At 42.2% G+C, this 106,650-nt stretch overlaps 9 protein-coding genes across 9 annotated transcripts; all 9 read right to left on the bottom strand.

Annotated features, from left to right (window-relative positions):
- Positions 1–3,836: 3,836 nt before the first annotated feature.
- Positions 3,837–4,781, bottom strand: LOC114583454 (olfactory receptor 10G6-like). Its single transcript, XM_028704773.2, has one exon. The coding sequence runs from the start codon at positions 4,779–4,781 to the stop codon at positions 3,837–3,839; it is 945 nt and encodes a 314-aa protein (XP_028560606.2).
- Positions 4,782–10,147: 5,366 nt separating this feature from the next.
- Positions 10,148–13,057, bottom strand: LOC114583455 (olfactory receptor 10G6-like). The gene is made up of 2 exons (XM_077918012.1): positions 12,975–13,057; positions 10,148–11,102 (listed from the first exon to the last, which is right to left on the bottom strand). Exons 1-2 carry the CDS (start codon positions 13,055–13,057, stop codon positions 10,148–10,150), a joined length of 1,038 nt encoding a protein of 345 aa, XP_077774138.1.
- A 2,318-nt stretch (positions 13,058–15,375) lies between these two features.
- Positions 15,376–16,335, bottom strand: LOC114583456 (olfactory receptor 10G6-like). The gene has a single exon (XM_028704774.2). It carries the CDS (start codon positions 16,333–16,335, stop codon positions 15,376–15,378), a length of 960 nt encoding a protein of 319 aa, XP_028560607.2.
- Positions 16,336–17,917: 1,582 nt separating this feature from the next.
- Positions 17,918–23,076, bottom strand: LOC144325272 (vomeronasal type-2 receptor 26-like). The gene is made up of 4 exons (XM_077918011.1): positions 22,255–23,076; positions 20,919–21,146; positions 19,383–19,509; positions 17,918–18,819 (listed from the first exon to the last, which is right to left on the bottom strand). Exons 1-4 carry the CDS (start codon positions 23,074–23,076, stop codon positions 17,918–17,920), a joined length of 2,079 nt encoding a protein of 692 aa, XP_077774137.1.
- A 5,204-nt stretch (positions 23,077–28,280) lies between these two features.
- Positions 28,281–35,018, bottom strand: LOC144325271 (vomeronasal type-2 receptor 26-like). Its single transcript, XM_077918010.1, has 4 exons — positions 34,206–35,018; positions 32,182–32,409; positions 29,787–29,913; positions 28,281–29,182 (listed from the first exon to the last, which is right to left on the bottom strand). The coding sequence occupies exons 1-4, from the start codon at positions 35,016–35,018 to the stop codon at positions 28,281–28,283; spliced, it is 2,070 nt and encodes a 689-aa protein (XP_077774136.1).
- A 5,620-nt stretch (positions 35,019–40,638) lies between these two features.
- LOC114583457 (vomeronasal type-2 receptor 26-like) lies at positions 40,639–50,080 on the bottom strand. The gene is made up of 4 exons (XM_077918009.1): positions 49,262–50,080; positions 47,496–47,723; positions 45,697–45,823; positions 40,639–41,540 (listed from the first exon to the last, which is right to left on the bottom strand). The coding sequence occupies exons 1-4, from the start codon at positions 50,078–50,080 to the stop codon at positions 40,639–40,641; spliced, it is 2,076 nt and encodes a 691-aa protein (XP_077774135.1).
- A 2,500-nt stretch (positions 50,081–52,580) lies between these two features.
- Positions 52,581–72,522, bottom strand: LOC114583461 (vomeronasal type-2 receptor 26-like). The gene is made up of 8 exons (XM_077918008.1): positions 72,287–72,522; positions 71,491–71,782; positions 69,131–70,006; positions 67,737–67,964; positions 66,933–67,059; positions 59,220–60,115; positions 52,963–52,970; positions 52,581–52,890 (listed from the first exon to the last, which is right to left on the bottom strand). The coding sequence occupies exons 1-8, from the start codon at positions 72,520–72,522 to the stop codon at positions 52,581–52,583; spliced, it is 2,973 nt and encodes a 990-aa protein (XP_077774134.1).
- A 4,865-nt stretch (positions 72,523–77,387) lies between these two features.
- LOC114583462 (vomeronasal type-2 receptor 26-like) lies at positions 77,388–87,132 on the bottom strand. The gene is made up of 7 exons (XM_077918007.1): positions 86,924–87,132; positions 85,889–86,180; positions 84,902–85,048; positions 82,069–82,941; positions 80,356–80,583; positions 79,204–79,330; positions 77,388–78,289 (listed from the first exon to the last, which is right to left on the bottom strand). The coding sequence occupies exons 1-7, from the start codon at positions 87,130–87,132 to the stop codon at positions 77,388–77,390; spliced, it is 2,778 nt and encodes a 925-aa protein (XP_077774133.1).
- A 4,160-nt stretch (positions 87,133–91,292) lies between these two features.
- Positions 91,293–98,405, bottom strand: LOC144325270 (vomeronasal type-2 receptor 26-like). Its single transcript, XM_077918006.1, has 6 exons — positions 98,197–98,405; positions 97,389–97,680; positions 95,968–96,840; positions 94,271–94,498; positions 93,111–93,237; positions 91,293–92,194 (listed from the first exon to the last, which is right to left on the bottom strand). The coding sequence occupies exons 1-6, from the start codon at positions 98,403–98,405 to the stop codon at positions 91,293–91,295; spliced, it is 2,631 nt and encodes an 876-aa protein (XP_077774132.1).
- Positions 98,406–106,650: the final 8,245 nt, after the last annotated feature.

The raw sequence follows: 106,650 nt of genomic DNA, 5'->3' as shown, positions 1-106,650 counted from the left end.
AACATCTACATGCAGCTGCTGGGAGTTGTGATCAGGAGTTTTGGAGTGAAGTGCCATCAATATGTGGGTGATACTCAGCTCTATCTGAATTTGGAGAGAAAGCTGACTTGCTAGACAGGTGTTTGGAGGCAGTGATGGGCTGTATTTGGGTCAACAAATTGAAGCCTCTTCTGGGTACTCTGAAAGGAGCCGATTCTTAGCTTGGGAATGTTCCTAGATCCAACATTGACATTTGGACCTCAGGTAGTCTTGGTGACAAAGCATGCCTCTTTCCAGCTATGGCTGTTTCACCAGCTACAGCCCAATTTGGACAGAGATGATTTAGCTATAGTATTCCATACTCTGGTAACTTCCAGGTTGGATTATTATCTGGACCTGCCCTTGAAGATGACTCAGAATTGGTCCAAAATGCAGCTGCCATTGGCTGGGGTTACCTTTAGAACTCATACATCCCCTGTTCTAAAACAGCTTCATTGGCTGTCAGTATGTTTATGGATGCCTGTGTTAGTGTTAAACAACCTAAATGACTTAGGCTCTAAATATGGGACATGCTGACTTTATCTCCACATACCCTACCGTATGTGAAGATCAACAGAGGGGGCCTGTGGCAATCACACAGGGTCCCCGGACATTTGACGGTCTATTGATCCCTGTGCCACCACTGTGCTCGCTTCCCCGCTGCCACCAACCCGTTACTCTTGGGTACACACTGAGTCCAGACAGTTATTAAAACTGAACCAAATAAACAAGTTTATTTTATAAGCGTTAACAAGTTTATGGTTTCTCAGATAAAATTCTTGTCAGTTTCTTAACTTTAGTTTCTTTACCAGCCTATACCTTCCTAATACCTTCTGACTGATTATATCAACTGTTTGACTGACTCCTCTTAACAGATTCTCTCACTCTCTCACATCAGACTAGCCCAACCCACAGACTTATCCTCTCTTCTCTTCTCTTCTCTAACTCCAGACTGACTTCTCAACAACTCTAACTCTAACTCTAACTCTAACTCTAACTCTAACTCTAACTCTAACTCTAACTCTAACTCTAACTCTAACTCTAACTCCTCCCCTTGGGTTCCTATTGGTTAGTCATTTTACACTTAGTTAACCCTTTCCTTATGAACCCAGTATGATGTCACACACCTAGGAGGGCAAACGCCACAGGGCCCCCCTGGAAGTTCCACCTCCCTGAGAAGTTTTGGTGGTGGTGGCCCAGGACAGGGCATTCTTTGTGACAGCCCCTAAGTTGTGGGATTCCATCCCAACAGAGGTGCACCTGGCTTCTTCACTATGCAGCTGGTAGCAAATGCTAAAGACACATTTCTTTACCTTGGTTTTCACATAATGCACAGATTGGTGAAAATAACATGCAAAATGCATCATATTAGGGGTTATATGCTTTGTAGAGAGGTGTAAATTGAGGAAAACTGAATGCACTACGTTACAATAAATCCACATTAAGATGCTGGTGAATTTTCTGGTGTTTCTATTTATTTAAAAATAATAATTGGAAACTGATGCGGGAACATGGAACTCATACTTGAATAAGAAACTGAGATTGATGTCCTGGGTATGCAGTCAAAATGGTCTCCAGCCTCTTCAGCAGCCTCCACTTTTGTAGCTGGAGTCTATCAGGGTCCTGCCCTCCCAGGCTCCGCCCACCATTTGACCTGACTCCCTCCACCATTAGCTTCAGTTCCCAGTCCAATGGTACAATGGTGCTGATTGAGGGATGAACACTCCTTTTATCCCCAAGGAGCAGACCTGAGGGAAGTCCTCATGAAGACTCAGTCAGCTCCACCCCTGGGTGTGCCCGCCCCTAAGCCCACCTGCCATTGGCCAATCCACAGGTGGCCTGAATTCAAATTATCCAACTGCTGTGAGAGGCTGCTGCATCTCTCATCAGCTGGAAAAATGTGGCTGCAGCAAAGGCCACAGAGGTGGGGCAGGGCCATGCCGCAATGCTATGCCATCATGGAAAGTAGGTGGAACTGTCCAATTGCTGTGAGTCAGTGGTGCCTCACTGGTAAAAATAAAATAAAAGCCCTAGCTCTCCTGCCAGTTCTCCATGGTGGCAGGATCACCTGCCCGTTTATTTCACTTAGTGATTAGAGAAAGAACATCTAACATATGTCTAAGTGATTGAGAATTATTTCAGCCTGAACATCTCGTCATAAATGTTTGAGCCAAAATCTATGTCAGCACATGCTGAGACCATGATCTGCAGGAATACAGAGAGCTGCCATATACTGTGTCAGACCATTGGCCTATCTGGCTAAGTATTGTCAACACTGACTGGCAGCTGCTCCCTGGAGTTTCAGGCATCTGATTGGCTACTGTAAGAATAGGATGCTGAACTTAGCTAAGTCTTTGTTCTGATCCAGCAAGGCTTATTTTTCTTGCGTGACAGGTTAGACTAACAACAACAACAACTCCTTCAGCCCACCTTTCCGGAGAACTATGGATTATATGAAGGTGGGGGTAGGTGTGGGGATTGGCTGAAAAGTGTTGCAGAAATAAATTCTAGCAGACACAATTCCACTCAGTCCTGCTTAGATTAAATGAGTGGCACTCAGTTCCTGTTGAAATCAACAAGATACAGTGGTGCCTCGCAAGACGAAATTAATCCGTTCCGCGAGTCTCTTTGTCTTGCGGTTTTTTCGTCTTGCGAAGCACGGCTATTAGCGGCTTAGCGGCTTAGCGGCTATTAGCGGCTTAGTGGCTATTAACGGCTTAGCGGCTTTAAGAAAAAGGAAACAAACTCGCAAGAACTCGCAAGACATTTCGTCTTGCGAAGCAAGCCCATAGGGAAATTCGTCTTGCGGAACGACTCAAAAAACGGAAAAACCCTTTCGTCTAGCGAGTTTTTCGTCTTGCAAGGCATTCGTCTTGCGGGGCACCACTGTATATATGTCTACTCCATGTATTCAACCAATGAGCTGCAGGGGGCAGCAAATAACTTTCTGGACTGGCTGCTCATTGGATCATCTTGAACCTGTTCTTCTTCAGCTCTGATGTGTCTCTCCTTCAGTCCTGCTGGGTTTTCAGTTGTGGCCAATAGCCCGTCTCATAGCTCCTGGTTTCTGGCTGCTGAGGCCTGCCAAACCCCTGCCCAAAACTCAGCCTTTCCACAAACAACATTGTTTGCAAATAATTGTTTCCCCAGAGAGTTCTTAACAAGAATCACAACTCAATGAGGGTTTGAGACCCATTGGCTCCCCTCACCTGGTTTAGCCAACCAGTTGAAGCCGTTTCCTGGGGTGTGGACTCTGACAGCTTCTAGGAACCACAGGTGAAAGCTGAGTGCAGAGCGGGGGCCAAAAGTGGAGAAACTACCTTGAAGGAGCATGACATGTCCCCCACCAGAGGTACTACCACTCCCCTAACACTGCTGTTTATTCTATAGGAAAGCACAACTTCAGTTTGCCTTCAAATGCAAAGTGAATAGAAATTCTTCCCCATCTGTACTCTGTAGTAAATGAGTTTAGATCTGCAGCCTCAGACATTTATGTTGCAGTCTGGAAGGCAGCCATGGATAAGCAGCAGTCGCCTGGAGAAGGACTGTATAAATTGAGCTTTAAATGCATGCATGGAAACAGATGAGTGGTGCAAACAAATGAGAATTTGTGGTTACAGATCATTACTCTTCATCTTGCAGGCACCAGGTTGCAAATGACAGAAAAAAAGACAGTAGAGCTCAGGTGAGTATCCCATGCTCAAGAGCTGCTTGCAAACAGTGGAGATGTTCTTAACCGTTGGAACACAAGAGTAGGTTTTAGAAAAGCTCGTTTATTTTCTCTGATTTTCAATAAAACTAATTGCAATAACAAGAACTCAGTTAGTTAAGTGAGCACTGTGTTTTCTACTGCACAATTTCTTTACGCCAACTTTCATCTCATTGTTCCTCAGAGTGTATATGAGAGGGTTTAAGAGAGGGGTCAATGCTGTGTAGAACACAGCAACAATACCATCAAGGGAGTCCTGAGATGGTGGACGCAGGTAGTTGTAAACCACAGGGACATAATAGATAACCACCAAGGTGATATGGGCTGTACAGGTGGAGAAGGCACGTTGTCTCCCTGTGGCAGTGGGAATCCTCAGGATGGCAGAAATAATATACACATAGGAGGTCAGGATCAGGAGGGAGCAGGTAACAGCCACTACTTCAACGTCAACCGAAATCACCATCTCATTGATGGATGTGTCAGTACAGGCCAGCTTCAGAACAGCTGGGATGTCACAGAAGATGTAGTTCACCTGACTTCCTCGTCCATATGGCAAACGGAAGGTGAGGTAGGTCTCTACCACAGAGTGCAGGCAGCCTCCAAACCAGGCACCAACAGAAAGACAGGTGCCCAGACGATGGTTCATGATGGTGCTGTAGTGGAGTGGCTTGCAGATGGCCAGGAAGCGATCAAAGGCCATCACAGTGTACAGCAAGCACTCTGAACAGCCCAGGGTGTGGAAGAAGAAGAGCTGGGTTGCACATTCTGTAAAGGAAATGTCCCCATTGCCCTTGAGCATCCAGGAAATCATCTTGGGTACCACCACTGAGCAGATCATCATATCTATGATGGACAGATGGCAGAGGAACCAGTACATAGGCTTGTGCAAACTAGGTTCCAGTGCAACCACCAAGAGGATCAAGCCGTTTCCAAAAAGAGACAATATATACATGAGGAAGAAGAAGGTGAGCAACAGGATCTTTAGCTCTTTGGGATATGCAAACCCCATAAGTTCAAAATGTTCAAGCACTGATGTTACATTTCCACACTCCATTCAGGCAATACTTATTATTCTGAAACCTTTGCCAATCTACTGCCAATCACCCAGAGAGCTAACTTCTGCCTGCTTCTGCTTCAGACGCCACTATCCTAGCTCCCTATAACACCCTTTCCCTCCACTCCAGTAGTCCTTGAACAGAAACCGAAAGAACCAAAATGCTCAGTAAGACATTATTATTTCAGACACACAGGGATGTACCCAATCAAGTTCTACTCATACTATACCTCTTGAAATTCATTTACATTATTTTCAATATATCTGCTTTGAACATGACTAACATTGGATAAAACCTCTGGTATATAGGGAGGAGACAGCTATTTAGCAGACCCCCAACACATTTTTTTTTCATTTTGTCCTTGAGAGCAAAATTAGCAGAAACATCCTGATTTTGAAACATAGGCTGTGAATGGGCTGTTGTTAGCTGGAATGCTCCTGTGATGATAGTTTACCCATCACTGTTCATTACATCATTTTATCCCCCTTCCTCTGGAGCAGCAGCTGATGGCTGATATATTGAACAGAGCAGAGGATCTTCAAGAGAAGTGCTGCCTTTTACTCTTCTTACTCCTACAAATGAAACAACTCAGTCTATCCAGATCTCACCTAACATATAGAAAAACAGATATGTGGGTTTCAGTGGAGTGGAAAGAAGGTCAGTTAGCTGAAGATCTTTGGTGATAACCATCATGTGCATGACTCTAGAAAGCTTGTAACAAAATACAGCCTGTATTATTTTATCAGTCATTAGTACCCAGTTGGCATACAAGATTTCCCATCCTACTCATCCCCCTCCTCCTTAAAATAAAGGTTCCTTCAAATTCCCTTCATCAGCTTTTGGGTAAGAGATAGCTTTGTTGGCAATGAGTTATCAAAAATATTGGGCATATTCTTCTGATATAGTTGTCTGGGTTCAAAGCAAGCACCCACCTGATATAAATGGGAAGAGGAGCCTAGGCAATTGGCTTCCTCCTGAACACCTGTCCTCAGGTACTCATATTTATCCCCTACCTGCATTGCTTTCTTTTCCTTATCCCCACACTGCCGTCTCATTTTGGATGTTGTGGGACATAAGCTTGTGTGGCATGGCATGATCTTGAGTTAATGATGATAGGAGCTGAAACCCCAGAAGTCCTTATTAAAGTGTTACTTCCTTTGGGGGAACGTCAAGGAAGCATTCCATGATGCAACCTTTGAATATTTATGCACATCACAATTATATTCATTTGAACACTTCTTGGGAGGGAAGGTTGTTGACCCATCCATATTTGACTTTCCACATTATTATTATTATTTTTTTAAATTTTTATTAAAGGTTTTAACAATACCATACCAAACATATAAAACACCATCACCAACTTAGATAAGGAAAAAAAGAGAAAAGAAAAGAAAAAACAGAATAATAGCCACACACAAACCAGATACAATACAACATTATTACTTTTCATTGAACCAATCTTCCATAAACCTTCCTTTTGGACTTCCTCACATCTCCTTTTCCTGCGTTCCCGTTTATAAAATTTATATTCAGTAGTACTTCACCTTCTTTCAAATCTTATTATATACTTTCCAAAAAAATTTATCTCCAAATTTTGAACTTTGTTTTCAAATATTTAGATATTTGAGTTTCATCTGCTAATTCATAATTTCAACCTTATTCTTAAAGTTAGCTTATTTTCATATATCTTTCCGCTTAGTTTACTAATGCCAAATTGTTTTCTATCCTGCATCCTCTTAACATTCATACAATTTACAATATTTTTGCAAATAGTCTTTAAACTTTTTCTTGACTTTGACTTTCCACATTATTGCTCAGCGGAAAGTGGAGGTAACAAGGCAGCCATCTGAACACTCCACTGTAGCTCCAGCTGCCATGGCAAGTGCTGCCAAGAGCAGTGGAGAACTACATCATTTAATCCACAGTAAACATTGTCAACTTCAGCAGCAAAATACATAGTTCAGCCCACAGTACTGTTCCATTCCCATTTGTTTTCCAACCTTGTTGACCAAAGCAGAGATGATTAGGGCATAAAATGAACCCCTTCCCTCAGCAGTGATTGAATTAATCAAAATTAAATAACTTATAACTAAGTACCAGTTTATGATAAGTACCTGTCAAAGACAGGGATGGCTTCAAATCTGAAGGATCCTTAGGCAACCATCTCTGCTGTTCTTCCCTCTATTGCTGGGCCTTTCCTCTCTTCCCCTTCTCCCTTCCATTCCTGTGTCCTCTTTGAATTGGCTCACAGTCGGCCCTAGTATAGCATTGCATTGTCATTATACTGGGCATATATATTGTGACACACCACCCCAATCTCCATGAGCAGTGCGAGGTTCCAGTGGTTCCAGGTGTGCTTGACCCAGAATCTGTGTTTCCGATTGGGCAATGAGGCACAGTGGAGACTGTAGTGTCTTTGTGATATTTGGTTTATTTACACTTATAAACAACCTGAGTCTAGATGGAGAGAGTGTGGAGCATTCACATTGTAAGAGGGTTTCTTGCTTCTCCCATTGGTCTCAGAACAGACAAACCAGCCCTGCTCTCGGTCTCCTTGTTTCAGCCTGTCTCAGTCAGCCTGCAGGATGCTCTTTGCCCCCTTCCTCTTCCTTGTCTCCACTAAAAGACTGTAAGGGATTTCCTCTCCCACCCACATCAGGCAGACTGAAACCCTAAACCCTTTTTTGGTCTCTGCCCACTAGCACACAGCTGGAGGAGGGACCCCACTCTTCTTTGTTGACTGGCACTTAATGTCCTCACTCACTAGGGGCCGCTGGCCTTGCTTGCTTTGCTCACCTACCCTCCAACCGTTTTGCCATCCTGCTTCCCACCATCTCACCAACCCCTTGTCCCTTTAGAGCTGACCGAACCTCCTCCCTCTACAACACATCTGCCCCATCACCTATCTTCTCCAAGCTCACCCCAAATGCCTCCCCCTCTTCTCACAGCTCACCCCAAAACAGCTCCCCTAACAGCTTGCCACAGCACCCACTCTTACAAAAATAAGAAAGAAAAAGAAATAGGGAGGGGCTTCATAGAATGGTTTTTTGAAGCAGCTGCTCCCTCCATTAGATGTTTCTGCAGCCATGTTTAATATAATTGGGAGAGGCACTGCACAGAGTGACTCGTGAAATGCTTCTCCTCTCTATTAATCCTTGCTGTAGCCATGTTTCACAGTGGGGAGGGGTACTTAGCCCCTACTTTCCTCCATTAAATGGCTCACCTGGGTGGCTGCCACCCTGTTGTCATTTGGTTGGCATAGGCAGCCACATAAACTAAAACGTGATGATAGCCTTGCATTTTTCTCTATAGTATAGGAAAATCTCCCTCTCTCTCTTACTGATTTACCACTTTTAAAAATTTGGTTAGTGATATTTTGTATTGTATTTGATTTTTATTCTGTATACTGTTTTGAGGTGGTTGTCGTCATCTTTGAGTTCTGTTTGGTATCCCATTTTTATTTATTTTCTATACACTTTGTATATTGATTTAAGATTCCTTTATGCTGTACAGTGGTGCCTCGCAAGATGAAAATAATCCGTCCCGTGAGTCTCTTCGTCTAGCGGTTTTTTTGTCTTGCGAAGCAACCCTATTAGCGGCTTAGCGGATTAGTGCTATTAGCGGTTTAGCGGCTTAGCGGCTATTAAAGGCTTAGCGGCTTAGCGGCTAAAAGGCTATTAGCGGCTTAGCGGCTTAGAAAAAGGGGGGGGGAGCGAAAAAAATCGCAAGACTCGCAAGACGTTTTCGTCTTGTGAAGCAAGCCCATAGGGAAAATCGTATTGCGAAGCAACTCAAAAACGGAAAACCCTTTCGTCTAGCGGGTTTTTCATCTTGCGAGGCATTCGTCTTGCGGGGCACCACTGTATTTGATTTTAATATTATATATTGATTCAAGGTTTTATTTGTATTGTGTTTGATATGCATTTTATACAAGGTTTGGATATTCTATTGTTTGATATTTGGCCGTACTTTGTACAATGTTCTGAAATTGCACTTGATTTCTATTTTCTCTCATCTCTTTATGAGTCTCTTGAATAGAGAGCAAGTTAGATATTCCCCAAATAAGTAAATATAAATATAAATATACATTTACATGCATATGTTAGTGACTCTCCAGACTGGGCCCAATCAATCAAACTTTTCAACCCAATTAGTTTCAACATGAGAGAGTTAAACATATTCCACTGAAATCTGTGGGACATGGATGTCACTGTGGTTGGATCCAGGAGTGGTATATTGGAATGATTGACACAAAGATTTCAACATGGCAACACTCTAGGGCAATTCATTTGAGGAGACTAAAAGGAAGTCAAGTGCCATTAAAATGAAGCATTCAATCATGAAATATGCTGGGGAAGAAATAGATGCTGTGATTCCTTTCACTTCAAGGGCAGAAGATACTTAGGAAGGAGCACCCTGCATCTTGTACAATTGAATCCTCCGGTTACCAGCTGAGAAACAGCATCAGCCTCTCCAGCTGTGATTCCCTAGTGACTTGCTTTCAAAGGCATTCTGCCTGTGATACTGGAGGCAATGAAACCATCATGGCTAGTAGCCACGAACAACCTTAAATTCACTCTATGATGGTGCCTATCACGACATTTTCTGTTGTGGTGGTTTTGAGTTGTTGTCTCAAAAGACAATGGAGTGGGAATTGAAGTCCAACAACTTATGGCGAATGCCCCATTGGTTACCCCTGCTTCACAGTTAGTATTTGAAAATAACCAGGTCCCAGTGGTTTACTCCACTGTAGCAGGTTTCCATTAGTTCCACTGCATCTATGCTCTCATTGACAACCAGGCACTCCAGCTGACACATTTTGGCTCAAAAGCTTTTAACATTAACTTATAAAGACCAACAGATTCTCTCTCTCTCTCTCTTAATGGCTCTGGCATGTATGTTTCCCCTTCAAATTTCATTGGTCTCTTTCAATAGCTGTTGTTGTTGTTGTTAACAACAACAACAACAACAAAATTAAATTTATATACTGCCCATCATCCATAGATCTCAGGGCTATTATGTGCTATTGCACTTTGATTGCTTAGTTCTATCTAGCCACCTTTGGACCAGTCAGAAATATTTTCATCCTAATCACTTAGGGATGATTCATCCTGAACCAGAAGTTGCTTAGATCCTATTAGATTTCCCCCAGTTCCATCTTCTCACAATACAAAAAGCCAACAGATGAATAGTTTAGACAAAGAATATTTTTAGGTTTGAGATTTCTATTTACAACAGGTAAAAGGAGAGAGTAGAGATCAGGGAAATGTTCCATGTTCAGATTATTTGTTGTCTCTAGCTATTCCTAAAATACCCATATCTACTTAACAGTTGGACTGCAAGGATTTCTCAATATATAATGTTTTCAGGAAGATGATCTCACATGGTTAAGGGAGTGCTGTGGTTTCCTACTGCACAATTTCTTCACACCAACTTTCATCTCATTGTTCCTCAGAGTGTATATGAGAGGGTTTAAGAATGGTGTCACCGCTGTGTAGAACACAGCAATGGTCCCATCAAGGGACTCCTGAGATGGTGGACGCAGGTAGTTGTAAACCACAGGGACATAGAATATCACCACCAAAGTGATATGGGCTGTGCAGGTGGAGAAGGCACGTTGTCTCCCTGTGGCAGTGGGAATCCTCAGGATGGCACAAATGATATACATGTAGGATGTGAGGATCAGGAGGAAGGAAACCAAAGACACAATCCCAATGTCAACAAAAGTCACCAGCTCATGGAAGGATGTGTCTCCACAGGCCAGCTTCAGCACAGCTGGGATGTCACAGAAGGTGTAGTTCACCTGGTTCCCCCGTCCATATGGCAAATGGAAGGTGAGGTAGGTATGTACCACAGAGTGCAGGCAGCCTCCAAACCAGATGCCAATAGAGAAGTTGAAGCAAATCTGATGGTTCATGATGGTGCCGTAGTGGAGTGGTTTGCAGATGGCCAGGAAGCGATCAAAGGCCATCACGGTGTACAAGAAGCATTCTGTGCAGCCCAGGAAGTGAAAGAGGAAGAGCTGGGACACACAACCTGTGACGGAGATGACCCCATTGCCCTCTATCAGCCAAAAAATCATCTTGGGCACCACCACTGAGCAGATCATCATATCCAACACAGACAGATGGCAGAGGAACCAGTACATAGGCTTGTGCAAATGAGGTTCCAGGGCTACCACTAGAAGGATCAAGCCATTTCCAGAAAGAGATAATATATACATAATGGAAAAGAAGGTGAGCAACGGGAACTTTAGCTCTTTGGGATATATGAATCCCACAAGTTCAAAATGTTCAAACACTGATGTTACATTTCCACAATCCATTTAGGCAGCACTCATCTTAGCAGAACAGAACGGATGGTGATAATGGTCACAAATGGAAGGAAAACCAAAGTCAGCATCTCTTGGTGGGATGTGTCAGCTCAGGCTGGTTTTCACCTAGATCTTCCATCAGTGGGTGGATGCAAATTTCAGTTATGTCTAACAACTCCTTTAATGTGCCAGTCTTTTATTGCCACATGATATAAATGGCAAGAGAGTCCTAATATGCTCTTGTATTATGCATCTACCCCTCTTGTTCTGGTCACCCATCTTTATAATCTTCTTTTTGTTCCCTCTCTGCTCTCTTCTTATTTTGTGTCTCTTAGGTTACCAAGCCCTGGCCATTGGGGTGCTCTTGAGTTAATAACAGCTGAAACTCCAGAGGGCCTCATTAAAATGTTGATTCATTTGTGGGAACCATGGGAATCACTCCATAATGGAACCTTGTGTTTAGTTATGTGACTTACTAGGCAGCATAAGTGGTGATGGTGGATACATTATGTGGTTGGTATATGTAAGGTGTGATGGGGCATGTGTGTGTGTGTGTGTGTGTGTGTGTGTGTGTGTGTGTGTGTAACCACTCTTTACCTCCCTTCCCACTATGTCCCCTAATCCTAAGTTCCTGAGTTTAATGACTTGACCTAGCACCTGATGTTCAGCAAGCAGAAGAACTGTCCCATTGATCAGGCAAATGCACATGGCCAGGATTTTGATATTTATGCTAGCTGTGGCCAATCCAGGCAGTACATTACTCAAATATATTTCACCAGAAGCCTGAGCACAAGCTGTGTTAATTATGAACCCCCAAATTTGGAATTTCCTCCAAACCTCCCAAAGAACAGAGTAAATGATACATCAAACTCGGGTACCTTATTAACAGTGCTTGAAATCCAACCTTGTTCAATTTACTCCTAATCTGGGCCAAAGTTTTGCAATTGTTTTGCAGAATTTGCAGCGCAAACTTCATGTTTTGCAGAGCCCCCAAAACTGAATAGCTGCAAAATGCTGTAAAACTTTGGCCCAATTTTGGAGTAAATCGGACAAAGTTGGATTTTGAGATGTTAGCCACATGTTCTTATGTTCGTGTTTTATCTACCCCATTTCCAGTCCATGCTTTATTTTAACCCTTTATATCTTTTTCAAAACAGTTTATTAGAGAAAATTAGTATCTGAAAAGATTACATGGTGCACTTCAGCAATACACTACGAATAAAACATTGGCATCAATGCAAATATGTCTAATCCTGAGAACTATGATTTATGATGAACGAATCTTTATTTTTTTACTGAAGAAGTGTGACTCAAAATATTTACTAAAAATATCAATTTATTTTTTATTTGTTAGTATTAATGTAACAGAAAAGCAAAATCTTTTAAAATAAAATAAAATAAAATAGTTTTTCAACCCAAGAATGTGGATAGTCACCAGGGGGATGCTTATACAATCAAGGTAAGTAAAATTATACACATGTATATTAAATTAAAACATATTTCAGGAGGACCAAACTTCTTTCTTAGGGGCAGGTAAGGAATTGTGCAGAAAAGCAAAAGTTATTTCAACTACAAAACACCCTAGAACATGGCAGACATCCTGAGAAATTCAGAAGGGAATGCAAGTGGGCTTCTTCAAAGTACAGCCACATAGTTTTTTTTAATATACCATTTAATTATTTTTGCTTTTCAATCCTACCTTTCAACCAAGGAGTTCAAGCTGAAGTACATTCTCTTCTTCTCCCCCTTTTATCCTCTCAACAACCCTGTGAGGTTGCTTAGGCTGAGAGATGGTGACTGAGCCAAGGTCACCCAGTGAGCTTCATAGCTGACTGGGAACTTGAACCTGGTTTCCCAAGTGTTAGTCCAACACCCTAACCAATACATGACCTTCATTTCTGGTGGGTATTGGAACCCTGAGAGGACGAACTCTGTTGGTGCTGTTTCATTTGCACACTCCATTGGTAAGAGAGGCAGATTTAGGGGAGTGTGACTGGCTTGGTTGCACGGGACACGGAGCTTCAAGGGTGCTGTAGGGGGTGTTGCAACTATGCTTTAGAATGGAGTGTGAGAAATGGGGGGGGGGCTCTGAATTTTGGGGTTGCAAAGGGCGCTGCTGAAATTTGAGGCTGCAAGATCTGCTGCTGTTCGTAAGATACTTTGTGGTAGGTGGGATCATAGGTAAAGGTAAAGGTACCCCTGCCCGTACGGGCCAGTCTTGACAGACTCTAGGGTTGTGCGCCCATCTCACTTAAGAGGCCGGGGGCCAGCGCTGTCCGGAGACACTTCCGGGTCACGTGGCCAGCGTGACAAGCTGCATCTGGTGAGCCAGAGCTGCACACGGAAACGCCGTTTACCTTCCCGCCAGTAAGCGGTCCCTATTTATCTACTTGCACCCGGGGGTGCTTTCGAACTGCTAGGTTGGCAGGCGCTGGGACTGAGCAACGGGAGCGCACCTCGCCGCGGGGATTCGAACTGGGGGAAATAACAGTGCACAATATTCAGAAATAATCCCAAACTACATTAATATCAGGATTTCATGCACATGATGTTTTTGCCATGATCTCATTCTCCAAAGACTATTTTGAGCTTATTTTATTTTATTACTTATTAAATCCTTAACGTCGTCCAGAAATGCATTTGGGAGCTATTCAATCCAGTTTCCTGATAGGCGTTGGCCAAATGACCTCTTTGATGAGATTATAGGTGTGCTATAAAATCACTGGTAAAATTACCTGAGGAATGGCTAGAATGTCTGATGGATCATAGGATAATTCGATCACTTATCAAGACATCATTAGCCAAAGCTTGCTGAAGCTTAGTTGTTATTATATCATTGCAGTTAGTTTCTGTTCAGGAGACTCATGGATATTTTACCTAGCTATTTGCCTCAGACGTACCTTCAGTCAAACGTCAGCTAGTTGAGTGTGCAGAGGAGATTCTGAAACGAACTCCCCTCTTCAGAGTAGTAACTGTGTGATCTTCTGAAGGAGATTAAACAGAGGGCGTAGGAACACCTTAACTGCTTTCAGTTGTGTTGTGGCCAGGCAAGTCCTGAGCACACAAATTAGATTTTCTTTTATTCATATATGTTTCTTCTGAGATGCAGAAAGAAAGAAAAACCAGTCTGGGGAATACAGGTTGGCTACAGGATAGCTGTAGAAGATAATCAACTGAACATTTCCCACCATGACAGACCATTTCATCTCCCCCCTGTGTCTTTATAATGTTGCAGCTTCTCTGAATTTCATGCAACCTCCTTACTTGTTCTCTCGGGATATGTGCACATCTGGGGAACATGTTTATGCCCTGTGGTTTCACCAGAGTCCAGTGTGTATTATTAAAACTATTGTTTATTTGAAAGTTAAAAAGATATTGTTGCTTGGAACTCTACTGGGGAACAATCATTTGCAAACAATTGTTTTGGCATAGAGGCTTGGTTATGTGCAAAAGTCTGGGGTGAGACAGCAGCGAGAAACCAGGAGCTACGAGACAGGTAATTGGCCAGAACTCATGGGCTGGATAGGACTGAAGGGGAAACCAGGGTTTCAACATGAAAGAACCACCAAGAATACAGAAACACATCACAGCTGAAGAAGAACTGGTTAAAGAAGATCCAATGGGATGCCTGGGTGGGCAGTATCGGTCCAGAAAGTTCTTCACTGCCCCCTGCATTTCACTGGATGACCACATGGGGCACACACAAAACCAGCAACCATAGGTAGGTACCACCTGCACAATTACTACCTAAATTGGATTTTGAATCCATGTGCACAGATAGAGGAAGAGATGTGTGGTATAACCAAAGGAGACTTTGTGGTCATGGATGGCTATTTCCTATCATGTGCACAACACATTGTAAATGGCATAAAGGGTTACAATAGAGCGAGGTGGGTATTCGATGCTCAGGTTGTGCACCATGGTGTCTGTCTTCTCTTGCAATGACCAGAAAATCAAATGTTCATAAACACTCAAGATCTACACAACAGTTGGACTGCATGGTTCTTTAAAAATAAATAAATATTTTAAAAAAACACACACACAAAGCAAACCAAAAGGCATGAAATATTTGTTTCCTCCAGGTTTCAGCAAAACTCCTACTTAAAAACCATCATAGAATTGGAAAGGATCAACTAGTTCAGGGTTTCCTAGACATGGGTCTGCAAGTTCAAAAACAGCTGGAGATGCAAGCTTGGGAAACCCTCATCTTGTCCAATACTCTGCAACACAGCAATATGCAACTGTCCCTTATGAGGATCGAACCTGCAACCTTGACATTATCAGCACCACGCTTGAACCGACTTGTGAGGACCCTGCCATTTTGTACTGCACAATTTCTTCAAACCCACTTTCATCTCATTGTTCCTCAGTGTGTATATGAGAGGGTTTAAAAAGGGGGTCACTGCTGCATAAAACATGGCAATGATGCCGTCAAAGGATTCCTGAGACGCTGGCCTCAGGTAGTTGTAAACAACAGGCACGTAATAGATCATCACCAAGGTGATATGGGCTGTGCAAGTGGAAAAGGCACGGTGTCTGCCCTTGGCAGTGGGAATTCTCAGGATGGCACAAATGATATAAACGTAAGATGTCAGGATCAGGAGGAAGCAAGCCATGGCGACCAACCCCACGTCAATGAAAGTCACCATCTCATTGAGGGATGTGTCCACGCAGGCCAGCTTCAGCACAGCTGGGATGTCGCAGACAATGAAGTTCACCTGGTTCCCCCGTCCGTATGGCAAATGGAAGGTGAGGGAAGTCTCTAGAGCAGAGTGCAGAGCACCTCCCAACACGGTGCCAGCAGAAAGGTAGAAGCACACACGGTGGTTCATGATGGTGCTGTAGTGTAGTGGTTTGCAGATGGCCAGGAAGCGATCAAAGGCCATCACAGTGTACAGGAAGCATTCTGTGCAGCCCAGGAAGTGGAAGAAAAAGAGCTGGGCTACACACCCTGCAAAGGAGATGGCCCCATTCCCTCCCATCAGCCAAACAATCAACTTGGGCACTACCACTGAGGAGACCATCATGTCTATGATGGACAGGTGGCAGAGGAACCAGTACATAGGCTTGTGCAAGTGGGGTTCCAGTCCTACCACTAAGAGGATCAAGCCATTTCCGGAAAGACACAATATGTACATGAAGAAGAAGAAGAAGAGCAACATGGACTTTAGGTCTTTGGGGTACAGGAATCCTAGAAGTTCAAAATGTTCAAGGACCGATGTTACGTTTCCACACGCCATTCAGGCAGTACGCATCATGGGAGAACAAAATATATGGCGTTGATGGTCACAGATTGAAGGGCAAGCAAGTCAGCATCTCTTGGCCGGATGTGTCAGCTCAGACCAGTTTATCCTGAGATGTTTCCCAGAGTGAACTATTTAGGATAATGTTTAGAGATAAAAATAGAGAAATGTCATTTTAAGACACTTGTAGTCTAACAACCCCTTTAATACAGTGATTATATACACTTGGTTTTCATGCTGCTCTGAAGAGAATCTGTTTCTGGATTGAAATCAATACATTTTCCTAACCTCTACTACTCTAAGGTATGGGAATTCACATGTCTTGAAACCATTATTCACCTGTGGATCTTTATACATCACACAAATCTTTATACATCATACAAGGCCCATCAGCTGAAGATCTCGGTGCAGACAACAATGGGAATAAATCTAGAAAGGTTTTTTTTAATGCAGTCTGCATGATTTTATCCATCATCAGTATAACATTCCTACTTGAAATACTTTAGCATTTGAATCCTATTCTTTTACCCTCTGATCACTCCCCAAATGCTCTTTCCCAGCTTTAAGGAAGATACGACTTTGTCAACAATAAGCTTTACCTTGTTATCAAGAACTAACGTATTCTTCTGAAATAGCTGGTCAGGTTCAAAGGAAGGACCCACCTGAAGGAAATGGCAACTCTAGCTTTGCAAGGAAAATACCAGGAAATTGACTTTCTCCTAAAGACCTGCCCTCTCATTCTCACCCCCCATATTTATACCCTGTGTATCTCCTACTTCTCCTTTCCGCTCTGCTCTCTAGTCAAATTGCACTCCTCAAGTGATGGGAAGTTATGCCTGTGAGACCTGGGTTGTTTTGAGTTAATGGTGCTAATGGCAAACTCAAGAGGCCCTCATTAAAACATGGATGATTTGGAATTATACAAAATAATCAATTCCATGATGCAACCACCCTGTGTCCAATTATTCCCTTTGCAACGATGTTCTTATGAGCACTTATTGGGAGAAGGAATATTGTTCCATCCATACGCATACCCTCTGAGTGTACCGATTTTCCAGGGACAGTCCCAGAATTTAAAAAAAACCATCCTGGCTTCTGATGTGATCCTAGAATATATCTATTTCCTTTGCCAGGGCTGCTGCTCTGAAGCTTTGGGAGGAAAATGAGTTGGTGCTTGTCCTGAACAATAGCTGCTGTAGCTGCTGTGAGGGAGCATTCCATTGCCTCTCCATGGACGCTACTGCCATCCTCTTCCCTTGGGCAGATTGTAGCAGCTGCTGGAGAGTGGGCAAGAAGGATGAGAGGCGGCTGCAGCCAAGGCCCAGTACCATGTGACACACTGGCTCTGAAGGGCAAGCAGAGGTCAGGGCTGCACTGGGTGGGAAGAAAGGAGGAGTGGAGCATAGCACAAAGAAACAGAGCCCTTTGAGCAGAAATGTGGGACACCCATGGGAATGCAGGAGAAGAAAAAGGTAAGGAGCAAACACTACACATATCTGGAGTATGGACCCAGAAGGTGATACCAGCCAGCAAGTCCATGCAGCCTCAGACCCAAAAGAACCACAAATTCCACTGTCATTTATACCTTTCTTTTTGTTAGCTGCTCTCTGTTGTTCAGGTCAGGCCTCAACACAATAATGTAGCATTTAGGGGTGAAAATGCAAGCCAGCAACCCAGCACCAGAAGCAAAGATGGAGAAGATCTCCACAGCCACCATGTATTTTCCTCTGGTGCTCAGGTAGGTTGGAATGAAGGAGAGCCAAACACTGCAGAAGACCAGCATGCTGAAGGTGATGAACCTGGCTTCGTTGAAAGTGTCAGGCAACTTCCTGGCTAGGAAGGCCACAGTGAAGCTGATAATGGCCAGGAAGCCCATGTAGCCCAAAACACAATAGAACATGGAGACTGACCCTTCATTACAAAGAAATATGATTTCTTCAGGCATTGAGTGCATGTCCACATCTGGGAATGGGGGAGAGGTTGCCAGCCAGAGGACACAGATTCCTACTTGAACAATGGAGCAGGAAAAGACAATGGAATAAGCCAGTTCTTTGCCTACCCATTTCCTCATATTGGATCCTGGTTTGGTAGCCATGAATGCCAAAACCACCAATATGGTTTTGGCTAAGGTGCTGGAGAGGGCCACAGAGAAGACAATGCCAAAAGCAGTTTGTCGGAGAAGGCAGGTCACCATATTAGGTTTTCCGATGAACAACAAAGAAGAGAGGAAACACAAGAGGAGGGCGATAAGGAGACCATAGGTGAGGCTTCGGTTGTTGGCTTTGACTATGGCTGTATTGCGATGCTTAATGAAGATGCCTAGCACTAAAACTGTGATCAGAGAGAAGAGAAGCACAGAGGATGTTGAAACAATGGCCAAGGTTTCATCAAAGGCTAGGAAGTTTGGTATCTTAGGAATGCATAGATCCTGGCCGCTGTTTGGATACTGATCTGCTGGGCAACTGACACATGTTTCCATGTCTGAAAACAAAGATACAATGCATGACAGTTTGAAGCATCCAAAACTATTTTTAAGAATTTCCTCATCAATAATCCATCTAGCACAATGGTTTCCACCTAAAAATGTTTAAGAACTTCAAGCCCAAATGCTTTTAACCTAGAAGTATCAAAAATAAATCTCATGAATCAAACCCATAATTTTCTACATGGAGGACATCTGCTCTTACAGTCCCCCTGCTTGGTCTAAGAACCACATAAACTGTATAGCAAATTAAGTAATAAATTACAGCTGAAATATTTGGAGTCCAGAAAGGCAAGTTTAATGAGACATTCACCCTCTTGTCAAACAACCTAACTCTTAGAGGAGAAATCACCAATTCTATTCCACGCTAATTTTATAGAAGGTGAAGGTAAAATATATATTTTTTAAAATTCTTCAAAATATTTTAAAGATAAAAATATTTTGATGTTGTCTATAAACAATGAGATCAACACATCAATTTAATTTAAACCTTCTCTCCTTCAGCAGATTAATAACCATGGAATTGCATTGTTTGGTATTGTCTTAAGATGACATTGTCCACCTTTCTCATTTGACATCATTCCTTCTGGACATGGATCACAATCATAACAGCAAAACTTCTTCCCCTCCTTCTTTGTCTTCCTGTATCCAGAATGGCAGATGTCATTACATACAGAAGGGGGCGGCACCTATCCAAAGAGGTAGGAAAAGTTAATTTTTTTTGGGGGGGGGGGATTTATCTAGTATCCAATATCAGGTGATTTAACAGTAAATACAAGGACTAATAGTGTGAAATGTATAATCCATAGGAGCACAGGTGTCACATACAGTGGGGTAAATAGCTGCTCCTCTAAGCATTATACAAACTCAAGAAAACTGCAATATTCATACCTAGATCATCCACCCTTACAGCTGTGCCATAATTCAGTCTAATTTCACCTCAGAACCTAACTGCATTTTCTTAAAGGATTTCATATATGTTCTTTGTTGTGACTCAAGGAGATGGGAATTAAAGGCACCCCATTACAGAGGTTCTGTTCCTACCTGCAGGGTCACTCTGAGAAACTAGTACTAGGAAACCACTCCATGGCTTTTGGGCTTCGGTGTCCCTTTAAGACCCATTCTGTGTTTTGTTGCCATTTATCACCTGTATGAAACTCTTCAGAATCATATCCTAGGATCTGGAACACAGTGCCATCTGTATGCTGATGATCTGCAGCTCTATCTCTCCATTCCATTGGAATGAGAGGAGGTGGTGAAGGTACTGGGCAGCTGTCTGGAGAGAGTGATGGATTGTATGGGGGCTGAATCCTGATAGGAGGGAAATGCTTTGGGTATGGGGTTCCTACTCCTGACCTGTTCTGGGAGAGGTTGCACACTCTCTGAAGCCAGAAGTTCTTAAGTCTGGGAGTACTCCTTGATTCTAACTCATCACTAAAGTTGCTTCTGTGGCTAGAAGGGCTTGCACCCACCTTAGACCTATTCACCAGCTACAGCTGCTCCTAGATGTATGGACCCTGAAATTAGCATCATACAAACTCAAGAAGATTATAATGTTCATTCTCATTCCAAACAATGATATAGCTGGCATAGTCTTCAATCCAATGCCGCTAACTGAAGATTTGCCTCAGGGATTCCACAAACAAGAATGTTGGCCAATGCTGGACTCTCTGATAGCCATTCTTCCTTCTTAGTGTGAGATTTCTTTTGTGCCTCTTGATTTTTTGGGGTATTTTGGCTCATTCTTTAATTTACTGTTAGATCTTACAGTATTTCTTATAGGACAACATTTTCTCCTAGATTCTTTATAGGCATAAAATAAAAATAAAGGGAATTTCAGTCTCACATGCAGTATCTTATCATGTACACAGTCAAACAGGCAGGGCCTCAGAAGCTGAAGGTGCAAACATAGAGGAAAAGTCACTCTTTCAAATAGAGTATTTCTCCATCAAAGTAATATTCATGCAGATTGAAATCTTCTTATTTTAAGCCAGATTTTCAATAGTGAATATCAAAGTTAATAATGTGCTATTACATCCCATATTGGAGATAACCACAAATTATGGAATTCCAGGGACTGTGCATTTATTTTCCATACCTTAGTGAAGCGTCTGTGCCATTTGATTCTGTCTTCATTAATGGTGAGCTCTTTCCCTGGAGGGGCCTGAGGATCCAACCTTCCCACTTTCACCCTGACATATGAATTATTTGGGAAAGTGACCAAGTTGGTAATATCCAAGCCAGCTGCTAACTCTCCATACTCATTTAATGTAATTTCATCCCCAGCACTGTTGTTGAATGAGATTTTCTGCAGAAATGAATGGAGCTAAGAGGAAGAGAATAAAAATATCTATAAAGCATTCTGATTAAGATAGCACCCCTAGATGGAATCAAATCCTTTTCCTTTAGCAGTTAAACACTTCAGTTCACAATGGAGAGCAATATTTCAGTTGCACATGCAGGAGGAGTGGGAAATCATGAATCAGTCTCAATTCAACAGTAAAGAGCCTTCCATAAAGATATGTGAAGGACAGTTAAGCCTATAGATCTGTTTGCTTGGGATCAACCTTTGTCAAAACCCATGAAAGGGAAGGAATTTGAGAAGTCAAGTAAGAGAAGAGATGGGAGCTCATTCTCTCAAAACATTGGAAGGCAACATGAGAACGTCTGACTGGACCTTTCCTTTGTTTATAGAGTAGACTTGAGCATTGGTGTTAGGGATTGGCTGGATGTAAAGAAAGGGTAGGAGGCTCCAGCTGGGCAACCCTCAAGGCTCAGAGCCAGGGGATTGGTGGTGGGAAAACAATGAGTGGTCAGTGGGAGAAGAGGGAGCAGACTGGGAGGAGAAGGTGTCAGAAACAGAAGAGGCAACAGAGTTAAGGGAGCAGGAAGAGGCTGTGGAAGACTGAAATCCAGACTCAGAGGCAGAAGAGGAGAAAGGAGAAAAGCAGGGTCTAGAGACAGTGATCACACAGTTGCTAGCCTACAAGTGAGGCTTCAGGCCCAGAAGCCCCTGGTGGTGGGCATACAGGGAAAGATGAGGAGTTGGGAATGGGGCCTTCCAGGACGTGTCCAGGTAGTGGCAGCTCCCTGATGGGCTGCTCTTCTGTTTTCTTTTTGATATGAGGATCCCTGCCAAAGCCAGTGCCTGGGGTTGGGGTCCTGGTTGTGCTCCCTTAGAATTATGCGCCCGGGGCCCTCAACCTTACACCACTGGGTAACTGGACAGGTAAGAGAGACAGAGAGAATTGGGGAGGGATATGGGGAGAAAACGGAGGGGTTTGCAGTGTGAAGGAGGTGGTTGGCACAGCTACAGTTACTTAAGATTTATTTTTAATTTCTTAAGTTTTATTCTTTTATTTCTTTACTGATGATTAAATGCCTACTCACAAAATGGACCAATGCAGTGAATGCTTTGTAACAGGGAACAATACCTGCCAAGGATCTACATATTGAGGAGAGAGTTTTCCCTTAACACCTCTTCTGTTACGGATGGTTCCAGCCAAGTGCATGCTATTTAAGGCATGAGCCAAAGCATAGACAGCATTATAAACACTGTAGCTGTGGCCAGTCATGCTCATTTCAAAAAGTGGTGCCGGGAGGTTCTCCAGTATTTCCTCTCCAGTACACATTTTATCAAAGAATGTTGAGAAAGTGGAATTTGAAAGTGAACAGCCGAATGCATCTTCCCAGAAATCTTGGATAAAACCATCTGCCTCTGTCAAATGAGGATGTATACTTTGAAGAAAGTATTTAAAGTTGTGAATCTCCTTGAAGTGAATTGCAAAGGATATAGCACCATGGAGCATTCGTATATTAACATCAATACTTTCTTGAAGGCTATGTAATATGAAATCAATTTGGGCAGTTGTAATCCATACTTTTCCTTCACGGGACTTCTTACGAAGAAATAGCAGCTGAGTTAACTCCATTACCTTTAAAGTAACTGACAACCATATAATAAATCTACTTTCTCCGTATACAAGGACTGCATTGGCTTTGCTGTTTGTGAAAGTTGGTAACAAAATCCTTGAGTCATCCAGCATTTCCAGTAAGTTAGCATTATAATGTATACTGGGTTTAACTCTTTCTGTAAATGCTGAACATATTCCATTCTTTAAAAACATTTGCTCAATTGTCTGTAAGAACTGTTCCCCAGCTTCATTAGCTGGAGTCAAGAGTCCAACCCATTTCCATCTGAAATGCAGAAATAACTGGATAATTCCCTGATACTGAAGGTCTTCATTGGGGACCATGCGGTAAAAGGAAGGGAACTTGGTTCCATCATTTATGGCTGGTTCAAATGAACCATATGAAATCTGGAAAAAGCAAAAGCCAAACGTTTCCAGGTGGAAACGAGAACTCATGATATTCCAATTTATTTAAACACGCCCCACACATATATAGAATATATATTCAATCGATATTCCAAGTTTACCAAGTTTAGGGACAGCACCAAACCCAACTTACATAGAAAACAGAGATAATTTTGCTCAATGGTTCCTGTAGATATTTATTGTTGTTATTATGGCATCATCACAGCTTCATTCTTGTACATATTGATTGTCTCCAATTAGAGAGGAACATTTATCAAAGCTAAGTGGATCATTGAACAAAAGTCCAATGTGGAGGTGGAGCAATAGAAATTGTTGATCATGCTCTTTTGCTTTGTAACCTTTATAGCGTTTGTAGAGAGAGGTTGCTTCTGCATCTGCTAAGAACTCTCTCAGGAAGATATCTTGGGCAATCCTGAAGATCTCTATTAGACTGCGTATGTTATTATTTGCTGAGCAGAATAAATCACATCGTATAAAATATCAGTAAGATACAGAAACACCATGCTAAACATTCCAGGAAAGATTAAAAGAAGAAAAATGCAATCCAACAATGAAGCAGAATAGCACAATACTGAAACCACTATATAACGCTCTGAAATGACAGGTGAGAGGTGACAGAACAATAGCAAGAAAACAGCCTTTTCAATTAGCCTCTGAAAGTGAACAACGTTGATTAACATCATACTTTGGGAAAGGACTATCTTGATTTTTAAGGGGAGGAACATTTTTAGTTAATGTCTTCTGAGTACGGTAATTTTTGCTTATGAACCAATGTCAATGTCATATATTCAGTAGCTCACAGGAAGCCAGAGCAGTGCATTCAGGATTGATGTATATGAACCAGTCTAGGTGCCTCCTTTACAAACCTGGCAGCTATACAGAAATCTCCTATTACATTTATTAAACACAAATTGCCCTTCTTACAAACATTGTTGGATATGCTTATTATGGCTCTTTTACTTTGTCCATTTCCCCACTCCATATGTATGAATCAGTAGATTCATACTGCAAGGAAAGCATGAAAACTCTGTTTTCCAAAACCCATATTCTACCTGTGGAATCTTGAAAAGACCTAAGACGTTTGCCATACACCAGGAGGTATCAGAGCTAAGTCCCCCAATGACTCCTATGACATTTTTCTGGATGCCACACCTGTAGTTGGGAACAAAGTGATGTGATTTAAAGAGCAGGTCCAGAGTGTTTTGGTAGGTCATCTTTGAATCATAATAGCTGTCATAGATGTGGAAGCCGAGAGAGACATTGGGCAACATCCTGGGATTCTCGTTGATCTCATCAACAGCAAACACCAGGGCCAGGATTTGCTGGTAGAACTTTGTCACTATCCTGCAAATGGAGTGAGAGTGGGAAAATTAAACATAATCTAGATATGAGAGTTTCACCTCCTGCCTAAAACGAGAGGACAAAGCCAGAATAGTTTGTTTATTTATTTATTTAGGCAATAGAATAATCAATCAATGAATCAATCTTTATTACGGTCCAGGGACCCAACAAATCATTACAAATCAATACACAATTCATACAGCCTGCCCGTATGGGCCAGTCTTGACAGACTCTAGGGTTGTGCGCTCATCTCACTCTATAGGCCGGGAGCCAGCGCTGTCCGCAGACACTTCCGGGTCACGTGGCCAGCGTGACAAGCTGCATCTGGCGAGCCAGCGCAGCACACGGAACGCTGTTTACCTTCCCGCTGGAGCGGTCCCTATTTATCTACTTGCACCCGAAGGTGCTTTCGAACTGCTAGGTTGGCAGGCGCTGGGACCGAATGACGGGAGCGCACCCCGCCGTGGGGATTCGAACCGCCGACCTTTCGATCGGCAAGCCCTAGGCGCTGAGGCTTTAACCCACAGCGCCACCCGCGTCCCTCTCATACAGCCTACCTCCAGGTTAATCAAGCATTTTGTTTAGAATATAGGGCTCATTTGTTCTTGCAACCACCGATAAAAACTTTGCCACTGCTAACGTTCTAGCATTTGTCCGGTCTTCCAGTACGAACCTGACATAGTGAGCCTCTGATTTTCCCGGGAATAATACTGTGTCATTAAAAAAGCTGTTGCACTTTTCTTCGATATCTTCAGCAACCCATGTTTGTTTTCACCAGCTTGAAAATTTGGGTATCGCCCAAGCCAAGGTGTTCCTACATCTGAAAATTTAATAAAGTTCTGACCAATTTTAATGCCATAACACATTGTCACGACTCATTATTCCACCTGGTGTCGTCTGGGGTTGGGGAGTCTCCACCTGGGCACGCAAAAGCTGTTGCATTTTTCTTCGATATCTTCCGCAACCCATGTTTGTTTTCACCGCATTGAAAATTTGGGTATCACCAACAAAGTTGAGTACACTTTTGGCTATATGTTTCTCTGTGTTTTTATGCCATCTCTTTTCACTTTCTCCTTTTTCTGTCTCTCTTTACAGAATTGGATTTTTAAAAAAGCTTAATGTTCATAGCCTATGTGCAGAGAGATTTCTAATAAAATCTCTCCACGTTCAAAAAATAAAGTGGAAGAGATTCCCCCGCAATCAATAAAAATTATTTTCAGTCAGAAACAGCTTATAAGCAATAGATAAAATAATATTAATTACCGGTTACTTACAGTGGGGTATCAGTGAAGACCTGGGAAGGGTGTTTCTTGAAGGATAATTTGGGGACTATGTAAAAGATATGAGATGCCATTGCACCAATGACCAGGTCACCTGGCTCATGCCACTCGTGTGGAACATGAACAGGATGATTTGTTGTGCATTTAACACTTTGTACTTGGGACACTATATTGGGGAGCAGCAGGAGCAGCAGGAGCAACATCCTGATGGCAAATACACTTGTGTGCATGGACTCCCCTGCTTCTCTCAACAGTATAATTCCTCTCCTCCACCTGACCTGAACAAGACAAATTGGGTGGCAGCTGACTCTGTCTATTTGGCACTTTAAATGACATGTATCCACCTTATTGTCAACTTGAACACTGTCACAACAGAATGCCTTGGATACCAAATAAGATGCAGTGGTTTGATATGAAAGAGGGAAACTGATAACTGATAAGTAACAGAGCCCAGCCTGGTTGTCTATGGAGCACAGAGGAGGTTATAATCATTTCAGGCTTGCTTGTTGATTCTCCCCCCCCCCTGTGACATCTGGAGGACCAGCCAGGTGGATTGATTATTGTAATTTTAATAATGATAGGGGAGAGAATCACCTGTGCAGTATTTTTTGATTCTATGGCTCATCAGCAGTAGAGGAACTGCTAAAATATTACTATTATTATTTTTAAAAATATATTTTTCATTGATTTCCCAATATTGTTCCAATACCAGCCTCATTATAACAATACCAATTTTATTTAATTAATGCAATTATGAATGACAATTATTCAAATGTCAAATTATATGATTTAATTAAACTGCCCCCCTTGCATGCTAGATCTGATGGCTTCATGTTTTACATTATTTCTGTGTTCCACTGTGTTAATAATTTCCATTACATTCCATGCAAATAAAATAATCCCTTACAGAACAGCTACAGTCTTGTGTTTCTATTTGTGTTGGAATATTAGGTAATGTATATAAAGTTTTAAGTGAGGAACTCTAACTGTATCCCTTATTCTTTCCTGCATGTTAGGTTTACCCCATGATCTTTTCCCATCCGTATATGGTGCTATATCCTTCATTCCTACAGCTGTTGATGGTTCCCATTATGCCCTGGGAGAAGCAGTTATCCCACTGTTTCCAAAAGTCACTGCAACGTTTTGTCTTGTGATTCGGCTTCCAGTAAAAAAGCAGTGTTCACCATTTTTTCCAGGCTAGGAAGAATGATCTGAATCCAGACTGCAGATAGTTAATCCAAAAGCATCTATTACTGCAGCTGGTGGACAGGAAGCCAGATCTGCCAATGTAATTATATTTGTAACATCACAAAATCATAGGCAAGGAATGAACCTACAAGGCCATCTAGTTCACTCCTTGCTATGGCAGAATATCTAGAGTTGTGCTGGCTCCATCCTTTCCCTGCTTCCTAATCTGGGAGATCCTTCATTCTCCCACTTATGTAACACTGATCAGACATGGTTTGCCATCGCCCTAATTGATTTGTGGCAGCAATTCTGGAGAGCATTCAAACCTTATCAAGATGTGGGGACCCTGGATAATAGCATCAATAGACCTTAGAAACACATCTGTATTCTCTGACACCATTTGGCATGCTTGAAATATTCTCTGCCACAACTCTTTCAGTCTGGTTAGAAGTGTAGTTCAGAAGACTAAAAGTCTTGTCCTATTAGAGATAGTAATATCCAATGTGTAGAGAGAGATAAAGATTGTAGAGCCCTCAACTATTTCACAATGTGTGTTCCTTCTGGTACCCTGTGTTGTCTTCAACATGAATATGCAGATTACTTGAAACAATTGATGAGACTTTTTATTAATAATCAAGCACTCATATATGTACAACATCCATAGACTGAACGTAACCCTTTCTAAATTGAAAGTCTGACAGTTTTGCTATTAAGAATCTATTTGATTCAAAGGTACAGTAATACATGACAGGGATGTATAGAGTGTTAGGGGAGGGGTAGTAACTATAGTGAGGAACAAGTCATCCTCCTTCTGGTGTAGTTTGTCTACCTCTGATCCCCCGCCCCCTGCAACCCAGGAAACAGATTCACTGGCAGCCTACACCAGGCGAGTGTAGCCAATGGATCTCAAACCTTCAGCGAGTTAGGGAATTTCTCAGCATGCAAAGACAGGATATAGCAGATTGAGTGGATGAGAGCAAAAGAGGTCCAATGCTCAACAAGGTTTCTACTGAAAGGGCTGCAGAAGGAAATGAGGGGCAGATGGGTCTCGTCAACATAGGAAGGGAGCCCATCTAGAAGAAGGAAACTTTGAACTTAAACCAAAACTGCTTTACAGCTGTACTCATTCGTGAAAAAGGCTTTGGGAGTAAAACCTGAAATAAAATCTGTACCCATTGCCTTTGGGAAACTTTGGCAGACAAAAAAGTTAAGAAGCAAACTCTACAAAGATCCAGAGTAGGGACCCGGAAATTTATACCTTCTAGCAAGTCCATGTAGCCTCAGATCCAACAGAACCACAAATTTTTCTGTCATTTATAACTTCCTTTGTGTTAGCTGCTCTCTGTTGTTCAGGTCAGGCCTCACCACAATAATGTAGCATTTAGGGGGGAAAATGCAAGCCAGTAACCCAGCACCAGAAGCAAAAATGGAGAAGATCTCCACAGCCACCATGTATTTTCCTCTGGTGCTCAGGTAGGTTGGAATGAAGGAGAGCCAAACACTGCAGAAGACCAGCATGCTGAAGGTGATGAACTTGGCTTCGTTGAAAGTGTCAGGCAACTTCCTGGCCAAGAAGGCCACCGTGAAGCTGACTATAGCAAGGAAGCCCATGTAGCCCAAAACACAATAGAACATGGAGACTGACCCTTCATTGCAAAGAAATATGATTTCTTCAGGCATTGAGTGCATGTCCACATCTGGGAATGGGGGAGAGGTTGCCAGCCAGAGGACACAGATCCCAACTTGAAGAAGGGAGCAGGAAAAGACAATGGAATAAGCCAGTTCTTTGCCTACCCATTTCCTCATATTGGATCCTGGTTTGGTAGCCATGAATGCCAAAACCACCAATATGGTTTTGGCTAAGATGCTGGAGAGGGCTATAGAGAAGACAATGCCAAAAGCAGTTTGTCGGAGTAGGCAAGTCACCTTATTAGGTTTTCCAATAAACAACAAAGAAGAGAGGAAACACAAGAGGAGGGAGATAAGGAGACCATAGGTGAGGCTTCGGTTGTTGGCTTTGACTATGGCTGTATCACGATGCTTAATGAAGATGCCAAGCACCAAAATTGTGATCAGAGAGAATAGAAGCACAGAGGAAGTTGAAACAATGGCCAAGGTTTCATCAAAGGCTAGGAAATTTGGAGTCTTGGGAATGCATAGATCCTGGCCACTGTTTGAGTATTGATCTGCTGGGCAACTGATACATGTTTCCATGTCTGAAAACAAACAAACAGTGTGTGACAATTTGAAGTAACCACAACTAATCTTAAGAATTTTCTCATCATTAGTCCATCTAGCATAGTGTTTTCTATCTGAAAATGTTTCTGAACTTCCAGCCCAAATGCCTTCCCTCTTGATGCATCAACAATAAATTTCATGTATGAAATCTGAATTTTTTACATGAAGGACATCTGTTTTTATTGCCCTCCTTACTTTTTCTTAGAACCACATATACTGCACAGCAAAAGGAGAAATACATTACAGCTGAAATCTTTGAAGCCCAGAAAGGTGAGTTTGATTTAATTTTCACCCTCTCATGAAACAACCTAAGTCTTAGAGGAGAAAACACCACTTCTATTCCCCCCTAACTTTACAGAAGTTGGAGGTGAAATATATTGCCTACAATTTAAATATTTGTCTTCAAGCCATTTGAAATATAAGGTTACATTGAAGTTATCTATAAAAAATGAGATCAACACATCAATTTGCTTTAAACCTGTCCTTCTCCAGTGGTTTAATAACCACGGAATTGCCAGTGAGCCCAGACCTTACTAAAATAAATTGCATTGTTTGGTATTGTCTTAAGATGACATTGTCCACCTTTCTCATTTGAGATCATTCCTTCTGGACATGGATCACAATCATAGCAGCAAAACTTCTTCCCCTCCTTCTTTTTCTTCCCGTATCCAGAATGGCAGATGTCATTACATACAGAAGGGGGTGGCACCTATCCAAAGAGGTAGGAAGAGATAAATGTTTTAGGGGATTTATCTAATCTCCAAGATCAGGTGATTTAACAGTAAATAGAAGGACTAATAGTGTGAAATATATCATCCATATGTGCAGAGGTGTGGTAAAGAGCTGCTCCTCTAAGCATTATACAAACTCAACAAGACTTCAATATTCATACCTAGACCATCCACCTTTTGAGCTGCACCAGAATTCAGTCTACTCTCACCTCACAACCTAACTGCATTTTCTTTAAGGCTTTTATTGTAGTGACTCAAGGAGATGGCAACTAAACGTACCCCATTACAGTGGTTCTGTTCCTACCTGCAAGGTCACTCTGAGAAACTAGTACTAGGGAACCACTCCATGGCTTTTGGGCTTTGGGGTCCCATTAGGACCCATTCTGTCTTTTATACTATTTATTTATTTTATACTATTTAAACAACTATTTGACTTTTAGAAGACATCTGAAGGCAGCCCTGTTTAGGGAAGTTTTAAATGTTTGATGTTTTATCAATTTATTATTATTATCATTATTAACACTTTGTTGGGAGCTGCCCAGAGTGGCTTGGGAAACCCAGCCTGATGGGCGGGGTACTACTACTACTACTACTACTACTACTACTACTACTACTACTATTACTAATTTATCATATGTATGAAACTCTTCAGAATAATATTCTAGGATCTGGCACATGGTGTCATCTGTATGTTGATGAATTGTAGCTCCATCTCTCCATTCCATTGGATAGCGAGGAGGTGGTGAAGTTGCTGGACAGGTGTCTGGAGAAAGTCATGGATTGTATGGGGGCAGACTCTTTATCAGAAAGAAATGCTTTGGGTGGGTATTTCCTATGCCTGACCTCTTCTGGGAGTGGTTGCAGTCTCTCTGAAGCCAGAAGTTCTTAAGTCTGGGAACACTCCTTGATTCTAACTCACTCCCTTAAAGGGAGTGAAAGGCGGGATATCAAATCCAAACTCTTCTTCTTCTTCTTCTTCTCTACTAAAGTCTTAAGTGGCTTCTGTGGCTAGAAGGGCTTGCACCCACCGTAGACCTATTCACCAGCTACAGACCCTGAAATTGTTGTTGTTGTTTAGTCGTTTAGTCGTGTCCGACTCTTCGTGACCCCATGGACCAGAGCACGCCAGACACCTCTGTCCTCCACTACCTCCCGCAGTTTGGTCAAACTCATGCGGGTAACCTCGAAAACACTATCCAACCATCTCGTCCTCTGTCGCCCCCTTCTCCTTGTGCCCTCCATCTTTCCCAGCATCAGTGTCTTCTCCAGGGAGTCTTCTCTTCTCATGAGGTGGCCAAAGTACTGGAGCCTCAGCTTTACGACCTGTCCTTCCAGTGAGCACTCAGGGCTGATTTCCTTAAGAATGAATGTGTTTGATCTTCTTGCAGTCCATGGGACTCTCAAGAGTCTTTTCCAGCACCATAATTCAAAAGCATCAATTCTTCGGCGATCAACCTTCTTTATGGTCCAGCTCTCACTTCCATACATCACTACTGGGAAAACCATGGCTTTAACTATACGGACCTTTGTTGGCAAGGTGACGTCTCTACTTCTCAAGATGCTGTCTAGGCCTGTCATTGCCCTTCTTCCAAGAAGCAGGCGTCTTTTAATTTAATTTAATTTAATTTAAAACCCTGAAATTAGCATCATACAAACTCACTAGATGTACGGACCCTGAAATTAGCATCATACAAACTCAATCACATTATAATATTCCTTCTCAGCCCAAACAACGATATAGCTAGCTTAGTCTTCAGTCTAATGCCACTAACTGGAGATTTGCCTCAGGGATTCCACAAACAAGAATGTTGGCCAACGCTGGACTCTCTGATAGTCATTCTTCTTTCTTAGTGTGAGATTTCTTTTGTGCCTCTTGCTTTTTTGGGGGGGTATTTTGGCTCATTCTTTAATTTACTGTTAGATCTTACAGTATTTCCTATAGGACAACATTTTCTCCTAGATGGTTTATAGGCATAAAATAAAAATAAAGGGAATTTCAGTCTGACATGCAGTATCTTATCATGTACACAGTCGAACAGGCAGGGCCTCAGAAGCTGAAGGTGCAAACATAGAGGAAAAGTCACTCTTTCAAACAGAGTATCTCTCTATCATAGGAGTATCCATTTTAAGCCAATATTTTCAATAGTGAATATCAAAGTTATAATATGTTAAGTTCTTTTGTTACATCCCATATTTTGGATAACCACAGATTATGGAATTTCAGGGACTGTGTTTATTTTCCATACCTTAGTGAAGCGTCTGTGCCATTTGATTCTATCGTCATTAATGGTGAGCTCTGTGCCTGGAGGGGCCTGAGGATCCAACCTTCCCACTTGGACTCTGATGTATGATCTATTTGGGAAAGTGACCATGTTTGTAATATCAAAGCCAGCTGCTAACTCTCCATATTCATTTAATGTAATTTCATCGCCAGCACTGTTGTTGAATGAGATTCTCTGCAGGAACGAATGGAGCTAAGTGGAAGGAAAAATCAAAAAGTCTATAAAGCATTCGAATAGTTTGATTAAGATTGTTGGATAGCATCCCTAGATGGAATCAAATCCTTTTCGTCTAGGAGTTAAACACTTCAGTTCACAATGGAGAGCAATATTTCAGTTGCACAATGGGGAGCAATATTTCAGTTGCACATACAGGAGGCGTGGGAAACCATGAATCATTCTTAATTCAACAGTAAAGAGCCTTCCATAAAGATATATGAAGGAGAGTTAAGTCTGTTTGCTTGGGATCAGCCTTTGTCAAGACCCAAGAAATGGAAGGAATTTGAGAAGTCAAGCAAGAGATGAGATGGGAGCTCATGTTCTCGAAACATAATATGAGAACGTCTGACTGGACCTTTCCTTAGTTTATAGAGTGGACTTGAGCATTGGTGTTAGGGACTGGCTGGATGCAGAGGATTGGTTAGAGGCACCAGCTGGGGACCCCCAAGGGACCCCCAGGGAAAGAAGGGTTAGAGCCAGGGGATTGGTGGTGGGATGACAAGGAGTGGTCAGTGGCAGAAGAGGGAGAAGAACTGGAGGAGGAGGTGTCAGAAACTGAACTGGCAATGGGGTTAAGGGAGCAGGTAGAGGCAGACAGCAATCCAGGCTCAAAGGCCAAAGAGGATGATGGAGAGAAGTGTTGGCTATTTGCAGTATAGTAACGTTGCAGAGAGAAGAGAAGACTCCCTGGAGAAGACACTGATGCTGGGAAAGATGGAGGGCACAAGGAGAAGGGGGCGACAGAGGACGAGATGGTTGGATAGTGTTTTCGAGGTCACCAGCATGAGTTTGACCAAACTGCGGGAGGTAGTGGAGGACAGAGGTGCCTGGCGTGCTCTGGTCCATGGGGTCACGAAGAGTTGGACACGACTAAACGACTAAACAACAACAACAACAACGCTGCAGAGAGCTTGCTGGGGAGACCATGCATTAAAAAGGGACCCAAAAATAACTCAAACGAGGTTTTAGTTACAAAAATGAAAACTCCTTATACACTAAATACATCAACAACAAACCAGACCCAACCACCAACCCACCCCCCAGGGTAATGGCAGAGCTAGGTCCTGCTCCTTATATACTACACCCAATTGCTGACACAGCCTAATCAACACAACTCAGCAGCACCTGCTATGTTTCACAGCTGTAAAGCTGGGTCTCGTTATTTTGCTCTGGCCCTTGCTCTGGCCCCTTAAAGACATACACATTGGGTGGAACAATGATGAACCCTTACATTTAAAGAAACCATTGGAGATGGAGAGAAGGAGGGTCTAGGGTCAGTGATCAAACAGCGTGTTCTGAGGAGTAAGTGGTGGGGCCTAGATTGGCTTTAGGGCCCTGATACCACTGGCGGTGGGCAGACAGGGAAGGATGAGGAGTTGGGGAAGGGCCTTCCAGGATGTGGCCAAGCAGCGGCAGCTCCCTGATTGACTGCTCTTCTGTTTTCTCTAGGACAGGATGAGGATCCCCACAGAAACCAATGCCTGGGGTTGGGGTCCTGGTTGTGATCCCTCAGAATTATGTGCCCGGGGCCATGGGCCCCAGGCCCCCAACCTTACACCACTGGGTAACTGGACAGGTAAGAGAGACAGGGACAATTGCGGAGGGATTTGGAGAGAAAACAGAGGGGTTTGCAGTGTGAGGAGGTGGTTGTCACAGCTTCATTGACGCTTAGTTGGTGGTAAATTTTTGCTTTATTTCTTTACTGACCATTAAATGCCAACTCACATAATAAAGCAATGCAGTGAATACAATGAGGTAGTAGGAAAATATACCTGCCAAGGTTCTGCATATTGAGGAGAGAGTCGTCCACCAGCATCTCTCCTTTTGCGGATGGTTCCAGCCAACTGCTTGGTAGTTAAGGCATGTGCCAGAGCATAGACAGCATTATAGATACTGTAGCTGTGGCCAGTCATGCTCATTTCAAAAAATGGTGCAGGGAGGCTCTCCAGCATCTCATCTCCAGTACACATGTTATCACTGAATGTTGAGAGAGTGAAATTTGAAAGTGAACAACTGAATGCATCTTCCCAGAAATCTTGGATAAAACCATCTGTGTCTGTCCAATGAGGACGTATACTCCGAAGAAAGTCTTTAAAGTTGTGGATCTCCTTGAAGTGAATTGCAAAGGATAGAGCACCATGGAAATTTCTTATATTAACAAATTTTTGAAGGCTATATAATATGAAATCAATTTGGGTAGTTATAATCCATACTGTTGCTTCACGTGAATTCTTTTGAGGAAATAGTAACTGAGAAAACTCCATTGCGCTTAAAGCAACTGACAACCATATAATAAATCTACTTTCTCCATATACAAGAACGACATTGGCGCTGCTGGTTGTGAAACTTGGTAACAAAATCTTTATGTCCATCATTTCTATTAAGTTACTGTTATAATTCATATTGAATTTAAGTCTTTCTGTGAATGCTGAACAGATTCCATTCTTGAAAAGCATTGGCTCAATTGTCTGTAAGAAACGTTCCCCAGCTTCATTAGCTGGAGTGATGAGCCCAACCCATTTCCATCTGAAATGCAGAAGTAACTGGATAATTCCCTGATACTGAAGGTCTTCATTGGGGACCATGCGGTAAAAGGAAGGGAACTTGGTCCCATAATTTATGGCTGGTTCAAATGAACCATATGAAATCTGGAAAAAGCAAAAGCCAAATGTTTCCAAGTGAAAGAAGAGATCATGATATCCCAAAATATTTGTGTATGAACACACACACACACACACACACACACACACACACACTGAATATATATCCTAAATGTACCAAATTACATAGAAAAACAGAGGTACCGTATTTTTCGCTCGATAACACGCACCCGACCATAACACGCATGTAGTTTTTAGAGGAGGAAAACAAGAAACAAAATATTCTAAACGAAACAGTGGATGTATGATTTTTGTGGTTCATGCTGTGGCCACAGACATGTGATCTGACGGTGAGTTTGGGGTAGCCCAATGCAAAAATCCTGAGGATCCATGTGGATCCATGTTTGTACCCACATTTTTGCACCACTGTGGCCCCAGGCTACAGTGGGTGCGTGATTTTTTTGGTGCAAACTGTAGCCATGGACATGCTATGTGATCTGATGGTGAATTTGGGGTGACCCAGTGCAAAAATCCTGAGGATCCATGTGGATCTGTGCTTTGTAACCATGTTTTAAGTGGGGATGGAAGGAAAAGCACTCAAGGGACAAGTAGCACGCGTGGAGTGTGTGAAGTGTGTGTGCTAATAATGCAGAAGAGGGGTATAAGGGGAGAAGGCTCCTCTCCCGCTTTGCTCCTTTAAAGCAAGCAGGCTCTGCTTCTCTCCCTCCTCCCTAGCTCATCTGGCTTAGCGAGCTGAAAAACTTTGCTGCAATTTAGCGAGCTGAGTGGGGAGGAGGGACAGAGAGCCTGCTTGCTTTAAAGGAGCCAACCGGACAGGAGCCGCTTACACTCGTGTAAGCGGCTCCTCTCCTCGCCCGCTTTGCTCCTTTAAAGAAGCAGGCACTCTGTCCCTCTCTCCTCTTCATTCAGCGGCTCTTCTCCCGCTGGAAACCACGGAGGAGGGAAGCATTCGTTCCGTAACACGCACAGACATTTCCCCTTACTTTTTAGGAGGAAAAAAAATGTGTGTTATGGAGTGAAAACTATGGTAATTTTGCTCATGGTTTCTGTAGATATTTATTGTTATTATTATGGCATCATCCCAGCTTTATACTTGTATACACTGATTGTCTCCAAGTAGAGAGGAGCATTTATCATCGCTTATGTTAATATAGTAAATGGAAGACTCAACAAAAGTCCAAAGTGAAGGTGGTTCATGTACTTTTGCTCTGTAACCTTTATAGCGTTTGAAGAGAGAGGTTGATTCTCTATCCTCTAAGAACTCTCTCAGGAAGATTTCCTGGGAAATCCTGAAGAGCTCCAAAAGATTATATATGTTATTGTTTTCTGAGCACAATAAAAATATCAGCAAAATGCAAAATAATGTACCAGCACTAGTTAAAACAACTAAAGTGAAATACAACAATGAAGCAGAATAGCACAATGCTGACACCACTATATAAATGACGCTCTGAAATGACAGATGACAAATGCCAGAACAATAGGAAGGAAACAGTGTTTTCAATTAGCCTCTGAAAGTGAACAATGTTGATTAACATCATACTTTGGGAAAGGAATATCTTGATTCTTAAGGGGAGGAACATTTTTAGTTAATGTCTTCTGAGTAATTTTTGCTTATGAATGAATGTCAACGTCATATACTGAGTAGCTCGCAGGAAGTCAGTGCAGTGCTTTCAAGATTGATGTATATGAACCAGTCTAGGTGCCTCCTTTACAAACCTGGCAGCTATATATACAGAAATCTCCTGTTTTATCTATTAAACACAATTAGCCTGTCTTATAAACATTGTTGGATATGCATATTATACCCATTTTACTTTGTTCATTTCCCCACTCCATATTTATGAATCAGTAGATTCCTACTGCAAGGACAGCATGAAATCTCTGTTTTTCAAAATCCATATTCTACCTGTGGAATCTTGAAAAGACCTAAGACGTTTGCCATGCACCAGGAGGTATCAGAGCTGAGTCCCCCAATGACTCCTACGACATTTTTCTGGATGCCACACCTGTAGTTGGGAACAAAGTGATGTGATTTAAAGAGCAGGTCCAGAGTGTTTCGGTAGGTCATCTTTGAATCATAATAGCTATCATAGATGTGGAAGCCGAGAGAGACATTGGGCAACATGCTGGGATTCTCGTTGATTTCATCAACAGCAAACACCAAGGCCAGGATTTGCTGGTAGAACTTTGTCAACACCCTGCAAATGAAGTGAGGTTTTGTTTGATGGGAAAATTAAACAGTGCACAGAATCTAGATAGGAGAGATTCATCTGCCTGCCTACAAAGAGAGGCTGAAGCCAGTAAAATTAATTTACTTATTTGGGCAATCAAGGAATACTGTGTAATTATAAAAGCTATTGCACATTTCTTCATATCTTCAGCAACCCATGTTTTTTTTGCCACCTTGAAAATTTGGGGATCATCAAAAAAGTTGAGTACCATACTTCTTGGCTATATGCTTTTCCTATTTTTAATGCCATCTCTTTTCTCTTTCTCCTACTCTCTTTTCTGTCTTTACATATTTGGTGTTTTTAAAAAGCTTATTGTTCATTTACAATATGCACATAGCCTATATGCACAGAGATTTCTAATAAAATCTCTCCACACGTTTAAAAAATAAAGTTCTAAAACTAACCCCCCAATCAATCAAAGTTATTTTAAGATACAGCATATATGGAATAATTAAAATAATATTAATTAACGGTTACTTACATTGGGGCGTCAATGAAGTCCTGGGAAGGGTGTTTCTTGAAGGAAACCTTGTGGACTATGTAATAGATATGAGATGCCATTGCACCAATGACCAGGTCACCTGGCTCATACCACTCGTGTGGAACATGAACAGGATGATTTGTTGTGCATTTAGCACTTTTTCCTTGGGACACTATATTGGGGAGCAGCAGAAGCAGCAGGAGCAACATCCTGATGGCAAATACCCTTGTGTGCATGGACTCCCCTGCTTCTCTCGACAGTATTATTCCTCTCCTCCACCTGATCTGAATAAGAGAAATTGGGTGGCAGCTGACTCTGTCAATTTGGCACTGTAAGGGACATGTATCCACCTTATTCTTAACTTGAACACTGTCACAACAGAATGCCTTGGATGCCAAATAAGATGCAGTGGTTTGATATGAAAAAGGGAAACTTATAACTGATAAGTAACAGAGCCCTGCCTAGTTGTCTATGGAGCACAGAGGAGCTTATAATCATCTCAGGCTTGCTTGTTGATTCTTTATTTACACTGTGGCATTTGGCGGTTCAGTCAGGTAGATTGATTATTATAATTTTAGTAATGATAGGGGAGAGAATCACTTGTGCAGTGTTTTTTGATTCTATGGTGCATCAGCAGTAGGGAAACTGCCAAAATATTACTATTATTATTTTTTAAATATATATTTTTATTGATTTAAAAATATTGTTCCCATAGCAACCTCATTATAACAATACCAATTTTATTTAATTAATACAATTATGAATTCCAATTATTCAAATGTCAAATTATATGATTTAATTAAATGTTTCCCCTTGCGTGCTAGATTTGATGGCTTCATTCTTCTTATTTCTGTGTTTCACTATGTTAATAATTTCCATTGCATTCCATGCACATATAATAATCTCTTAGATAACAGCTACAGTCTTGTGATTTCTGTTTGTGTTGGTATATTAGGTAATTTATAAAGTTCCAAGTGAGGAACTCTAAGTGTAATCCTTATTCTTTCCTGCGTGCTACAATTCCTCCCATGATATTTTCCTGTCCATATATGGTGCTGTATCCTTCATTCCTACAACTGTTTATGGTCCCCATCATGCCCTGGGAGAAGCGGTTATCCCACAGTTTCCAAAAGTCGCTGTATCGCTTTGTCCTGTGATTCGGCTTCCAGTAAAAAAGCAGTGTTCACCATTTTTTCCAGCCTAGGATGAATGCTCTGAATCCACACTGCAGATAGTGAATCCAAAAGCATCTATTACTGCAGCTGGTGGACAGGAAGCCAGATCTGCCAATGTATTTATATTTGTAACATCACAAAATCATAGGCAAGGCATGAACCTACAAGGTCAGCAGGATGGCTAGAGTTGAGCTGGCCCCATCCTTTCCCCACTTCCTAATTTGTTAGTACTGGGGTATCCATCACTCTCCCACCTATGTAACACTGATCAGACATGGTTTGCAATCACATTAACTGAATAGTGGCAGCAATTCGGGATAGCATCCTTGCCTTATCAAGACGTGGGGACACTGGATTATAGCATCAATAGAATAGAAGTTATTAATATTGCAGTTGTTTTACAAGGGATTATTATTTTGACCAGAATATAATAGAAATTAATAAGGTTTTGGAATGCAGAAATAAAAAAAAACATCTAGCATGTGGGGGGGCACCTAAATTATATGAATCGGTATGTGAGTGATTAGTATTAGTATTATAATTTGGTATTGTTTTAATGAGGCTATTATTGGCTGGTAATTTAAAATTAATAAAAATTATCTGAAGCCATTTGGCTTGAGATATTCTTTGCCACCACTCTTTCAAACAGGTTAGAAGTATAATTCAGGGGGAAAAGGCTTGTCCTATTATTGTTAGTAATATACAGTGTGTTTTCCTCCAGATATTGTTGCAAGGGAAATGGCTGTTTTAAACTTCTCCTTCTTCTATTCCTCAGCTGCCTTGTGTGGGAGAGATAAAGAATGTAGAGCCCTTAACTATTTCACAATGTTTTTTGTTTCTGGTACCCTCTGTTGTCTTCAAGATGAATTTGCAGATTACACGAAGTAATTGATAAGAGACTTTTTATTAACAATCATTCATACAGTATATGTACAACATTGAACCACTGAAATTAACCATTTCTAAATGAAAAGGCTGAGAGTTTTGCTATTAAGATTCCACTTGCTTTAAATATACAGTAATACATGACAGGGGTGTATGGAGTGTTAGGGAGGGGTAGTAACTCTAGCGGGGAACACGTCATGCTCCTTCTAGGGTAGTTTGTCTACCTCAGATCCCCACCCTGCACTCAGTTCTCACCTGTGGCTCCTAGAACTTGTCAGCTTGAAACAGCAGCCACATCCCACAAAACAGATTCAACTGACTGCCTAAACCAGGGTGAGGTCAGCCAATGGGCCTCAAATCCTCAGTGAGTTAGGGAATTTCTCTGCACGCAAAGACAGGATATAGCAGATGAGAGCAAAAGTGGGCTCAATGCTTAAAGAGGTGGCTACTGAAGGTGCTGAAGAGGGAAATGAGGGGTAGATGGGTCTCGTAAACCTAAGAAGGGAGCCCACCTAGGAGAAGGAAACTTTGAACCTAAACCTCCACTGCTTTACAGCATTACTCATTTGTGAAAAAGGCTTTGGGAGTAGAACCTGAGGAAAAATATTTACCCATTGCCTTTGGGACATCTTTGGCCGACAAAAAACAGAGCCCTTTGAGCAGAAATGTGGGACACCCATGGGAATGCAGGAGAAGAAAAAGGTAAGGAGCAAACTCTACACATATCCGGAGTAGGGACTCAGAAAGTGATACCAGCCAGCAAGTCCATGTATTCTAAGACCCAACAGAACCACAAATTCCACTGTCATTTATAACTTTCTTTGTGTTAGCTGCTCTTTGTTGTTCAGGTCAGGCCTCACCACAATAATGTAGCATTTAGGGGTGAAAATGCAAACAAGTAACCCAGCACCAGAAGCAAAGATGGAGAAGATCTCCACAGCCACCATGTATTTTCCTCTGGTGCTCAGGTAGGTTGGAATGAAGGAGAGCCAAACACTGCAGAAGACCAGCATGCTGAAGGTGATGAACTTGGCTTCGTTGAAAGTGTCAGGCAACTTCCTGGCTAGAAAGGCCACCGTGAAGCTGATAGTGGCCAGGAAGCCCATGTAGCCCAAAACACAATAGAACATGGAGACTGACCCTTCATTACAAAGAAATATGATTTCTTCAGGCATTGAGTGCATGTCCACATCTGGGAATGGGGGAGAGGTTGCCAGCCAGAGGACACAGATTCCTACTTGAACAATGGAGCAGGAAAAGACAATGGAATAAGCCAGTTCTTTGCCTACCCATTTCCTCATATTGGATCCTGGTTTGGTAGCCATGAATGCCAAAACCACCAGTATGGTTTTGGCTAAGATGCTGGAGAGGGCTATAGAGAAGACAATGCCAAAAGCAGTTTGTCGGAGAAGGCAAGTCACCATATTAGGTTTTCCAATAAACAGCAAAGAAGAGAGGAAACACAAGAGGAGGGAGATAAGGAGACCATAGGTGAGGCTTCGGTTGTTGGCTTTGACTATGGCTGTATTGCGATGCTTAATGAAGATGCCTAGCACTAAAACTGTGATCAGAGAGAATAGAAGCGCAGAGGAAGTTGAAACAATGGCCAAGGTTTCATCGAAGGCTAGGAAGTTTGGAATCTTAGGAATGCAAAGATCCTGGCCGCTGTTTGGATACTGATCTGCTGGGCAACTGACACATCTTTCCATGTCTGAAAATACACAAACAATGTATATTGTTTGAAGTAACAAATTGTTGTTACTTCAATTTGAAGTAACCAAAAGTATTCTTAAGAATTTCACATCACTAGTCCTTTTAACATAGTGTTTTCTATGTCAGAATGTATGAGAGCTTCAAGTCCAAATAACAATAACAATAATAATAAATTTGTATTTATATCCCGCCCTCCCCAGCCGAAGCCGGGCTCAGCGCGGCTAACAACACTAAAATAATACAACATTCTAAAATCATTTCATTATAAAATTAATTCAAATCAAATTAATGGGAACCATTGGGCTAGAGTTCTCTGAAGATTGCCAAAGGAGGGAGTCAGGCTGTGTCCTGGCCAAAGGCCTGGTGGAACAGCTCTGTCTTGCAGGCCCTGCAGAAAGATGTCAAGTCCCGCAGGACCCTAGTCTCTTGTGACAGAGCGTTCCACCAGATCGGAGCCACAGCTGAAAAAGCCCTGGCTCTGGTTGAGGCCAGTCTAACCTCTCTGTGGCCTGGGACCGCCAAGATGTTTTTGTTTGAACACCATAAGTTCCTCTGTGGGAAATACCAGGAGAGGTTGTCCCGTAGGCATGAGGGTCCTAGGCCATATAGGGCTTTAAAGGTTAAAACCAGCACCTTAAAGCTGATCCTGTACTCCACCGGGAGCCAGTGCAGTTGGTATAGCACCGGGTGAATGTGATCTCGCAGCGAGGACCCCGTAAGGAGTCTCGCTGCAGCATTCTGCACCCTTTGGAGTTTCTGGGTCAGTATCAAGGGCAGCCCCATGTAGAGCGAGTTACAATAATCCAGTCTGGAGGTGACCATCGTGTGAATCACAGTGGCTAGGTCAGGGCGAGAGAGGTAAGGAGCCAACTGCTTAGCTTGGCGGAGATGAAAAAATGCCGCCTTTGTTATAGCTGCAATCTGCACCTCCATGGAAAGGGAGGTGTCAAAGATTACACCCAAACTCTTAACGGACGGTGCTGGCACTAATTGCACCCCCACAAGAGATGGGTGTTGCCCCCCCAATCCCATATCGTCCCGATCCAGCCACAGGACCTCTATCTTTGAAGGATGTAACTTCAACCGGTTCCCACGTAACCATCCAGCCACAGCTTCCAAACATCTGATCAGTGTGTCTGAGGCCGAGTCAGGATGGCCATCCATCAACAGATAGAGTTGGGTGTCATCAGCATACTGATGGCAGCCCAACCCAAAACTCCGGGCAAGCTAGGCGAGGGGGCGCATAAAGATGTTGAAAAGCATCGGGGAGAGTCTCACACCCTGAGGCACTCTACACACCAAGGAGTGGCTCCACACACCAAGGAGTGGTTCCCCCCCAAGCACCACCCTCTGTCCCAAACCAGAGAGAAACAGGTGCAGCCATTGAAGGACTGTGCCCTGGATCCCCACGTCGGCAAGGCATTCATGATCGACCATGTCAAAGGCTGCTGACAGGTCTAGAAGAATCAGCAGCCCCGACCCGCCTCAATCCAGCTGCCTGCGGAGATCATCTGTTAGGGTGACCAGAACCGCCTTGGTCCCATGACCAGCACGGAAGCCGGGTTGGAATGGATCCAGAGCTGATGTTTCATCCAGAAACCCACCAAGCTGTTCAGCAACTGCTCTCTCAATCACCTTACCCAGGAACAGAAGATTTGAAACCGGGCGGTAATTGGATAGATCTAAAGGATCTAATGATGTTTTTTAAGAGCGGGCGCACCCCTGGGAATGTCCCGGTGCCAAGGGACAAATTGAGGATATCCTCTAGGGGGGCCCATACCTCGTCTGGACAAGCTCTAATCAGCCAGGATGGGCACGGGTTAAGAGGACAGGTGGTGGGCTTTCCAGCTCGGAGGACCCCCACATCGGCTGGGGATATCCAGTCAAAGTGGTCCAATACTGGACCCGAGGACAGTCGAGGGGCCTCCAGTTCCATTATTGTATCCAAATTGGCAGGGAGGTCACGGCGGAGCAACAGGACCATCTCCGCAAAAAAGCTCACAAATGCCTCACAGCTGTGTGTCAAATTGTTATTTAAATTTGGCTGTCCCTCCAGGGATGTTAAAGACCTAATTATACTAAATAATTGCGCCGGGCGAGAGCTAGCAGATGCAATGGAGGCCGAGAAGTAAGACTTCTTAGCGGCCTTTACTGCCATCTTGTAGGTTTTCATAAAAACCCTATAAGATGTTCTTGAGGCTCCGTCACGGGCACCCTGCCATACTCGCTCTAGCCATCTGAGGTCCCGCTTCATTTTCCGGGAGCCCGGTTTCTCCATTTCCAGGGAGCCCGGTTTCTCCGGGGTCGCAGAGGGCGCTTACGTGTGATCTCATCGATGGCTGCCAGGAGCTGGATATTCCAGCCCTCAACAAGCTCAGTCAATGAGTCGCCAGGGGGAGAAAGGTCCTGCAAGGCTTGACGGAATTTATCAGGGTCCATCAGCCTCTGCGGGTGAGCCCAAATCGGCTCGCCACCTAAGCAGGGTGGGGGTGGAAAGTCAATCCTGGCTTTCAGAGCGTAGTGATCAGACCATGGGACCTTCATTGAAAGAGACATGATCACATCTATACCGACGCCAAAGATCAAATCCAGCATGTGTCCTGCTTGATGTGTGGGACCCGAAACAAACTGGGAGAGCCCTAGTGTCTCCATGGAAGACTCCAGGTCCAGAGCCTGTGGCATCAGCCTGGATGTTGAAGTCCCCCAATACCAATAGGTTAGGGAACTCCAAGGCCCAGCCGACCACCGCCTCCAGTAGGCCTGACAGGGTGGCTGCTGGTGCGCTAGGTGGCCAGTACACCAGCCAGACAGCCAAGCTCTCCTCGGAGGCCAACACATTCAATGCTGGGGATCGATGGCGATGGTAGAGCCCTGAAAGAACAATCTTCCTGGATGAATAATGCCACCCCTCCCCCCCGGCCCACAGTCCGCGACTAGTGGAGGACGGAGAAACCCGGGGGCACCATCTCTCGTATGGTAACTGTTTCCCCTTCGTGGACCCAGGTCTCCGTCACACAAGCCAGGTCAACCCCCTGCAAGGTAAAGAAATCTCACAGGGTGGCAGTTTTGTTACCTATAGACCTGGCATTGCACAGCACCAGTGACGGAGATGAGTAATCCGTGCTCACCCCACCCTCATCCCTCGGGATGGGGCGCAGTTTGGAAGGGGTACGAGCATATCCGTATCTCAATCCCCTTCACCTATAACACCCGCCCCTCACCGCCATACCTCCTTCGCCCTTCCACGGTAGCAATCCCAAGACTCATACTAGCCTCCATTAATGGAAATTTATGTTATTCTTTCCCGGCCTAGTTTTTCTGCTTATAGTATCAACAACTCGATAACTCTAATTAATCGAGTAGAACAAACCACCTAAACATCAGCTACCTCTCTGATTATATGAAACGATTATATTCTTTGTCAGCCTACTATTATAATATTAGACAATCCAATTAATTAAATTAAAAATAAACCCCAAAACATTCCACAGCTAAACAGAACTACCATATAACGTACATAAAGGAAGAAAAAACACCTAATCAGCAGGAGAACAACAATCAAACATCTAAGAGTAAGCAAGCAAAAGCTTAAATATTATCGTGAAACAATGGACTAAAACAAATGGCAAAGGAAGGGGGGAGGGGGAAAAGGGAAAAGAAAAGGTTCTTGTAGCAGACTAAGTTCTTGTAGCATGCTTTTGTACTAGGTGTATCAAAAATAAAACTTGTGTATCAATTCTGGAATTTTCTACATGGGTGACATCTTTTTTTCTTTATTGTCTCCCTGCTTTTTCTTAGAGCCACATAAACAGTACAACAAAATGAGAAATGCATTACAGCTGAGATTAATTGGATCTCAGAAAAGCGAGTTTGATAAGAGTTTCACCCTATTGTCAAACAACCTAATTCTTAGAGGAGAAAACACCACTTCTAGTCCACCCTAATTTTGTTGAAGTTGGAGGTAAAATACATTAGCTTCCACTTAAAAAAGAAATCTTCAAGATGTTTTAAAGATTAAAATATATTGATGTTATCTATAAACAGTGAGAAGAACACATCTGTTAATTTAAGCCTTCTCTCCTGCAGCAGTTTAATGTCAACAAAATTGCCAGGAGCCCAGAGGTTCTGCAGTATCTTAAGATGTCATCTCTAACCTTTCTCATTTGAAATCATTCCTTCTGGACATGGATCACAATCATAGCAGCAAAACTTCTCCCCCTCCTTCTTTTTCTTCCCGTATCCAGAATGGCAGATGTCATTACATACAGAAGGGGGTGGCACCTATCCAAAGAGGTAAGAAGAGATAAATGTTTTAGGGGATTTATATAATCTCCAAGATCAGGTGATTTAATAGTAAATAGGAGGACTAATGGTGCGAAGAAGAAGAAGAAGAAGAGGAGGAGGAGGAGGAGGAGTTTGGATTTGATATCCCGCTTTATCACTACCCGAAGGAGTCTAAAAGCGGCTAAAAATCTCATTTCCTTTCCTCCCCCACAACAAACACTCTGTGAGGTGAGTGATGCTGAGAGACTTCAAAAAAGTGTGACTGGCCCAAGGTCACCCAGCAGCTGCATGTGGAGGAGCAGAGACGTGAACCTGGTTCACCAGATTACAAGTCTACCGCTCTTAAGCACTACACCACACTGGCGAAATGATCCATATGTACAGAAGTGGCACATACAGTGGGGTAAAAAGCTGCTGTTCTTAGCATCATACAAGCTTAAGAAGATGTCAGTATTGTTGGCTATTTGCAGACTAGTTGCGCTGCAGAGAGCTTGCTGGGGAGACTATACATTACAAGGAATGCAAAATAACTCTAGCTAGATTTTAATAACAAAAACAAAAACTCCTTTTACATTAATTATAATATATCAAGGAGCATGACCGAACCACCAACCCATACACTAGGGTACTGAGAGAGCTAGGTGCTGCTCTTTATATACTATACCCAATTGGTGACACAGCTTAATTAACACAACTTAACAGCTGTGAGTTAAACACCAGAGCCTAGGACTTGCTGATCAGAAGGTCGGCAGGTCGAATCCCCATGAGCGGGTGAGCTCCCATTGCTCGGTTCCTGATCCTGCCAACCGAGCAGTTAGAAAGCACGTCAAAGTGCAAGTAGATAAATAGGTACCGCTCTGGCTGGAAGGTAAATGGCGTTTCCGTGTGCTGCTCTGGTTCGCCAGAAGCGGCTTAGTAATGCTGGCCACATGATCCTGAAGCTGTACGCTGGCTCCCTCGGCCAATAAAGCGAGATGAGCGCCGCAACCCCAGAGTTGGTCACAACTGGACCTGATGGTCAGGGGTCCCTTTACCTTTACCTTTTTAACAGCACCTGCTATAGTGCTTCACATCTGTAAAACTAGGTCATGTTATTTGCTCTGGCCCTGAAAGACATACACATCTTGTGGAACAATAATGAACTTTCAAATTTAAAGAGACCATTCAACAAGTATTCGTGCCTGGACCATCCTACCTTACAGCTGTGTTAGAATTCAGTGTGATTTCACCCCTGGCTTGGCCTTTTGATGGAGTCACCACCTAACGGCATTTGCTTCAAGGAGTCCACATGGTGTTCCTTTGTGGTGGCACAAGGAATTAAAGGTAAACCATTATAGTGGTTCTGCTCCTACCTGCAGGGTCATTACAAGAAACTAGCAATAGGAAATCATTCCATGACTTTTGGGTAGTGGTTTCCTGTTAGGCCACATCCTGTCTCAGAGAGAAATGCTTTCGGGTCCTATGCCTGACCTGTTCTGGGAGGAGTTGCATTCCATTTGAAGCAAGAGGTCTGGGAGCACTCCTCTATTCTAACTCATCACTAGTCTGAAGTGGTTTCAAGTGCTAGTGAATTTCAAAATGAAAAATGTGTGAAGTGCTTTTGTTACATCCCATTTTGTGGATAGCCACTAATTCTGGGTTTTCAGGGACTGTGCCATTATTTCCATACCTTAGTGAAGCGTCTGTGCCATTTGATTCTGTCTTCATTAATGGTGAGCTCTTTGCCCAGAGGGGCCTGAGGATCTAAACTTCCCACTTTGACTCTGACATAGGAATTATTTGGGAAAGTGACCAAGTTGGTAATATCAAAGCCAGCTGCTAACTCTCCATATTCATTTAATGCAATTTCATCCCCAGCACTGTTGTTGAATGAGATTCTCTGCAGGAATGAGTGGAGCTAAGTGGAAAGAGAATTGAAGTTAAATGCTTCAGTTCACAATGGAGAGCATCCATATTCTAGTTGCGCATACAAGAGGAGTAGGAAATCATGAATCTGTGCCAATTCAACATTCAACAGACTTGCATAAATATATTATGAAGAGATGAGACCATAGACCTGCTTGCTTGAGACTAGCCTTTGTCAAGATCCAAGAAAGGGAAGGGATTTGAGAAGTCATGAATGAGAAGAGATGGGAGCTTATGTTCACAAAGGATAGGAATGCAACATGAGAACATTGGACTGGACCTTTCCATAATTTATAGGGTGGATTTGAGCATGGTTGGATGTTGGATGCAGAGGAGTTGGAGGAAGTAGCTGCTGGGGAACCCGAAAGGGACACCCCAAGGAAAGGAGGCTCAGAGCCAGGGGATTGGTGGTGGAATGACAAGGAGTGGTCAGTGGGAGAAGAGGGAGCCGACTGGGAGGAGGAGGTGTCAGAAACAGAAAAGGCAACAGGGTTAAGGGAGCAGGAAGAGGCAGTGGCAGACTGAAATCCAGACTCAGAGGCAGAAGAGGAGAAGGGAGAAAAGCAGGGTCTAAGAGACAGTGATCAAACAGTTGCCAGTGTCTTCTGGGGACCTACCAGTGAGGCCAGAAACTCCTGGTGATTGGCAGACAGGGAAAGATGAGGAGTTGGGGACGGGGCCTTCCAGGACGTCCCCATGTAGTGGCAGCTCCCTTATGGGCTGCTCTTCTGTTTTCTCTTGGATATGAGGATCCCTGCAAAAGCCAGTGCCTGTGGTTGGGGTCTGGTTGTTCTCCCTCAGAATTATGCATCTGGGGCCAGTGGGCCCCTGGCCCCAACCTTACACACTGGACAGAGACAGAGAGACAGAGAGAATTGGGAAGGGAAATGGGAGAAAATGGAGGGGTTTTGCAGTGGGAAGGAGGTGGTTGGCACAGCTACAGTTACTTGTAGTTGTTGGTAGTCTGTTGCTTCTGAAAGCCTGTGTCATCTAAAGTCTGTTTAGTATCATTATAAGAAATACTCTAATTCCCATCTTTCATACAATAAATTTACTTAAGGTTTATTTTTAATTTCTTAAGTTTTATTCTTTTATTTCTTTACTGAAAATAAAATAAACTGTGGGTAAAACCTCAGTGCCTAGGACTTGCCGATCGTATGGTCGGTGGTTCGAATCCCCACGGCGGGGTGAGCTCCCGTCGTTCAGTCCCAGCTCCTGCCCACCTAACAGTTCTAAAACACTCCTAAGTGCAAGTAGATAAATAGGGACCGCTTTATAGCGGGAAGGTAAACAGCGGTTCCGTGTGCTGCGCTGGTGCTGGCCTGCCAGCTGCAGCTTCGTCACGCTGGCCACGTGACCCGGAAGTGTCTTTGAACGGCGCCGGCTCACGGCCTCTAGAGCGAGATGAGCACGCAACCCTAGAGTCGGACATGACTGGCCCGTACGGGCAGGGGTACCTTTACCTTTACCTTAAATGCCTACTCACAAAATGTACCAATGTAGTGAATGCTTTGTAACAGAGAAGAATACCTGCCAAGGATCTACATATTGAGGAGAGAGTTTTCCCTTAGCGCCTCTTCTGTTGCGGATGGCTCCAGCCAAGTGCATGCTATTTAAGGCATGTGCCAAAGCATAGACAGCATTATAGATACTGTAGCTGTGGCCAGTCGTGCTCATTTCAAAAAATGGTGCAGGAAGGCTCTCCAGCATCTCCTCTCCAGTACAAATGTTATCACTGAATGTCGAGTGAGTGGAGTTTGAAAGTGAACAACTGAATGCATCTTCCCAGAAATCTTGGATAAAACCACCTGTGTCTGTCCAATGAGGACGTATACTCCGAAGAAAGTCTTTAAAGTTGTGAATCTCCTTGAAGTGAATTGCAAAGGAGATAGCACCATGGAACATTCGTATATTAACAGTCAATTTTTGAAGGCTATATAATATGAAGTCAATTTGGATAGTTGTAATCCATACTTTTCCTTCACGGGACTTCTTTTGAGGAAATAGTTGCTGAGTTAACTCCATTGCGAATAAAAAAGCTGACAACCATATACTAAACCTACTTTCTCCATATAGAAGAATTGCATTAGCTTTGCTGGTTGTGAAAGTTGTAAACAAAATCCTTGAGTCCTCTGCCATTTCAAGTTTGTTACTGTTATAATTCATATTGAATTTAAGTCTTTCTGTAAATGCCGAACAGATTCCATTCTTGAAAAGCATTGGCTCAATGTTCTGCAAGAAACGTTCCCCAGCTTCATTAGCTGGAGTGATGAGCCCAACCCATTTCCATCTGAAATGCAGAAGTAACCGGATAATTCCCTGATACTGAAGGTCTTCATTGGGGACCATGCGGTAAAAGGAAGGGAACTTGGTTCCATCATTTATGGCTGGTTCAAATGAACCATATGAAATCTGGAAAAAGCAAAAGCCAAATGTTTCCAAGTGGAAACAAGAAGTCATGATATTCCAATTTATTCAAATATAAACACTTGCACGCACACACACTTAAATATTGAATATATATTTATTCTATATCCCAAGTTTACCAAGTTTAGAGACAGCACCAACCCCACCTTATATTGGAAAACTCAGATATGCTTGCGCAATGTTTTCTATTGATATTTATTATTATTATGGCATCATTACAGTTTCATTTTTGTACATATTGATTGTATCCAAGAATAGGGGAGCATTTGGGAGAGGAGCTTTCAGCTAGCTGCGATGGAGGATTGCTGAATTCCATCACTGCCGTACAGGCTGAGATGGGAGTAATCAGCCACCCTACACTCCTCAGGCTGGGGAGTGGCAGGTCATCTGCAGATTGCCCAAAACCTGGCCCCAAATTCAGAAGGAGGGGCTGGGGATGGCTGGATGGTTGCCTGGAACGTTTCTTGGCAACTCTCCAAAGTCGCCTCCATTTAGCAGCAAACCTCCAATTATTAAGATGAAAAATTGGATTTAGGTTTTGGACATGATCTGAGCAAAGGGGAAGAAACTACTCTGCTAATTAATTCAGCCACTGAGGTGCTAAAAAATATTTGAATGGAAGAAGTATTAACATCTATGTAGACTTAGTACTTGGAACTGAAAGACTTAGTACTTGGAACTGAAAGTTCAGCCTCCTTTTTTATTATATTTATTATCTTTATTTTTGCTATGCTATATGGCAAAATCCTCTTCTGAAAGAACCAGCTGCCTGATTATTTATAGCAAGTGAGACTGGAGAGGTGGTGTATTTGGTGATATAATATGATTCTAATAGTCATTAACTGTGTGGAAATAACAATTATTCAAAAGTGGAAAACCAAGTTCAAAGTATTTGGCTGCAGATATATTTGGAAGAGGATAAAGAGTTTGATTTGGAGAATGACTAGAGAGACGCCAAAAACACTTAGGAAGTTTGCCTAGAATTAGAATCGGAATAACGCAGCTCCAATTAAATGAGCGGCCAAGACCGAAAGTAGATCAGCTTGTCAAATTAAATGCGGTGCCTTAGGGGGATAGGTGCCTTTTAATATCTTACTTAATATTTGCATTCCCAGTTTTATATGGCAAAACCTTCCCTGGACAGGTTAACCATTTGAAGGACAGCTGGTCTTAAAGCATTGGGCAGATGCCTTGCTTTGATTTTATCTGGACTGACTTGGCTGCTGCCCGAGGTGAGAAGATTTTTGGACTGGCTTGGCGGAAACATCATTTTGTGAAGAGACATCGTGAACATACAGAGGGAACGTAAATTCCAGACAGAATATATTGTTTTGTTTTATCTCGCTTGTTTGATAATCTCAGAGGCTGTGAAAAGTAATGAGGATTAACATCGGAATGATTTATGGGAACTATCGTGAAAATTATGAAAACAGCAGAAGTATGAGATGATCAGTACAACCTGCCCCCCGGCCTGATAACATGAAAGATGCCTACAATATTTTTTTATAATTTGGCATAATGTTTGGACTGTTTGATGGTTGAATAATATGTATAATTTGGAATATTTAATATGATTTGATTGGATTGTTAAAGTGGAAAATTTAATAAATATTATTTTTAAAACAAAGAAGAATAGGGGAGCATTTATAATGGCTCATGTTAATATACTAAGTGGATGATTAAGCAAAATTCCAAGATGGAAGTGGAGTGATAGAAATTGTTGACCATGTACTTTTGATCTGTAAGTTTTGTAATGACTGTAGGGAGCGGTTGATTCTCTATCTACTAAGTGCTCTCTAAGGAAGATTTCCTGGGAAATCCTGAAGATCTCCATTAGATTGTATATTCTATTCTTCTCTGAGCACTGTAAACCAAATCATATAAAATATCAGTAAAATATAAAATACTGTACCAGCACTATTTAAAACAACTAAAATGAAATACTACAATGTAGCAGAATAGCACAATGCTGACACCACTATATAACACTCTGAAGTGACAAATGCCAGAACAATAGCAAGAAAAGAGTGTTTTCAATTAGCCTCTGAAAGTGAACAATGTTGAGTAACATCATACTTTGGGAAAGGACTATCTTAATTTTTAAGGGGAGGAACATTTTTTGTTAATGTGTTTTCAGCAATTTTTGCTTATGAATCCAGTGCACATGTCATATATTCAGTAGCTCACAGGAAGCTAGTGCAGTTCATTCAGGATTGATGTATATAAACCAGTCTAGGTGCCTCCTTTACAAACCTGGCAGCTTTAGAGAAACCTTCTATTACATCTATTAAACAGATACGGTCCCTTCTTACACACATTGTTGGATATGCATATTATGGCCCTTTTACTTTGTCCATTTCCCCACTCCATATTTATGAATCAGTAGATTCCTAATGCAAGGAAAGCGTGACATCTCTGTTTTTCAAAATCCATATTCTACCTGTGGAATCTTGAAAAGACCTAAGACGTTTGCCATGCACCAGGAGGTATCAGAGCTGCGTCCCCCAATGACTCCTATGACATTTTTCTGGATGCCACACCTGTAGTTGGGAACAAAGTGATGTGATTTAAAGAGCAGGTCCAGAGTGTTTCTGTAGGTCATCTTTGAATCATAATAGCTATCATAGATGTGGAAGCCGAGAGAGACATTGGGCAACATCCTGGGATTCTCGTTGATCTCATCAACAGCAAACACCAAGGCCAGGATTTGCTGGTAAAACTTTGTCAGCACCCTGCAAATGAAGTGAGGTTTTGTTTGATGGGAAAATTTAACAGTGCACAGAATCTAGATAGGAGAGACTCACCTTCCTCCCTATAAAGAGAGGATGAAGCCAGCAAAGTTTATTTACTTATTTGGGCAATCTAAGAATACTGTGTAATTAAAAAAGCTGTTGCATATTTCTTCATATCTTCAGCAACCTGTGTTTGTTTTTGCCACCTTGAAAATTTGGGTATCATCAAAAAAGTTCAGTACCATATTACTTGGCTATATGCTTTCCTATTTTTTATGCCATCACTTTTCTCTTTCTCCTACTCTCTTTTCTCTTTCTCTTTAAACAATTAGACTCAAAAAAGCTTATTGCTCATTGACAATATGCAGATAGCCTATATGCACAGAGATTTATAATAAAACCTCTCCACGCATTTAAAAAATAAAGTTCTAAAGCAATCTGCCCTTCATATCAATCAAAGTTATTTTCAGTCAGTTATAGCATATATGGAATAATTAAAATAATATTTATTAACGGTTACTTACAGTGGGGCATCAATGAAGTCCTGGGAAGGGTGATTCTTGAAGGAAACCTTGCGGACTATGTAATAAATATGAGATGCCATTGCACCAATGACCAGGTCACCTGGCTCATACCACTCGTGTGGAACATGAACAGGATTATTTGTTGCGCATTTAGCACTTTGTACTTGGGACACTATATTGGGGAGCAGCAGAAGCAGCAGGAGCAACATCCTGATGGCAAATACACTTGTGTGCATGGACTCCCCTGCTTCTCTCAACAGTATTATTCCTCTCCTCCACCTGATCTGAACAAGACAAATTGGGTGGCAGCCGACTCAGTCAAGTTGGTACTTTAATGGACATGTATCCACCTTCTTGTTAAGTTGAACACTGTCACAACAGAATGCCTTGGTTGCCAAATAAGATGAAGTGATTTGATATGAAAAAGGGAAACTGATAACTGATAAGTAACAGAGCCCAGCCTAGTCGTCTATGGAGCACAGAGGAGCTTATAATCATTTCAGGCTTGACTGTTGATTTTTTCCCCCACTGTGGCATTTGGCGGTTCAGTCAGGTAGATTGATTATTGTAATTTTAGTAATGATAGGGGAAAGAATCACTTGCAATGTGTTTTTGGATTCTATGCCCCATCAGCAGTAGGGGAACTGCCAAGATATTACTATTATTATTTTTTAAATATATATTTTTATTGATTTACCAATATTGTTCCAATAGTGACCTCAATATAACAATACCAATTTTATCTAATTAATGCAATTATGAATGCCAATTATTCAATTGTCAAATTATATGATTTAATTAAACTTTCCCCCTTGGTGCTAGATTTGATGGCTTCATTTTTCTTCATTAATTCTGTGGTCCACTATGTTACTAATTTCCATTGCACATATAATAATCTCTTAGATAATAGCTACAGTCTTGTGATTTCTATTTGTGTTGGTATATTAGGTAATTTATAAAGTTTGAAGTGAGGAAGTGTAATCCTTTTTCTTTCCTCCGTGTGACAATTTCCCCTCATGATGTTTTCCCGCCCATATATGGTGCTGTATCCTTCATTCCTGCAACTGTTGATGGTTCCCATCATGCCCTGGGAAAAGCGGTTATCCCACAGTTTCCAAAAGTCACTGCATCGCTTTGTCCTGTGATTTGGCTTCCAGTAAAAAAAGCAGTGTTCACCGTTTTTTTCCAGCCTAGGAGGAACGCTCTGAATCCAGACTCCCACTAGCTTATCCTAAAGAATCTATTGCTGCAGCTGGCAGACAGGAAGCTGGATCTGCCAATGTAATTATATTTGTAACATCACAAAATCATAGGCAAGGAATGAACCTACAAAGTCAGCAGGATTGAGTTGAGATGGCCCCATCCTTTCCCTACTTCCAAATTTGTTAGTACTGGGATATCCTTCACTCTCCCACCTATGTAACACTGATCAGACATGTTACAGATAGGTAGCCGTGTTGGTCTGCCATAGTCAAAACAAAAAAAATTCCTTCCAGTAGCACCTTAAAGACCAACTAAGTTAGTTCTTGGTATGAGCTTTCGTGTGCATGCACACTTCTTCAGATACACTGAAACAGAAGTTGCCAGATCCTTCTATATAGTGAGAAGGTGGGGAGGGGTATTACTCAGAAGGGTGGTGGGCTACCTTCTCACTATATAGAAGGATCTGGCAACTTCTGTTTCAGTGTATCTGAAGAAGTGTGCATGCACACAAAAGCTCATACCAAGAACTAACTTAGTTGGTCTTTAAGGTGCTACTGGAAGGATTTTTTTTTGTTTTGATCAGACATGGTTTGCCTTCACATTAACTGAATGGTGGCAGCAATTTTGGATACCATCCTTGCCTTATCAAAAAGTGGGGGCACTGGATTATAATATCAATAGACCAATGGGATATCAGATTCACAAAAGGCATGATGGAGAACAGCAACAACTTGGAAAAGATAGGTGCGACAAGCTCGGCACCTCAGTTACCGCTCACGCCCCATGTGCCCACTCTCACTTAAATATATTTCCGCCACTTCACCATACAACCTTTTACCCGAAGGCTTAAAAACAAAACCCAACTATCCTCAAATATCCTCAAATATCCTGTGGGGGATCTTTGTGAGGGGGATAACCAGTAAGTTAGAGTATCTAGCAGGTGTTCTTGAAATAAACAATGAAGACTCATTTTTTAAAAAAAGGTAGTATAATACAAGTGGAGAAACTCAGGCATATCTGTCAAGTGTCCCTTATTTGAAGGGACAGTCCCTTATTCCAGCGCCATGTCCTGCTGCTGTCCCTTATTGATGGATGTCCCTTAAAAAGGTAAAGGTACCCCTGCCCGTACGGGCCAGTCTTGACAGACTCTGGGGTTGTGCGCCCATCTCACTCAAGAGGCCGGGGGCCAGCACTGTCCGGAGACACTTCCGGGTCACGTGGCCAGCATGACAAAGCTGCATCTGGCGAGCCAGCACAGCACACGGAAACGCCGTTTACCTTCCCGCCAGTAAGCGGTCCCTATTTATCTACTTGCACCTGGGGTTGCTTTCGAACTGCTAGGTTGGCAGGCGCTGGGACCGAGCAACGGGAGCACACCCCACCGCGGGGATTCGAACCGCCGACCTTTCGATCGGCAAGCCCTAGGCGCTGAGGCTTTTACCCACAGCACCACCCGCACACCCATGTCCCTTAAATGATGGATCTCCCTTAAATGTCCCTTAAATGATGTCCCTTAAAATTTAAAGGAAGCAGCTCTTTTCCCTCCCTCCCTGCCGGCCAGGGAGGAGAAAGGCTCCAACTGTGTTGCTTGGCTGCATTGCTCACCCAATAAGGAGTCTAAGAACGACTGGGGGGTGCAGCTTGCATGCCTTGTGCTGATCAAATCGGCTGCATTCCCTGGGGACTCGCCTTTGCTCAGCGCTTCGCAGCGGAGAGGTGACGGTGGTTTTCCTTGAGGCTTCGTTTGGCTGCTGGCTGGGCTTTCTGCCTTTGGTTCAGAGGGGCTCAGAAGTTGATCATACCTGTGCTGAGTGCTCGGATTGGAATTGGATGGATATGTAATCGACGGCCCACTCACCCTTGCCGGCGAAAAGGTCTGTCTGGAGTGGGGGCACATGGTGGGGGAAAAGGAAAGGAGATCTCCTGTGGGGGGGGGAGGCTGTGTGTGTGTGGCTAGTTAATGCAAGCTGAGGGGTTTTTTGAATGCTGGACGCCATTTTGTTGCACGTGCTGCTGCGAACTATGCAGTGCAAAGCCAGGCCAGGGAGCCATCTTAAGTTAATGCTGCATAGGCCTTGTGGTGCATGTGATTCAGATTCTATTCAGTTGAACCTCTGGTAACAAAGTTGGTTGGACAGTGTTCTCGAAGCTACCAGCATGAGTTTGACCAGACTGCAGGAGGATAGGAAGACTGGAGTGCCTGGAAGAGGTGAGGCTGCAGGTCCCTTATTTTGGCTGCTGGTCCGTTATTTTCAAGGCTGCTGGTCCCTTATTTTCAAATCTGTAAGTTGACAGCTATGCTTAGGTTACTTCTTTAATAATAATACGCTAGTTCACATTAATTCACTTTCAGAGGTTTCGGCTTTATAGTTCAGTTCTTTTCTAAGGCGGTACTTTCATTCAGTTACCCACCCCTTTCACAAATCCAACTCCTAATGTACTTTCAGTAATAGTCTTAAGGGCTCACCACACACCCCCTTCCTTCACTGGGTTTTGGAAGTCTCCTTTCCTCAGAAGAGTCTCTCCCCTCCAGATTGGTTTGAGACCTAAGTAGACTCATCTCTTTCAACCCCTCCTTCTCTTGTATCACCCTCAGTCTCCCAGCAAGATTTGGTCCTATTACTCCTGCACGACAATACACTCAGTCCTTCACTGTACACTCAGAGTGGATGTTTTATTCCAGAACCAACTCTCCCTCCTCCACCCTCCTATCTCCCTAATTCCTAACCTCTCCAGCCTCCCTCCTCAACCACCTCAACTCAGCTCCCCTCTTAACCACACTCTAACTCCATCTCCCTCAAAATCCGCTCCTTTTAAACTCTCCCTCCTGGAACCACAGCCAATCAGAGGCTGCCGCTCTTTAACCATTTGCTGGCAGGAGAAAAAAAGTAAAAAGAAATACTTGTGGAACCAACTTTTCCGTCACAATAGACACAACATTTTACAAGGATTGGAAGAGACACCACGGACAGAATAATTGCCACACACAGGAAGAACAAGGATATAGTTTGAGTGCCTCATTTGTAGTTCTATGAATCATTTCATGTGTCAACACAAATAGAAGTTATTAATATTGCAGTTGTTGCATAAAGGATTATTATTTTGACCGAAATATAATAGAAATTAATAAGATTTTGGAATGTAGAAATAAAGGAAATCATCTAGCATGTGCGGGGGCACTTAAATTATATGATTCGGTATTTGACTGATTAGTATTAGTCTTACAATTTGGTATTGTTTTAATGACGCTATTATTGGATGGTAATTGAAAATAAATAAAAATTATTATAACAGAAATAGACTAAATAGACTTTAGAATCATCTTTAGAAACAACACATCTGTATTCTTAAAGATGGGCTTACTTGAGATATTCTCTGCCACCACTCTTTAAAACTGGTTAGAACTATAATTCAGAAAAAAAAGGTTTGTCCTATTGTTGTTGTTTAGTCGTTTAGTCGTGTCCGACACTTCGTGACCCCATGGACCAAAGCACCTGTTCCAGGCACTCCTGTCTTATACTGCCTCCCGCAGTTTGGTCAAACTCATGCTGGTAGCTTCGAGAACACTGTCCAACCATCTCATCCTCTGTTGTCCCCTTCTCCTTGTGCCCTCCATCTTTCCAAAAATTAGGGTCTTTTCTAGGGAGTCTTCTCTTCTCATGAGGTGGCCAAAGTCTTGGAGCCTCAGCTTCACGATCTGTCCTTCCAGTGAGCACTCAGGGCTGATGTCCTTAAGAATGGGTAGGTTTGATCTTCTTGCAGTTCATGGGACTCTCTCTCCTCCAGCAGCATAATTCAAAAGCATCAATTCTTCGTCGATCAGCCTTCTTTATGGTCCAGCTCTCACTTCCATACATCACTACTGGGAAAACCATAGCTTTTACTATAGGGACCATTGTTGGCAAGGTGATGTCTCTACTTTTTAAGATGCTTTTAAGATGTTTGTCCTATTAGTGTTAGTAATATCCAGTGTGTTTTCCTCCACATATTGTTGCATATCTCTGATACTTTTCTTTCTTAAAACTATTTAAAAAACAAGGGAAATGGGTGTTTTAAACTTCTCCTTCTTCTATTCCTCAGCTGCCTTGTGGGTGAGATATAAAGAATGTAGAGCCCTTAACTATTTCACAATGTTTTTTGTTCATCACCCAAGATGAATTTGCAGCTTCCATGAAGTACCTAAATCAGGTGAGGGCAGGCAATGTGCCTCAAATCCTCAGTGAGTTAGGGAATTTCTCTGCATGCAAAGACAGGATATAGCAGATGAGAGCAAAAGTGGGCCCAGTGCTCAAAAAGGTGGCTACTGAAGGTGCTGTAGAGAGAAATGAGGGGTAGATGGTCTCGTAAACCTAGGAAGGGAGCCCACCTAGGAGAAGGAAATTTTGAACCTAAACCTCCATTGCTTTACAGCATTACTCATTTGGGAAAATGGCTTTGGGACTAGAACCTGAGGAAAAATCTTTACCCATTGCCTTTGGGACATCTTTGGCAGACAAAACAGTTAAGGAGCAAACTCTACACATATCCAGAGCAGGGATACCAGCCAGCAAGTCCATGTATTCTAAGACCCAACAGAACCACAAATTCCACTGTCATTTATACCTTTCTTTGTGTTAGCTGCTCTCTATTGTTCAGGTCAGGCCTCACCACAATAATGTAGCATTTAGGGCAAAAAATGCAGGCCAGTAACCCAGCACCAGAAGCAAAGATGGAGAAGATCTCCACAGCCACCATGTATTTTCCTCTGGTGCTCTGGTAGGTTGGAATGAAGGAGAGCCAAACGCTGCAGAAGACCAGCATGCTGAAGGTGATGAACTTGGCTTCGTTGAAAGTGTCAGGCAACTTCCTGGCTAAGAAGGCCACCGTGAAGCTGATAGTAGCCAGGAATCCCATGTAGCCCAAAACACAATAGAACATGAGGACTGACCCTTCATTACAAAGAAATATGATTTCTTCAGGCATTGAGTCCATGTCCACATCTGGGAATGGGGGAGAGGTTGCCAGCCAGAGGACACAGATTCCTACTTGAACAATGGAGCAGGAAAAGACAATGGAATAAGCCAGTTCTTTGCCTACCCATTTCCTCATATTGGATCCTGGTTTGGTAGCCATGAATGCCAAAACCACCAATATGGTTTTGGCTAAGATGCTGGAGAGGGCCACAGAGAAGACAATGCCAAAAGCAGTTTGTCGTAGAAGGCAAGTCACCATATTAGGTTTTCCGATAAACAACAAAGAAGAGAGGAAACACAAGAGGAGGGAGATAAGGAGACCATAGGTGAGGCTTCGGTTGTTGGCTTTGACTATGGCTGTATCGTGATGCTTAATGAAGATGCTGAGCACCAGAATTGTGATCAGAGAGAATAGAAGCACAGAGGAAGTTGAAACAATGGCCAAGGTTTCATCAAAGGCTAGGAAGTTTGGAATCTTAGGAATGCAAAGATCCTGGCCGTTGTTTGGATACTGATCTGCTGGGCAACTGACACATGTTTCCATGTCTGAAAATACACAAACAATGTGTGACAATTTGAAGTAACCAAAAGTATTCTTAAGAAGTTCACATCACTAGTCCATTTAGCATAGTGTTTTCTACGTCAGAATGTATACGAGTTTCAAGCCTAAATGCTTTTGTACTAGGTGTATCAAAAATAAAACGTGTATCTATTCTGGAAATTTCTACATGGGTGACATCTTTTTTTCCTTTATTGTCCCCCTGCTTTTTCTTAGAGCCACATAAACAGTACAACAAAATGAGAAATACATTTCAGCTGAAATTTTTGGATCTCAGAAAAGTGAATTTGATAATACTTTCACCCCATTGTCAAACAACCTAATTCTTAGAGGAGAAAACACCACTTTTATTCCACCTTAATTTTGTCGAAGTTGGAAGTAAAATATATTAGCTTCCACTAAAAAAAGAAATCTTCAAGATGCTTTAAAGATTAAAATATATTGACTTCCGGTGGCGGCGCGAACGGCAATGGCGGTCCTCTTTGCCTTGTAAAGGGGAAGCTCCGAAGAAACGGGTCGTCCGCTACGGCGAAGCGGAGACCCTTGCTGAAAAACCACAGGCAGCGATAGCCTGTGGCCGTGGGACTCGGCGGGCACCATCTGCGCCCCCTGAAACGCCGAAGGAACCCCATAAGGGGCTCCGGAGCGTGAAAGGGCTGGCGCGGTGCTGTGAGTCGACCACTCTTTCTGTGGAGTGAAGCTGCAAAGCTGCTGTCGGTGAGTGCTGACCCTTTTCCTGGGAACATTCGGCTATAAAACAACACCCCGTGAGTAGGTGAAACTTACTGAATTTGGGACTAAATTTACTTAAGATTTGGCTGAAGCGGGAGACGCAACCAGGAAGTCCGTCTCCCGGTACTGTTTAAAGATTCAAAGCAAACTCTCTAATGCTTTTGAAGCTGTGATTTTAAAAGGAACTAACCCGTGCATCAATTGAACTGATTTTGCTTTGATATCTGTGGATTTTATTTTCTTATTTGTGGATGTTTTTTTACCTCTTCCTCTGTGGATTTACAAAATTGACCAAGAAACCCTGGCAGTCGGGCTGCCAGACTACTAGAACTGTCAGACTGTTGGACTTTGTTACATTGGACTGCTACATTGGATTGCTATTGAACTGCTACATTGAATCTGGCACTCTTTAGAGACATTGTAAGTACCTTAAAGATTAACTCTGCAAAGGTTAAAGGATTTGGAGGACTTTTGGGACTTTGAGGCTGTTTGATACTGTTATCAACTTTTTAAGGGACTTGGAGTAACTTGAAAAAATTCTGCATGAACAACAACTTTTTTTTCCTCCCCTTAAGATACATTTAAACTCCCTCTAGAGGAACTTTGGAAACTTACAACTACTGGGTTTTTTTTCTTCTTATCTGTGGACTTGTGGATTCCCATGGGAATTGCTAACAGGGAGACTGACCTTGACGCATAGACAGAAGTGGGATGAGTGGGACTGGGAGAACAAGATCAGCTAAAGCCAAAGCACAACAACCTACTATAATCTCACAGCTGCGCAGATCTTCTGTTCCCATTGTTTCTGTGGCACAAGAGGAAGAAGCAGAGCAAGCTAGGCTGGAAGGAATGGCCACAGGTGGGGACTCAGCTTCGATACTAGATAAAATTTTTGAAAAGCTGGAAGGCCTGAGTAAGCAAGTGGCTGAACAATCATCTAAAATTGACCAAAACACAGTCAGTGTTAACAATCTGACTCAACAAGTTAGTTTAAATGCACGATCAATTGGGAAACTATTGGAAGCCACTACAGAAAACCGTAAAGTAGCGGAAGAGGCCAAACAGAAAGCTGAGGCTGTACAGGAGGAAATAAAACCTATGCGCAAGCAGATTGGCGAACACCAGGCATACCTGTCTATGATAGAATTAAAAAGTAAGGAAAATAACTTGAGATTGAGATCAGTTCCAGAACTTGAAAAAGGAGATTTAATTGAATATTTGACAAAAGAATTTACAGAATTTTGGTCTTTGGAAGAAGACAAAGACTTTAAAATTGTAAGTGCATTCAGACTTGGGAAAGGAGGGAAGAAGGTTAAATTTAGGGACTGATCTCTCTTAGAACGAAGACAGAAAGAGACAAGATACTGAGTGCACACTTTCAAAAGACCCTTGTAATTCAGGATTTGAGAGTGGAAATCTACAAGGACATCCCGAAACACTTACTGGATCTTAGATCTAGCTACGGAGACTTGGTGAAACTATTGAGAAGTAACAGAATTGTTTTCAGGTGGGAGTTCCCCCAGGGACTATCCTTTACCTTTAGGGGGAAGAAAGTTAAAATCAAGACAGTTGAAGACAAGAAAAAATTTTTGAGTGACTACGGAGAAGACCTTCAGAAAGGGATTGAAGGGGAACCAGGAGCCTCAGGATCTGGACCGTTAAGTTTGATACCTACACCTTTGGGTACTGATGAGCTGGAAGTGATACCACCACCACCGAAGGTATAGAACTGCTCAACATGTCTCTGCAACTTCTAAGTTGGAATATTCATGGTTTTAACTCCCCAGAGAAAAGAAGGAAGATTTTTCATTTATTAAAAAAGGAACAATTGGACATTATCTGCTTACAGGAAACGCATGTGATTAGGCTTCACAGGAAAGTGCTAATTAACAAGAGACTAGGCCAAGAATTTATTTCATCCGACAGAGTGAAGAAGAGAGGAGTTGTGATTTATGCAAAAGAAGGCCTATCACCAAAACTTCTTTTTAAAGATGAGCAAGGAAGAATTTTGGCAATTGAAATTCAAATACAAGGGGAAAAATTCCTGATTTTGGGGATTTACGCACCAAATGAGGGGAAATCGGAATTCTACAAGAAGATGCATGAAACAATGTTGGACTATATGGACTATAATAACGTCATTATGATGGGCGATATGAATGGGGTGGTATCTACGAACATGGACAAAGCGCAAAGTCAAAGTATGACAAAAGAGGGCAGACTACCAAAGACCTTTTTTGAATTAACTGACAATATGGATTTGATTGATATCTGGAGAACAAAGAACCCCTTAGGAAGAGAGGGGACATTCTTCTCTGAAGCCAAAATGACATGGACAAGAATCGACCAAATATGGATAACTAGAGGACTGGCACCTAAGACCAGAAAGGTGGAAATCTGCCCAAAAACCTGCTCCGACCATAATGCAGTAAAGATGGAAATGAAACTAACTCCAACTGGTTCCTTCAGATGGAAGATGAATGACACCTTATTAAGAGATCAGGAGATTGTTAAGAAGGCCCAAAAGAATTTGAGTGACTATTTTGAAATAAATTTGAAAACTACAGTTGAAAAAAGAGTAATCTGGGATGCAAGTAAAGCGGTCATGAGGGGGTTTCTGATACAACAGAATGCGATAAAAAAAAGAGCTCAGAATGAGAAAAAAGATAAGATCTTGGAGAAAATAAAAGAAGGAGAGAAAAAATTAAGATCGAAACCAAAGTCACAGGAGATCCTGAGAGAAATTAAACTCTATCAAGCACAATATACAAAATTGATAAACCAGGAAGTTGAATGGAAAATTAAACAAATGAGACAAAGGACTTTTGAATCGGCAAATAAATGCGGAAAACTGCTAGCATGGCAGTTGAAAAAAAGACAGAAGTTGAACACGGTTACTAACTTAGAGATTGAAGGGAGAAACATTCAGAACCCTGTGGAGATCAGAAAATGCTTCCAGAGATACTTTAAACAACTTTATACCCAAGGGCCGCAAAAAGAGACTGAGATAGATCAATTTTTAAGAAACAACGGATTACCAAAACTATCTCAAGAAAATAAGACAATATTGAATTATAAAATAACAGAACAAGAGATTGAAGGTGCCATTCAGAACATGCAATTGGGCAAATCTCCAGGGCCGGATGGGCTAACCTCCAAGTATTATAAGACTTTGAAAGACTATTTGATCCAACCACTGAAGGAGGTCTGCAACGAGATTATGGAGGGGAAGAAGGCACCGGAGTCGTGGAAAGAAGCTTTCATCACACTTATACCTAAATCTGAAACTGAAAAGACGCAACTTAAGAACTACCGTCCCATTTCCCTTTTAAACGTGGATTACAAAATTTTTGCAGATATTCTAGCTAATAGATTTTAAAAAGTGTTAAATGAAGTGATTCACAAAGACCAGGCAGGCTTTCTCCCAGGCAGACATTTGTCTGATAATACAAGGAACATCATTGACATTTTGGAATTATTGCAAATGAACACTAATACAAAAGCAGTGTTGATCTTTATTGATGCGGAGAAGGCCTTTGACAATATTTCATGGAATTTTATGAAGAAAAATCTTAAAGGGATGGGAGTGGGACCGGGGGTTTGAAAATGGCATAGATGCAATTTACTCAGAACAAAAGGCAAAATTGATAGTTAATAATGTGGTGTCAGAAGAGTTTAAAATTGAGAAAGGAACACGACAGGGTTGCCCTATCTCTCCATTGTTATTTATTTCGGTCCTGGAGGTGCTCTTGAACATGATCAGAAGGGACCGGTTGATTGAAGGAATTCAGGTCGGAGCTAAACAATACAAACTCAAGGCCTTTGCAGATGACCTGGTTTTGACATTACAGGAGCCAGAATCTAGTACGAAAAGGGTTTTAGAACTGATTCAAGAATTTGGTTGGGTGGCGGGATTTAAACTGAACAAGCAGAAAACTAAGGTTTTGGGGAAAAACTTGACAACTTTGGAGAAAGAAAGGTTTCAGAAGGAGACAGAGTTAAATGTGGTTAAAAAGGTGAAATATCTAGGGGTAAATATGACTGCTAAAAACTTGAATTTATTCAAAGATAACTATGAAAAATGTTGGTCAGAAATTAAAAAGGATCTAGAAATTTGGTCAAAATTGAAGCTTTCCTTGCTGGGTCGAATTGCTGCTATAAAGATGAATGTATTGCCAAAAATGCTGTTTTTGTTTCAGACTTTGCAGATTGTGGACAAGATGGATTGTTTCAAAAGGTGGCAGAGAGATATCTCTAGGTTTGTCTGGCAGGGCAAAAAGCCCAGAATAAAATTTAAAATATTAACTGATGCTAAAGAAAGAGGGGGGTTTGGCCTGCCAGACATGAAACTGTATTATGAATCAGCAGCTTTCTGCTGGTTGAAAGACTGGCTACTTCTAGAGAACACTGATACTTTGGATTTGGAAGGGTTCAACAATGTGTTCGGGTGGCATGCATATCTGTGGTACGACAAGGTTAAAGCTCATAAAGCATTCAAGAACCATATTGTCAGGAAAGCAGTGTTTAATGTCTGGACAAGATACAAAGATTTAAAATAAGACCCCAAGGTGGTTGTCACCAATGGAAGCTAAGGCTCAGAAAAGACTCAACATGGAGGCCAACTGGCCAAAATATTGGGAGATATTAGAAAAAGATGGAGACACATGGAGATTGCAGAGTTTTGAGAAATTAAAGGATAAAGTGCGAGATTGGTTACACTATTGTCAGATTAGGGAGGTATTTAATATGGATAAAAAAACAGGCTTCCAGGTGGAAAAATCGAAACTAGAAACAGAACTGTTAGAACCTAAAATTAAGGTACTTTCAAGAATGTATAACTTGCTGTTAAAATGGAACACTCAGGATGAAACGGTCAAATCAGCTATGATAAAGTGGGCTCAGGACATTGGTTACAATATTATGTTTGCTGACTGGGAACGGTTATGGACCACTGGTGTGAAATTCACGGCATGTAATGCCCTGAAAGAAAATATTATGAAAATGATATACAGGTGGTACATGACCCCAGTCAAGCTTGCAAAAATATACCATTTGTCGGATAATAAGTGTTGGAAATGTAAAGAAACTGAGGGAACATTCTTTCACCTTTGGTGGACGTGCCCAAGGGTCAAGGCTTTCTGGGAAATGATATATAATGAATTGAAAAAGGTATTTAAATATACCTTCCCTAAGAAACCAGAGGCCTTCCTTTTGGGCATTGTTGGCCAAATGGTGCCAAAGAAGGACAGAACTTTCTTTATGTATGCAACAACAGCAGCAAGAATACTCATCGCAAAACACTGGAAGACACAAGATTTGCCTACTCTGGAAGAATGGCAGATGCAACTGATAGATTATATGGAATTGGCAGAAATGACTGGCAGAATCCGAGACCTGGGAGAAGAGCTAGTGGAAGAGGACTGGAAGAAATTTAAGGACTACTTGCAAAAGTATTGTAAACTGTATTAATGTTAGAATGATGCAGGATATAAAGATAATATGGCATTAGTGACATAGCTGAAAGGAGTACGCAAAAACTGGTTTATATGAATAATATTATGTCAAACTCAAATAACTGATAACAAAGGGAAAAATTGGAGACATAATAGTTGAAATGTATAACATAAAATAAGATTTGAAAGAAGGTGAAGCATTGCTGAATAAGATTTTGTAAAAGGGAACACAGAAAAGGGAGATGTGAGGGAGTCTGGAAAGAGGGTTATGAAAATAATATTTAAGAAATTGATTTTTTTTAAATGTCCTTTTTATGTCTTTTTTCTTCTATTTTGTATGGAGGGTTTTCTACTGCACTTTTTTTCTTTTTTGGGGTTTTTTTTTTTGGTTGATTGTGATGGTGTTTTTCCTTTTTTTTGGTTGTGAATGTGAAGTTTGTTTTATTGTTTAAAACTTTAATAGATATCTTTTTTTAAAAAAAAAAAAGATTAAAATATATTTTAAACAATGAGAAGAACACATCTGTTAATTTAAGCCTTCTCTCCTGCAGCAGTTTAATGTCAACAAAATTGCCAGGAGCCCAGAGCTTCTGCAGTATCTTAAGATGTCATCTCTAACCTTTCTCATTTGAAATCATTCCTTCTGGACATGGATCACAATCATAGCAGCAAAACTTCTCCCCCTCCTTCTTTTTCTTCCCGTAACCAGGATGGCAGTTGGCATTACATACAGAAAGCGGTGGCACCTATGCAAAGAGATAGGAAGAGTTTAATATTATGATATTGTTTTGGGGAATTTATCAAGTATCCAATATCAGGTGATTTAATAGTAAATAGGAGGACTAATAGTGTGACATGATCCGTAGGTACACAAGTGGCACATACAGTGGGGTAAAAAGCTGCTGTTCTAAGAATCATACAAACCTAAGAAGATTCCTGGACCATCCAGCCTTACAGCTGTGTTAGAATTCAGTGTGATTTCACCCCTGGCTTGGCCTTTTGATGGAGTCACCACCTAACAGCATTTGCTTCAAGGAGTCCACATGGTGTTCCTTTGTGTGGCACAAGGAATTAAAGGTAAACCATTATAGTGGTTCTGCTCCTACCTGCAGGGTCAGTACAAGAAACTAGCAATAGGAAATCATTCCATGACTTTTGGGTAGTGGTTTCCTGTTAGGCCACCTCCTGTCTCAGAGAGAAATGCTTTCGGTTCCTAAGCCTGACCTGTTCTGGGAGGAGTTGCATTCCATTTGAAGCAAGAGGTCTGGGAGCACTCCTCTATTCTAACTCATCACTAGTCTGAAGTGGTTTCAAGTGCTAGTGAATTTCAAAATGAATAATGTGTGAAGTGCTTTTGTTACACCCCATTTTGTGGATAACCACAAATTCTGGGTTTTCAGGAACTGTGCCATTATTTCCATACCTTAGTGAAGCGTCTGTGCCATTTGATTCTGTCTTCAATAATGGTGAGCTCTTTGCCCAGAGGGGCCTGAGGATCCAAACTTCCCACTTTGACCCTGATATAGGAATTATTTGGGAAAGTGACCAAGTTGGTAATATCAAAGCCAGCTGCTAACTCTCCATATTCATTTAATGCAATTTCATCCCCAGCACTGTTGTTGAATGTGATTCTCTGCAGGAATGAGTGGAGCTAAGTGGAAAGAGCATCAAAGTTAAATGCTTCAGTTCACAATGGAGAGCATCCATATTTTAGTTGCACATACAGGAGGAGTTAGGAAATCATGAATCAGTGCCAATTCAACATTCAACAGACTTGAATAAAGATATTATGGAGAGCTGAGACCATAGACCTGCTTGCTCGAGACGTTTGTCAAAATCCAAGAAAGGGAAGTAATTTCAGAAGTCATGTAAGAGAAGAGATGGGAGCTTATGTTCTCAAAGGAGAGCAATGCAACATGAGAACATCGGACTGGACCTTTGCATAGTTTATAGAGTGGATTTGAGCACGGTTGGATGTTGGATGCACAGGAGTGATAGGGAGCTGCAGCTGGGGAACCTGAAAGGGACACCCCAAGGAAAGGAGGCTCAGAGCCAGGGGATTGGTTTTGGGATGACAAGGAGTGGTCAGTGGGAGAAGAGGGAGCAGACTGGGAGGAAGAGGTGTCAGAAGCAGAAAAGGCAACAGGGTTAAGGGAACAGGAAGAGGCAGTGGCAGACTGAAATCCATACTCAGAGGCAGAAGAGGAGAAGGGAGAAAAGCAGGGTCTAAGAGACAGTGATCACACAATTGCTAGCCTCTTCTGGGGACCTACCAGGGAGGCTTCAGGCCCCAGAAACCCCTGGCGGTGGGCATAGAGGGAAAGATGAGGAGTTGGTGATGGGGCCTTCCAAGACGTGCCCAGGTAGAGGCAGCTCCCTGATGGGCTGCTCTTCTCTTTTCTCTTTCATATGAGGATCCCTGCAAAAGCCAGTGCCTGGGATTGGGGTCCTGGTTGTACTCCCTCAGAATTAAGTGCCTGGGGCCCCCAACCTTACATCACTGGGTAACTCGAGACACAGAGAGAATTGGGGAGGGATGTGGATAGAAAATGGAGGGGTTTTGCAGTGTGGAGAAGGTGGTTGGCACAGCTTCAGTTACGTGTAGTTTTTTGTAGTCTGTTGCTTCTGAAAGCCTGTGTCATCTAAAGTCTGTTTAGTATCATTATAGGAAATATTCTAATTCCCATCTTTGATAAAATTACTAAAGTTTTATTTTTTAATTTCTTAAGTTTTAGTCTTTTATTTCTTTACTGAAAAGTAAATGCCTACTCACAAAATGTAACAATGCAGTGAATGCTTTGTAAGAGGGAACAATACCTGCCAAGGATCTACATATTGAGGAGAGAGTTTTCCCTTAGCACCTCTTCTGTTGCGGATGGTTCCAGCCAAGTGCATGCTATTTAAGGCATGTGCCAAAGCATAGACAGCATTATAGATACTGTAGCTGTGGCCAGTCATGCTCATTTCAAAAAATGGTGCAGGGAGACTCTCCAGCATCTCCTCTCCAGTACACATGGTTGGTGAGACAGTGGAATTTGAAAGTGAACAACTGAATGCATCTTCCCAGAAATCTTGGAAAAAACCATCTGTCTCTGTCCAATGAGGATATACACTCCGAAGAAAGTCTTTAAAGTTGTGAATCTCCTTGGAGTGAATTGCAAAGGAGATAGCACCATGGAACATTCGTATAATAACATTAATTCTTTTTTGAAGGCTATATAATATGAAATCAATTTGGGTAGTTGTAATCCATACTTTTCCTTCACTTGACTTCTTTTGGGGAAATAGTAGCTGAGTAAACTCCATTGTGATTAAAGCAGCTGACAACCATATACTAAATCTACTTTCTCCATATACCAGAACTGCATTGGCTCTGCTGGTTGTGAAAGCTGGTAACAAAATCCTTGAGTCCTCCAGCATTTCTAGTTTGTTGCTGTTATAATTCATATTGAATTTAAGTCTTTCTGTAAATGCCGAACAGATTCCATTCTTGAAAAGCATTGGCTCAATTGTCTGTAAGAAACGTTCTCCAGCTTCATTAGCTGGAGTGATGAGCCCAACCCATTTCCATCTGAAATGCAGAAGTAACTGGATAATTCCCTGATACTGAAGGTCTTCATTGGGGACCATGCAGTAAAAGGAAGGGAACTTGGTTCCATAATTTATGGGTGGTTCAAATGAACCATATGAAATCTGGAAAAGCAAAAGCCAAACGTTTCCAAGTGGAAAAAAGAAATCATGATATCCCAAAATATTTGTATATAAACACACACACACACACACTGAATATATATCCCAAATGTACCAAATTACATAGAAAAACAGATATAATCTTGCTCTTGGTTTCTGTAGATATTTATTGTTATTATTATGGCACCATCCCAGCTATATAATTGTACACACTGATTGTCTCCAAGTAGAGAGGAGCATTGATCATCGTTCGTGTTAATATCCTAAATGGAAGACTCAACAAAAGTCCAAAGTGGAGGTGGATCATGTACTTTTGCTCTGTAACCTTTATAGTGATTGTAGGGAGTGGTTGATTCTCTATCTATTGATATTTATTATTAATATTATGGCATCATCACAGCTTCATTCTTGTACACTTTGATTGTAACTAAGAATAGGAGAGCATTTATCATGGCTCATGTTTATATACTAAGTGGATGATTAAGCAAAACTCCAAGGTGGAAGTGGAGTGATAGAAATTGTTGATTATGTACTTTTGCTCTGTAACCTTTGTAATGTTTGTAGGAAGCCATTGATTCTCTATCTACTAAGTACTCTCTCAGGAAGTTTTCCTGGGAAATCCTGAAGAGCTCCATTAGATTGTACAGTGGTACCTCGGGTTAAGTACTTAATTCGTTCTGGAGGTACATTCTTAACCTGAAACTGTTCTTAACCTGAAGTACCACTTTAGCTAATGGGGCCTCCTGCTTCTGCTGCGCCGCCTCTGCATGATTTCTGTTCTCATCCTGAAGCAAAGTTCTTAACCTGAAGCACTATTTCTGGGATAGTGGAGTCTGTAACCTGAAGCATATGTAACCTAAAGCGTATGTAACCCGAGGTACCACTGTATATGCTATTCTTCTCCGAGCACTATAAACCAAATTAGTAAATCAGTAAAATACAAAATACTGTACCAACACTATTTAAAACAACTAAAATGAAATACCACAATGTAGCAGAATAGCACAATGCTGACACCACTATATAACGCTCTGAAGTGACAGATGACAAATGCCAGAATAAAGCAAGAAAACAGTGTTTCCAATTAGCCTCTGAAAGTGAACAATGTTGAGTAACATCATACTTTGGGAAAGGACTGTCTTGATTTTTAAGAGGAGGAACATTTTTAGTTAATGTATTCTCAGCAATTTTTGCTTATGAATCCAATGCCAATGTCATATATTGAGTAGCTCACAGGAAGCTAGTGCAGTGCGTTCAGGATTGATGTATATGAACCAGTCTAGGTGCCTCCTTTACAAACCTGGCAGCTTTAGAGAAACCTTCTATTACATCTATTAAACAGATACGGTCCCTTCTTACACACATTGTTGGATATGCATATTATGGCCCTTTTACTTTGTCTATTTCCCCACTCCATATTTATGAATCAGTAGATTCCTAATGCAAGTAAAGTATGAAATCTCTGTTTTTCAAAATCCATATTCTACCTGTGGAATCTTGAAAGGACCTAAGACGTTTGCCATGCACCAGGAGGTATCAGAGCTGAGTCCCCCAATGACTCCTATGACATTTTTCTGGATGCCACACCTGTAGTTGGGAACAAAGTGATGTGATTTAAAGATCAGGTCCAGAGTGTTTCGGTAGGTCATCTTTGAATCATAATAGCTATCATAGATGTGGAAGCCGAGAGAGACATTGGGCAACATCCTGGGATTCTCGTTGATCTCATCAACAGCAAACACCAAGGCCAGGATTTGCTGGTAGAACTTTGTCAACACCCTGCAAATGAAGTGAGATTTTGTTTGATGGGAAAATTAAACAGTGCACAGAATCTAGATAGGAGAGACTCACCTGCCTCCCTATAAAGAGAGGATGAAGCCAGCAAAGTTTATTTACTTATTTGGGCAATCTAAGAATACTGTGTAATTTTCAAAGCTGTTGCATATTTCTTCATATCTTCAGCAACCTGTGTTTGTTTTTGCCACCTTGAAAATTTGGGTATCATCAAAAAAGTTAAGTACCATGCTACTTGGCTATATGCTTTCCTATTTTTTATGCCATCACTTTTCTGTTTCTCTTTAAACAATTAGACTCAAAAAAACTTATTGTTCATTGACAATATGCAATATGCAATATTCTAATAAAACCTCTCCACATATTAAAAAATAAAGTTCTAAAGCAATCCCCCCTTCAAATAAATCAAAGTTATTTTCTGTCCGATTTAGCATATAAGAATAATTAAAATTAAAATAATTAAAATAATATTAATTACCAGTTACTTACAGTGGGGCATCAATGAAGTCCTGGGAAGGGTGTTTCTTGAAGGAAACCTTGCGGACTATGTAATAAATATGAGATGCTATTGCACCAATGACCAGGTCACCTGGCTCATACCACTCGTGTGGAACATGAACAGGATGATTTGTTGCGCATTTAGCACTTTGTCCTTGGGACACTATATTGGGGAGCAGCAGAAGCAGCAGGAGCAACATCCTGATGGCAAATACCCTTGTGGGCATGGACTCCCCTGCTTCTCTCTACAGTATTATTCCTCTCCTCCACCTGATCTGAACAAGACAAATTGGATGGCAGCTGACTCTGTCAATCTGGCACTTTAAAGGACATGTATCCACCTTATTGTTAGCTTGAACATTGTCACAACAGAATGCCTTGCATACCAAATAAGATGCAGTGGTTTGATATGAAAGAGGGAAACTGATAACTGATAAGTAACAGAGCCCAGCCTAGTTGTCTATGGAGCACAGAGGAGCTTATAATCATTTCAGGATTGCTTGTTGATTCTTTTTTTCCACTGTGACATCTGGAGGTTCAGTCAGGTGGATTGATTATTGTAATTTTCATAATGATAGGGGAGAGAACCAGTTGTGCAGTGTTTTTTTGGATTCTATGGCACATCAGCAGTAGGGGAACTGCCAAAATATTACTATTATTATTTTTAAATATATATTTTTGTTTATTTCTCAATATTGTACCAATAGCGACCTCAATATAACAATACCAATTTTATCTAATTAATGCAATTATGAATGCCAATTATTCAAATGTCAAATTATATGATTTAATTAAACTGGCCCCCTTGCATGCTAGATTTGATGGCTTCATTCTTCTTCATTATTTCTGTGTTCCGCTATGTTAGGAATTTCCATTGCATTCCATTCACATATAGTAATCTCTTATATAACAGCTACAGTCTTGTGATTTCTATTTGTGTTGGTATATTAGGTAATTTATAAAGTTTGATGTGAGGAACTCTAAATGTAATACTTATTCTTTCCTGCGTGTAACAATACCCCCCTATGATGTTTTCCCGTCCATATATGATGCTGTATCCTTCATTCCTGCAACTGTTGATGGTTCCTATCATTGCCTGTGATAAGCAGTTATTCCACAGGTTCCAAAAGTCACTGCATCACTTTGTCCTGTGATTTGGCTTCCAGTAAAGAAGCAGTGTTCACCATTTTTTCCAGCCTAGGAGGAACGGTCTGAATCTAGACTGCAGATAATAATAATAATATAATAAAATTTTATTTATATCCCGCCGAAGCTGGGCTCAGAGCGGCTAATAACAGTAAAAGTAACACAGTTTACATAAAATCACAAGCTATTAATTGAAATACGTTCTAAAATCAATTCATAATCAAATTAATGGCAACCATTGGACTAGAGTTCTATGAGGATTACCAAAGGAGGGGGTCAGACTGTGCCTTGGCCAAAGGCCTGGTGGAACAGCTCTGTCTTGCAGGCCCTGCGGAAAGACGTCAAGTCCCGCATGGCCCTAGTCTCTTGTGACAGAGCCTTCCACCACATTGAGGCCACAGCCGAAAAAGCCCTGGCTCTGCTTGAAGCCAGCCTAACTTCCCTGCAGTCCGGGACCTCCAAGATGTTTCTGTTTGAAGACCGTAAGGTCATTCATGGGATATACTAGGAGTGGCGGTCCCGTAGGTACGAGGGTCCTAGGCTGTACAGGGTTATAAATGTTAAAACCAGCACCTTAAACCTGATCCTGTACTCCACCGGGAGCCAGTGCAGCTCCGGGTGAATGTGATCCTGATAGTTAATCCAAAAGCATCTATTGCCGTAGCTGGTAGACAGGAAGCTGGACCTGCCAATGTAATTATTTTTGTAACATCACAAAATCATAGGCAAGGAATGAACCTACAAGGTCAGCAGGATATCTAGAGTTGAGCTGGCCCCATCCTTTCCCCGCTTCCTATTTCGTTAGTATTGTGGGATCCTTCACTCTCCCACCTATGTAACACTGATCAGACATGGTTTGCCATAACATTAACTGAATGGTGGCAGCAGTTCTGGATAGCATCCTTGCCTTATCAAGAAGTGGGAGCACTGGATTATAGCATCAATACACCAATGGGATATCAGATTCCAACAACTTGGAAAAGAGAGATGCGACAAACTTGGCACCTCAGTTACCGCTCACGCCCATGTGTCTGCTCACTTAAATATATTGCCCCCACCTCACTGAACAACCTTTGACCTGAAGGCTTAAAAACAAAACCTCACTATCCCAGGGGGATCTTTGTGAGGGGGATAACCAAGAAGTTAGAGTCTCAAGCAGGTGTTCTTTAAATACACAATAAATATTTATTTTTAGAACAAGGTAGTATAATACAACTGGAGAAACTGAGGTTACTTCAATAAAAATACACTAGGTAAAGGTAAAGGTAAAGGTACCCCTGCCCGTACGGGCCAGTCATGACAGACTCTAGGGTTGTGCGCCCATCTCACTTTAAGAGACCGGGGGCCAGCGCTGTCCGAAGACACTTCCGGGTCACGTGGCCAGCATGACAAGCTGCATCTGGCGAGCCAGCGCAGCACACGGAACGCCGTTTACCTTCCCGCCAGAGCGGTCCCTATATATCTACTTGCACCCGGGGGTGCTTTCGAACTGCTAGGTTGGCAGGCGCTGGGACCAAATGACAGGAGCGCACACCGCCGCGGGGATTTGAACCGCCGATCATGCGATCGGCAAGTCCTAGGCGCTGAGGTTTTACTCACAGCACCACCCGCGTCCCTAAAAATACACTACTTCACTTCAATTCGCTTTCAGAGGTTTGGGCTTTATAGTTTGTTTCCTTTCTAAGGTGGTACTTTCCTTCAGTTACCCACCCCTTTAACAAATGCAGCTCCTGAGGTACTTTCAGTAAAAGTCTTAAGGGCTCACCCCCCATCTGCCTTCACTGGGATTTGGGAGTCTCTTTCCTTAGAAGAGTCTCTCCCCTCCAGATAAGTTGGAGACCTAAGTAGACTCATCTCTTTCAGCTCCTCCTTCTCCTGTCTCACCCTCAGTCTCCCAGGAAGATCCGGTCCTATTACTCCTGCAGGACATTACACTCAGTCCTTCACTGTACACTCAGAGTGGATGTTTTATTCCAGAACCAACTCTCCCTCCTCCACACTCCTATGCTATCTCCCTACCTAACTCCCAACCTCTCCAGCCTCCCTCCTCAACCACCTCAACTCAACCCCCCTCTTAACCACACACTAACTCCATCTCCCTCGAAATGTGTTCCTTTTAAACTCTCCCTTCTGGAACCACAGCCAATCAGAGGCTGCCGTTCTTTAACCATTTACTGGCAGGAGAAAAAAGTAAAAAGAAATACTTGTGGAACCAACGTTTCCATCACAACAGACACAATATTTTACAGGGACTGGAAGAAACACCACGGACAGAATAACTGCCACACACAGGAAGAACAAGGATATAGTTTGAGTGCCTCATTTTTAGTTCTATGAATCATTTCATGTGTCAACACGAATAGAAGTTATTAATATTGCAGTTGTTGCATAAAGGATTATTATTCTGACCGGAATATAATAGAAAGTAATAAGATTTTGGAACGTAGTAATAAAGGAAATCATCTAGCATGTGGGGCGGGGGGGGGGGCGGGACCTAAATTATATAATTCGGTATTTGAGTGATTAGTATTAGTATTATAATTTGGTATTGTTTTAATGAAGGGACGCGGGTGGCGCTGTGGGTAAAAGCCTCAGCGCCTAGGGCTTGCCGATCGAAAGGTCGGCGGTTCGAATCCCCGCGGCGGGGTGCGCTCCCGTTGTTCGGTCCCAGCGCCTGCCAACCTAGCAGTTCGAAAGCACCCCCGGGTGCAAGTAGATAAATAGGTACCGCTTACTAGCGGGAAGGTAAACAGCGTTCCGTGTGCGGCTCTGGCCCGCCAGAGCAGTGATGTCACGCTGGCCACGTGACCCGGAAGTGTCTCCGGACAGCGCTGGCCCCCGGCCTCTTGAGTGAGATGGGCGCACAACCCTAGAGTCTGTCAAGACTGGCCCATATGGGCAGGGGTACCTTTACCTTTACCTTTTTATTGTTTTAATGACGCTATTATTGGATGGTAATTGTAAATTAATAAAAATTATTATAAAAGAAATAATGTTTTCCTCCAGATATTGTTGCATATCTCTGCTACTTTTCTTTCTTAAAACTATTTAAAAAACAAGGGAAGTGGCTGTTTTAAACTTCTCCTTCTATTCCTCAGCTGCCTTGTGTGAGAGAGATAAAGAATGTAGAGCCCTTAACTATTTCACAAATGTTTTTTGTTTATGGTACCCTGTGTTGTCTTCAAGATGAATTTGCAGATTCCATGAAGTAATTGATAAGAGACTTTTTATTAACAATCATTCATACAGTGCATGTACAACATTGAACAACTGAACTTAACCATTTCTAAATGAAAAGGCTGAGAGTTTTGCTATTAAGATTCCACTTGCTTTAAATATACAGTAATACATGACAGGGGTGTATGGAGTGTTAAGGAGGGGTAGTAACTCTACCGGGGAACAAGTCATGCTCCTTCTGGGGCAGTTTGTCTACCACTGATCCCCACCCTGCACTCAGTTCTCACCTGTGGCTCCTAGAAGTTGTCAGCTTGCAACAGCAGCCACATCCCACGAATCAGATTCAAGTGGCTCCCTAAACCAGGTGAGGGCAGCCAATGGGCCTCAAATCCTCAGTGAGTTAGGGAATTTCTCTGCATGCAAAGACAGGATGTAGAAGATGAGAGCAAAAGTGGGCTCAATGCTTAAAAAGGTGGCTACTGCAGGTGCTGAAGAGGAAAATGAGGGGCAGATGGGTCTCGTAAACCTAGGAAGGGAGCCCACCTAGGAGAAGGAATTTTTGAACCTAAACCTCCATTGCTTTACAGCATTACTCATTTGTGAAAAAGGCTTTGGGAGTAGAACCTGAGGAAAAATCTGCACCCATTGCCTTTGGGAAACTTTGGCAGACAAAAAAGTTAAGAAGCAAATTTTACACATATCCAGAGTTAGGACGCGTAAAGTGATACCAGCCAGCAAGTCCCGACATAACCACAAATTCCACTGTCATTTATACCTTTCTTTGTGTTAGCTGCTCTCTGTTGTTCAGGTCAGGCCTCACCACAATAATGTAGCATTTAGGGGTGAAAATGCAAGCCAGTAACCCAGCACCAGAAGCAAAGATGGAGAAGATCTCCACAGCCACCATGTATTTTCCTCTGGTGCTCAGGTAGGTTGGAATGAAGGAGAGCCAAACACTGCAGAAGACCAGCATGCTGAAGGTGATGAACTTGGCTTCGTTGAAAGTGTCAGGCAACTTCCTGGCTAGAAAGGCCACCGTGAAGCTGATAGTGGCCAGGAAGCCCATGTAGCCCAAAACACAATAGAACATGGAGACTGACCCTTCATTACAAAGAAATATGATTTCTTCAGGCATTGAGTGCATGTCCACATCTGGGAATGGGGGAGAGGTTGCCAGCCAGAGGACACAGATTCCTACTTGAACAATGGAACAGGAAAAGACAATGGAATAAGCCAGTTCTTTGCCTACCCATTTCCTCATATTGGATCCTGGTTTGGTAGCCATGAATGCCAAAACCACCAGTATGGTTTTGGCTAAGATGCTGGAGAGGGCCACAGAGAAGACAATGCCAAAAGCAGTTTGTCGGAGAAGGCAAGTCACCATATTAGGTTTTCCGATAAACAACAAAGAAGAGAGGAAACACAAGAGGAGGGAGATAAGGAGACCATAGGTGAGGCTTTGGTTGTTGGCTTTGACTATGGCTGTATTGCGATGCTTAATGAAGATGCTGAGCACCAGAATTGTGATCATAGAGAATAGAAGCACAGAGGATGTTGAAACAATGGCCAAGGTTTCATCAAAGGCTAGGAAGTTTGGAATCTTAGGAATGCATAGATCCTGGCCGCTGTTTGGATACTGATCTGCTGGGCAACTGATACATGTTTCCATGTCTGAAAATACACAAGTAATGTGTGACAATTTGAAGTAACCAAAAGTATTCTTAAGAATTTCACATCACTAGTCCATTGAGCATAGTGTTTTCTACGTCAGAATGTATAAGAGCTTCAAGCCCCAATGCTTTTTTATTAGGTGTATCAAAAATAAAACTTGTGTATCAATTCTGGAATTTTCTACATGGGTAACATCTTTTTTTACTGTCCCCCTGCTTTTTCTTAGAGCCACATAAACAGTACAACAAAATAAATACATTACATCTGAAATCTTTGGATCTCGGAAAAGCGAGTTTGGTAAGACTTTCATCCTATTGTCAAAAACCTAATTATTCAAGGAGAAAACACCACTTCTATTCCACCCTAATTTTGTAGAAGATGGAGGTAAAATATATTAAAGGTAAAGGGACCCCTGACCATTAGGGGTTGCGGCGCTCCTCTCGCTTTATTGGCTGAGGGAGCCAGTGTACAGTTTCCGGGTTATGCTGCCAGCATGACTAAGCCACTTCTGGCAAACCGGAGCAGCGCACAGAAACGCCATTTACCTTCCCGCTGGAGCAGTACCTATTTACCTACTTGCACTTTGATGTGCTTTCGAACTGCTAGGTTGGCAGGAGCAGGGACCAAGCAGTGGCAGAGCACCCTGTCGCAGGGATTTGAACTGTCGACCTCCTGATCTGCAAGTCCTAGGCGCTGTGGTTTAACCAACAGCGCCACCCGTGTCCCCAGAATATATTAGCTTCCACTTAAAAAAGAAAAGTTCAAGATTTTAAAGATAAAAATATATTGATGTTATATAAACAATGAGAAGAACAAATCTGCTAATTTAAGCCTTCTCTCCTGTAGCGGTTTAATGTCAACAAAATTCCCAGGAGCCCAGAGGTTCTGCAGTATCTTAAGATGTCATCTCTAACCTTTCTCATTTGAAATCATTCCTTCTGGACATGGATCACAATCATAGCAGCAAAACTTCTCCCCCTCCTTCTTTTTCTTCCCGTGACCAGGATGGCAGTTGGCATTACATAGAGAAAGCGGTGGCACCTATGCAAAGAGATAGGAAGAGTTTGATATTATGATATTGTTTTGGGGAATTTACCAAATATCCACTATTAGGTGATTTAATAGTAAATGGGGGGACTAATAGCGTGAAATCCATAGGTACACTTATTCTTAAGGAAATCAGCCCTGAGTGCTCACTGGAAGGACAGATCCTGAAGCTGAGACTCCAATACTTTGGCCACATCATGAGAAGAGAAGATTCTCTGGAAGAGACCCTGATGTTGGGAAAGATGGAGGGCACAAGGAGAAGGGCCGACAGAGGACGAGATGGTTGAACAGTGTTCTCGAAGCTACCAGCATGAGTTTGACTAAACTGCGGGAGGCAGTGGAAGACAGAAGTGCCTGACATGCTCTGGTCCATGGGGTCATGAAGAGTCGGACACGACTAAACAACAACAACAACACACAAGTGGCACATACAGTAGAGTAAAAAGCTGCTGTTCTAAGCATCATACAAGCTTAAGAAGATGTCAGTATTCATGCCTGGACAATCCAACCTTATAGCTGTGTTTGACTCCATCAAAAGGCCAAGCCAGGGGTGAAATCACACCGAATTCTGTGTGATTTGACCTGGTTTGGCCTTTTGATGGAATCACCACCTAACGGCATTTGCTTCAAGGAGTCCACATGGTGTTCCTTTGTGTTGCACAAGGAATTAAAGGTAAGCCATTATAGTGGCTCTGCTCCTACCTGCAGGGTCATTACAAGAAACTAGCAATAGGAAATCATTCCATGACTTTTGGGTAGTGGTTTCCTGTTAGGCCACATCCTGTCTCAGAGAGAAATGCTTTGGGTTCCTATGCCTGACCTGTTCTGGGAGGAGTTGCATTCCATTTGAAGCAAGAGGTCTGGGAGCACTCCTCTATTCTAACTCATCACTAGTCTGAGGTGTTTTCAAGTGCTAGTGAATTTCAAAATGAATAATGTGTGAAGTGCTTTTGTTACATCCCATTTTGTGGATAACCACTAATTCTGGCTTTTCAGGGACCATGCCATTATTTCCATACCTTAGTGAAGCGTCTGTGCCATTTGATTCTGTCTTCATTAATGCTGAGTTCTTTCCCTGGAGGGGCCTGAGGATCCAAGCTGCCCACTTTGACTCTGACATAGGACTTATTTGGGAAAGTGACCAAGTTGGTAATATCAAAGCCAGCTGCTAACTCTCCATATTCATTTAATGCAATTTCATCCCCAGCACTGTTGTTGAATGAGATTCTCTGCAGGAATGAGTGGAGCTAAGTGGAAAGAGAATTGAAGTTAAATGCTTCAGTTCACAATGGAGAGCATCCATATTCTAGTTGCACATACAAGAGGAGTAGGAAATCATGAATCTGTGCCAATTCAACTTGCATCACGATATTATGGAGAGATGAGACCATAGACCTGCTTGCTTGAGACCAGCCTTTGTCAAGATCCAAGAAAGGGAAGGGATTTGAGAAGTCATGTAAGAGAAGAGATGGGAGCTTATGTCCTCAAAGGATAGGAGTGCAACGTGAGAACATTGGACTGGACTTTTTCATATTTTATAGAGTGGATTTGCGCATGGTTGGATGTTGGATGCAGAGGAGTGGTGGGGAGCAGCTGCTGGGGAATCCGAAAGGGACACCCCAAGGAAAGGAGGCTCAGAGCCAGGGGATTGGTGGTGAAATGACAAGGAATGGTCAGTGGGAGAATAGAAGAAGAAGAAGAAGAAGAAGAAGAAGAAGAAGAAGAAGAAGAAGAAGAAGAGGAGTTTGGATTTGATATCCTGCCTTTCACTCCCCTTCAGGAGTCTCAAAGCGGCTAACATTCTCCTTTCCCTTCCTCCCCCACAACAAACACTCTGTGAGGTGAGTGGGGCTGAAAGACTTCAAATAAGTGTGACTGGCCCAAGGTCACCCAGCAGCTGCATGTGGAGGAGTGGAGACGCGAACCCGGTTCCCCAGATTAGGAGACTACCGCTCTTAACCACTACACCACACTGGCTCACTAGGGACATACTCACCACACTAGGGAGCAAACTGGGAGGAGGAGGTGTCAGAAACAGAAAAGGCAACAGGGTTAAGGGAGCAGGAAGAGGCAGTGGCAGACTGAAATCCAGACTCAGAGGCAGAAAAGGAGAATGGAGAAAAGCCGGGTCTAGAGACAGTGATCAAACAGTTGCCAGTGTCTTCTGGGGACCTACCAGTGAGGCCAGAAACCCCTGGTGATTGGCAGACAGGGAAAGATGAGGGGTTGGCAATGGGGCCTTCCAAGATGTGCTCAGGTAGTGGCAGCTCCCTGGTGGGCTGCTCTTCTGTTTTCTCTTGGATATGAGGATTCCTGCAAAAGCCAGTGCCTTGGGTTGGGGTCCTGGTTGTTCTCCCTCAGAATTATGTGCCCAGGGCCAATGGACGCCAGGCCCCCAACCTTACACCACTGGGTAACTGGACAGGTAAGAGAGACAGAGAGAATTGGGGAGGGATATGGGGAGAAAACGGAGGGGTTTGCAGTGTGGTGGTTGGCACCGCTACAGTTACCTGTAGTTGTTGGTAGTCAGTTGATTCTGAAAGTCTGTGTCATCTAAAGTCCGTTTAGTATCATTATAGGAAATATTCTAATTCCCATCTTTCATACAATAAATTTACTTAAGGTTTATTTTTAATTTCTTAAGTTTTATTCTTTTATTTCTTTACTGATGATTAAATGCCAACTCACATAATGTACCAATGCAGTGAATGCTTTGTAACAGAGAACAATACCTGCCAAGGATCTACATATTGAGGAGAGAGTTCTCCCTTAGCATCTCTTCTCTTGCGGATGGCTCCAGCCAAGTGCATGCTATTTAAGGCATGTGCCAAAGCATAGACAGCATTATAAACACTGTAGCTGTGGCCAGTCATGCTCATTTCAAAAAATGGTGCAGGGAGGCTCTCCAGCATCTCCTCTCCAGTACACATAGTTGCTGAGAGAGTGGAATTTGAAAGTGAACAACTGAATGCATCTTCCCAGAAATCTTGGATAAAACCATCTGTCTCTGTCCAATGAGGATATATACGCTGAAGAAAGTCTTTAAAGTTGTGAATCTCCTTGGAGTGAATTGCAAAGGATATAGCACCATGGAGAATTCGTATATTAAAATTAAATTTTTTTTGAAGGCTATATAATATGAAATCAATTTGGGTAGTTGTAATCCATACTTTTCCTTCATGTGACTTCTTTTGAGGAAATAGTAGCTGAGTAAACTCCATTACGATAAAAGCATTTGCCAACCATATACTAAATCTACTTCCTCCATGTAGAAGAATTGCATTAGCTTTGCTTGTTGTGAAACTTGGTAACTTAATCTTTATGTCCACCATTTCTAGTAAATTACTGTTATAATGTATATTGGGTTTAACTCTTTCTGTGAATGCTGAACAGATTCCATTCTTGAAAAGCATTGGCTCAATTGTCTGTAAGAAACGTTCCCCAGCTTCATTAGCTGGAGTGATGAGCCCAACCCATTTCCATCTGAAATGCAGAAGTAACTGGATAATTCCCTGATACTGAAGGTCTTCATTGGGGACCATGCGGTAAAAGGAAGGGAACTTGGTTCCATAATTTATGGCTGGTTCAAATGAACCGTATGAAATCTGGAAAAAGCAAAAGCCAAATGTTTTCAAGTGGAAACAAGAACTCATGATATTCCAATTTATTTAGATATAAACACATGCACGCACACACACTTAAATATTGAATATATATTGAATCTATATCCGAAGTTTACCAAGGTTAGGGAGAGCACCAACCCCAGCTTGTACATACTGATTGTATCCAAGAATAGGGGAGCATTTGGGGGAGGAGCTTCCGGCAAGCTGCGATGGAGGATTGCTGAATTCCATCACCGCTGTACATTCTGGAATTAGAGGCTGAGATGGGAGTAATCAGCCTCCCTACATTCCCCAGGCTGGGGAGTGGCAGCTCATCCGCAGATCGCCCAACACCCCAAATTCAGAAGGAGGGGCTGGGGGCGCTGGATGGAAAGCCCGGAATGTTTCTTGGAAACTCTTTAAAGTCACCACCATTTAACAGCAAGCTTCCAGTTCTTTAGATGAAAAATTGGGTTTAAGTTTTGGACATGATCTTAGCGAAGGGGGAGAAACTACTCTGCTAATTAATTCAGCCACTGAGGTGCTAAAAAGTATTTGAATGGAAGAAGGATTAACATCTACGTAGATGTCGTTGACGCGCAGCGTAAATTCATAGTGCAGAGTTTTTAAAGAATAAAAGCTTTACTGAGTTAAAATAAACTTCTTCATAAACAACATGGTCCCAAACAGTTTGACTGAGATTACATACAGACTCTGTTCACAGCTAAAGCAGACTGACTCTCGCATCTTACAGAGAGCACAAAGTGAAACTGGCTACTAAGTCACATGTCAGAATGACTCAACAGTTAGCAGTTAGGCCTGAATAACTTTAGCTATTGTGCAGTCCCAGCACTTCCCAGCCTGCTACACGTTGCACCCTAGGGAACGCTTTTGTAAATAAATCAGACAAATTATCCTGTGATTGACAATAAACCAACTTAATCACATTACGTTGTATATAGTCTTTAACATTGAAAAATTTGATCGCCACGTGTTTTGCACGTGCTGAAGTGTTCCCTGAATTAGCCATTGCGATACAAGCTTGATTATCCTCATAGATTGTCACAGGCTGTTGCACTTCATATCCCAAATCATTTAATACCTGGGTGTACCATGTGCCTCCCTACACACTTCAAATAATGCAGAAAATTCTGCTTCACATGTAGATGTGGCAACAAAACCTTGCTTTTTGGATTTCCAACCAATTAGTGAATTTCTAAACATGACCACTAGACCGCTGATTGATTTTCTCGTGGATGGAAATTTGTGAAGTCATTGTCCACAAACACCTGCAAATCACTTGAATTAGATGCAGATAACTTTATACACTTATTCTGTGTACCCTTCAGATCTCAGTATTCGCTTCAGAGCAGCCCAATCATGTATACTAGGCTTAGTTACTTTCTGCTTAGAATACCTACACAAAATGAAATATCAGGCCTTGACCATTGGCTCAGGTACAGAAGAGTCCTATTACCAATTGGTATAAATCTGTTTGATCAAACAAAAACATCACTTTCAATCTTTTGGAAATCTACAGTCATAGGAGTTTGCACAGCATTACAATCCTGCATTTCTAGCTGTTCAAGCAGACCTTTAATCTTTTGCTCTTGGCATATTAAGAAACTTCCATCTGCTTCTCTGCCTATTTGGACCCCTAAATAGTGACTTATTGGTCCTAGGTCTTTCAGTTTGAAATGTTTTTCCAACTGATTTTGCCTAGAATTAGAATCGGAATGATGCAGCTCCAATTAAACGAGCGGCCATGACCGGAGGTAGATCAGCTTGTCAAATTAAATGCGGTGCCTTAGGGGGATAGGTGCATTTTAATATCTTACTTAATATTTGCATTCCCAGTTTTATATGGCAAAGCCTTCCCTGGACAGGTTAACCATTTGAAGGACAGCTGGTCTTAAAAGCATTGGGCAGATAGATGCATTGCTTTGATTTTATCTGGACTGACTTGGCTGCTGCCCGAGGTGAGAAGCTTTTTGGACTGGCTTGGCGGAAACATCCTTTTGTGAAGAGACACCGTGAACATACAGAGGGAACTCGGGATGTAAATTCCACAAAGAATATATTGTTTTGTTTTATCTCGCTTGTTCAGAGGCTGTGAAATGTAATGAGGATTAACATCGAAATGATTTATGGGAACTATCGTGAAAATTATGAAAGCAGCAGAAGTATGAGATGATCAGAACCACCTCGACCTCAGAACATGGGAAGATACCTCCATTTTTTTTTATAATTTGGCATAATATTTGGACTGTTTGATTGTTGAATAATATGTATAATTTGGAATATTTAATATGATTGGATAGGATTGCTAAAGTGGAAAATTTAATAAATATTATTTTTTAAAAAAAGAAGAATAGGGGAGCATTTATCATGGCTCATGTTAATATACTAAGTGGATGACCAACACTATTTAAAACAACTAAAATGAAATACAACAATGCAGGAGAATAGCACAATGCTGACACCACTATATAAGGCTCTGAAGGGACAGATGACAAATGCCAGAACAATGCAAGAAAACACTTTTTCAACTAGCCTCTGAAAGTGAACAATGTTGATTAACACCATACTCTGGGAAAGGACTGCCTTGATTTTTAAGGGGAGGAACATTTTTAGTTAACATGTTCTCAGTTATTTTTGCCTATGAAGCCAATGTCAATGTCATATATTCAGTAGCTCACAGGAAGCCAGTGCAGTTCATTCAGGATTGATATATATGAACCCATCTAGGTTTCTCCTTCGCAAACCTCGCAGCTTTAGAGAAATCTTCTATTACATCTATTAAACACAAATTGCCCTTCTCACACACATTGTTGGATATGCATATTATGGCCCTTTTACTTTGTCTATTTTCCCACTCCAGATATATGAATCAGTAGATTCCTAATGCAAGGAAAGCGTGACATCTCTGTTTTTCAAATCCATATTCTACCTGTGGAATCTTGAAAAGACCTAAGACGTTTGCCATGCACCAGGAGGTATCAGAGCTGAGTCCCCCAATGACTCCTATGACATTTTTCTGGATGCCACACCTGTAGTTGGGAACAAAGTGATGTGATTTAAAGAGCAGGTCCAGAGTGTTTCGGTAGGTCATCTTTGAATCATAATAGCTATCATAGATGTGGAATCCGAGAGAGACATTGGGCAACGTGCTGGGATTCTCGTTGATCTCATCAACAGCAAACACCAAGGCCAGGATTTGCTGGTAGAACTTTGTCAACACCCTGCAAATGAAGGGAGGTTTTGTTTGATGGGAAAATTAAACAGTGCACAGAATCTATAAGGAGAGGATGAAGCCAGCAAAGTTTATTTACTCATTTATGCAATCTAAGATTACTGTTACAGATGGGTAGCCGTGTTGGTCTGCCATAGTCAAAACAAAAAAAATTCCTTCCAGTAGCACCTTAAAGACCAACTAAATTAGTTCTTGGTATGAGCTTTCGTGTGCAGAAGGTATATGAAGAAGTGTGCATGCACACGAAAGCTCATACCAAGAACTAACTTAGTTGGTCTTTAAGGTGCTACTGGAAGGAATTTTTTTTTGTTTTGACTAGGATTACTGTGTAATTCAAAAAGCTGTAGATTACTGTGTAATTCAAAAAGCTGTTGCATATTTCTTTATATCTTCAGCAACCCATATTTGTTTTCGCCACCTTGAAAACTTGGGTATCATGAAAAAAGTTGAGTACTATACCACTTGGCTATATGCTTTTCCTATTTTTAATGCCATCTCTTTTCTCTTTCTCATACTCTCTTTTCTGTCTGTCTTTATAGATTTGGTGTTTTTAAAAAGCTTATTGTTTATTGACAATATGCACATAGTCTATATGCACAGAGATTTCTAATAAAATCTCTCCACACATTTAAAAAATAAAGTTCTAAAGCAATCCCCCCTTCAAATCAATCAAAGTTATTTTCTATCAGATATAAGGAATAATTATAATAATATTAATTAATGGTTACTTACAGTGGGGCATCAATGAAGTGCTGGGAAGGGTGTTTCTTGAAGGAAACCATGCGGACTATGTAATAAATATGAGATGCCATTGCACCAATCACCAGGTCACCTGGCTCATACCACTCGTGTGGAACATGAACAGGATGATTTGTTGCGCATTTAGCACTTTGTCCTTGGGACACTATATTGGGGAGCAGCAGAAGCAGCAGGAGCAACATCCTGATGGCAAATACCCTTGTGTGCATGGACTCCCCTGCTTCTCTCTACAGTATTATTCCTCTCCTCCACCTGATCTGAACAAGACAAATTGGGTGGCAGCTGACTCAGTCAATTTGGCACTTTAACGGACATGAATCCACCTTATTGTTAGCTTGAACATGGTCACAACAGAATGCCTTGGATGCCAAACAAGATGCAGTGGTTTGACAGGAAAAAGGGAAACTGATAACTGATAAGTAACAGAGCCCATCCTAGTTGTCTATGGAGCACAGAGGAGCATATAATCATTTCAGGCTTGCTTGTTGATTCTTTTTTTCCACTGTGACATCTAGAGGTTCAGTCAGGTAGATTGATTATTGTAATTTTAGTAATGATAGGGGAGAGAATCACTTGTGCTGTGCTTTTTGATTCTATGGCGCATAAGGAGTATGGGAACTGCCAAAATATTACTATTATTATTTTTAAAATATATAATTTTATTGATTTACCAATATTGTTTCAAAAGTGACCTCATCAGAACAAAACCAATTTTATCTAATTAATGCAATTATGAATGCCAATTATTCAAATGTCAAATGATATGATTTATTTAAACGTATCCCCTTGCGTGCTAGATTTGATGGCTTCATTCTTCTTGATTATTTCTGTGTTTCACTATGTTAATCATTTCCATTGCATTCCATTCACATATAGTAATCTCTTATATAACAGCTACAGTTTTGTGATTTCTATTTGTGTTGGTATATTAGGTAATTTATAAAGTTTGACGTGAGGAACTCTAAATGTAATCCTTATTCTTTCCTGCGTGTAACAATACCCCCCTATGATGTTTTCCCGTCCATATATGATGCTGTATCCTTCATTCCTGCAACTGTTGATGGTTCCTATCATGGCCTGTGATAAGCAGTTATTCCACAGGTTCCAAAAGTCACTGCATCACTTTGTCCTGTGATTTGGCTTCCAGTAAAGAAGCAGTGTTCATCATTTTTCCCAGCCTAGGAGGAACGGTCTGAATCTAGACTGCAGATAATAATAATAATATAATAAAATTTTATTTATACCCTGCCGATGCTGGGCTCAGAGTGGCTAATAATAGTAAAAGTAACACAGTTTACATAAAATCACAAGCTATTAATTGAAAAACGTTCTAAAATCAATTCATAATCAAATTAATGGCAACCATTGGACTAGAGTTCTATGAGGATTACCAAAGGAGGGGGTCAGACTATGCCTTGGCCAAAGGACTGGTGGAACAGCATTGTCTTGCAGGCCCTGCGGAAAGACGTCAAGTCCCGCATGGCCCTAGTCTCTTGTGACAGAGCCTTCCACCACATCGAGGCCACAGCCGAAAAAGCCCTGGCTCTGCTTGAGGCCACCCTAAATTCCCTGCAGTACGGGACTTCCAAGATGTTTCTGTTTGAAGACCGTAAGGTCATTCATGGGATATACGAGGAGAGGCGGTCCCGTAGGTACGAGGGTCCTAGGCTGTACAGGGTTATAAATGTTAAAACCAGCACCTTAAACCTGATCCTGTACTCCACCGGGAGCCAGTGCAGCTGGTATAGCTCCGGGTGAATGTGATCCTGATAGTTAATCCAAAAGCATCTATTGCCGTAGCTGGTAGACAGGAAGCTGGACCAGCCAATGTAATTATTTTTGTAACATCACAAAATCATAGGCAAGGAATGAACCTACAAGGTCAGCAGGATATCTAGAGTTGAGCTGGCTCCATCCTTTCCCCGATTCCTATTTCGTTAGTATTGTGGGATCCTTCAGTCTCCCACCTATGTAACACTGATCAGACATGGTTTGCCATCACATTAACTGAATGGTGGCAGCAGTTCTGGATAGCATCCTTGCCTTATCAAGAAGTGGGAGCACTGGATTATAGCATCAATACACCAATGGGATATCAGATCCACGCAAGGCATGATGGAGAACAGCAACAACTTGGAAAAGATGGATGCGACAAACTTGGCACCTCAGTTACAGCTCACGCCCATGTGCCCACTCTCACTTAAATATATTGCCCCACCTCACTGAACAACCTTTGACCTGAAGGCTTAAAAACAAAACCTCACTATCCCAGGGGGATCTTTGTGAGGGGGATAACCAAGAAGTTAGAGTCTCAAGCAGCTGTTCTTTAAATAAACAATAAAGATTTATTTTTAGAACAAGGTAGTATAATACAACTGGAGAAACTGAGGTTACTTCAATAAGAATACACTACTTCACTTCAATTTGCTTTCAGAGGTTTGGGCTTTATAGTTTGTTTCCTTTCTAAGGTGGTACTTTCCTTCAGTTACCCACCCCTTTAACAAATGCAGCTCCTGAGGTACTTTCAGTAAAAGTCTTAAGGGCTCACCCCCCCATCTGCCTTCACTGCGATTTGGGAGTCTCTTCTTTCCTCAGAAGAGTCTCTCCCCTCCAGATTAGTTGGAGACCTAAGTAGACTCATCTCTTTCAGCTCCTCCTTCTCCTGTCTCACCCTCAGTCTCCCAGCAAGATCCGGTCCTATTACTCCTGCAGGACATTACACTCAGTCCCTCACTGTACACTCAGACTGGATGTTTTATTCCAGAACCAACTCTCCCTCCTCCACCCTCCTATCTCCCTAATTCCTAACCTCTCCAGCCTCCCTCCTCAACCACCTCAACTCAACTCCCCTCTTAACCACACTCTAACTCCATTTCCCTCAAAATCCGCTCCTTTTAAACTCTCCCTCCTGGAACCACAGCCAATCAGAGGCTGCCGCTCTTTAACCATTTGCTGGCAGGACAAAAAAAGTAAAAAGAAATACTTGTGGAACCAACGTTTCCATCACAACAGACACAACATTTTACAGGGACTGGAAGAAACACCACGGACAGAATAACTGCCACACACAGGAAGAACAAGGATATAGTTTGAGTGCCTCATTTTTAGTTCTATGAATCATTTCATGTGTCAACACGAATAGAAGTTATTAATATTGCAGTTGTTGCATAAAGGATTATTATTCTGAGCGGAATATAATAGAAAGTAATAAGATTTTGGAATGTAGAAATAAAGGAAATCATCTAGCATGTGGGGGGGACGGGACCTAAATTATATGATTCGGTATTTGAGTGATTAGTAGTACTAGTATTATAATTTCGTATTGTTTTAATGAGGCTATTATTGGATGATAATCGTAAATTAATAAAAAATATTATAACAGAAATAATGTTTTCCTCCAGATATTGTTGCATATCTCTGCTACTTTTCTTTCTTAAAACTATTTAAAAAACAAGGGAAGTGGCTGTTTTAAACTTCTCCTTCTATTCCTCAGCTGCCTTGTGTGAGAGAGATAAAGAATGTAGAGCCCTTAACTATTTCACAAATGTTTTTTGTTTCTGTGTTGTCATCAAGATGAATTTGCAGATTCCATGAGGTAATTGATAAGAGACTTTTTATTAACAATCATTCATACAGTGCATGTACAAAATTGAACAACTGAACTTAACCATTTCTAAATGAAAAGGCTGAGAGTTTTGCTATTAAGATTCCACTTGCTTTAAATATACAGTAATACATGAGAGGCATGTAAAGAGTGTTAGAGAGGGGTAGTAACTCTAGCGGGGAACAAGTCGTGCTCCTTCTGGGGTAGTTTGTCTACCTCAGATCCCCACCCTGCACTCGGCTCTCACCTGTGGCTCCTTGACGTTGTTAGCACACAACAGCAGCCACATCCCACAAAACAAATTCAGCTGACTGCCTAAACCAGGTGAGGGCAGCCAATGGGCCTCAAACCCTCAGTGAGTTGGGGAATTTCTCTGCATACAAAGACAGGATCAGACTGAGTGAGTGGATGAGAGCAATAGCAGGTCCAATGCTCAAAAAGGTGGCTACTGCAGGTGCTGTAGAGGGAAATGAGGGGCAGATGGGTCTCGTAAACTTTGGAAGGAAGCCCACCTAGGAGAAGGAAATTTTGAACCTAAACTTCCATTGCTTTACAGCATTACTCATTTGTGAAAAAGGCTTTGGAAGTAGAACCTGAGGAAAAATCTGCACCCATTGCCTTTGGGAAACTTTGGCAGACAAAAAAGTTAAGAAGCAAATTTTACACATATCCAGAGTTAGGACGCATAAAGTGATACCAGCCAGCAAGTCCCAACAGAACCACAAATTCCACTGTCATTTATACCTTTCTTTGTGTTAGCTGCTCTCTGTTGTTCAGGTCAGGCCTCACCACAATAATGTAGCATTTAGGGGTGAAAATGCAAGCCAGTAACCCAGCACCAGAAGCAAAGATGGAGAAGATCTCCACAGCCACCATGTATTTTCCTCTGGTGCTCAGGTAGGTTGGAATGAAGGAGAGCCAAACACTGCAGAAGACCAGCATGCTGAAGGTGATGAATTTGGCTTCATTGAAAGTGTCAGGCAACTTCCTGGCTAGGAAGGCCACCGTGAAGCTGATAGTGGCCAGGAAGCCCATGTAGCCCAAAACACAATAGAAGATGGAGACTGACCCTTCATTACATAGAAATATGATTTCTTCAGGCATTGAGTGCATGTCCACATCTGGGAATGGGGGAGAGGTTGCCAGCCAGAGGACACAGATTCCTACTTGAACAATGGAACAGGAAAAGACAATGGAATAAGCCAGTTCTTTGCCTACCCATTTCCTCATATTGGATCCTGGTTTGGTAGCCATGAAAGCCAAAACCACCAATATGGTTTTGGCTAAGATGCTGGAGAGAGCCACAGAGAAGACAATGCCAAAAGCAGTTTGTCGGAGAAGGCAAGTTGCCATATTTGGTTTTCCGATAAACAACAAAGAAGAGAGGAAACACAAGAGGAGGGAGATAAGGAGACCATAGGTGAGGCTTTGGTTGTTGGCTTTGACTATGGCTGTATTGCGATGCTTAATGAAGATGCCTAGCACTAAAATTGTGATCAGAGTGAATAAAAGTGCAGAGGAAGTTGAAACAATGGTCAGGGTTTCATCAAAGGCTAGGAAGTTTGGAATCTTAGGAATGCATAGATCCTGGCCGCTGTTTGGATACTGATCTGCTGGGCAACTGATACATGTTTCCATGTCTGAAAATAAACAAGTAATGTGTGACAATTTGAAGTAACCAAAAGTATTCTTAAGAATTTCACTTTGCATAGTGTTTTCTACGTCAGAATGTATAAGAGCTTCAAGCGCAAATGCTTTTGTACTAGGTGTATCAAAAATAAAACTTGTGTATCAATTCTGGAGTTTTCTACATGGGTAACGTCTTTTTTTTCTTTATTGTCTCCCTGCTTTTTCTTAGAGCCACATAAACAGTACAACAAAATGAGAAATAAATTACATCTGAAATCTTTGGATCTCGGAAAAGCGAGTTTGATAAGACTTTCATCCTATTGTCAAAAACCTAATTATTTGAGGAGAAAACACCACTTCTATTCGACCCTAATTTTGTAGAAGATGGAGGTAAAATATATTAAAGGTAAAGGTAAAGGGACCCCTGACCATTAGGGGTTGCGGCGCTCCTCTCGCTTTATTGGCCGAGGGAGCCAGCGTACAGTTTCCAGGTTATGCTGCCAGCATGACTAAGCCACTTCTGGCGAACTGGAGCAGCGCACAGAAACACCATTTACCTTCCCGCTGGAGCGGTACCTATTTATCTACTTGCACTTTGATGTGCTTTCGAACTGCTAGGTTGGCAGGAGCAGGTACCAAGCTGTGGCAGAGCACCCTGTTCGGGGATTTGAACTGTTGACCTTCTGATCTGCAAGTCCTAGGCGCTGTGGGTTAACCCACAGCGCCACCCGTGTCCCCAGAATATATTAGCTTCCACTTAAAAAAGAAAAGGTCAAGATTTTAAAGATAAAAATATATTGATGTTATCTATAAACAATGAGAAGAACAAATCTGTTAATTTAAGCCTTCTCTCCTATAGCAGTTTAATGTCAACAAAATTCCCAGGAGCCCAGAGGTACTGCAGTATCTTAAGATGTCATCTCTAACCTTTCTCATTTGAAATCATTCCTTCTGGACATGGATCACAATCATAGCAGCAAAACTTCTCCCCCTCCTTCTTTTTCTTCCCGTTACCAGGATGGCACTTGGCATTACATACAGAAAGCGGTGGCACCTATGCAAAGAGATAGGAAGAGTTTAATATTATGATATTGTTTTGGGGAATTTACCAAATATCCACTATTAGGTGATTTAATAGTAAATGGGGGGACTAATAGCGTGAAATCCATAGGTACACTTATTCTTAAGGAAATCAGCCCTGAGTGCTCACTGGAAGGACAGATCCTGAAGCTGAGACTCCAATACTTTGCCCACCTCATGAGAAGAGAAGATTCCCTGGAAGAGACCCTGATGTTGGGAAAGATGGAGGGCACAAGGAGAAGGGCCGACAGAGGACGAGATGGTTGAACAGTGTTCTCGAAGCTACCAGCATGAGTTTGACTAAACTGCGGGAAGTAGTGGAGGACAGAGGTGCCTGGGGTGCTCTGGTCCATGGGGTCATGAAGAGTCGGACACGACTAAACGACTAAACAACAACAACAACACACAAGTGGCACATACAGTTGGGTAAAAAGCTGCTGTTCTAAGCATCATACAAGCTTAAGAAGATGTCAATATTCATGCCTGGACCATCCAACCTTATAGCTGTGTTTGACTCCATCAAAAGGCCAAGCCAGGGGTGAAATCACGCCGAATTCTGTGTGATTTGACCTGGTTTGGCCTTTTGATGGAGTCACCACCTAACGGCATTTGCTTCAAGGAGTCCACATGGTGTTCCTTTGTGTGGCACAAGGAATTAAAAGTAAGCCATTATAGTGGTTGTGCTCCTACCTGCAGGGTCATTACAAGAAACTAGCAATAGGAAATCATTCCATGACTTTTGGGTAGTGGTTTCCTGTTAGGCCACATCCTGTCTCAGAGAGAAATGCTTTCGGGTCCTAAGCCTGACCTGTTCTGGGAGGAGTTGCATTCCATTTGAAGCAAGAGGTCTGGGAGCACTCCTCTATTCTAACTCATCACTAGTCTGAGGTGTTTTCAAGTGCTAGTGAATTTCAAAATGAATAATGTGTGAAGTGCTTTTGTTACATCCCATTTTGTGGATAACCACAAATTCTGGGTTTTCATGGACTGTGCCATTATTTCCATACCTTAGTGAAGCGTCTGTTCCATTTGATTCTGTCTTCATTAATGGTGAGCTCTTTGCCCGGAGGGGCCTGAGGATCTAAACTTCCCACTTTGACTCTGACATAGGACTTATTTGGGAAAGTGACCAAGTTGGTAATATCAAAGCCAGCTGCTAACTCTCCATATTCATTTAATGCAATTTCATCCCCAGCACTGTTGTTGAATGAGATTCTCTGCAGGAATGAGTGGAGCTAAGTGGAAAGAGAATTGAAGTTAAACGCTTCAGTTCACAATGGAGAGCATCCATATTCTAGTTGCACATACAGGAGGAGTAGGGAATCATGAATCTGTGCCAATTCAACTTTCAACAGACTTGCATCAAGATATTATGGAGAGATGAGACCATACACTTGCTTGCTTGAGACCAGCCTTTGTCAAGATCCAAGAAAGGGAAGGGATTTGAGAAGCCATGTAAGAGAAGAGATGGGAGCTTATGTCCTCAAAGGATAGGAATGCAACGTGAGAACATCGGACTGGACCTTTCCATAGTTTATAGAGTGGATTTGAGCATGGTTGGATGTTGGATGCAGAGGAGTGGCAGGAAGCAGCTGCTGGGGAACCTGAAAGGGACACCCCAAGGAAAGGAGGCTCAGAGCCAGGGGATTGGTGGTGGAATGACAACGAGTGGTCAGTGGGAGAATAGTAGAAGAAGAAGAAGAAGAAGAGTTTGGATTTGATATCCCGCCTTTCACTCCCCTTCAGGAGTCTCAAAGTGGCTAACATTCTCCTTTCCCTTCCTCCCCCACAACAAACACTCTGTGAGGTGAGTGGGGCTGAGAGACTTCAAAGAAGTGTGACTGGCCCAAGGTCACCCAGCAGCTGCATGTGGAGGAGTGGAGACGCGAACCCGGTTCCCCAGATTAGGAGACTACCGCTCTTAACCACTACACCACACTGGCTCACTGGGGACACACTCACCACACTAGGGAGCAAACTGGGAGGAGGAGGTGTCAGAAACAGAAAAGGCAACAGGATTAAGGGAGCAGGAAGAGGCAGTGGCAGACTGAAATCCAGACTCAGAGGCAGAAGAGGAGAATGGAGAAAAGCCGGGTCTAGAGACAGTGATCAAACAGTTGCCAGTGTCTTCTGGGGACCTACCAGTGAGGCCAGAAACCCCTGGTGATTGGCAGACAGGGAAAGATGAGGAGTTGGCAATGGGGCCTTCCAAGATGTGCTCAGGTAGTGGCAGCTCCCTGGTGGGCTGCTCTTCTGTTTTCTCTTGGATATGAGGATTCCTGCAAAAGCCAGTGCCTGGGGTTGGGGTCCTGGTTGTTCTCCCTCAGAATTATGTGCCCAGGGCCAATGGACGCCAGGCCCCCAACCTTACACCACTAGGGAACTGGACAGGTAAGAGAGACAGAGAGAACTGGGAAGGGATATTTGGAGAAAACGGAGGGGTTTGCAGCGTGAAGGAGGTGGTTGGCACAGCTACAGTTATCTGTAGTTGTTGGTAGTCTGTTGCTTCTGAAAGTCTGTGTCATCTAAAGTCTGTTTAGTATCATTATAGGAAATATTCTAATTCCCATCTTTCATACAATAAATTTACTTAAGGTTTATTTTTAATTTCTTAAGTTTTATTCTTTTATTTCTTTACTGATGATTAAATGCCAACTCACATAATGTACCAATGCAGTGAATGCTTTGTAACAGAGAACAATACCTGCCAAGGATTTGCATACTGACGAGAGAGTTTTCCCTTAGCACCTCTTCTGTTGCGGATGGTTCCAGCCAAGTGCATGCTACTTAAGGCATGTGCCAAAGCATAGACAGCATTATAGATACTGTAGCTGTGGCCAGTCATGCTCATTTCAAAAAATGGTGCAGGAAGGCTCTCCAGCATCTCCTCTCCAGTACACATGGTTGCTGAGAGAGTGGAATTTGAAAGTGAACAACTGAATGCATCTTCCCAGAAATCTTGGATAAAACCATCTGTCTCTGTCCAATGAGGATATACACTCCGAAGAAAGTCTTTAAAGTTGTGAATCTCCTTGGAGTGAATTGCAAAGGATATAGCACCATGGAGAATTCGTATATTAAAATTAAATTTTTTTTGAAGGCTATATAATATGAAATCAATTTGGGTAGTTGTAATCCATACTTTTCCTTCACGTGACTTCTTTTGAGGAAATAGTAGCTGAGTAAACTCCATTACGATAAAAGCATCTGCCAACCATATACTAAATCTACTTCCTCCATGTAGAAGAATTGCATTAGCTTTGCTTGTTGTGAAACTTGGTAACTTAATCTTTATGTCCACCATTTCTAGTAAGTTACTGTTATAATGTATATTGGGTTTAACTCTTTCTGTGAATGCTGAACAGATTCCATTCTTGAAAAGCATTGGCTCAATTTTCTGCAAGAAACGTTCCCCAGCTTCATTAGCTGGAGTGATGAGCCCAACCCATTTCCATCTGAAATGCAGAAATAACTGGATAATTCCCTGATACTGAAGGTCTTCATTGGGGACCATGCGGTAAAAGGAAGGGAACTTGGTTCCATAATTTATGGCTGGTTCAAATGAACCGTATGAAATCTGGAAAAAGCAAAAGCCAAATGTTTTCAAGTGGAAACAAGAACTCATGATATTCCAATTTACTTAGATATAAACACATGCACGCACACACACTTAAATATTGAATATATATTGAATCTATATCCGAAATTTACCAAGTTTCGGAAGAGCACCAACCCCAGCTTGTACATATTGATTGTATCCAAGAATACCACTATATAAGGCTCTGAAGGGACAGATGACAAATGCCAGAACAATGCAAGAAAACACTTTTTCAACTAGCCTCTGAAAGTGAACAATGTTGATTAACACCATACTCTGGTGCAGTGCAGTTCATTCAGGATTGATGTATATGAACCAGTCTAGGTGCCTCCTTTACAAACATGGCAGCTTTACAGAAATCTTCTATTACATCTATTAAACACAAATTGCCCTTCTTACACACATTGTTGGATATGCATATTATGGCCCTTTTACTTTGTGTATTTCCCCACTCCATATGTATGAATCAGTAGATTCCTAATGCAAGGAAAGCGTGAAATCTCTGTTTTTCAAAATCCATGTTCTACCTGTGGCATCTTGAAAAGACCTAAGACGTTTGCCATGCACCAGGAGGTATCAGAGCTGAGTCCCCCAATGACTCCTATGACATTTTTCTGGATGCCACACCTGTAGTTGGGAACAAAGTGATGTGATTTAAAGAGCAGGTCCAGAGTGTTTCGGTAGGTCATCTTTGAATCATAATAACTATCATAGATGTGGAAGCCAAGAGAGACATTGGGCAACATGCTGGGATTCTCGTTGATCTCATCAATAGCAAAGACCAAGGCCAGGATTTGCTGGTAGAACTTTGTCAACACCCTGCAAATGAAGTGAGATTTTGTTTGACGGGAAAATTAAACAGTGCACAGAATCTAGATAGGAGAGATTCACCTGCCTGCATATAGAGGATAAAGCCAGCAAAGCTTATTTACTTATTTGGGCAATCTAAGAATATTGAGTAATTTAAAAAGCTGTTGCATATTTCTTCATATCTTCAGCAACCCATATTTGTTTTCGCCACCTTGAAAACTTGGGTATCATGAAAAAAGTTGAGTACTATACCACTTGGCTATATGCTTTTCCTATTTTTAATGCCATCTCTTTTCTCTTTCTCCTACTCTCTTTTCTGTCTGTCTTTATAGATTTGGTGTTTTTAAAAAGCTTATTGTTTATTGACAATATGCACATAGTCTATATGCACAGAGATTTGGAATAAAATCTCTCCACACATTTAAAAAATAAAGTTCTAAAGCAATCCCCCCTTCAAATCAATCAAAGTTATTTTCTGTCAGATATAAGGAATAATTATAATAATATTAATTAACGGTTACTTACAGTGGGGCCTCAATGAAGTCCTGGGAAGGGTGTTTCTTGAAGGAAACTGTGCGGACTATGTAATAAATATGAGATGCCATTGCACCAATCACCAGGTCACCTGGCTCATACCACTCGTGTGGAACATGAACAGGATGATTTGTTGCGCATTTAGCACTTTGTCCTTGGGACACTATATTGGGAAGCAGCAGAAGCAGCAGGAGCAACATCCTGATGGCAAATACCCTTGTGTGCATGGAGTCCCCTGCTTCTCTCGACAGTATTATTCCTCTCCTCCACCTGATCTGAACAAGACAAATTGGGTGGTAGCTGACTCTGTCAATCTGGCACTTTAACGGACATGAATCCACCTTATTGTTAGCTTGAACACGGTCACAACAGAATGCCTTTGATGCCAAACAAGATGCAGTGGTTTGACAGGAAAAAGGGAAACTGATAACTGATAACTGATAAGTTACAGAGCCCAGCCTAGTTGTCTATGGAGCACAGAGGATCTTATAATCATTTCAGGCTTGCTTGTTGATTCTTTTTCCCCCACTGTGACATCTAGAGGTTCAGTCAGGTAGATTGATTATTGTAATTTTAGTAATGATAGAGGAGAGAATCACTTGCGCTGTGTTTTTTGATTCTATGGCGCATAAGGAGTATGCGAACTGCCAAAATATTACTATTATTATTTTTTAAATATATAATTTTATTGATTTACCAATATTGTTTCAAAAGTGACCTCATCACAACAAAACCAATTTTATCTAATTAATGCAATTATGAATGCCAATTATTCAAATGTCAAATGATATGATTTATTTAAACGTATCCCCTTGCGTGCTAGATTTGATGGCTTCATTCTTCTTGATTATTTCTGTGTTTCACTATGCTAATAATTTCCATTGCATTCCATGCACATATAATAATCTCTTATATAACAGCTGCAGTCTTGTGATTTCTGTTTGTGTTGGTATATTAGATAATTTATAAAGTTTCAAGTGAGGAACTCTAAGTGTAATCCTTATTCTCTCCTGCGTGTGACAATATCCCCTCATGATGCTTTCCTGTCCATATATGGTGCTGTATCCTTCATTCCTGCAACTGTTGATGATTCCCATCATTCCCATCATGCCCTGGGAGAAGCGGTTATCCCACAGTTTCTAAAAGTCACTGCATCGCTTTGTCCTGTGATTTGGCTTCCAGTAAAGAAGCAGTGTTCATCATTTTTTCCAGCCTAGGAGGAACGGTCTGAATCCAGACCGCAGATAGCTAATCCTAAAGCATCTATTGCCGCAGCTGGTAGACAAGAAGCAGGATCTCTTTTGGCAACTGGTCTCCGACTCAATGAAAAATAGTTCCTCAGCCCCCAGCTGTGTCATTCCAGCTCAGGTTTGGGAGAATCACTTTAGAAATATATTTATGGAAAATCCAAACCTCCCTTCCAGCTTACAGGAGGATGACAGGGCAGAATTGTCACTGCTCCTAATTGGAGGCCGGTTACTGTGGAGGAAGTCCATACATTAATTGGGAATCTGAAGAGTGGAAAGGCTCCGGGGAAAGACTTTATCCCAGCAGAATTGATTACATCAAACCAGCACTGGTGGGCTCCGCTTCTGGCAGCACTCTTTACAGTAGTAAATAACTCGGGCAAGGTACCATATAGCTGGAAACATGCTATAGTAGTTCCAATCTTTAAGAGAGGCCACCCAAATGTACCTTCCAATTATAGGCCAATTAGCCTGCTCTCAATAATTGGGAAGCTGTATGCCCGTTTCCTCAGTAGCAAACTGACAACTTTTCTAAATGAACACAATATACTATCTGAAGCCCAGGCAGCTTTTCGTGAGAACCATTCAACAACAGACCACTGTCTAATGCTGTCCTTCCTAGCCGAGAAGTATACCAGGCCTCTACAGGGTAAACTCTTCGTGGCCTTCATGGATCTGAAATCAGCGTTTGACTCCATCCCCAGATCCCAGCTATGGTCCAAATTAAGTCTGATTCTGCAGGACAAACGACTCCTCTTTCTCATAAAAGCCTTGTACAATGGAACCAAATTGCAGGTCTGATGCGGTAGACAGGGACAGCTATCGAACAGCATCGAGATGACTAGGGGGGTGAGACAGGGTTGCATTTTGGCCGCCACATTGTTTTGTCTATTCTTAAATGACCTAGAAGAGAACTTAATGGACCCAGATGGACACATTCCAAAAATAGGAATGAGAAGGACCCCCTTGTTGATATATGCTGATGACGCGGCCATCATCTCACGTTCCAGACCGGGTTTGAATTATCTGTTGAGTAAATTTTCTGATTACTGTTCTGGAAATGGTTTATCCATTAATTATGAAAAATCTAAAATTTTAGTCTTCGAAAGAAGATTCTCCCGGGCTAAATGGGTGCTGGATGGCCATAACCTTGAACAGGTAAAATACTTCAGTTATCTAGGGCTCACATTCCATCATGCAGGATCTTGGAAGCACCATTGGCAAACCTCCCTTCAAAAGGCGGAGATTACAAAGCTAGCCATACTTAGATTCTTCTTCACAAAGGGTGGCAAATATGTTCCCGCAGCCTTAAGGGTTTTCAACACAAAGCCCGTTTCCCAACTCCTGTATGCAGCAAATGTCTGGCATAATGGGGACCTGCCAAAGCTTGATGGCTTCCAGGTAAAATTTCTACAATCTCTGCTGCAGGTACCTAACTGCGTCCCCAAATCCGTACTTCTGTTGGAAGCTGGTGAATGCCCAATTTCAACTAAAGCGTGGTGGTCTGCCCTAAAACATTGGCTCAGGATTTCAGTGTTTAATCTAGGGAAGGGTTTGTACCAACACCTGACCAATGAGGAATTTGTCAGCAAATGGCAGAAAACCATGGCTAGAAAAGCCACCTCCCCCCCCAACTGTATTACCTGGGTTATGAAGGTGCCCCAAAGGTCTTAAAGCAAAGATTATGGGACAATGCACACAGTGACTTGCGATCTCGATCACACACAGTCTGTAGTCCGCTGGCAGTAGGAGTTCAATATGGGTATGTCTTTAAGTTAACATCTTACATAAAAAACCTGACAGTACCAAACTACCGAAGGCTTTTCACCAAAGCCAGACTAAATGTCTTTCCCTCTAGATGACCTAGTTTTGACATTACAGGAGCCAATTCCTAGCACTAAGAGAGCATTGGAAATAATACAAGAATTTGGTCAAGTGGCAGGATTTAAGTTGAATAAATCAAAAACTATGGTGTTGGAGAAGAATTTAACATCGACTGAAAAGGAAAGGTTTCAGGGAGAAACAGGTTTATCATTGGTGAAAAAAGTGAAATACCTAGGGGTAAATATGACTGCTAAAAATGCCAATTTATTTAAGGATAATTATGAGAAGTGTTGGTCAGAAGTGAAAAAAGATCTTGAAATCTGGACAAATCTGAAGCTTTCCTTATTGGGTAGAATTGCTGTTATCAAAATGAATGTATTGCCAAGAATGTTGTTTTTGTTTCAGACGTTACAAATTATTGACAAGATGGATTGTTTCAAGAAGTGGCAAAAGGAAATATCTAGATTTGTCTGGCAGGGCAAAAAGCCCAGAATAAAATATAAAATCCTTACTGATACTAAGAATAGAGGGGGGTTTGCCCTGCCGGACTTTAAGCTATATTATGAAGCAGCAGCTTTTTGCTGGTTGAAGGAATGGCTACTTCTTGAGAACACAGACATTTTGGATCTAGAAGGTTTCAATAATGCGTTTGGGTGGCATGCATATCTGTGGTATGATAAGGTTAAAGCTCATAAAGGGTTTAAAAACCATATTGTAAGGAAAGCTTTATTTAATGTCTGGAATAGATATAAAGATTTTTTGGAAAGTAAGACCCCAAGGTGGTTGTCGCCAATGGAAGCCAAAGCTGTGGAAAAGGTTAATATGGAATCTAAATGGCCGAGGTATTCGGAAATTTTAGAACAAGAAGGGGAAAGGTGGAAATTGCAGAGTTATGAGAAACTTAAAACCAAGGTGTGGGATTGGTTACATTATTTTCAAGTAAGAGAGGCCTATAATTTGGACAGGAAAAATGGCTTCCAGGTGGAAAAATCAAAGCTGGAAACAGAATTGTTAGAACCCAATGCTAAGATACTGTCAAGAATGTATGATTTGCTGTTGAAATGGAACACTGAGGATGAAACGGTTAAATCGGCTATGATAAAATGGGCTCAAGACATTGGTCATAACATTATGTTTGCTGACTGGGAACGGTTGTGGACCACCGGTATGAAATTTACGGCATGTGTTGGTATTAAAGGGTTAAAAGGCTCTAATCAAGACGCTCTAATCACTGAGCAGCTGGAAGTCGTTAAGTTGCCAGGAATGTGAGTTTGTATAAATAGTCAGCTCACTCATGTGTTTGCCCTTCCTTTCTTTTGGGCGTGTTTGCTGATATGTGTGGTTTGTCACCAGGGTTTTTTGTTTTTGTGTAAATAAAACTTTTATTTGAGTTCCAAACCGCTTGCTCCAAGATTCCTTTATTGAAAAGATACTGACTCTCCAGCCCTTCTTAAACCGCTGCGCGAAATGCTCTGCTGTAATGGGACATTGTGGCGGCGGAAGCGCACTGGACATTGCGCTTAGCATTAAACTAATTAAAGTTTAATGGGACAGGTTATGGTTGTTTGTACGTCAAGAAGGAGATAAGGAGTGCAGTTCAGAGTGATTTATGAAAGGACTGGAGCGAAGACAGAAGCGGTTGCCGACAACGAAAGCCTTCAAAGCAGCTTGAGTCCTGCAACGTGCCTAGAAAAAAGTTTTAAACAGGCACTGCGCAGTTTGTACTCGCTGGAAGACGTCTTATTCCTCGAGGAGCCACCTCAGCAGCTGGGAGACGGTCTACAGGTGTGTGAGTATCGTTCCTAAGCCCCAGGGAGGATGGCAGAGTCCCAGGAAAGTTTTACTGTCCCATTTACGCGACTCAATGGGAAAAATTGGCAAGATTGGAAGGCTAGAGTAAGGGTTTGGTTGCAAGCAAAAGAGTTGTGGAGTTGTACTGAAGCACCGCCTTTACAGGCAGCTGCAGACGCGTCTGCAGAAGACAAAGCAGCAGCGGCAGCTTCACAGAAACGCGACAGGAAAGCCCAAGGTCTACTAGTTTTGGCAGTGGGACCAGAGCAAATGCCTTATGTTTCTGAGTTAAAGAACACGCATGAGGTCTGGACGGTTCTGCAGCGGCTAAATTCCAGAAACACTGCGGGGGCCAAGATCCATGCTACAAGATGTTTGTTTGATTTACGTCTCCAACCGGGAGCGTGTGTGAAAGAACATATTGCCCAAATGGTGTCTGCCTTTAATCAACTAAGACAGCTGGGCATTCCTTTCTCTATGGAGCAGCAGTCATACATATTGTTGTCTTCTCTTGATAAAAGCTATGAGACTCTAGCTTTAACTTTGGAAGCTATGCCTTCAACTGAACCCTTGAATACATTTCTTCTCGACTTGCAGATGAACAGGATAAAAGGCAAAGAGAAAGAGGTTTGTCTTCAAAGGGGAGTTATGCTGTGCCTAAGAGTGGGAATGCTGAGTTTGAGAACACAGTAAATGCTTTTGCAGCTAGACACTGTTTTCGCTGTGGTTCCTCTTCCCATTTAATCAGGAATTGTACACGTGAACCTGGTCAAGACAGCACCAAGGCCGTTACCCCTAGTTACCAGACAAGGAGTTCCAGGGGACGTCGAAGAAGAGGAGGAGGTTGTGGCTACTCCCACAGCACACAGCACATGGCTTCAGCAATGGCGTTGATGCAAGGGCGTGGCCAAGGCAGCAATCTACGCTGGTTGATCGACAGTGGTGCATCTCACCACCTGGTGGCGCCATCTAGTGTCCGTTTGCAGAATTGCAGACATTTGCAAACCCTTAAAGTTGTGACAATGGCAGATTCATCTAAACGTTCCTTAGAGACCGTAGGCACAGTGTTCCTGAATTGTTTGCAAACAGAAATTGATGCCTACGTGCTAAAGGGAATGAAGGGGTGTATTTTGTCTGTGTCAGAACTTGATAGAAATGGGTTTAAAACTGTGTTTGAAAATGGGGTTTGCACTATTTCAAAGAATAACGTATCTCTTTTGCAGGTGGAAAGCAGAAATGGGTTATATTATTTTGAGACAAGTCCAGATGAAGTTGAACAGGTTCATGCTGGTTGTGTGAACTTGCCTACCCATAATTCTTGTGTTCATTTATGGCACCGCCGTTTGGGACATATTAATTTTCAGTATGTTAAAAGGCAACCTGAATTATCAGAAGGGTGCAAATTGAACAAATGTACTAAGTATTTGGATTGTACTGCATGCAAAAGTGCGAAGGTTCATAGATGCAGCTATCCCAGTTCAAATAGGAAATCTGACAAAGTATTCCAACTTGTGCATATGGACCTATGTGGCCCAATGCCTGTTACTAGCATGGGAGGTTCGAAGTATGCACTGTGTCTCTCGGATGACAAAACAAAGGTTACATGGTTTTTTCCTCTCAAAACAAAAGCAGATACTGCAGAAACAGTTAAAAATTGGGTTCATGCAGTAGAACTTGAATTCGGTACTAGAGTACTTGCTTTTCAGACAGACAGAGGGTCAGAATTTACCGGGTCTGTGTTGCAGAATTTCTTTAAGAAAAAGGGAATTAAGCATCGTCTGTCTACACCTTATTCCCCCCAAGAAGGAGGTGTGGCCGAACGTAAAAACAGGGTTCTGCAAGAGTTGGCAAACTCCATGTTGTTTGATGCTAAACTCCCTCAAAGTTACTGGGCGGAAGCCTGGCAGGCGGCTACTCATATTCTGAACCGAGTATATAATTCGGTAATTGATACTACGCCATATTTTGCTTTATATGGGAAGAAGCCCAAAGTTAATTACTTTCGGGTGTTTGGATCTCAAGCCTATGTACTTATCCCAAAAGCGTTAAGGAAAAAGGGAAGTCCAAGGGCTAGGAAACTCATCTTTTGCGGGTACGAACCACATGCCAAATCTTGGAGGTTCGTGAACCCAGATGGGGATACTACAAGAGTGGTCCTCAGTAGGAGCGCTGAATTTTGTGAGCAATCCAGATGGACTCATTTACATGCTAACCCTGACATTTTGAGAGACGATTTAGGCATTTATGCTGAGAATGAAAGTCCAGAGGGTGGTGAGCCAAAAGGGGACGGTGCACATGGTTCAGATGCAGATTCTGACCAGGCACAAGGTTCTTCTCCTAAGGTAGAAAAGCCAGAATCTGGGAGTGTTCCAACATCGCCAGTCAGTAGGCCTAGCAGACAGCAAAAGCGAAGCAGGTCGCCTGCAACACCAAGCCCAAGGGAGGTATCTAAATGGAGGTCTTTATCCCTAGAGGCACGTCCAGACATAAAGTCTGAGACAGATTCTGACAGCCAACGGTCAGAGGGGGCACAAGAGGAGCAATTGCGCAGGTCAAAACGTGCCACAAAGGGCAAGCCGCCAGAGCGGTTTAAGGTGACAAGTGTGTACGTAAATATGGCACAGTGTGAGCCAGATAGCTATATGGAAGTACAACAGCTTCCAAGCTCAGAAGCCGTAAAGTGGCAGGAAGCAATGGAAAAGGAGATGGCTTCAATGAAGTCTCTCGGTGTGTTTACAAGTACAGAGCTTCCAAAAGGGCAACAAGCTGTAGGTTGTCGATGGGTATATCGTTTAAAGCCCACAACTACTGAAGAGTTGCAATATAAAGCCCGACTAGTTGCAAAAGGGTTTTCGCAGTGCAAAGGAGTTCACTATTCTCAAATCTATGCCCCTACTTCAAGATCGGAGTCATTAAGAATGCTTTTAGCATCTTCAGCTAAGAAGGGAAATAAGCTGTTTCATTTTGATGTCAATGTGGCTTATTTAAATGCAGACTTACAGGAGGAAGTCTATATGACACCACCACCAGGTTTTGAAGGAGACAAGCCAAACCAGGTCTGGCGCCTACACAAATCCATTTATGGGTTGAAACAGTCCGCCCGTAATTGGAATTCCTGCTTAAACGATGCTCTAGAGAGCATGGGGTTCAGAAAGAGCGCAGCAGATGCGTGTCTTTATCTAAAAGGCTCGGGATGTGAACAAGAAGCAGTCTTGATATTTGTTGATGATTTATTATACAGTGGAAAGGACGATAAACTTGCACAACAATTTGCCACAAAGCTTGGAGAAAGGTTTCAGATAAAATCACTAGGCAATGTATCTGTTTATCTAGGAGTTAAAATTCAGCAAGATGAAGATGGGAACTATTGGCTCAGCCAAGAAGCTAAGATCCAGCAGTTGCTGGAAAGGTTTAAAATGGACAACTGTGCTGGTGTTAAAACCCCAATGGAGTTAAGTTACACAAAGGATGCTCAAACTGAGCAACAGGCAGAGTTCTGTAATCCTGGGGTTTACCAGTCAGCGATAGGCAGTCTACTCCACATTGCACAGTGGACTCGGCCCGATATAACATATGCTGTCAA

The sequence above is a fragment of the Podarcis muralis genome, chromosome 13 (genome assembly GCF_964188315.1).
Source record: "Podarcis muralis chromosome 13, rPodMur119.hap1.1, whole genome shotgun sequence".
Lineage (NCBI taxonomy): Eukaryota > Metazoa > Chordata > Lepidosauria > Squamata > Lacertidae > Podarcis > Podarcis muralis.
This window is presented reverse-complemented; position numbering and strand designations above follow the sequence as displayed.

Excerpts from the sequence above, each read along its gene's own strand:
- LOC114583454 (XM_028704773.2), bottom strand. The coding sequence starts at position 4,781 with ATGGAGTGTGGAAATGTAACATCAGTGCTTGAACATTTTGAACTTATG.
- LOC114583455 (XM_077918012.1), bottom strand. The coding sequence starts at position 13,057 with ATGGAGTGTGCAAATGAAACAGCACCAACAGAGTTCGTCCTCTCAGGG. Across the intron at positions 11,103-12,974 it reads GAAATGAAGGTCATGTATTG|TTGTGGAAATGTAACATCAG; the intron begins GTTAGGGTGTTG and ends TGCCTAAATGGA.
- LOC114583456 (XM_028704774.2), bottom strand. The coding sequence starts at position 16,335 with ATGGCGTGTGGAAACGTAACATCGGTCCTTGAACATTTTGAACTTCTA.
- LOC144325272 (XM_077918011.1), bottom strand. The coding sequence starts at position 23,076 with ATGGTCCCCAATGAAGACCTTCAGTATCAGGGAATTATCCAGTTATTT. Across the intron at positions 19,510-20,918 it reads GGCACAGACGCTTCACTAAG|GTGCCGCCCCCTTCTGTATG; the intron begins GTATGGAAAATA and ends CTCTTTGGATAG. Across the intron at positions 18,820-19,382 it reads AATGATGTCAAATGAGAAAG|ACATGGAAACATGTGTCAGT; the intron begins GTGGACAATGTC and ends CTTTGTTTTCAG.
- LOC144325271 (XM_077918010.1), bottom strand. The coding sequence starts at position 35,018 with ATGGTCCCCAATGAAGACCTTCAGTATCAGGGAATTATCCAGTTACTT. Across the intron at positions 32,410-34,205 it reads AATATGCAGAACCTTGGCAG|CTCCATTCGTTCCTGCAGAG; the intron begins GTATATTTTCCT and ends CCTTCCACTTAG. Across the intron at positions 29,914-32,181 it reads GGCACAGACGCTTCACTAAG|GTGCCACCCCCTTCTGTATG; the intron begins GTATGGAAAATA and ends CTCTTTGGATAG.
- LOC114583457 (XM_077918009.1), bottom strand. The coding sequence starts at position 50,080 with ATGGTCCCCAATGAAGACCTTCAGTATCAGGGAATTATCCGGTTACTT. Across the intron at positions 45,824-47,495 it reads GGCACAGACGCTTCACTAAG|GTGCCACCCCCTTCTGTATG; the intron begins GTATGGAAATAA and ends CTCTTTGGATAG. Across the intron at positions 41,541-45,696 it reads AATGATTTCAAATGAGAAAG|ACATGGAAAGATGTGTCAGT; the intron begins GTTAGAGATGAC and ends GTGTATTTTCAG.
- LOC114583461 (XM_077918008.1), bottom strand. The coding sequence starts at position 72,522 with ATGCCCACAAGGGTATTTGCCATCAGGATGTTGCTCCTGCTGCTTCTG. Across the intron at positions 67,965-69,130 it reads AATATGTAGATCCTTGGCAG|CTCCACTCATTCCTGCAGAG; the intron begins GTATTGTTCCCT and ends CTTTCCACTTAG. Across the intron at positions 60,116-66,932 it reads AATGATTTCAAATGAGAAAG|ACATGGAAACATGTGTCAGT; the intron begins GTTAGAGATGAC and ends GTGTATTTTCAG.
- LOC114583462 (XM_077918007.1), bottom strand. The coding sequence starts at position 87,132 with ATGTTGCTCCTGCTGCTTCTGCTGCTCCCCAATATAGTGTCCCAAGGA. Across the intron at positions 82,942-84,901 it reads TCACCTCGGGCAGCAGCCAA|ATTTCATACGGTTCATTTGA; the intron begins GTCAGTCCAGAT and ends TGCTTTTTCCAG. Across the intron at positions 78,290-79,203 it reads AATGATTTCAAATGAGAAAG|ACATGGAAACATGTATCAGT; the intron begins GTTAGAGATGAC and ends GTGTATTTTCAG.
- LOC144325270 (XM_077918006.1), bottom strand. The coding sequence starts at position 98,405 with ATGTTGCTCCTGCTGCTTCTGCTGCTTCCCAATATAGTGTCCCAAGGA. Across the intron at positions 96,841-97,388 it reads GTCTTTTCAAGATGCCACAG|ATTTCATACGGTTCATTTGA; the intron begins GTAGAACATGGA and ends TGCTTTTTCCAG. Across the intron at positions 93,238-94,270 it reads GGAACAGACGCTTCACTAAG|GTGCCACCGCTTTCTGTATG; the intron begins GTATGGAAATAA and ends CTCTTTGCATAG.